The sequence below is a fragment of the Lepidochelys kempii genome, chromosome 5 (genome assembly GCF_965140285.1).
Source record: "Lepidochelys kempii isolate rLepKem1 chromosome 5, rLepKem1.hap1, whole genome shotgun sequence".
NCBI classification, from domain to species: domain Eukaryota; kingdom Metazoa; phylum Chordata; order Testudines; family Cheloniidae; genus Lepidochelys; species Lepidochelys kempii.
In genome coordinates, this window is record NC_136384.1 from 134,146,298 (window position 1) to 134,290,476 (window position 144,179).

Below are 144,179 nucleotides of genomic sequence, written 5' to 3' on the forward strand. Positions count from 1 at the left end.
TCGTCAACATAAGCTTTGGGACATCCTTCAGTCTTCCACTTCCAGCTGAATAGCACTTCCTGTTACAAATATCATCCTGGAGCCAGTATATAACATCCACCTTCACAGGTTATTCCATCTTTGGGCACCTGCAGAGTAACAGATTCTGGAAAGGCCTAATCAGAACCTTTCAGCCAAGAAAAAAACCTACTCCTCAATGGGACTTGAACTTTGTTCTTTCCATGCTCACTAAGCCTTCCTTCAAACCATTAGGTGCATATTCTGTGTCCCTCCTATCCATGAAGGTTGTATTCCTGGTAGCCATCACCTCAGCGAGGAGAGTGCGTGAACTTGGAGCACTGATGGTGAATCCTCCTTGTACCATATTCCATAGAGACAAGGTTTCATTGTGTCTATGCCCTAAATTCACCCGAACCTGTCAATTCACTTACCAGTGTTCTTTCTGAAACCACACGCATCCTCAGAAGAAAGAAGGCTTGATGTATGATGCATTTTAGCCTTTTACCTGGAAAGAAAAAAAAAAACAGTAAGAAAATCTGCCAGACTGTATCGCCATGGTGGAAAGTCAAGCTATATCGTTCAGGGTCAAGCTGTATCTTCTCAAGGAATCTTGAATTGGACCACAGGCTGTATTTTGTTCTGCTATCAGCCATCTAATCTCCCTACTCCCTCATGGGGAGAGGGGTCATTCCACGAGAGCACAAGCGACCTCTATGGCACTGCTTCAAGAACTACCCCTACTTGATATTTGCAAAGCAGCTGTGTGGAGTTCCATCCACATGTTTGTGAGGCATTATGTTAATACAGATCTCCTCCACTGATGAATCCTTTGGAATGGCAGTCCTTCATTCAGCTGTACCCCTCACACCCTCTTCCTACTTCCTCCCTTGCTCATCAGTCACCTACTGGGGAAAATCCACTCAAAGAAGAAGAGGAAGTTACTTACTTTCGTAACTGGAGGTTCTTTGAAATGTGTGGTCCCTATCTGTTTTCCACTACCCACCCTCTTTCGCCTCTGCCTCGAATCATCTTTTGATTGGTGGTAGAGAAGGAAATGGAGATGTGGTTCCACCCCACCCTTTATCTCTTCAGTTGGAGGCACAAGGAGTCCGCGGGTGCATGCATGGACCAACGGACATTACTTTCAAAGTTCTCCAGCTCCAGTGCAGGGAGCCCATGCATTTCCACCATAAAATACAGATAGGGACCACACATCTTGAAGAACCTCCAGTTACAAAGAAAAGTAACTTCTCTTCTCAGCCAAAGAATTTGTCTACTTCTGGATCCCAGAGAAGTTGTTAAAAAGAAAATACTAAGCTGGGATCCAGACTACCTTAAGTGGAATGCAAACTATGTTAAGTTTAAGAGACATCCGGTATCCTGGTCCAGCTCGAGAAAATTCTGTGTTACCAAGGACAAGTAAACTGTCATTGCCAGAAGAGATTCCTTGCCACCTAAAAGATAGCTTTTACTTTATTTTCCACTACATCCTGTATTGCTCCTTCTTTTACTACAAATAAGAGACAACAGAATATTCGAGCATTACAACAAGATCTTGACACTGCCAGTATCCAAGCTGAAAAACAACAAGCAAACCTGACAAAAGTTGGTAGAACTGTAGAAGACAATGTTGTTGTGTTGAACACTCAATCTGAAATGACTAAAAGTGTTAGGCATGAATTTTCAGAATTAATAACGTGAACAAAACTAGAAGATAAATAAAAGCAGCTAACAAAGAACATTAGACAGGAACTACAGAGAAAAAATACATACCAGTGTCAGTGACCTCATAAGAAGATAAATTCCTTTGTACTCTGTACCCCAAGAACTAGTGAAAGACATGTTAACCAAAGCTGCTTCTACACCTGCAGAAGACATACAGATACATCTTGCCTAGTATCTCAGAAGTGCCATGGCCATCCACATAAACGCTGAATGATCAGAAATTGCCTTTTCACTGAATATACAGTATATGGAATTGAACAACATATACAAGCTGCACGCCATCTTAGATGTTGGGAGTTGGAAAGACCTCTTTGTTACCTGCCAAGAACAAGCCCTGGGACATTATTTGATTCCAAGATTAGACACGTATCATCAGGTGAAAAATACGCAACAAGTCACTGCCATGAGTACACAATTATGTGAATAAAAAGAAGGCACAGCTAAACCATGTGCATGCTATTACTGCAGGTTATGTATTGTGAGTTAAATGATGTGCATCAAATCAACCCGGTTTAACCCTCCATGTTCCTCGTGCCTTTGCTCCCCTCCATAGACAAGAGCTGAGAGACACATGCTAGGAAATAAATTAGCATAGGAGTTTTATTATGAAGGTTACCAGATTTTAGGACACAATCAAGTGTTTTTTGCCATCTAGGAAATCAAAGAATCAGTCGACCAAATGGATTATGTGGTGGTTCTGTTAACAATCAGTATAACAATTACAAATTCCTGTCTTGTAACAAGGCATGGAGCTTTGAATTAAATATACTAAAAGCAAGAATGTCTAACTAGGTTTGTTACAAACTGTATATTTGTCTGTAGGTATTAGTTTAGGACTAATAATTAAGCTACTACTATAAGGGATTGTTGGTATTGAAATGCATATTCACATATTATGAACTATAGGAATGTTATACAGAGTTTATGAGTAACAACTGTGAATTTAACATTAGGATATATTAGTTAGAACTTATCTGGGATAATGCTTAGAATAGCCACAGGATTCTAAAAATTAGGAGTTAGGATATTGATTTCATAATGAACCCCAAAAGTAGTTTGAAATTAGAATCAAACTGGGAAATAAGACTTTCCTATGCTTGAAGGCAGGATAAATTGTCCTCAAATTAAAGCTAATTGAAGGAAGTATGAAGAATAAACTTTAAACTCCATGTAAGCTGGTGTGCTGATGCTTTGGTCAGGCAGGGCATTGCTCAGACTTCACTCAATTTGACAGGGAGATCAGGCAGCTCCTCTTGCCTGAGGCCTGGTCTATGTTAGGAAATTAGGTTGGTATAACTACATTGCTCAGGAGTGTGAAAAACCCACTCCCCTGAGTGACACAGTTAATCTGACCTAACCCCCGGTGTAGACCACCTCTTGGGGAGGTGGAATACCTACGCCTATGGGAGAAGCTTTCCCGTCGGCATAGGTAATGTCTTTCACAGACACGGACACAGCCCAGCTGCAGTGTATTAAGTGTAGACCAGGCCTGAGTCTCTATGGCAGTCCCATTCTGGGCTATGTAGGATGTTAGTGTGATGCTGTATGGAATTTGGGAAACACTTTAGGATATTATGAAAACCAATATTATAAAATTGCAATGAGTTATGCCAAATGTGCCTTGTAAAGAATTTGCTAAAATGTTATAATTTGCCAGGTATGATAATCTCATTTATGTGTTTGTATCACCTTTGTATTGTAAGTTATATGTATGGTATGTCTGTAGTTCCAAGCATCTGGATGACATCCCCAGACAGATTGGCATTCGTACTGCCTAGCCTGCTTGACGACCCATCAGGGGCCATCAGCTATACAACTGACCCATTGAGAGAAGGTAAGGGATATACCTTATGACTCAGGAAGGCGTGCAGGGGCATGCCTATGGACTGAACTCTAAGGCTTCCATGACATGTGCTGGGTTGCTTGTGTTTGGACCAAAGGAAATCAAGCTGCCTGGCAAAAGACTATAAAAAGCGGCTGCATCGTCTCCATTTTGTCTTCATTCCTGCTTCTTATCTTTGGAGTAACCTTTCTACAAACAAAGCTCTGAACGAAGGACTGAATGACCCATCCAAGCTGTGGATTGTTCTAGAGAGACTTTCAAGCCAGCAAACTTACCAGTACCGCTAGGAACCTGATGGACTTTGAAGTCTTTTTATGTATGTGCCTGTTTTACCATTTAACATCTCTCTTCTTGTTTTTTCTTTTTTCTTTATAATAAACCTTTAGTTTTAGATACTAAAGGACTGTCTGGCAGCGTGATATTTTGGGTAAGATCCAAACCTATACTGACCTGGTAACGTGGCCAACCCTTTGGGGTCAGACGAACACTTTGTATATGTGAGCAGAATTTTTTAAATAACTGCTCACTGTACTGGACCTAGGTGCTGACTGGGAGTCAGAGAACTGGAATGGAATAAAGGGGGCTGTATGATTTCTTTTTTGCTTCTTGATAACCAGTGTGGAGGATCAGAAGCACAGTTTGTGACTGGTTGGGGAGTATAACTTCAGTGTTACCCACCAGTCTTGGGAGTATCTGCTCTCCCTTTTGCAGCCTGCCCTGACCTTGGCATTTCCAGTGAGGGCTGCTCCAAGCACCCCGGGTCACAGTTAGTTTCAGCCTGCCAGCTGTACAGGTTTTCCCTTACACTTGGCAGGGTCAGGTGGTTCTGGTGGCGCTCAGGGGGTCTGGAAACCCTTTCAAGTTCTTAGTCTCTGAGGAGTAGGTAGGGGAACCCAAGCCCACCCACTCCACTGGGTTCCAGTTCAGGGCCCTTAAACCAGGCAGGCAGAACCAGGCCTGAAGAACTCCTCCTGCTGTGCCCTGAGCTCCTTAATGCCCCCCTTGTTTCTGCAGGCTTCTCCAGCCTGTAGATCTGGTCGTCCCTTCTCTGTGTGCTGCCTCTTGGTGGCTTTAGCTTGCTCGCAGGAGTTTCCTTCTCCAGCCTGCTTGATCCCCTGGCAGCTGCCCCCACCCCCCTGCTTCTCAGCTCTTTTATTCTCCCAGCTGCTGTGAAGCTGCCAATCAGCACTGGGTGGAGTTCCTGCATTAACCACTTGGTTGTCAGGCCAGCATGGGGTATATACGACTCATGAAACTCCAAGATAAATGAAACGTCAAGAAAATAATTTACAAAAGAATATGAAAAAGACAGTTATCACTGTTGTTAAATGTTTCAGAAAGCATTAATAAAAAACAGAACAAAAAGGCACAATTATGTTAGTATTATACATGTGAATTGACAATACCAAAAAGGAATTAAAGAATTCCAGGAAAAACTGAATCTGCACGGAAAGATTCACTTTTCTGAAGCTTAGCTGCTACCTACTGGATGGGTAAAAAGTGCAAGAACACCTCACCTCCCTAACTGATGGATTTATCACCTCTATCCTGAAGTCAAGTCATTTGCAAAGTTTGTGATGTCCAATGAGAAGGTGCCAACATCAAGAAATTGATCCTTCTGGGGGATGGAACTCATCAATGCCACTGTATGGACGAATGATGCATAGACAAAAATGATTGAGCAGTACCACCTCGTCTAAAGATCATCAGCTCCTGATGACTAGCTTATTAATGACTGAGCTAGGTCTATACGCCCAGTCTGATGCCCTACCCACTGGATCACGCTGCCCCCCAAACTGGTGGCTCGTAGCAGGAAGGAGAACAATCAACCAGCAGGCCGATGGACTTGCTGGCTGCCTGCTGCCTGTGCTCGTCATCGCCAGCCAGCTACATTTATTCAAACCCCTGCTCAGCAGCAGAGCTTGGGAAGAGCAGAGAGCTGGGAAGGGAAGAGTCACACGCAAGCTGGAAACAGGGGCCTGGGTCTACGCTACAAGTTAGGCAGATGCAAGTTGCTTTGCATAGACCTATCGTATGCATGTGTCTATACTCAGATTTGACAATACCAAAAAGGAATTAAAGAATTCCAGGAAAAACTGAATCTGCACGGAAAGATTCACTTTTCTGAAGCTTAGCTGCCACCTACTGGATGGGTAAAACGTGCAAGAACACCTCACCTCCCTAACTGATGGATTTATCACCTCTATCCTGAAGTCAAGTCATTTGCAAAGTTTGTGATGTCCAATGAGAAGGTGCCAACATCAAGTAATTGGCAGCTCCATTGACTATGCTTTGCAGAGAGCAGTTTGATTATGAGTCATAATATAAGTTTTTCAATTGCTCTCGAGTTGCATTGGCTATAGAATGGGGTAGGAACTTTGATGAGATTCTGTCACTCTGCAAGCTTGTTGGTCACCAAGACCTAAAAGTTAAGATTGTTTTACATAAAGTACTTAAGTAACTAGAGTAGCTACACATATGAGCAATCCCGTGAGAAGTCCAGAGGAACCACACACTCCAGCTGTCAGGTGACCCATATTGTAGGACAGCAGTGTATTCTAGCAGCTGTATTGCTGCACAACAGATGGTCTGTACAGACTGCTAATAGTGTGACCAGCCCCCTGGGCCTTACCACATTGTTCTCCTTTAGTCAACAGGCATTAAAAGCAAAATGTTGAAAAGCGTGTGCTCCTAAATATGGACACCTGGGCCTAACTTTAAACACCCAGGTTTGAAAAGTTTGGTCTATGTGTGGAACAGTGCAATTTGGGCCAACAATTGTTTAAATGAATTTTAACTGCATTTTGATTAAAATCTTCCTGATAATGACAACGATAGCTGTAATATGTTATTAATAAATCATATGATAATAAACTGTTCTAACTTTTTAATAATAGCCCAAATAAAGGGAGTTTTTCCCAAGTTAGTCCTAAAGGATTTGTCTCACAATTTTACGATACTTATTAATATGACAGGCATGCTTGGAATCAACGTTCCAGATTAATCACAGCCAATAGCTGAGGTAAGGTCCCTCTCAGAGTTCCTTGTAGCGCAGTCAGCAGTACATTCCACAATTGCCTAGTCGAGGCTTGGATTTGGGAAGACCCTTGATGGTGACACTATGAAATCACACAAATAGCACTAGGTTAAACTAAATTGACCACACACCCTCTGTGCTTTTGATGACCATCATGGTACTCAGTATTGTCGGGGAGATGTTCAGATGTGTGCCCTCCTCTATAGCAGCTTTGCTCAAGTACAGCAGCCCAGTATGCAATCTCCTGCTTCCAGTTGTTCCTGTCATTATTTCACAGGGACAAAGGCAAGATAGAAGCCCAGACAAAGCATAAATATTACACAGATGGGCAAACAGAGTCAGAATCCTGATGCATTAAAAAAAAATGGGCCAAGGAGATTCAGCTGATGATCACTGTCCAAACTCAAAAACTATTTTTTGCCTTCTCCCCTCATAAATCACTTATACTTAAAAGAAAGCCTCTGATTAAACGACCAAACTACTATTACAGAAACTAAAGATTTTCTAGATTTTTGTTTATTTCACTTGTAGAATCTCTTGTCATATTGAATTCAATACACAGCCCCCTTAAAAATAACTAAACTTTATGCATACAAAAACTTACAAAGATTAATCCCTGTGACCAATCAATATTCTCTAGTGGGCATGCATAATGAGAGGCTAAGCTTCCAGAACTGTCAGTCATGATAATTACAAGCTTGGAAAATGATCTTTACTTTTAAATGTTTGGGGAATCATGTAGTGTGCAGTGTGGTGTTCAGTTACAAACTCCCTTCCTTGGCAAGCCTCACCGGCAGAAGTGACAGGGACACTGATATGACTTGAAGAGAGACTTATGACCAAATTATAAAAAAAAAAAAAAAAATAGAAACTAGCCCTTTGTATATAATAACTTGAGGTGCAGCCCTGTTGCAAGGAGAGGGGCAGAAGCTGCACCACCACAATAGTAGCAGCAGGAGGAATTGTGTCTCAAACACCCCTCAAGTCACAATTGCTCCCTTTAGTCCTCCTTGCATAAACTGGACTAGACAAATTGGACTAGACTATTTAGAAAAGCTGGACATGCACAAGTCCATGGGTCCAGATCTAACGCATCCAAGGGTGCTGAGGGAGTTGGCTGAAGTGATTGCAGAGCCATTGGCCATTATCTTTGAAAATTCGTGGCAATCGGGGACGTCCTGGACGATTGGAAAAAGGCAAATATAGAGCCCATATTTTAAAAAGAGAACGTGGGGAACTACAGACCGGTCAGCCTCACCTCAGTCCCTGACAAAATCATGGAGCAGGTCCTCAAGGAATCCATTTTGAAGCACTTAGAGGATAAGAAGGTGAACAGTTAATATGGATTCAACAAGGGCAAATCATGCCTGACCAACATGATTACCGTCTATGATGAAAAGAAAAGGAGGACTTGTGGCACCTTAGAGACTAACCAATTTATTTGAGCATAAGCTTTCGTGAGCTACAGTATGCATCCGATGAAGTGAGCTGTAGCTCACGAAAGCTTATGCTCATAAATTGGTTAGTCTCTAAAGTGCCACAAGTCCTCCTGTTCTTTTTGTGAATACAGACTAACACGGCTGCTACTCTGAAACCCGTCTATAATGAGACAATTGGTTCTGTGGTATGTGGAAAGAGGTGGATGTGATATAGCTTGACTTTAGCAAAGCTTTTGATACAGTCTCCCACAGTATTCTTGACAGCAAGTTAAAGAAGTATGGGCCGGATGAATGGACTATAAGGTAGATAGAAAGCTGGCTAGATTGTCGGGCTCAACGGGTAGTGATCAATGGCTCCATGTCTAGTTGGCAGCCGGTATCAAGCGGAGTGCCCCAAGGGTCGGTCCTGAGGCCAGTTTTGTTCAATATCTTCATTAATGATCTGGAGGATGGCATGGATTGCACCCTCAGCAAGCAGGACCAACACCAACTAAATCATCCCAGCCAAGGCTGTGTCAAGCCAGGCCTTAAAAACCTCAAAGGAAGGAGATTCCACCACCTCCCTAGGTAACCCATTCCAGTGCTTCACCACCCTCCTAGTGAAAAAGTTTTTCCTAATATCCAACCTAAACCTCCCCCACTGTAACTTGAGACCATTACTCCGTGTTCTGTCATCTGCTACCACTGAGAACAGTCTAGATCCATCCTCTTTGGAACCCCCTTTCAGGTAACTGAAGGGGGCTATCAAATACTCCCTCTTCTCTTCTGCAGACTAAATAACACCAGTTCCCTCAGCCTCTCCTGGTAAATCATGTGCCCCAGCCCCCTAATCATTTTCGTTGCTCTCCGCTGGACTCTTCCGAATTTTTTCACATCCTTCTTGTAGTGTGGGGCCCAAAAAAAGTACACAGTACTTCAGAGGAGGCCTCACCAATGTTGAATAGAGGGGAATGATCACGTCCCTCGATCTGCTGGCAATGCCCCTATTTATACAACCCAAAATGCCATTGGCCTTCTTGGCAACAAGGGCACACTGTTGACTCATATCCAGCTTCTTGTCCACTGTAACCCCTAGGTCCTTTTCTGCAGAACTGCTGCCGAGCCATTCGGTCCCTAGTCTGTAGTGGTGCATGGGATTCTTCCGTCCTAAGTGCAGGACTCTGCACTTGTCCTTGTTGAACCTCATCAGATTGCTTTTGGCCCAGTCCTCTAATTTGTCTAGGGGCCCTCTGTATCCTATCCCTACCCTCCAGTGTATCTACCTCTCCTCCCAGTTTAGTGTCATCTGCAAACTTGCTGAGGGTGCAATCCACGCCATCCTCCAGATTATTAATGAAGATATTGAACAAAACCAGCCCCAGGACCGACCCTTGGGGCACTCCGCTTGATACCGGCTGCCAACTAGACATGGAGCCATTGATCACTACCCGCTGAGCCCAACAATCTAGCCAGCTTTCTATCCACCTTATAGTCCACTCATCCGGCCCATACTTCTTTAAGTTGCTGGCAAGAATACTGTGGGATACCATGTCAAAAGCTTTGCAAAAGTCAAGAAATAACATGTCCACTGCTCTCCCCTCATCCACAGAGCCAGTTTTCTCATCATAGAAGGCAATTAGATTAGTCAGGCACGACTTGCCCTTGGTAAAACCATGCTGACTGTTCCTGATCACTTTCCTCTCCTCTAAGTGCTTCAGAATCGATTCCTTGAGGACCTGCTCCATGATTTTTCCAGGGACTGGGGTGAGGCTGACTGGCCTGTAGTTCCCAGGATCCTCCTTCTTCCCTTTTTTAAAGATGGGCACTACATTAGCCTTTTTCCAGTCGTCCGGGACCTCCCCCGATTGCCATGAGTTTTCAAAGATAACGGCCAATGCCTCTGCAATCACATCCGCCAACTCCTTTAGCACCCTCGGATGAGGTGCATCTGGCCCCATGGACTTGTGCTCATCCAGCTTTTCTAAATAGTCCCAAACCACTTCTTTCTCCAGAGGGCTGGTCACCTGCTCCCCATGCTGTGCTGCCCAGTGCAGCTGCAACTCCAAGTGTGATTTGGCCTTCCTGATTTCATTCCTGCATAGCTGAGCAATATTTTTATACTCCTCCCTGGAAGGAAGTCTGGGTCTGATTCTGATCTCCTACTAGTGTTATTAATTATTGCAAATTTATTGACTACAGTAGAATTACTCTTGATTTGCACTTGCATGAGGTAGATCAGAATCAGGTCTGACAGTCTGTTGTATTTTGGGGTTGGAGACTTGACTGTGAATTTCCTCACTTTTGGGTGTGACCATGCAAATGCTTACACCCAAGTAACTTTACTCACATAAGTAGCACCATTGCGTTCAGTGGGATTCTTCAAAGCTGATTTTTCATAATCAGGAGGAAATTTTATTTTTAAATGGCAGTTTTAATGTACATTAAAGACCAGGCCTGTCAACCTTGAAAGGAAAGAATACTTTTATTGTTGAAAGATGAATAAAGCGGTGAATATTTAAAATTAGGCTAAGTATTGACAAATATAAACCATTTACACAGAAGTTATTTCTCTTTCAAACTGGAAATATGTTACGAATTCACCTATTCTGGAGCTGTTTGCAGCGGGTTTCACTGATTTTGCTGTAACACATTCCAGAAAGGTCCATTGCAATATTGTACTAATGGATGTAACACGAACAAAGAAATCAGAGCTTATAAGCAAGCATGGCATAGGTAACTTAATATTGACTCACTGGAGAATGTCACCCCAATGGGAGGGGGGCAACCCCTGGGCCAAAACACATAGAACTAATTTGGTACAACTGATACCCATTTAATATCAATTGTCAATTGAAAATTGCTGTTGTCCAAACATATTTAGGATCTTGCAACTAGCTCAATGTGAGTGTATCCATGTGCCCAAGGAAAGCCTCCATGGGCACAGATGCCCACACATATAGATCTAATTGCAAGATCGGGACCTTACTACTATTCAGTACTCCCTGAGGCCCAAGAGATTTTTCATCTTTTCAGTTAACAGCTCAGTATGATTTTTGTTTCAGCTTGTTTTCCTTCAGCTCTGTAATTAATAATTTCACTTTGTAATAGTAAAGAAATGAAAACAAAAACCTCTGTTTGGGTGATTTGATTTTAAGCTAATGAATGTCAGATCAGCTACGGAAGAGTCTTAGATAATGGAGGAAAGACATGGGCGAACTGATGGGGACAAATATTTAGAAACGAAAGATCAGGTCTTTTGAACAGATAATAATCACGGGGGGCATTTAGGTTTGCAATCCAGACCTTAACTGAAAGTAGTGAAATCTTAGGTTCAACTTTACTGCCAGTGAAGCAAACAGGAATTTTGCCATTGACTTTGAATGGAAGCAGGATTGTTGCCCTTACAGAGCCAACAAAAAAAAAAATTGTTACCAAAGTGTACATTGTGAGCCTTGTTATGCTCACAGAGCAATAATTGTTCCCAATATGGTAGAATGAAAAGAGAAGAAAACAAACAGATTCCAAAGCAGAAAATATTTCTCTGCTGTCGAAGGACCAAACACGGTGGAAGCACCACAATTCTACTACCTGTAGGAACCGGGCTGCAGAAAGAGCATGCAGGTGGTGGTGGGGTGCGCGGGGGAGATGCCACATCTCCAACAGCCAACATCCGCAGTGACCTGCTTTATGGAAATGAAGAGGTTATGTATGGGCCGTACGATTGTCAAGCGTGCGACTACTGGGTTTCTGTCCTGCTCAGATCCACTGGTTCCAAACCCTGCAAAGGAGAAGCAGATGGTAAAGTTGCCCCAGGGCCTTGCCCTCTACACTAGGGGAGGATTATGCTCTTTTTCATCCGCTGTTGATTCATAGAATCATAGAATATCAGGGTTGGAAGGGACCCCAGAAGGTCATCTAGTCCAACCCCCTGCTCGAAGCAGGACCAATTCCCAGTTAAGTCATCCCAGCCAGGGCTTTGTCAAGCCTGACCTTAAAAACCTCTAAGGAAGGAGATTCTACCACCTCCCTAGGTAACGCATTCCAGTGTTTCACCACCCTCTTAGTGAAAAAGTTTTTCCTAATATCCAATCTAAACCTCCCCCACTGCAACTTGAGACCATTACTCCTCGTTCTGTCATCTGCTACCATTGAGAACAGTCTAGAGCCATCCTCTTTGGAACCCCCTTTCAGGTAGTTGAAAGCAGCTATCAAATCCCCCCTCATTCTTCTCTTCTGCAGGCTAAACAATCCCAGCTCCCTCAGCCTCTCCTCATAACTCATGTGTTCCAGACCCCTAATCATTTTTGTTGCCCTTCGCTGGACTCTCTCCAATTTATCCACATCCTTCTTGTAGTGTGGGGCCCAAAACTGGACACAGTACTCCAGATGAGGCCTCACCAATGTCGAATAGAGGGGAACGATCACGTCCCTCGATCTGCTCGCTATGCCCCTACTTATACATCCCAAACTGCCATTGACCTTCTTGGCAACAAGGGCACACTGCTGACTCATATCCAGCTTCTCGTCCACTGTCACCCCTAGGTCCTTTTCCGCAGAACTGCTGCCTAGCCATTCGGTCCCTAGTCTGTAGCTGTGCATTGGGTTCTTCCGTCCTAAGTGCAGGACCCTGCACTTATCCTTATTGAACCTCATCAGATTTCTTTTGGCCCAATCCTCCAATTTGTCTAGGTCCTTCTGTATCCTATCCCTCCCCTCCAGCATATCTACCACTCCTCCCAGTTTAGTATCATCTGCAAATTTGCTGAAATTCCTCACTTAAAGCGCAAGTAACAGGCTTTGATAATTTCATCCTAAGAAATTAAATGTCTTTGGATTCGAAAGAGACAAGATGGGTGAGGAATTGGACCAACTTCTGTTGGGGAGAGACAAAAGTTGGGGTTTACACAAAGCTCTTCTTCAGGTCTGGGAAATTAGCTCTGGACTTGATTCTCATTTACACTGATGCCATTTTATACTACTCTGCCAAGGTAAAAGGGCCTTAAAGTGGGCATTCGTTTTCTTGAAGCCATCTTTAAAGCCCCGTATGCTGGCAGAGAGGTGCAAAACAGCCTCAGCGAAAATGAGGATCAGATCCTATATTTGGGAGGAGAAGTTTGCAATGTATAAATTGCAACCATGCACAAATGATAAAAGGGATTGTTTATGTTTAACTGGTTCTATTTGATTTCAGTGGTGAAGGGTAGTGCAATTGATGGAAATTGAACTATTCGCTACAAAATATCTACATTTGTGCTCACCTATTAACTACAAAACATCTATATTTACATGCTGAAATCAGCATTTAAGGAGGTTTGATTGCTTTTAATTCAAACACTGCTAAATGAAATGCTAAAGTACAATTAAAGGTTTTAGCTGCAAAACAAAAAATTAGATACAGTAGCATGCAGGAGTAGTAAAAGAGGGTAAATGATGTTTTAACTTGTAAATAAACAACCAGTACAAAAACAAGTGATATTAGATGTGCTTGAACACAGAGGGGAGGGGACAGCTCAGTGGTTTGAGCATTGGCCTGCTAAACCCACGGTTGTGAGTTCAATCACTCTCTTTTTGAATGACCCTGAATACAAAGCAACCAAGTTATTCTCTGCTGTCAAGATTGCTGGATTCCTATTAGCAACAGTCAGCAGTTTCTTTGGCTGTCTGGTAAAAGCGTGTGTCAGAGCCCAAGGTGAAGTGGATGCAGACAGCAATGCCCCTCACACATTCATTCTCACTATGAGGCTCATCCTAAGTCTCCCCTGGACTACAGAGAAATCCTCCAATTTCTGATCCTCAGTGCTGCTTGGGAACCTTGCAAATTATCAGAGACATTCATCAGTTTAAGCACAAAATCTAATCCTCCAATTTACCATGCTAATGATGATAATGATCCAAATATTTTACTTACTCATTACAAAGTTCTACTCACCCTGCATAAAGAGAGTGAAGAGAACTTTGCAAGGCATCCTGGGATAAGAAGGAGGAGGGATTTTGTTATTATTTATAGTATAATAGTGTTGTAGTTGGAGCATTCATATACGTTGACATCTAAATGATGTTAACATTGGTATTTAATGGGGATTTTAGGTGTGTCTGTGTGTGTGAGTGAGACAAGGTGGGTGAGGTAATATATTTTATTGGAACAACTTCTGTTGGTGAGAGAGACAAACTTTCAGGCTACTCAGAGCTCTTCATCAGGTCTGGGACAGGTACTTTGGGCTTGTCTTCACCTGCAGCACTACAGTGGGGTATCTGCACCGGGGCAGCTACGCCACTGTATCGCTGTATGTGAAGATGATACTAGTTAACCCACCTCCCCAAGAGGCAGTAGCTATGTTGATGGGAGGAGCTCTCCCATCAACACAGCGCTGTTTACATGGGGAGTGGGGGGATTAGGCTGGTATAAGTAGGTCACTTAGGTGTGTGGATTTGTCACACCTCTGAGCAACATAGGTCTGCAGAGTAAACCTGGCCTTAGGGCTTGTCTACACTACACAGCTTTTAGTGACACGGCTGTGTCGCTACAGCCGTGCTACTAAAAGTCAGGCAGCGTAGCCAATGTCTGACAAAAATCTTCCACCCCCCCCAACGAGCAGCATTTGTGTTGTCGGCAGGAGACTTGTCGCAGCAAAACTTGCACCTTTGAAGGGCGGGGGGAGGAGGCTGACACCGCTGAAAGACAAGTTTTGTCATTCAATTGCCAGTGTAGACATAGCCTTAGTGTGTCACAGCTAAATAGGAGATCCAACAGACAGAATATGCACCAAGGGACCATTAAAAGTGAAGTGGCCCATTAACAACCCTCTAGTCATAGGACAAAAAAAGGGTGGGGGTTAACAGGTTACAGAGACACAGACAGACATCATTAAGCTCCATAGAAGTATAGTGAGACAGGATTTTTTTTATAGGGGCATCATAAAAAGAGTATAACACTTTTGCTAAAATATGTGGGAGAGGTGCCATCCATGTGTAATGCTCATCACAACCCCCGTGTGCTCAGGCTCCTGTGTATTATACTGAAAAACACTCTACAGGGGTAGCAGCCGGGCAGAGGACCCTGGATCCCAGCTCCTCCTCCAGTCTCAACTGCTCTTCACTCACGCCCAATCCCAGACAGCCCCCGGACTGCCCCTTCCCTCCTCAATCCTAGCTCCTTCCAACAGCCCCTTCCCCCCAGCAGCCCGAACCCAGCCCCCCAGCAGCCCCTTCCCCCCAGCAACCCCAACCTAGCACTCAGCAGCCCCCTCCCCCAATCCCAGCCCCCCAGCAGCCCCTCCCCCCAGCAACCCTAACCCAGCCCCCAGCAGCCCCTCCCCCCAGCAGCCCGAACCCAGCCCCCCAGCAGCCCCCTCCCCCAATCCCAGCCCCCCAGCAGCCCCTGCCCCCCAGCAACCCGAACCCAGCCCCCCAGCAGCCCCTGCCCCCAATCCCAGCCCCCCAGCAGCCCCTCCCCCCAGCAACCCTAACCCAGCCCCCAGCAGCCCCTGCCCCCAATCCCAGCCCCCCAGCAGCCCCTTCCCCCCAGCAGCCCGAACCCAGCCCCCCAGCAGCCCCCTCCCCCAATCCCAGCCCCCCAGCAGCCCCTGCCCCCCAGCAACCCGAACCCAGCCCCCCAGCAGCCCCTGCCCCCAATCCCAGCCCCCCAGCAGCCCCTGCCCCCAGCAACCCGAACCCAGCCCTCTGCAGCCCCTTCTCCCCAATCCCAGCCCCCCGCATCCCCTTCCCCCCCAGGAGCCTCCTCCCCCAATCCCAGCCCCCCAGAAGCCCTTGCCCCCCAGCAGCCGTAACCCAGCCCCCCAGAAGCCCCTGCCCCCAATCCCAGCCCCCCAGCAGCCCCTGCCCCCCAGCAACCCGAACCCAGCCCTCTGCAGCCCCTTCTCCCCAATCCCAGCCCCCCGCATCCCCTTCCCCCCCAGGAGCCTCCTCCCCCAATCCCAGCCCCCCAGAAGCCCTTGCCCCCCAGCAGCCGTAACCCAGCCCCCCAGAAGCCCCTGCCCCCAATCCCAGCCCCCCAGCAGCCCCTGCCCCCCCCAGCAACCCGAACCCAGCCCTCTGCAGCCCCTTCTCCCCAATCCCAGCCCCCCGCATCCCCTTCCCCCCCAGGAGCCTCCTCCCCCAATCCCAGCCCCCCAGAAGCCCTTGCCCCCCAGCAGCCGTAACCCAGCCCCCCAGAAGCCCCTGCCCCCAATCCCAGCCCCCAGGTGGACCCTGCCCGCCCCAGCCCAATTTAGCCCCTCCCCCTCCTTCAATCCCCTTCCTGCCCAGCAGCTTCTCCCGCCCCAGCCGAAGCCCTCCCGGCACATGCGCAGCGGCCGCCCCCTCCCGCGCCTGCGCACCGAGCGTCCCTGCCCCGCTCCCCTCCCCCTCCTCCTCGCTTGCGCAGGGGGCTGCGGAGGCGAGTCATGATGGCGGCGGCCAGGCTGTGAGCCGCGAGAGACTCCCGCCCGCCCGCCCGCACGCGCGCCCCCGCCCCTCCCCCGACGCCCCCTCCCCTGCCCTCCCCTCCCCTGCCCTGCCCGCGCGCCCAGCGGCGGGAGCGGCCCCCGGGGCCCCGGCGGCGGGAGCGGGTCCGGGAGGCGCAGGCCGCGAGCGCGGGGCGGCCGAGCCCCGGGGCGGCGCCCTCGCCATGCAGATCACCCTGAAAACCCTGCAGCAGCAGACCTTCAAGATCGACATCGACCCCGAGGAGACGGTGCGCGGGGGGGCGGGGAGGCTGGGGGGGGAGTGGCGCGGAGGGAGGTTGGGGGGGCGATAGAGGTGGGGAGGCTGTGGGGGGTTGGGGGAGTGGCGCGGAGGGAGGTTGGGGGGGCGATAGAGGTGGGGAGGCTGTGGGGGGTTGGGGGAGTGGCGCGGAGGGAGGTTGGGGGGGCGATAGAGGTGGGGAGGCTGTGGGGGGTTGGGGGAGTGGCGCGGGGGGAGGTTGGGGGGGCGATAGAGGTGGGGAGGCTGTGGGGGGTTGGGGGAGTGGCGCGGGGGGAGGTTGGGGGGCGATAGAGGTGGGGAGGCTGTGGGGGGTTGGGGGAGTGGCGCGGGGGGAGGTTGGGGGGGCGATAGAGGTGGGAAGGCTGTGGGGGGTTGGGGGAGTGGCGCGGGGGGAGGTTGGGGGGGCGATAGAGGTGGGGAGGCTGTGGGGGGTTGGGGGAGTGGCGCGGAGGGAGGTTGGGGGGGCGATAGAGGTGGGGAGGCTGTGGGGGGTTGGGGGAGTGGCGCGGAGGGAGGTTGGGGGGGCGATAGAGGTGGGGAGGCTGTGGGGGGTTGGGGGAGTGGCGCGGGGGGAGGTTGGGGGGGCGATAGAGGTGGGGAGGCTGTGGGGGGTTGGGGGAGTGGCGCGGAGGGAGGTTGGGGGGGCGATAGAGGTGGGGAGGCTGTGGGGGGTTGGGGGAGTGGCGCGGAGGGAGGTTGGGGGGGCGATAGAGGTGGGGAGGCTGTGGGGGGTTGGGGGAGTGGCGCGGAGGGAGGTTGGGGGGGCGATAGAGGTGGGGAGGCTGTGGGGGGTTGGGGGAGTGGCGCGGAGGGAGGTTGGGGGGGCGATAGAGGTGGGGAGGCTGTGGGGGGTTGGGGGAGTGGCGCGGAGGGAGGTTGGGGGGGCGATAGAGGTGGGGAGGCTGTGGGGGGTTGGGGGAGTGGCGCGGAGGGAGGTTGGGGGGGCGATAGAGGTGGGGAGGCTGTGGGGGGTTGGGGGAGTGGCGCGGAGGGAGGTTGGGGGGGCGATAGAGGTGGGGAGGCTGTGGGGGTTTGGGGGAGTGGCGCGGAGGGAGGTTGGGGGGGCGATAGAGGTGGGGAGGCTGTGGGGGGTTGGGGGAGTGGCGCGGGGGGAGGTTGGGGGGGCGATAGAGGTGGGGAGGCTGTGGGGGGTTGGGGGAGTGGCGCGGAGGGAGGTTGGGGGGGCGATAGAGGTGGGGAGGCTGTGGGGGGTTGGGGGAGTGGCGCGGAGGGAGGTTGGGGGGGCGATAGAGGTGGGGAGGCTGTGGGGGGTTGGGGGAGTGGCGCGGAGGGAGGTTGGGGGGGCGATAGAGGTGGGGAGGCTGTGGGGGGTTGGGGGAGTGGCGCGGGGGGAGGTTGGGGGGGCGATAGAGGTGGGGAGGCTGTGGGGGGTTGGGGGAGTGGCGCGGGGGGAGGTTGGGGGGGCGATAGAGGTGGGGAGGCTGTGGGGGGTTGGGGGAGTGGCGCGGAGGGAGGTTGGGGGGGCGATAGAGGTGGGGAGGCTGTGGGGGGTTGGGGGAGTGGCGCGGAGGGAGGTTGGGGGGGCGATAGAGGTGGGGAGGCTGTGGGGGGTTGGGGGAGTGGCGTGGAGGGAGGTTGGGGGGGCGATAGAGGTGGGGAGGCTGTGGGGGGTGGTTAGCAGCTGTTCCAGTTTGTGAATAGTGGAGACCTGTTTTGCAGGGCATGTGTCTCCTTAGGGCGCGAGGGAGGACTGGTGCGTCTCTGCTGGGTGAGGCCTGTGTGTGTCTGGTGGGGTTGGTGTATGTGGGGAGACTCATGGCCTGGCCTGGGGTGCAGGTTGCTGTGACTGCACTTCTCCTCGGGGAGGGGGGGTGGCTGTGCTGGGTGTGAATTGAGAGACCCCAGAGGCTTTTGTGTGTGTGTTTGGGGGGCGGGATTCTAGTAGTTCCTTTAGAGTTTCGGTTGCAGTGACAGCTCTGTAGTGGGGGTGCATGCGTGGGGTGACTTCACTGGCAGTCCCTGTGAGTGGTTTCAGAGTAGCCGCCCTGTTACTCTGTATCCACAAAAAGAAAAGGAGGACTTGTGGCACCTTAGAGACTAACTCTGCAAGGTGGTGGGGGACGGGTGTTACTGCAAAATATTGATATTGGGGGGGGGTGGGAGGGGGGGTTGTATGTGTAACTAAAATGAGGGTTAGGTACTTATACCCTGACCAGCTTTGGAAGTTCACTACGGTGCCCTTTAAACTCAGAGAGGAATGTGGGTGCAAACTCTTACAGCTTGTTCCCCCATGTTACACCCATACGTGCTGCCATCTTTTAACACCCCACTGGGATTTCAGTGGATCTTCCCCAGGCCTTGCCCATTAGGGCTCGGCAGTGAAACTATCGAAAGACCTCTGTGCCTCATCGTTTCCCTAGGTTTGATTGTTTAAACACCTCTGCTCTCCTCTTCTCCCCCCACCCCCAAAAAGAAAAGATAATTGAGTGTTGTGAAGGGTAGCTGCAGCTTGCTCACAGGGGTGCTTGGGTCTAGACAAGTTGGCTGAGAGAGACTGTGAATGTTTAATTGAAATGTACACAGCGGAGTCCTTCACAGGCTTAAAACACTAGCCTTTATAATTAATCCCTACCCAGGGAGTCACTTTCTCTCTTTTTATTCCCCTTCTCATCATATTGAGTGAATTGGAGCAGCTCTGAGGTCCTAGGAAACCTCAGCAAAAGGAGGGGATTAAGGGGGGGGTTTGCCCAGCCACACAAGCCATGCATGTGAGACTGCAAAAAGTATTGGCTAGGTCAGGGGTGGGGAACCTTTTTTCTATCAAGGGCACTGACCCACATAAAAAAATCAGTCACAGGCCACACACAGCCCTGCAGGGGCGTGCAGAGGCTCGGGGCTTCCCCTAGGCTCCGGGTTGGGGCCAGATATGAGGGTTTCAGGGTGCGGTACAGGGCTCTAGGCTCTGACAAGGAGTTTGGGTGCGGGAGGGGGTGAGGGCTTTGGCTGGTGGGTGCAGGCTTTGGGGTGTAGGAGAGGGCTCTGAGCTGGGGCCAAGGAGTTTGGAGTGCAGGAGCAAGCTCATTGCTGGGGTAGGGGATTGGGGTGTGGGAGGAGGTTTGGGGTGCGGGCTCAGGGAGGGAGTTTGTGTGTGGGAGGGGGCACAGGGCTGCGGCAGCCAGTTGGGTGGGGGTGCAGGGTCTGGGAGGAGTTAGGGTGTGAGGGAGGGGGTTCTGACTTAGGGCACGGAGTTTGGGGGGTGGGGGGACTCAGAGCTTCTGGCCCACTCCACGGAAAGCTGCCAGCTAAAATGAAGCAGCGGGCTGGATCTGGCCCATGGGCCGTAGGTTCCCCACCCTTGGGCTAGGTGTTGGAGGATGGGGAAGTAGAATGGCTTCTCCAATTAATAAACATTTGATCACTGTGTAGGTGTACCTGAGCAAAGAACTTGCTCCAGTAAATTAGGGGCTTTGCATACACACAATGTTTCAGTAGAATTATGGCTAAAAATATGAGAAGATTTTTTGGGTATCTTATGTCAAATTATATATCATGAAACCATGATCTTGGTAACTCTGCAGCAATAGGGTTGAAGTATTAAACTAGCAAATTCAGGAGAAACTAGTTGGAAAAAGTATGCCAAACATTAGAACAGCTGATGATACAGTTGTAATGCCAGCTTTATAAAAAAACATGCTCATGAGGCCTGTGTTAAAAACCAAAATCAGTTTAAATCACCAAATCCTTTAAAATAGTCTTGTTAATTTAGGTTTCAAAGCTGTTTTATTGGTTGGATGTTCCCTTTCAGTCTAATTTTGAAAATGGCCCTTTATAGTGAAGTGTACTAGTGCCCAAACCAAATGTTAGACTTGTGTTGAATCAAAACGTGTTAACTCCTGGGAGTTTTTGAAACGTTACATTTAGTCAATTCACTGTTTCTATGTGCTCAATGCCAAAGGTAGGTTTGATTACCTGGAGCACTGCCCTGTACTGTGACATGGCCAAAATTATCTAGTTAAGATAGGCTCAGGAAATTTATGTTTTAAACCTCCTACTATTCTAGCAATTTCTGACCACTTCTTTAACTTTCTTTATATAAGTCAAGCTTAAAAGAACAAAGAAATAACTGATCTTGAGTGCAAAGTAAGAAACACTACAGATTGTCATTAGAAGTATTCAACCATCAGAAGTCAGGAAAATATTTAACTATACTTTCCACTAAGAACATGAAAGAACACACTTAATTTTCATTTTATATTAAAATAACCACAAATTTAGTAACAATTTCAGCATTTTGCATAAACTTCTGACTATATCTCCCTTAATCAAAGAACAGGCTCATATAACCAAGTTATTGAATGTTGTTGCTATGGTCCTAAGTTAGATGTTGGTATTGCTTTTATTTATTTATTTATTTTAAGTACTAGCATGGTCTGAACTTCCCCTTTTTAATTACTAGACTTGAAGCAGGACCTGTCTTGTGTCCATGGAAGTACCCTTCTAAATTTATCAGGTAGAAACTGTAGAACATGTCATCTGGTATAATACTTGGTTTAAGAAAGTCTTGGCTAAAGGCCTCATGGTTGGAGAAGTTCTGTGGGGTTTGCATTGGGGGGGAAAATACGTGCCACACTTTGTTCTGGCCTCTGAATTTTGGGCAGTCAACTTTTGGAACGAGTGTGCAGAGATCATATTTACACCCCTCATTCTCAATGGAAAATCGTTTTGCCAGTTGGAGCAGTTGCAGTGTTTTAAGTTTTGCTGGCTGAATACTTGTAATGCATTCTGTTTGGTTCAGGATGAATAAAAGCACCTGTTTATATAATATCAGGGGATAGCCGTGTTAGTCTGTATCCACAAAAACAAGGAGTCCTGGCATAATAGTTGGTACTCCTGTTTACTGACAATGTTTGATTGAAATGGTGAATGCAGTAGAGGACCACAGGCTGAAATAATTCCCACTACCTGAGACTTTTGCAATAGTGTCTAGCAAAGGAGTTCTTTCCTGTGGCTGAAAGACAGTTATGACAATCCAGAGTTGTAGACTTTGAAAGGTGTTATGTTGTTGGGAATGCCTAGACCAAGATGCAGTTGATGTGGCCCAGAAAAAGCATGCTGCTAAATATACAGCAGTGCTGGGTAAAATGTTTTTAAGCTTCCCTAATATGTTGAATACTGATCTCAATAATTCAACCTGGTTAAGTTATGTTTAACTTAAATTTTACGAGGCTATTGAAGTAAATCTCTCTTTCCAAGCTGAGAGAAATGCCAAAAATGTCACTCTTCTTCCAAAAGTGTCTAGTTAACATTGCCTGATTTCTCCTGTGCTAGCACTCTTTAGGGAATGCCTGTTTGAGAAATGTCTTTTTTTAAAAAAGTTGTGGAAGCTATTTTAAAAACAACTTTTGGACAAATTTTGTGTTCATGTTAATTTTAACAGTAAAATATAAATATAACTAGTATGTACACATCAAAAAGCCCTGTTCATAGCAGATATCTGTTGTGGTGATGAAAGTGTCAGCCTCTCAAATTTTAGCATTATGGAATCTGCTTGGAGGGTGGGGTCTAACAAAAGGAATCCTGGACATGAAGCAGGTTCCATTGAAGCTGCAATGGGAAGAGGAAGGGGGAAAAGCTACAGTGGGGATGGTGGTGTTGCATGTGGGCTTCATTGAGTCAGCGTTCTTAGTGCTCCATCAAAACTGATACTCGGGTCTTGGAGGGTGATAGGAAGAAGTGACTACTCTAGCAGGGAAGGTAAGGGAGACTTTGAGGGGTGGGGAGTAAGGCAGCAGGCTTACAATAAAGGATGTGGGTAAAAACCTGTCAGTCAGAGGAGCACAGAGCCTAGGTAAAATCTGACAAATCTGAAATGCTTTTTCTGGTGATGTAATCACAAACATATATGTGGGGGAAATCCCAAAACTTAACTCTTGTTCTTTTCTGTGGTCCTACTTGTAGTGGTAATGTCAAATTTGTGAATCAGATAATGTTACTAAACCAAATAGTCTTTTGGGTGGTTGAAACTTTACAAATGGATTTATATGCGAGTTTGAGACTGAAAGACATATTGGTCCCATCAGTTTCTAATCTCTTCAGTACTTCAGAAGTTTTGCTAAAGACTGTTTAAAAGCTGTTAATGAAGTGGGAAGGCCACAGCGCTTAAAAGCACAATCCTGCCCTAACTGAAGTCAGTGGTAGTTTTGCCATTGAAATCAACAGGAGTGGCATCTAGCCCTAAACACTTGATTTTTGTGGCAGATAGGACTTTGCATTTGGTCAATATTCAAGAATAAAGTGAGTAATAAATACCCCAAAATGATCTGCTTTACTTGTCTAAATTTTAGACTTGCCCTTAGTTTTAACAGATCACCTTGTGAGCAGATCTACAACTACAAGCACTGCAGTGACACAGATCACCACTGTAGTGTAGACCAGGGGTAGGCAACCTATGGCATGCCTGCCAAAGGTGGCACACGAGCTGATTTTCAGTGGCACTCACACTGCCTGGGTCCTGGCCATCGGTCCCGGGGACTCCGCTGCTGGCCTGGGGTACTGGCTGCCGGCCCCCTGCCAGCTGGGTTTTCGTCTGCCAGTCCCCCTCAGCCCTGAGTCTCTGCCACCTGTCTGGGGGCTATGCTGCTAGCCTGGGGTCCTGGCTGCTGGCCCAGGGCTCTGCAGCTGCCCCCAGCTGTGGCCCACTGGCCCCAGCCTGGGGCAGTGAGGGGTGCAGGTAGGGGCAAGATGGGGCACAGCTCAGCACCCCCACCTTAAGAATTGTTCCAGCGCCACCGTACCGGGATATTTTTAAGTCCTGATTTGCTGCTTATATCACTCTCACGCCACGTGGAACAGCGCGCTGCGTCTGACGTTGAGATTAGAATGTATATGCAAGAACTGGAATCAGAATATTCCGACAGATTTCAACAGTTCTAGCGATTTGGCCCAATGCTTTCTTTTGTAATTAAACCTGAAAAGTTTGATGAAAGCAACTTGGATTTGTCTGTATTTTAGTGGATGGGTGTTGAAGATTTCAAAATGCAGCTCATTCAATAAAAAAAAGCTCAGATTTGTGGGCATTGAAGTTTGGAGATCTGCAGAGTGCACTTGAAGCTACGAAGAGAGATCATGGGGCCTCAATTCTGACCTGCTGGAAATCCCTGCCAGTGAAATTTAACTGTTTGAAGAAAACTGCGTTTGCAATGCTTTCAGCATTTGGATCCACATACCTGTGTGAACAGGTATTTTTCACACATGAAATCTGTCCTCTGTCCCTCTCAGAGCCAGTTAACAAATGATCAAGCTGCACACAGGCTTCTCAGTGAAGTATCCAAATACATGCCAGACATTGGAAAACTCAGCAAGGAAAAGCAAAGGCAAGGATTACACCAAATTTATAAGATCTGCATTTTAATTTAATTTTAAATGAAGCTTCTTAAACATTTAAAAAACCTTATTTACTTTACATATGATAGTTTAGTTATATATTATAGACTTATAGAAAGAGACCTTCTAAAAATGTTAAAATGTATTACTGGCATGCGAAACCTTAAATTAGAGGGAATAAATGAAGACTTGGCACACCACTTCTGAAAGGTTGCCGACCTCTGGTGTAGACACTTAGCGACAGAAGGTGTTAGCTAGGTTGATCTAAATTTTAGGTTTAGGCCAAACCTAAGGTTTGGAAGTATCCCTATTCTTCCATTCATCTACTGTAACTTGTCATTAGCTCTTTCCTAAACATTGTCATCAGCTGCCAATGCCATAGTATGCTTTATGCTTGCTAGCGTGGAAGGGCATGCTTCTTGACTCAACAACCAAGTTGTGGTGTTATGATATAAAAGTAAATACTGCAGTTCTGCTACTTTTATTTCCTATGGTGTGGTAGAAAAATCAAGTATTTTCTTTCCAGTCCAATAAATCTTCAAAGGGAAAAGTTGGCAATTTTAAACCAAAAGGGAATATAATGTGGCATGCTGAAACTGAAGCTGTGCTTCTGAATAGAGCCTCTTATAGAATCTTAGAATCATAAACTTTAAGGTCAGAAGGGACCATTATGATTGTCTAGTCTGACCTCTTGCACAGTGCAGGCCACAGAATCTCACCCACCCACTTCTGTAACAAACCTTTAACCTATGTCTGAGCTACTGAAGTCCTCAAATCGTGGTTTAAAGACTTTGAGGTGCAGCGAATCCTCCAGCAAGTGACTCGTGCCCCACGTTGCAGAGGAAGGCGAAAAACCGCCAGGGCCTCTGCCAATCTGCCCTGGAGGAAAATTCCTTCCCGACCCCATATATGGCCATCAGCTAAACCCTAAGCTTGTGGGCAAAACTCACCAGCCAGACACCCAGGAAAGAATTCTCTGTAGTAACTCAGATCCCACCCCATCTAACATCCCATCACAGGCCATTGGGCATATCTACCGCTAATAGTTAATCAATTAATTGCCAAAATTAGGCTATCCCATCATATCATCCTTTCCATAAACTTATCAAGCTTCGTCTTAAAGCCAGATAGGTCTTTTGCCCCCACTGCTTCCCTTGGAAGGCTGTTCCAGAACTTCACTCCTCTGATGGTTAGAAACCTTCATCTAATTTCAAGTCTAAATTTTCTGATGGCCAGTTTATATCTATTTGTTCTTGTGTCCACATTGGTACTGAGCTTAGATAATTCTCCTCCCTCCGTGATATTTATCCCTCTGATATATTTATAGAGAGCAATCATATCTCCTCTGTCTTCTTTTGGTTAGGCTAAACAAGCCAAGCTCTTTGAGTGTCCTTTCATAAGACAGGTTTTCCATTCCAAGGATCATCCTAGTAGCCCTTCTCTGTACCTGTTCCAGTTTGAATTCATCCTTCTTAAACATGGGAGACCAGAGCCGCACATAATATTCCAGATGAGGTCTCACCAGTGCCTTGTATAACGGTACTAACACCTCCTTATCTCTACTGGAAATACCTTGCCTGATGCATCCCAAGGCTGCATTAGCTTTTTTCACGGCCATATCACATTGGCGATTCGTAATCATCCTGTGATCAACCAGTACTCAAGGTCCTTCTCCTCCTCTGTTACTTCCAAGTGATGTGTCCCCAGTTTATAACAAAAATTCTTGTTGTTAATCCCTAAATGCATGACCTTGCACTTTTCACTATTACATTTAATCCTATTACTGTTACTCCAGTTTACAAGGTCATCCAGATCTTCCTGTATGATATCCCGGTCCTTCTCTGTATTGGCAATACCTCTCAGCTTCGTGTCATCCACAGACTTTATTAGCACACTCCAACTTTTTGTGCCAAGGTCAGTAATAAAAAGATTGGTCCCAAAATCGATCCCTGAGGAACTCCACTAGTAACCTCCTTCCAGCCTGGCAGTTCACCTTTCAGTATGACCTGTTGTTGTCTCCCCTTTAACCAGTTCCTTATCCACCTTTCAGTTTTCATATTGATCCCCATCTTTTTCCAATTTAGCTAATAATTCCCAATGTGGAACCTTATCAGATGCCTTACTGAAATCAAGGTAAATTAGATCCACTAGGTTTCCTTTGTCTAAAAAAATCTGTTACCTTCTCAAAGAAAGAGATCAGGTTGGTTTGACACAATCTACCTTTTGTAAAACCATGTTGTACTTTGTCCCAGTTACCACTATGTCCTTAACTACTTTCTCCTTCAAAATTTTTTCCAAGACCTTGCATGCTACAGATGTCAAACAAACTGGTCTGTAGTTACCCAGATCACATTTTTCCCCCTTTCTTAAAAATAGGAACTGTTAGCGATTCTCCAGTCATACGGTACAACCCCTAAGGTTACAGATTCATTGACATTTTTTGCTAATGGGCTTGCAATTTCATGTGCCAGTTCCTTTAATCTTCTTGGATGAAGATTATCCGGGCCCCCCGATTTAGTCCCATTAAGCTGTTCAAGTTTGGCATCTACCTCGGATGTGGTAATGTCTACCTCCATATCCTAATTCCCATTTGTCGCCCTATCATTATCCCTAAGCTCCTCATTAAAGACTGAAGCAAAGTATTTAGATATTGGGCCATGCGTAGATTTTCCTTAACCTCCACGCCATCCTCCAGTGTTTAGGGGTCCCACTTCTTTTTTCTTTTCTTCTTATTTATATGGCTATAAAACCTTTTACTATCGCTTTTAATTCCCTTTGCAAGGTCCAACTCTACATGGCTTTTGGCCTTTCTCACTTTATCCCTACCTGTCCTGACCTCAATAAGGTAGCTTTCCTTGCTGATCCCTCCCATCTTCTACGCCTTGTAGGCTGTCTGCTTTTTCTTAATCACCTCTCTAAGGTGCTTGCTCATCCAGCTTGGTTTACAACTCCTGCCGAAGAATTTTTTCCCCTTTCTTGGGATGCAGGCTTCTGATAGTTTCTGCAACTTTGACTTGAAGTAATTCCAGGCCTCCTCTGCCTTTAGATCCACAAGTTCTTCAGTCCAGTCAAATCCACTTCCCTAATTAATTTCTTTAATTTTTTAAAGTTAGCCCCTTTGAAATCAAAAACCCTAGTCACAGATCTATTTTTGTTTATCCTTCCATTTAGTTTGAACTGAATTAGCTCATGATCGCTTGAACCAAGGTTGTCCCCTACAACCATTTCTTCTATGAGGTCCTCACTACTCACCAAAACCAAATCTAAAATGGTATCCTCTCTTGTTGGTTCAGCAACTACTTGATGAAGGAATCCATCAGTTATCGCATCCAGGAAAATCTGAGCCCTATTATTATTACTAACATTTATCCTCCAGTCTATATCTGGGAAGTTAGTTTCCCATGATCACACAATTCCCATTAGTATTTACTTCATTAAAAGCATTAAAGAGGTCTCTATCCATATCCAGATCGGATCCTGGCGGTCCATAGCACACCCTGAGCACTATCCCAGAGGAGGCTCTAGTAGCTCTCTTCCCCAAAGTGATTTTTACCCAGATAGACTCTCTTGTCCATTCCATCACTTCTTATTTCTTTGCATTCTACCTCATCATTGATATACAGTGCTACTCCACTACCTTTGCCTTTATTTCTGTCTTTCCTAAACAGCACGTACCCTTCATGTAGTCCAGTCATGACTCCTATTCCACCATGTTTCTGTTATCCCCGTAATATCTGATTTCACTTCCTGTACCGGTAGCTCTAGTTCCTCCATTTTGTTACCTAGGCTCCTCGCATTAGTGTACAAACATCTTAATTTTTGCTCTTTGGCCTCACTCACATTCTTTACCCGATTAGGAGCAGACATTCTACCGCCAGTATCACCTATTAGACTGGTATCTACACTACCCTTCCTCCTTATGTCCATTCTCCTACCCACGGCTGCATCCTTTCTTACTTAGTTTTCTTCCCTCTCAATGTTAAACTCCGGCGTGGAGATTACCTGGATATCTCCCAACCATCTCCCCCAGATTCCTAGTTTAAAGCTCTCTTAATCAGTTGTGCCATCCTAGAAGTCTATTTCCTTCCTTACTCAGGTGAAGTCCATTCCGAGAGAACAGTCCTCTGTCCATGAATGCTTCCCAGTGGCCACACATTCCAAAGCCCTCCTTATAGCACAAGTGCCTTTCCATCTGTTGAGCATCATAATCTTGTCACACCTTTGTTGCCCTTCTCTAGGAACAGGCAGAATCCCACTAAAGATCACCTGAGCCTCGATTTCCTTATGCGACCAATCTGATGTAATGCCAATTTTTAAAAAAGACTTAAGAGGCTATCTTGGCAATTACACGGTAAGAAGCCTAACTTCATTACCTGGTAAATTGGTTGAAACCATAGTAGAGAACAAAATTGTCAGGCATCTAGATAAACACAATGCTCTGAGGAAGAGTTAACATGGTATTTGCAAAGAGAAATCATGCCTCACCAATCTGTTAGAATTCTTTGAGGTTATCAACAAGCTTGTGGACAAGGGTTATCTAGTGCATATAGAGTACCTGGACTTTCAGAAAGCCTTTGACAGGGTCCTACACTAAAGACTCTTAAGCAAAGTAAGCAGTCATGGGATAAGAGGGAAGGTCCACTCATGGATCAGTAACAGATTAAAAACATAGTAATCAAAGGGTAGGAATAAATGGTCAGTTTAAACAATGGAGAGAGTTAAATAGCGGAGTCCTCCAAAGGGCTGGACAAGGACCTGTGCTATTCAACAATAATCTTGAGAAGTGGGTAAACAGGTGGCAAACTTTGCAGGTGACACACAATTACTCAAGATAGATCCAGAGCTGTCTGCAGAGAGTTACAAAGGGATTTTACTAAACTGGATGACAAAATGACCGATAAAATTCAATGTTGATATATGCAAAGTTGTGCATATTGGAAAACATAATCCCAACTATATATACAAAATGATGATATCTAAATTGGTGGTTACCACTCAAGAAAGAGATCTTGAAGTCATTGTGGATAGTTCTCTGAAAATATCTGCTCAATATATAATAGCAGTCAAAAAAGATAAGGTTAGAAACCATTAGAAAAGGGATACATAAGACAGAAAATATCACCATGCCACTGTATAAATCCATGGTACGCTTACACCTTGAGTACTGTTTGCAGTTCTGGTCATCTCTCCTCTCAAAAAAGATAATAGAATTGGAAAAGGTACAGAGAAGGGCAATTAAAGTATTTAAGAGTATGGAACAACTTCCATAGGAGAGATTAAAAAGACTGGGACTCTTCAGTTTAGAAAAAAGAGGACTAAGGAGGGAGATGATAGAGGTCTATTCAATCACAAACAGTGTGGAGAAAGTGAATAAGAAAGTTATTGATCCCTTCATATAACACAAGAAGCAGGGTTCACCAATGAAATTAATATGCAGCAAATTTAAAGTACGGAAGTACTACTTCACACATCTGTGGAACTCGTGAAGGCCAAAATTGTAACTGGGTTAAAAAAAAATTAGAAGGGTTCATGGAGGATAGGTCTATCAATGGCTATTAGCCAAGATAGTCAAGGATGGAAGCCCCTGTCCTGAGTGTCCCATGACCTGTGACTCCCGGAAGCTGGAGACAGGGCATGGATCACTCCATAATTTCCCTGTTTTATTTGATTCCCTCTGAAGCATCTGGCACTGGCCACTGTCAGTGGAAGTCGGGATACTGGGCTAGATGGACCATTGGTCTGACCCAGTGTGGCCATTCTTATGTTCTTATCTAAGTGGATCACTACAACTAAGTCTGCAACATACCTTCTAGTTTCAATTACTTAATTTCATTTTCTAATACCAGCAGGAGCCACTAGGCCCTGAGTTACCTAAGTTCTGAATCTTTAGGTAATATAAATTCATATGGGTTGGCAGACTAGTCATTAGTTTTAAGCCATATGTTGTTTTTGACATTACTGCTTTGGGATTTAACCTCAGTGCTTTTTTTGCCTCTGTCTTCACGAACGATTTTTATCAGCCCTGATATGGCAGTTTGTTTCCCCTCTAAAGGCTAGTTACATTTCTCCTTTAACTGCTACTGCACAAATAGTTGGGGAAGCTGTGAAGTATAAGGGCCTGTACTTTGCTTCTTGATACTCAGTGGATGACTCTGTAAAAATAGTAACTTCAAAATTCTATGCTGTCAGAATAAACATTTAGTAGTATGTATGCGCAAAAAGAACAGGCACTGAATTTAGCTGTATGGAGTGGAAATCTATCAACTTCATGAAAAAACTCGTACCCCACTGTATTTTCCACTGAATGCATCCGATGAAGTGAGCTGTAGCTCACGAAAGCTTATGCTCAAATAAATTGGTTAGTCTCTAAGGTGCCACAAGTCCTCCTGTTTTTTGCGAATACAGACTAACACGGCTGCTACTCTGAAAGGAGTACTTGTGGCACCTTTTTTGTTTCATAATTTGTCGTGCGTTCCTCGAAATTAAGATCTGTGGGCAAGGTTAGACGTCCTTTTGAGAAGTCGAACTGGTATTTTTCTGTAAAGCACATTTTGCTCGTCTTTGGAAATTCTGTTTGCATCCAATCTTGTAGCCACAGTTTGAGTTTTTAGGCTAGAGAAGGGTAAAATCCAGTTCTCTTTGGTTTTCTAATCCTCTTCAGTATTCTGTGGCATTTCTTAATATAAATATATTGTATTCTATAAGCCTTCTTTAAGGGAATGCTAAGACTGCATGAAATGTCAGGTGTGCTCACAACTAATTTTGTTCAGATACATTACAGGATGGCCATATAGGATTGATTATTATATCTGAAGTACTGGGGACTCTCAGCTATTTTATAACCATACATGTTTACACCCTCTCTAATAATTTTTGTATACCTACCCTAATTTATTAAACTATCCATGTGGATTTTTTTTAAAAAATTGTATTTTATATTATACTCCTTTCAGTGATCACACCTTTCCTTGGATAGAGTTCAGAGCATGGGCAATTAACTATCAAGCTAACTTTACTAAAGACTTTTGGGGGCTGTGTTAACAGATAACACAGAAATGTTCAATGAATATTTCTGTTCGTTAGTTGGGGAAAAGTCCAGGTGATGATGCTTTCTATTCTAGTAGTAATTCATGAGGATGTTAAAGAGCTGCTACTAAAGTTAGATATTTATAAATCAGCAGGTCGAGATAAATTTTATCCAGGAGTTTAGAAGAGCTGGCTGAGGAGCTTGCTGGCCCATTACTGTTGATTTTTGTTAAGGTGGAACTCTTAGGAATGTAGACCAGTGCTTTGAAAAGTGTACCAGACCTACCTGTGAGAGGTCTAAACTGTCTGTCAGATACGCTCACGGTGTAGCAGTGAGAAATCCAGTTGCATTTGTTTTTTTTCTGTCCTGCTATGCCACTCCTCCAAAAACTTTCAGGTATTGGGAAGGCAAATAGAATCTTGACAGGAATTTTTGTCTCGTGTATCAGCTTTTGACTAGCAGGTGTCTGAAATATCAAATCTACCCCTGGTTCTTTCTGCTGAAATAGAAATCTTACACCCACTGTAGTCTTGACTACTGGGCAAATAGACCTCTGTTCTACCCAATTTCCTGGGTTCTGGTGGTTTTTGAGCCTTTTCTCTCTCAAATAACTCCAGTGCTTGCCTGTACTGCTCAAAGCTTTCTCCAGTCAGCAGCAAAGTGAAGTTGATGTGACTCTTGTGTGGCTTCATTCCTGCCCATAGGGTTTTTGAAAATGAGGATTGAAATTTAACAGTGTTAATCTCCCCTTGATACTGCTTGAGAAATCTACGGACAGCAATATCACTGCAGCTGACTCTCTGCAAACTGTGAGGGGAGAAATGCATTAGTTTAAATTTGGTACACCTGCAAAAGCATAGCTTCACAAACAGAAGTCTAGAAGCTTTTTAAAGAAAACGATTTGGGTTAGTCCCCCTCCCCCCCAATATGCTTATCAGGGACAGAATCCTATTTGCTACTGGCAAATGGACTTTAAAGTCCTGGTATTGTCTCAGTATTAGTGGTATGAGAGCATGGCAGAAACATCAAAACTAACCAATAAAACTAGTGAACCACGTTGGGTTAATCAAACTTTTGTTCTGTCTCACTAAATTGCCCTGTTTGTAATGCAAGTTGCTATTCTACTCCTGGTCCAGAGGAATAATATAAATTGAGGATAAATAAAACCGTGTCCCATGTAAAAGGCCGTACTGTAAAGTAGGCTCATGTCAACCAAGACGGTTTTTGATATTTCTACTAAAAGTTGGAGCTAGGTATCCCCTTATCAGTGAAGTTGTCTTAGGCTATCTTCATGAGAAATGCTGCAGCTGCTCCTCTGTAGTGCTTGTTACAGTGATGAGAGGGGTTCTCCCATTTTTTGTAGTTAACTCACCTCCCCAAGAGGCGGTAGTTAGGTTGTCTGACTAATTCTTCCATTGACCTAATGCTGTCTACACTAGGGGTAAGGTTGGCTTAACTGTGTCTCTCAGGAGCATAGATTTTTCACACCCTTGAGTGATGTAGCTGGATTGACTTAACTTTTTAGCATAGACCTGACCTTACACTAATACACTGATTATTTTAGTGGTCACTGAGATGTTGGTCCTTTGTCTCTTAGTAGTATTGGAGGAGGGTGTAGGGGAATAAAACCTGTTATATTGGTCAGTTTACAACTTCAGGCTATCAGTCAGTTTGTTTCTTGATCTAGCAGTGATAGCATGGGCTGACTTTGAACACACACTATATAGCAATCATCACAATGCAAATATCCCTTTCAAAGGCTAGACTGCAATGCTTGAGAACCAAAAAGTGGACGCTAGTCCACTAGTTTGTGTTCAAAGTGAAACACAAAAAAAAGTATAAGATGCTTTGGTTTAAATGTTTTGTAAGCAACCTGTAGAACTTATAAGATGGGTAAGAACTTTGTATATGCTTTGATGAATCCACTAATAGTGTACTTAACAATCCATTTGAACTGGAAGCTGCTGCTTCAGTCATCGTCACAATGTGCCTCAGGTAGTACATGACCAGGATTCACCACCAAATTTGGTTCGCTGGTTGATCATTAGCTGGACCAGGCCAGGTACTGATAGGGAGTGTGTCGTAAACGCCGATCCATCTATCGCTTCCCCTGCTGCAGTAACTGTGGATCAAATGGTGGTAGAAAAAACAAATGAAGTGAATACTCCCCGCGTATGGAATTAAATAAAACCAGACATCCCTTTTAAATAATTTAACATTTGTAATAGCGAGAGTGATGATTACTTCAAAACAGTCTACCATAGAATCATAGAATATCAGGGTTGGAAGGGACCTCAGGAGGTCATCTAGTCCAACCCCCTGCTCAAAGCAGGACCAATTCCCAATTTTTGCCCCCGATCCCTAAATGGTCCCCTCAAGGATTGAACTCACAACCCTGCGTTTAGCAGGCCAATGCTCAAACCACTGAGCTATCCCTCCCCCCAGCCCCACTTAAGAGCTAGAGTCAGACAGGCCATTAATGTAATTTTTGTCCACATTGGGTATCTTGCACTTATTTAGTTGCAAAGTAAAAACTCAGTGTAATCAAAATCTTAGTTTGAAAATAGATGGTTTCCTGGGACTCTTTGTAGCAGCACTGTAAAATGCAATTTTAAAATCAGTAGTTGGCTTATCATTTGTTACCAGATATGCCTGTTACTTTGGGGTATGCTCATTTATTAGGGTTGCTCTTCTGCGGGGGGAGGGGTTCTGTAATTCTATTAATGTAGTGCTTACGTCACTTGTGTGTCCATATGGAGCTCTACTCCTTCCTTCTGCAAGTCCCCTTCCAATGGAGCTATCTTGCAGGACCTACGTTCCCCAGGACTGGGTTCCTCCAGGGCTAGAATTAGATGAACATGCGCGCGCACACACACTAACAGAGCAAGTCTAAGCGGACCGGGTCAAACCTGGAGTTTCAGCTAGCAAGAGATGTTAAGTAACAAGAAGGGTTTCTTCAGGTATGTTAGCATCAAGAAGAAAGTCAAGGAAACTGTGAGCCCCTTACTGAATGAGGGAGGCAACCTAGTGACAGAGGATGTGGAAAAAGCTAATGTACTCAATGCTATTTTTGGCTTTGTCTTCACGAACAAGGTCAGCTTCCATACTACTGCACTGGGTAGCACAGCATGGGAAGGAGGTGACCAGCCCTCTGTGGAGAAAGAAGTGGTTCGGGACTATTTAGAAAAGCTGGACGAGCACAAGTCCATGGGGCCGATGCGCTGCATCTGAGAGCGCTAAAGGAGTTGGCAGATGTGATTGCAGAGCCATTGGCCATTATCTTTGAAAACTCATGGCGATTGTGGGAGGTCCCAGATGACTGCTAAAAGGCTAATGTAGTGCCCATCTTTAAAGAAGGGAAGGAGGAGGATCCTGGGAACTACAGGCCAGTCAGCCTCACCTCAGTCCCTGGAAAAATCATGGAGCAGGTCCTCAAGGAATCAATTTTGAAGCACTTAGAGGAGAGGAAAGTGATCAGGAACAGTCAGCATGCATTCACCAAGGGCAAGTCATGCCTGACTAATCTAATTACCTTCTATGACGAGATAACTGGCTCTGTGGATGAGGGGAAAGCAGTGGACGTGGTGTTCCTTGACTTTAGCAAAGCTTTTGACACGGTCTCCCACAGTATTCTTGCCAGCAAGTTAAAGAAGTACAGACTGGATTCATGGACTATAAGGTGGATAGAAAGCTGGCTAGGTTGTCGGGCTCAATGGGTAGTGATCAATGGCTCCATGTCTAGTTGGCAGCCGGTATCAAGTGGAGTGCCCCAAGGGTCGGTCTTGGGGCCGGTTTTGTTCAATATCTTCATAAATGATCTGGAGGATGGTGTGGATTGCACCCTTCGCAAGTTTGCAGATGACACTAAACTGGGAGGAGTGGTAGATACGCTGGAGGGCAGGGATAGGATACAGAGGGCCCTAGACAAATTAGAGGATTGGGCCAAAAGCAATCTGATGAGGTTCAACAAGGACAAGTGCAGAGTCTTGCACTTAGGACTGAAGAATCCCATGCACCGCTACAGACTAGGGACCGAATGGCTAGGCAGCAGTTCTGCAGAAAAGGACCAAGGGGTTACAGTGGACGAGAGGCTGGATATGAGTCAACAGTGTGCCCTTGTTGCCAAGAAGGTCAATGGCATTTTGGGCTGTATAAGTAGGGGCATTGCCAGCAGATTGAGGGACGTGATCATTCCCTTCTATTCGACATTGGTGAGTCCTCATCTGGAATACTGTGTCCAGTTTTGGGTCCCGCACTACAAGAAGGATGTGGAAAAATTGGGAAGAGTCCAGCGGAGAGCAACAAAAATGATTAGGGGACTGGAACACATAACTTCTGAGGAGAGGCTGAGGGAACTGGGATTGTTTAGTCTGCGGAAGAGAAGAGTGAGGGGGATTTGATAGCTGCTTTCAACTACCTGAAAGGGAGTTCCAAAGAGGATGGCTCTAGACTGTTCTCAGTGGTAGCAGATGACAGAACAAGGAGTAATGGTCTCAAGATGCAGTGGGGGAGGTTTAGGTTGGATATTAAGAAAAACTTTTTCACTAGGAGAGTGGTGAAACACTGGAATGCGTTACTTAGGGAGGTGGTGGAATCTTCTTCCTCAGAAGTTTTTAAGGTCAGGCTTGACAAAGCCCTGGCTGGGATGATTTAGTTGGGGATTGGTCCTGCTTTGAGCAGGGGGTTGGACTAGATGACCTCCTGAGGTCCCTTCGAACCCTGATATTCTATGATTCGAATCAACACTCTCAACGGATCCCCTTATATGTCGCTGTACTCACTGGGATGGGTTAAGCAGCACTTTCAAGCTCTCGCCCTTATGTGCCCCTGGTCTAAATAGACTGGGCTGAGCAGCACTTTCAGCTGCCCTACCCTTATCATAGAATCATATTTGAGGTTGGGAAGGAATTTTCCTCCAGGGCAGATTGGAAGAGGCCCTGGAGGTTTTTCGCATTCCTCTGTAGCATGGGGCATGGGTCACTTGCTGTAGGATTCTCTGCTCCTTGAAGTCTTTAAACCACGATTTGAGGACTTCAGTAGCTCAGACATAGGTGAGAGGTTTTTCGCAGGAGTGGGTTGGTGAGATTCTGTGGCCTGCGTTGTGCAGGTCAGACTAGATGATCATAATGGTCCCTTCTGACCTTAGTATCTATGATGCAGTGTGTCCCTGTTTTTCTGGTCCCAGAGTTCAGTGCGGTTCTCTGTTCTTCATTCTTTATGCTAATCCCTGTCCCATCTTTCATGCAGATGAGGCTAGGGGAGTTGTCTCTGTTCTTCATTCTGTATGCTAATGGAGATGTCTTAATCTTGTCACGCTTGTCAGGAGGGGTCTGGGTGTGTCTCCCAAGGCCCTTCACTGCTCTCTGCAAGTTTTTTTTCTCTGATGGGTTTTGGTTTAAGCAGAGGCTGTGGAGCTAATGTGGAGAATCCTTTGCTTACTCTATAATGAAGTCACTAGACCATTAGAGCTGAGGAAAAGCCAGCCATGCACTAAATATAAGATTTGTTGCAAACTATTACAGTGGTAAGCGGGTGAGGCGCTTCTTTCAAAAGCGTCAAAATCCAGTTTCTCAGGATGTTTAAATTTGCTGATTGGAAGAATTCCCATACTATTACTTCATCCCCAGTTGAGGACTTGAAGGATTCAAGGGCTATTACATGCTATAGGTTCTGTCTTAATCAGTGGTATGTGTGAGGGGAACACCCTCAGTCTGCATGACTCTTCTGTCTAATTGTAAGAGCTATCAGCTGTGGAAGAGGCCAATGGCTACCTTGGCACAGTCCCTTTTAAACTTTCCTAGTTGAATGAAGTCAGTTAGCTATGATATATAACTTGTGTAAGGCCTGCCCTACACTTAAAAGTTAAGTTGACACAGCTACTGCATTCATGGATGTGAAAGTCGTGTCCCCCCCCCCCCCAAAGCTGTAGCTGTAGTGAGCTAACCCCCAGTGTAGATGTGGCTAGGTTGGAGAAACACTTCCTAGTCCTCAGAGTTGATAGCTGTATTTGACTGCTAGGTTGGGTGGAGTCAAGCTTTGCTCTTTGAAAAGGGGTTATATAGAATGCTTACTCAGCAGGTTGGATGTCTGCCTGGTTGGTGTGTGCTTTGAGAACAGTGGTCGTAAGGTTATGGATGTTTCTTTAGTTGTCCTTCTGCCTCTTTAACATTGCTTGCTTTTTCAAATGTACAAGTTTTCACTTTGTCCCCTAATCTGGTGGTACTGCTGAGCAACTGGTCTGTTTGTCTCATCTCTACTCAAAGATTTAATTTTGTAGCTCTTAGTGAAACTTGAGTTGCTTAATATTTTTGTGATCAAATGGCTTAATAAAAAATTGAGTCATAAATAATTAAACATTATTATAGAATCAGTGGCAACCATAACACAGGTCTAGCATTACTCATAAACCCTCTGCAGGTGAGGAGATTCTTGGCTGGATAGTCCAAAAGACCAGAGGAGTTTACAGTTGCAGAAACTAATTATAGCTTGAATGTCTTAAAGAATTTACTTCTGTTTCTAGTAGCAGAAGTCTGTTGGTATCTGTACTGAATGCATTTTGTGACAGATTACACCAGTACTGACTTGGTAACAGCAGAAAAACTTCTCATTCTGATTATTTTTCTGAGAAACAACCACTTTAAACTTAAGTAAATGTTTCAGAGAAACAGCCAATGAAGAGAGCTGTAGCTCACGAAAGCTTATGCTCAAATAAATTGGTTAATCTCTAAGGTGCCACAAGTACTCCTTTTCTTTTTAAGTAAATGTGTTTCTTTAGGGTGTGATTGAGATTCTTTAGGTTTATCAAAAATAAGTGTATATTTTTAGAAATTGCTGTTTTGGAAGCAACTTGAGTATTGCATAAAACGGTAATAAATTCAGCTGGTCAATAGAAATTCTCTTAATTTATGGCTTAATTTGACCTTCAGTTACAGCCATGCATCCCCATTGACGTCAGTGGAGTTGCACAAGCATGATTGAGGATAATCTGGCCCACAACGTCACAAATGTTCCAAAGAGGATGGATCTAGACTGTTCTCAGTGGTAGCAGACTATCAACAGAATATCAAACCCTGATATTCTATGAAATGAATATGTGCCTTGTTTTTAAACTGATGGACAACTATAGGCTTGTCTACACAGGGGTGTTCTGGAAGATTAATCTGAATTTGAAGGTGTGAATTTAAAGTGGATTAGTTAAATTGCATTAAATAGTTCAGAATTAGTGGCCTTAATTTGTCTTCGGAAGTAAATTCAGCTAAACCAAATTAAGGCCAATTTTATTCTGAATGAGGGTGTTCACATGTATTTAATGCAGATTAACTAATCCACTTCAAATTCGCGCTTCTAGTTAACTTTGATGAACTTCTTCCTAGATTTCCCTGTGTAGACAAGTCCTAAGTTTGAGACCGTTTGGAAGAGCAGATCAAGACTGGTATTGTACTGTAATGACACATCTCTTATAGCTTTTTTCAATTTACCGTCAATTTGCTTCTTATAAACCAGTTGTGGAACACTTCAATTTTATATCTTCTGGCTCAGTCTAGTCAAAAGTATATCAGTGATCTGGTGTAGAAGAGTGTGGTTTGGCCCTGCATCCTATGTGGTTTTGTTAGGTAGGTAGTTTTTTAGGTATCGCCAATATTTTTTTAAACTCCACCTTTTTGAACTCTAGTAGATTATTTTCAATTCAGTATTCTTCAAGTCATTAGCTGAAATCTATTGCTCTTGTTGGTAACCACAGTTAGCACATTGATCTAGGCTTTGCCTACACTTGAACTTCCATTGTTAAAACTTTTGTTGCTCAGGGGTGTGGAAAACCCCCACCCCCACTGAATACAAAAGTTTTAGTGACGGAAAACCGGTGGGTGTGGATAGTGCTTCATCAGCAGGAGCGACTCTCCCTTCAACAAAGCAACCGTCCCTCAGTGGGGGTGGTTTTATTTTGTCACCCAGAGAGCTGTCTCCCAGTGGCAGAGCAACTGCACTGTGCACCTTACAACAGCCGCACCATTTTAGACTTAGCCTTAGTCTTAAGGCCTGGCTACACTTGCAAGTTAGAGTGTATTAAAGCAGTCCCGGGCGCCCTAACGCATGACCCATCCACACTGGCAAGGTGCCTGGACTCTGCAGCTGGAGCGCTCCTGGTAATCCGCCTCCATCAGAAGCATAACACTTGCTGCACCTCGGCTGAAATGTCCCAGTCTGGGTGAACGAGGTGTTGCATTACTGCGCTCTGATCAGCCTCTGGAAACATCCCATAATCCCCTTAAATCAAGTGGCCACTCTTGTCATTGTTTTGTAATCAGCTGTAGGAATGCAGATATGCCCTTTCAAAGCTCCATTTCTGACAGCCGGCTGCTTATCTGCTCTGGGACAAAGCAAACCATTACTGTGGAATGCTGCTGCTGTGAGTGTGAGAGAGGGAGGGGGGTCTGCTGCTGTCTGAACTGACAAGACAGATGTGGACACACTGCAGCGCTTTCCCTGCTGCGCTCTCTGAGGGCTGGGTTAACTCTCAGCACTCTACATCTGCAAGTGTAGCCGTGCCCTTGGTCTCCCAGAGGAAGGGAATAAAATCTATAACACCCTTACGAAAGGGTGTTAAACATGTAAGGGCTAGTGTATGCTGGCAGCACTTTAATGTGCCTTGTCTGGTCGTGGCGCAGCGCTGGGAGAGAGCTCTCCCCATGCTCTAAAAAACCCACCTCAAGAAGGGGCGTAGCTCTCGGCGCTGGGAGTGTGGCTCACAGTGCTGAGGCACTGTTTACACTGGCGCTTTACAGTGCCGCAGCTTGCTGCGCTCAGGGGGTGTTCTTTCACCCCCCCAAGTGAGAAAATTGCAGCGCTGTTAATTGTCAGTGTAGACAAGCCCTAAAGATGAAATAGCATGGTCAAATGAGTGCAACTGAATGTGGTGGCTGAGTTTGAGAGTGACAACGATCAGCCAAGTTCTGATTAGTTCAGCTGCTAATGACAGCTTTTAGTCTTAGCCAGTGAAGTCCCTAAAACTTTATCATACTTGCTTACAGATCACATTTACAGGTTTGTTTGTTGTGGTAACAAATGACACAGACTTAAGGTATGACTAAACTGCCCATGTTACAGCATTGCAACGTGGCCATTGTAGTCATGCTTTATGGCCGGGGGAGAGATCTCCCGGAAATAAAAAATAACCACCCCGAACTAGGGGGGCGATAACGCGCTGTCTATACGAAAACTTTTGTCACTTGGGGGTGTGTTTTTCACACCCCTGAATGACTAAAGTTTTAGTGCCAAAAGTGGCAGTATAGACATAGCTTAGACACTGCCTAAGTTAACATTTCAGAAAGCAAGGTGAATGACCTTCAGCCTCAAGAAGTAGTATAGGAAGAATTCACATCTGAACAGTCATAGTTTTGTAGACTCCATGTAAAGTCTTTTTGGAGTAAACACTGGATAAGACTGGCGTTTTATTATTTAAAGTAAATATAATGCATCTTGCCAGCAAGTCAGTAGTATTGTAGGAAAAATTCAGAGGGGAATAGAGTGCCCTTTATAAACAAAGAAAATCCTGTCCATGGTAAAGCCATGTAGAGGTCGTGGAGTTGTAACAGATCCAAACTCAAGAGCCTGGCTAGTTTTCCAATAGAAATACAACTGATTAGCTAGGAGGCTGATATGAGAGAGCTGCTGATAGGTCCCAGGGCAGCATATCTAATGGGAATATCAGCACAGTCTTCTTCCCAGCTGCTGGAAAAGGAAGAAGATGTGATTCCTCATTTGAGTTTCCTTTGGACAGTGGGTTCTCATTTCTAAGCACTGTGGGGAGAGGCTGATGGGAGAAAGTTAAAATACTGTCAGTGTGTAAAATGTATAATGTAGCGGAAAAAAGATGGAAGAAGCAAAGTCGTTAGGTGCGGGGTAGGGAACTGGAGAGGGAGAAGGATGAACTACATAACAGTGATGCCAGGAAAGATATAAGAAATGTGTAAGAGCAAATATTTGACCAATTTCACCAGTGTTAAGTGACATAACTTGACAGCTTTTTGTAATACCCAAGTTAACAAATCTATCAGATATTGAATAGCAAGCATTTGAGTATATTTCTGCTATTGGGCTCACCTTAGTAAGCTGCATTTTAACATTGAACAATATTGATCATGTAGCAGCTACACAGGGCACAAGTAGTATTGACTTACTTGTATCCTAATATCACAATTTATCTTTTGCTTTGGTTAGTAAGTATAGACTTCTGGGTTAAGTGTCTCATGCACTTTTCAACCTCAGTGTCTGTTTTACTGACCATGCATCAGCTTGTGTTGTATACTTTTGAAAAACAGGTATGGAAATCCTCTAGAAGATAGGTTAGTTTGTGGATGCATGCATGTGACTTTCAGATTGTCTGTTTGAAAGCTGTCACGGTTCTTGTGAACTGTCAAGGGATAAATACAACAAATGTAAAATGCTTCCGGTACACTTCATTTGAGTGTTTATATTTAACATTCTAAGTGCATTAGTATAAAAGCATTTCTTTGATTATGTATTCTGAACAGTCTTTAGTGATCCTTTTGCACATTACTACCAGAATATAGTCCCTTTGGATAGCAGTCGTCTAACTTCAGCAGCAAAACTGGACAACTTGGCCCCCACAGTGGTCTAGCACAGCAGTTCCCAAACTGTGGGTCAGGACCCCAAAGTTTGTTGCAACCCCATTTTAATGGGATTGCCAGAGCTGGAGTTAGACTTGCTGGGGCCCAGGGCCCAAGCCTGAACCCTACCATGCTGGGCCAAAGCCCAAGCCCCACTGCCCAGGGCGGTGGTGTTTAGGTTACAGGTCCCCCAACTGGGGCTTAAGCCCTTGGGCTTTGCCTTTGGCCCCCCATCCTGGGCTTGGGTGGGCTCAGGCTTTGGTCCTTCCTCCTGGGGTCATGTAGTAATTTTTGTTGTCAGAAGGGGATTGCGGTGCTGTGAAGTTTGAGAACCTCTGCTCTAGCAGATCACTTGTGACTACAGTGGTTAAAGACTGTGCAACTGAATTTATAGATAGAGATCATGATTCTGTTGGAAAAAAAACTTTTTTTAAAAAAAAATATCTCTTATCTACTCTGCTTGCCCCATATATTCTGAGCAAGTGCTTTAAGGAAGGGCCACTAGACTTGATACCTCATTTCTTTAATGAGCACTTTGTGTCAAATCTCATCTTCACTTTTCACTGAATTCTAGATCCTTATTTCATATTTGTCAGGGGAGTAATTGTAATGTGACACTGGATTGTAACTCATTTGATTTCGTAGAAAATTCCTTGAACAATATTTCTCCAATCGGGGGCTGGAAGGAAAGCTCTTTGGGAGTTTGACTTTTGTGACATAATGTTCCAAATGTGGGATTGAAATACACTTTATTTTGTATCTGCTGTTCTGTTGAAACAAACACAGTGTTAGCGGGATTTGAAGTGTGAATCTATTTTCCTCTAATAAGAATTATGTGTTTTAGGTGAAGGCGCTGAAAGAGAAGATTGAATCAGAAAAAGGGAAGGATGCATTTCCAGTAGCTGGCCAAAAACTAATTTATGCAGGTAACATCTTCTAAAGTAAAGATTACGTCTGAAACTGACAAACTTTCTGCTTTTCATTGATCTCTTAATCAGTATCACCCTATTCCAAGAATTAGGATTTTGTTTAGCCCTTAAGTACTAAAAACCAAAACAAGCTGTCTCATCAGTAGAGGGAGTTCTTGGTATTTTGGGATCGGCTCTCAGTAGTAGTTTTCCGGGTGCATCACAAACAATCCCGTAGAAACAATAAGTATATACCAATGAGAAAGTGGCCATGGCAGATAGACATTAGGGCTTAAAATCATATTCTTAATACTTGATGCCAGAATCGCTTGGTGAAATCCAATGGCTGTGTAACAACCATCTTCTGACCTCTTGCGTAATGGTCCCTTTTGGCTTTAAAATGTCTGAATCCACTCTCCTCGTAGTTTCATTTCTGAGTTCAGAGGACACTTATCTCAAGGACCAAAATATTCCCACAGATTCCTTCTTCCCCCCCAAAAAGCCTTATTGATATCCTTAACATATGGGAAGCAGCTGTCTTGACCTCTCCCCAACACATCAAGGTGGGATTTCTGGAACTCAGAACAACTGTTCTCCTTCAGAGGCAAAAAAAGTCCTTAAATTGGAGTTAAGGCTGAGTACACATGTCAATAACTTAAGAGAAAAAACACAAGTTTAGCATAAATAAAAAAGGAAATAGAAAATTAAGATTAAACTTGGAAACCCCACATTTGAAACAAGTGGAGAGACAGTTAAGGCAGCTATTCTGGATTCTCTTCACATCTCTGGTCCTGGAGGGTTTAAGTCAGGCAGACCAATAACTAAGTCTGGTCACGACTGTTTTTTGTCTTGTCTCTACCTTCATCTTTTTGCAAGACAGGATGGAAAAAAGGTTAAGCCTGTTTCACATAAAGCCAGTATTTGAGTCTCCTAAGTTTAAATTGGCAAAATTGCAGAGTCACAAGCTTGCCTCATGCAGAAACATTTATGCTGATCAGTTGCTGGCTCTGAAAGTCTAACCAAGTCACAATCATGCAGTAGGGATATAAAGCATGGAGGATATTGAATTTTTTTCCTTTCTCTTAAGCACAATAGGCAAATTTAAATTATTTGATTGAAATTAATGATTGATACACAGAAGTCTTTCTTCTGCTGTTTGAAAAGATGAATTTTGAGAAAGAGTGAACAAAACCTTTTCCTTGAGATGATGATCCTGTTTTCAATATTATGGAGCATATTGACTCTGCTGGTGTTGTGCTGAAAATGTTCTGTCGGAATAGTCAGAACTGGCTTCAAATAACTTGTGCTATAGAAGGACACAGCAGGAAAATTTTATTTGGGAGCTCTGCAGACAGAGCTTAGGGGTAAAACATTCTTCTTTGGCTTATGCATATTCAAGTGTCTGCATAAAGCTATTTTTTAGGTACTTGAAACTGTTTGCACTAGTGGAATATTAAGATGAGCTAACAAACTGTTAAATGACTGCTCGATAACTTTCATATTGAACTTGCTAGGTAAAATCCTTAATGATGATACTGCTCTTAAAGAATACAAAATCGATGAGAAGAACTTTGTGGTGGTTATGGTAACAAAAGTAAGTTGCAATTTTCTCATCAAAATCACATTCATTTTGTAAAGAGTTCTTACTGTGGTTCTCAGTATTACAGAACCACTAAAGTCTATTTAAGTTATCTGAGAGTTATGTTATTCATGAAGAGTGTGTGAGCGCGCGTGAGAGAGATTCAGAGTTGAAACTTCAACTTCAGAGTTGAAACCTTTATCCACTCCACTGTGCGTAAATCCCAATACTAGAATGCAAAAATCTCCAACAAAATTTTGATGGCTCCTGGCTGATACGTGGAGTCTGAATTTTACCGTTCACCCTTTCTTACAATCTCCCCTTGTTTCATTCTGCCTACTTGGATTACATTCTTGTCCTCCTGTTCATGAGTTCATTCACCAAAGAAGGAAGACCAGTATTAAATCCTCAGGTTCAGAACTTCCAAAGTTTCTAGTGGCTGCCTTTCAGAACTCATGACCTGTGGTCCTTTGTGTCAACTTCAACAGTTTAAACCAGGAAAAAAACATGATTTGTGACATGAGCTGTGAATTTTGACAGCTGTGGCAAATTAGTGGGGACCATATATGAGGACTTAATGAATGTAAATAAGTTTTACATGTTTCAAGTGGTGAGTGGTAGGGAAGAGAGAATTGTAGAAACCATCATGTTTGTAATAGAAAACCTGTCACATATTGCTAACTAATTTATATTGAAGACACTGCATGACTTCTATGGACTTCAGTGGTAACTACATAGCTAAAATGCTCTGCAGTATTTTGAAAATGGTGCTCTAGTACCTAGGCATACTGGTAGTGGGTTAAGCTTAATATTAAGGATTCACGTCTAATCTTAACTCTTGGTACCTTACCTTCCAACAAATTAACAGTTAAATGTCAAATTTTTATTTTATCACCTTTTTTCAAATTTGTGTGGTCAGACCTTGCACTCTCTACACTTGTCAAGAATTTGCTGATGATTATCTTAAAGAATTTCCACTACAAACATTTTTGCGTATAGAATATTTATGAAATGTACATCTTATAAAAATGAGTAGGCATTCTTTTAATATATTTGGATTTGAATGTACTTGGTTATGAAGCAAAACGTGAAGCGTCTAACATAGTACTGGATGTTGTAATTATGTATTCAATAAATCAGTTCTGATTGCAAAATTCTGGCCTTTAAAAATGTGTATCTTTAGACACTTAAGATGTTGTAAATTTAGGTTTTTCAATTATTCACCTTCATATTTTTAAGTGTCTTTTATAAAATCCACTAAATGGAGAGTTTGAGTTGGCAAGTTACTATCTGAACCATAACTGGTCCTTGCGGAGCATACTTAGGGCAGGGATGTGCCATCTTAATTCTCTTTCATTGTTTTTGTAGCCCAAAGCAGCAGCTGCTCCAACACCATCACCAGCTACAACGCAGCAATCAAATGCTACCACTACTACTGTTAGTTCTACTACAACGGCTGCTGCAGCCCCTGCACCAGCCTCTCTACCAGTCCCTGCTCCAGCCCCAGCCCCTGCCCCTGCCCCTGCCCCTGCCCCTCCAACACCAGCTGCAGTGGCTTGTGAACCTGCACCTGTAAGTGCCCCTAAAGAAGAGAAACCAGCAGAGAAGCCCATTGAGGCAACAGCTGCTATCAGCCCAACATCAATTGACAGGTATGAATGGGCCACTTGAACACTGTTGAAACCATTCTATGTGAAATTGGCCATTATTCTTTCCTTTAGCTTTCATTTAAATTAAATCTGCCAGGAAAGTGGGACACGGAAGGAAAAGATGGCTAATTATTTTTCTCCATTACAATAGTGTGTATATGGCTGTCTGGCCAGTGTGAAGCTTTGCAGAGTGCACTACCTTTTTTCAGGGAAAGGACGGTCTTACAATTGAATCCCAGCCCTGTGGGTTTGAGAAATCCAGGTTCTATTTCTGGCTTTGTCACAGACATCTTTGATCTTGTGTGTGTCACAGAATTACTGTGACTCTGTTTTCCCATCTAAGCTCAGCATACTTTCCTGTTTCCTGGGGTATTGTGATCCATAGTGAATTAATGTCTGTAAAGCCATTCTGGACTTAAATGAATTGCCCTCCAGAAGCTCAAAACCGTATTTTGAAACATCTTAGTCAGATGCACTAGACATGTTGTTAAGTTCTTACTCTGACCAGAATCTCACATAGTTTCTGGAAAGAATAATTTTATAAGGAATCTATCGTTCTTACCTTTGCTAAACAGATTCCAAAAGATTGACTTATTCTACCAAAGGGTTAATAAATGAGCTGCATCTTACCACTATTGGAAAATATTCATAATAAAAGCAATCCTTGACCCAGCTGCGAAGGTCTATGGGAGTTGGGTGGGTTGTGACAAATTGCATTTGACATTTGCATTCTGGGGAGTTCAGAGCTCTTGTCTAGCTCTTGTTTGCCCTTCCCTATTCATTTTGAAGATGGTAGTTAACAAATACCTCAAACACACAAACGGGTCTGAAGAGAGAGAGTTCTTGGTTATTGAATGACTTCATATATGGACTGATACAAGTGAGTAAAATGCACTTAGTTAAATACACTTCTGGATTGTAAATATTAAAATTCACTCAAGTGATGTTGTGGACTGGTGGGGGAGCAGGTGATTCAAAGATGGCATAGAAACTGTTGGGAAGAAAAGAGGAAGGCCACAAATAAAACTTCAGGTTGAATATAAAATAAGTCTTTTGTGTAAATGCCCACTCTGAATTAGAGGTAGGAAGAGTGTAGTAATGGAAATAGAATCTTCTTTTTAAAATCTTGCTAGATTGTGGAAGGGGGCTTTACCATCAACCCAAATAACTCAAACTGTTTCTTAAATAACTGTCCTCTGGAGTATGGATGTGGATTTCCCTGGCATTGGCTTGTAAAAACAGACCTCCCCTCACTTCCTAGCATTTCTAGCTCTGGTAAATCTTCTCCATGTCAAATGATAGTGTGGTAGTCTTTCCAGAACATTTTTCTTGATATGTAGAAAAATTCACATCCATTTAAACCATGTTTTCTGAATGGTTGCCTTTTTGGAAGTGGATTCAGACAAACTTCGGGAACAAAGGTCTTCATCTGTCACAGGAATTTTAAAGGGAACGGGTAAACTTTGATCAGTTGTCCTTCAAGGGGCAATACTGAGAGATTTTTAAAAGTGCTCTGCCTTGGCCCAACTCGGCTCCCACTGAATTCAATGTCAGTTTTACTGTTGACTTCTGTGGGAGCAGTTAGGCAAACACTGAGCACTTACGAAAATCCCGTTTTTACCCTTACTTTTCTCCCAGCCCTAAAGGCATTGCTTAGGTAAGCAAGTGTCAGCTCTTGAATGGATAAATGGTATTCCAAATGTAGATATTCTTGATGGGAGTCAGCAAGAGTAAGGGTTAAAAACAGTAGCATTTACGTAGAGTACAGAAGTATGTAAATTCTGGCTTCATACCGGGTCTTAAACACCCTTAACTCCTTTAGGAAATAACATAGAGTTACAGATGCTGCTTCTACTTACCAATTATGCGTTCCAAACTCGTATATTTGAGATCTTGTTTTATCTTGCAGTACATCAGGTGATACTTCTCGATCCAACCTTTTTGAGGATGCTACAAGTGCACTAGGTAAGTGTTTATCTAAACTTTAGCTTGCACTTAAACCTTGTTTCATTGCAGCCAAAATAAATGGTGGGTTAACAGATAAGTTGTTTGCCTTCTCTCCTCTACTATACCTTTTATTCTCAAGATTATAATCAAAACACTGTTCCCAAAGAACAGAAGTAAATGTGGTAAAATCAACCTCATGTAAGCATTCTTCTCCTTTAGTACAGAGGTTATTTTAACTTATATACAAAGATGTGTTGTATAAAGATGGGAAAACAAACTTATAACAGCCTTTCTGGTTTTTCCAGATTTCTTTTACTCTTTCCCAGTGATTCAACTTGAATTGGTTTGGATGGAATGCTGAGTTTGGTGTGTGTTTTCTTTTATGTTGTGGCCAGTAAACACAACCAATGTGTGTACATGCCCTCCTCTGACTTGCACCCTCAGCCATTATGTTCACATAATTGAAACAACCATTTCAACTTTGACAGCACTATATAGCATGTGTACCTAGTGAATTTAGGGTCACTAGTTTGAATGCAGTTCTGGTCACAAAGGGTCTCTGGCAGTAATTATCTCTAGAGACAGTGCAGTGACCTGTGAAGTGAGTTGCTGGTCTTCATTTATAGCACATGCAGCGCTTGTTATCCATAACTCATAAGACTCTTCACAAAGGTGAGTGGGCATAAACTCACATTTTTTTAAATGTGGAAACTGACTTAGAAAAGAAATGACTTGCCCAAGAATCACACATCACATTAGCAGAGTTGGATCTAGAACCCAGGTATCCTGACTCAGTCTTGTCTTTAACTTTTGGCCTCTGGGCTGTAGTACATCCCAGAGAGAATTTTATGGAAGGACATTTTAGTTCCACAGTCTGTCCAGTAAAGAGATTACTTTCTATGGAGAGGTCTGTCTCTCTCCACTTGACTAAACCTGCTGCTCCCCTGTCGTGTGCTACAAGGATGGATGGCACATCTGTCAGTCTTTCTCACTGTGTAAGTTAGCTGACTGTTTACTCCTTTTTCACTGAAGCAGTCCAAGTTTCACTGCAGGTTAGAATATCCACAACTGAATATGAATGAGGATGGATTGTTAAAACAAAAAAGTGGATCCTAGAGTACCAGTCACAAGCCTGCTTTAACACTACTTAGGAGTGACTGGAGAAATCAAATTTGAGTGCATGGATTGCTGTTGACTATAGATGCATAAATTGCCAGTATTCAGATTTATTCCTTCATCTTAACCTGTGCGGACTCCCACAGTATTCGTGCCAGCAAGTTAAAGTAGTATGGGCTGGATGAATGGACTATAAGGTGGATAGTAAGCTGGCTAGATTGTCGGGCTCAATGGGTAGTGATTAATGGCTCCACTTGATACGAGCTGCCAACTAGACATGGAGTGCTCCAAGGGTCGGTCCTGGGGCCAGTTTTGTTCAATATCTCCATAAATGATCTGGAGGATGGTGTGGATTGCACCCTCAGCAAGTTTGTGGATGACACTAAACTGGGAGGAGAGGCAGATACGCTGGAGGGTAGGGATAGGATACAGAGGGACCTAGACAAATTGGAGGATTGGGCCAAAAGAAATCTGATGAAGTTCAACAAGGACAAGTGCAGAGTCCTGCACTTAGGACGGAAGAATCCCATGCACCTCTACAGACTAGGGACCGAATGGCTCGGCAGCAGTTCTGCGGAAAAGGACCTAGGGGTTACAGTGGAAGAGAAGCTGGATACGAGTCAACAGTGTGCCCTTGTTGCCAAGAAGGCCGATGGCATTTTGGGCTGTATAAGTAGGGGCATTGCCAGCAGATGGAGGGACGTGATCGTTCCCCTCTATTCGACATTGGTGAGGCCTCATCTGGAGTACTGTCCAGTTTTGGGGCCCTACACTACAAGAAGGATGTGGAAAAATTGGAAAGAGTCCATTGGAGGGCAACAAAAATGATTAGGGGACTGGAACACGTGACTTCTGAGGAGAGGCTGAGAGAACTGGGATTGTTTAGTCTGCGGAAGAGAAGAATGAGGGGGGATTTGACAGCTGCATTCAACTACCTGAAAGGGGGTTCCAAAGAGGATGGCTGTAGACTGTTCTCAGTGGTAGCAGAAGACAGAACAAGGAGTAATGGTCTCAAGTTGCAGTGGGGGAGATTTAGGTTGGATATTAAGAAAAACTTTTTCACTAGGAGAGTGGTGAAACACTGGAATGCGTTACCTAGGGAGGTGGTGGAATCTCCTTCCTTAGAAGTTTTTAAGGTCAGGCTTGACAAAGCCCTGGCTGGGATGATTTAATTGGGGATAGGTCCTGCTTTGAGCAGGGGGTTGGACTAGATCATAGAATCATAGACTATCAGGGTTGGAAGAGACCTCAGGAGGTCATCTAGTCCACCCCCCTGCTCAAAGCAGGACCAATCCCCAAAATTGCCCCAAATCCCTAAATGGCCCCTTCAAGGATTGAACTCACAACCCTGGGTTTAGCAGGCCAATGCTCAAACCACTGAGCTATCCCTCCCGCCCTCCTGAGGTCCCTTCCAACCCTGATATTCTATGATTCTATGACTGCAGTAGCTAGAATAAATTGACCGTTATCTCTTTCAGATTTCCTTTAGTTTTCCCCATTCATGTATTGGTCTAGTTCACACCTGGATAACATGGGTGGTCACAAAATGCACTTGAAAAAAGTGACCAGTTTAATGTGGTTAGGGACCAGAAGTGATGGTGTTCTTCACTTGCGCTATGGCGTGTTTTTGCCAGTCTTAGTTTGTGATTTGTAGTATGAGTAAATGATTGATGTGTCAGTAGAAAGAATTGCTGATCTTGTAGATTAAGATCACCTCACCTAAGATAATTGTACTTGCACTGGTTTTCTGACACTGTTTCTCAAAACACAAATCAGTTACTTTACAAGTTTGTATTTTAAGAAGTTTCTTTCTGGAAACTTGGAAGGCCAAGGAGAGACCATGGTTAATCCCTTATTGCAGATGCACACACAACCACAATAACTTGAGCATGCACTTCTTTAAACCTGGGCCAAAGTTATTGACCCTGTATTGACCATTTTAGTCAAGTGGTAGTCACTCAGAATTAAACTGATTTTTGTTTAATAGTGAATTGACATTACTAATGCCCTGGGGAGTCCAACTCTGTACGTGGTTTACCAGGTTATTTTGGATAAACCAGTGGTTCTTATGTATGTTATCTCCACTTACCCCCTAAATTCATTGTAGATAATAGAGTATGTCTACACAACAGTGTAAGCCTAGGGTTGGTGGGATTCCAGTCAGCTGATGCATGTCAGGGAATCGTGGAATTGAACATCTACTTTGCATTTTAACAGGTTGAGTTTTCTGACCCATGCTCAAACCTGGGGCTCTGGCATCCACACTGCTGTGCACAAATCTGAGTCAGAGAAAAACCCTATCCCAAAGTCCCTAGTGCGCCCCACCTCCAATTGTCGACACTCTAGCCCTAGGAACACGATGCACTGCAGGTAAACTACTGCCCACCTTGTTTCCTAACTCTGGCAGTGCTGTTGATGTCACTCCAGTGCCCACGAGGGGCCTGTGAGTACATAATCTGCATAATTAGCTCCTTTGGTGACTGTTGCAGTAGAATGCCTTCAGTTTGAGAAGGTTGATGCTGAACTACCATCTAATCTAAGAATTGGGCTCTCCAGCTCTAGACTGAGGATAATTAGGACATCAGTCTCCAGGGCTGTCAAACAATTAGCATGAAACTTTGCAATTCTTAATTTTTAAAATGGGATGTTCAATGAAGGTGTTCTTGGTTGGCTTTTATTTTTGTCTGTTTTTAAGTTAGATATTTAATATAGGGTTTAGAGGAAAAACACAGGCAGCCCAGCCTGCTGGCTCCCGGCTACCTGGATGTTGGGGGTCATCCCTCCCCCAGCTATGCTGAGCCGGGAGCTCTGCTGCTCTCGTCCCTGCATGGCAGCTGCTTGGTCCCACTCTGCTCGCTGTCCTGCTCCCAGGCCGCCCCTGCCTTCCTTGGGGCTGCATGTGCAGCGGCATCCAGGTTGTGTGGTTGGTGAGGGAGGTGAGTGGGAGCCAGCTCTAAAACATGAGATTCTTTTCCATTGTTACTTAGTACTCTTAGAGTACTATTAACAAATTTAGAATATGGATAAATAACAAGAAAACAAAACTGTTAGTTGCTGTAATTGCAATTGTGAATTGTTTTAGCAACCTTGCTTAAGTGACCGGACTGTGTCACTGGTACCTAGAACAGTGATGCACAGTCCCATTGAGTCAGTTAGTACTGATCAGCTCTGCCATACTTAACCGCTCACCACACCATGAAGGTTGTCAGGTTACATTTCAAGGTAGAATCAGCCCTTTACTTGACTTGTGTAACATGCTCTTCTTAAAGAAAGGAAGCAAAGCATTTAGAGTAAAATGACTGATTTTTGCATTTAATAGTAATGTCTCTGAATGTACTTTCGAGGCTCTTACACTGAATTTTTTCCCTTTAAAAAATTCTTAGGTATGCTACATATGATGAGGCAGGGCACATGTGCACCTTTTCCCCTTTACCTTAGTGTTGGGACCTCTGGAGGCAACAGCCTAGTGTAGAAAGCCCTGCCTTGGAGGGCTGTACACCAAGCTGCTGCCTATGTTTTCTGTGATACCCCAGGAGCTCAATCAGTTTTTAATGAAGAGAAGATTAATGGATAACTTGATCAGTCTGTATGTACATACATGGGAAACAGACATTTGATAAAGGGCACTAATCTTATCTCTGCTCTCTAATCTCTCAGACACAGAAAACAAGATCCAATGGCTGGAAGTTTGAAGCTAGGCAAACTCAGACTAGAAATGAAGTGTCCTATTTTAATAGGATAATTAACCATGGAACAATTTACCAAGACTTTTGGTGGTTTTTCCATCTCTGTGATTTTTAAATCAAGATTAGATATTTTTCTAAAAGATATTCTAGTTCATCCAAGAATAAATTTAGAGAAGTCCTGTAGCCCATATCATACAGGAGGACAGATAAGATCAGAATGCCTTGTGGACTTAGAATCTATTAAGTTAGGAGGGTGTCAGTTGATAGGGCTATAATATCTAACACTCAAAATTTTGTTGGACCCAATTCACTATCCACTGACTGTTTGGGGAGGGGGGCGGGAGGGACAAAAAACAAGTTGCATCACTAAACAGCACTTCAAGCCTTCTGTTACTTTTCAGAACTTCCCTTCTCTGCCATCCTGGGTTGATCCATCCAATGCATTACTGTGCTGTCCAGGCAGCCTTCACTGTCTCTCCTTACCATGTTACCAACTGTCAGTTGGTCTATACTTACCATTGGTGACCATTCCAGCTGTTGTGTTAAGCCATTATTTGGTTTTTCAAAGCAATCTGGCACAGATTTTGTTTTATTGGGATTAATTTCCGGTGTTAAACTGCAGGAAGCTTTTTAAATTAGGCCAGGAACTGAATATTAGATAGCTGTGAAGATGCCCTTGACCTTAGTGAAGAGTGAGGAAGAGGAATTATTAGTACAAGGAGTGTCACCAACACACTGAATCTTCCATAGAAGCCTGTATTGTGCTCTGTCCCCAGGAACTCTGCCATCCTGTTGACTGCTTAATACAAAACTTGAACATACTGAAAAATGAAATCAGCAGAATTTGGCAAGTTTAGTGTGACTTTCCTTCACTTCCTCTTGAGTGAATGTCTCAGTTTTGGTATTTCTCAAAATCTGCTTGCACCCTTTTACTGCATTTAAAACTGTTATTTTTGCCCCTCTAGTGACAGGTCAGTCTTATGAGAATATGGTGACTGAGATCATGTCAATGGGCTATGAGCGAGAGCAAGTAATTGCAGCACTGAGAGCCAGCTTCAACAATCCTGACAGAGCAGTGGAATACCTTCTAATGGTGAGCTGTTTTTTCATCTTTTCACTTTCTCCCCATCTTTTGAGAAGAATTTAATCTTTGAATGATTTGATAACCTAAAAGAGATAAGATGAGTAAAAGTCCACAAAGGAACAGCAGCTTTAAGTAGAGGGGCTGGCAGGTTGAGAAATGGATTTTCAAGAGCCTACTGCCTTAAGGGCGATACCTGCGTCTAAATTTTGTGATTGCCATATTTTGTACTCATTTATTTGGCTGCGTATGCTAGGTGTGTCTAAAAATTGTGATGCTGATGTGGTGTGGTTAATTAGCTATAACCTGTCTCAATTGGATACTGCCTGTATCAATTAACTAAAAATGGTTCTCTTATTGTGACCAATTGAGGATAATAGTCACTGTTTTTTTGTATTGGCAGTTATAGTATCACAAAACAGACTAAGCCCTTAAAGCTGTTGGTTCATCCTTGGTATGAATCATGCTATAGAGCCTAGGGAGCATATCCTGTATGTATTATAATAACTTAGGGTCTGGACTTCAGTGTTTTTCTTTAAATAGTAGTTAAACTTGGAGAGGAGTTGATTGATCAATCTGCTGAAGAAGATACAACCTATCTGTGGTAAGACTGGCTTTAAAAATGCAGTGCACTTCTATTTGCTTGATTGGAAATGGAAAATGGCTACAAGTCCAAGTGAATCTTGTTATGTTACTTCATGTTAAAATCTTCTTCATTCCATTTTTGTATTGGGTTACATTCAGTTCTGTTTCTCAGCCTGATAGGTTACAAGCAGCTCTGGAAACTAAGAAAAATATGAAAATGGGTATGGAAGCTCAGTGGGACAGATGGTTATTTAATGCATATTTCCAGTGTCTCTAGCTTTGGCTACATTTGAGTTCATTTGAAACTGTCACATCCCAGAAATCAGTTTCCCTTTGCTATTCCCCGTTCATGCTTAATGAACTTAATTTCTGGCTTATTTTGAAGCTGAGAGATACAGATTGTGTGTGAACAGGTCTTCCTATAGACTGAGGAAGGAAAAAAACTCGAACTTTCTAGGAAGCTTTCAAATTGGTAACAGTTTTTCGTAGGCATCGTTCATATGTAAATCCTTCACGTTACTACTTACAGTTTTAAGCCAGTGCTGCACTTGTTACTTATGACTCATTTTCAACATAAATTGTGTATAACTGACTTCAAGCTTTCAACTGTGAGGACTAAACATTGCACTACATAACAGATGTAAAGAGATCTCAGTCCTCCCCATTAATGTTCTAGGTTTCACAGTGTTGGTCTATAATAGAGAAATTTCTTTACATAGCTGTTTAGTAAGCCAGCAGTAAGAGAATTTTTTTTAATGATGTAAACTTCCGCATAGTTCCTGTATGTCTGGGATTGGGACTTGATGAGAGAGAGCTGGCTAATCATAGAAATGTAGGGCTGGAAGGGACCTATAGGCATCGTCCTCTCCAGGGTTTCTCGACCTTTTTGATACCAGGGACCAGCTTGCTGCCTTCATAAACTGTGTCAGGGAAATTTCAGGGACTGGCAAGGAGGTTGCCATGTTTGAGTCATTGAGAAACAACTAGTTCAATCCCCCTCACCCTGTGCCACCACTGAGGTGGAACCAACTAACTGTACCTAGACAGGTGTCTGACTAGACTGTTCTTCAAAACCTCAAGTGATGGGGATTGCACAACCTTCCTTGGTAACCTATTCCAATGCTTAATTAGCCTTATAGTTAGAAATTTTTCCCAGTTTCCAACCTAAATCTGTCTAGAGGCAGAATTAAGCCGATTACTTGTTTGTCCTGCCTTTAGTGGATATGGAGAACAATTGATCACTATTGACTTATCAGGTCCCTCCTAAGTTGTCTTTTCTCAAGACTAAACATGCCCAGTTTTGTAATGTTTCCTTGTAGATCAGGTTTTCTAAACCTTTTACAATTTTTGTTGCTCTCCTCTGGGTTCACTCCAATTTATCCACATTGTTCTTAAACTGTGGCACCCAAAACAGGACAGCTACTTCCTGTGTTTCACATACAATGCTCCTGTTAATACTCCCCAAAATATTAGCCTTTTTTACAGCTACATCATATTGACTTATTAAATTTGTGATCGACTGTAACCCCAAATCCGTTTCTGCAGTACTACCACCTATCCATTTATTCCTTATTTTGTATGTGTGCATTTGATTTTTTTTCCTTCCTAAGTGTAGTACTTTGCACTTGTCTTTATTGAATTTCATCTTGTTGATTTCAGACCAATCCTTCAATTTGTCAAGGTAATTTTGAATTTTAGTCCTGTCCTCCAAAGTGCTTGCAACTCCTCCCAGCTTGGTGTCATCCGCCAACTTTATTAGCACACTTTCCACTCCTTTGTCTGAGTCATTAATGAAAATGTTGAATAATACCAGACCCAGGACAGAACCCTGTTGGGACTCCACTAGATCCCAGTTTGATGCCAAACCATTGCTAATTATTCTTTTGATTAGTTTTTCAACCAGTTGTGAACCCATCATTAGGTAATTTAAATCTAAATCACATTTCCCTAGATTGCTTATGAGAATATTTGTCAAAAGCCTTACTAAAATCAAAATGTCAAGTCTCTTCCCCTCCTGCCCAAAACAGGAGACCAGTAAGCCTGTCAAAGAAGGAAATTAGGGTTGGTTTGGCATGATTTGTTCTTGATAAATTCATGTTGGCTATTACTACTTATCCTCTAGATGCTTACATATTGTTTAATAATTTTGTTCCAGTATTTTTCTAGGTATTAAAGTTAGGCTGATGGACCTATAATTCCCAAGGTCCTATGTTCTCTTTTTAAAGATAGAGGTACTGTATTTTCCCTTCCCTCTTGTACCACATCCGTCTTCCATGAGTTCTCAAAGATAATTGCCAATGGTTCCAAGATTGCTTCGGCTAGTTCCTTAAATACACTAGCATGAATTTCGTTAGGCCCTGCTGCCTTGAATACATCTAACTTACTTGAATGTTCTTTAACATGTTCTTTCCCTATTCTGGCTTGTGTTCCTTCTTCCTTGTTGTAAATATTAACTGTGGTAACAGTTAACCGTTCTGGTCACAATTAACCATTTTAGTGAAGACTGAAGCAAAATAGGCATTAAACACGTTGGCCTTCTTGGTGTCATCCGTTGTTAGCTCTCCTTCCCTGCTAAGTAGTGGACCTACACTTTACATTAGAAGCAAGAGAGAGGATTTATAGAACCTCTTCTTATAGCCTTTCTATCCCTTGTTAGTTGCGACTCATTTTGTGCCTTTTGCCTTTCTGATTTTGTCCCAACATGCTTGTGCTGCTATTTTGTATTCACCTGTAACAATTTGTCCATGTTTCCATTTTTTGTAGGATTCCTCTTTTTTGATTTTTCAAGTTACTAAAGAACTCCTAATGCAGTCATATTGTCCTCTTACTGTTCTTCCTACTTTGCTTTGGATCAGAATAGTTGAGCCTTTAATGTTGTCTCTTTGAGAAACTGTCAGCTCTGCTGAACTCCCAAACCCTTAGATTTTCTTCCCATGGGACCCTATCTACCAGTTCTGAGTTTGTCTGCTTTTTTAAAAGTCTATTGTCCTTATTCAGCTGTTCACTCCTTTCTTTCCTTAGCCAAGAAATGGTTGATTTCATGATTCACTTTCAGCCAAATTACTTTGCACTGTCAGATTCACAACCAATTTCTCTTTAGTCAAAATCAAGTCTAAAATGGGTGCCCCATAGTTATCTCTCCACCTTCTGAAACAAGATGTTATCCTCAAGAAATGTTCCAAGAATTGCTCAGCCCAAATAAGAATATTGAGGGGAGCAATTCAGGAAACTAGATCTGTACCTCTGACAGAGCCCCTTGTAATACAGACTTGCTATTTAAGGGTCCTACATCCTGGTCTACTTCTGAGCTATCGAGTGCTGTAGGCAAGAGTGCTCTTCACCATCCGCCACTGGCAACAAGTGCAATCTTCCCATTTGGATGTGGCCCTTATGACAATTATGTATTGATTTCCTCTATTAAAGTCATACAATGAAGCGCTCATCGTGCAAAAAACATATTAGAACACTGCGCGACTCTGCATTAACTACCAGTAAACTTCCTGGTGCAGTTCAAAATGTTGAGTTTTAACAGAGCACTAAATTGGCGAGACCTCTCTCCCTTTTTTTTCAGTTTATTCAATGCTATATTGAATGATTTGGAGCTGTTTGTAGGTTTTTCAGCAATAGTGTCTGCAAATTTGTAGTGTATTAATGCTTTCTATTTGTAATGAAAGTATTGAGTCTTATTTCTAGGGCAAAGCAAGTGTAGTGAAGCCATTACCGTTGATCTCTACCCGTGAAAATGCTGTAAATTGTAACATGATCCCTGGATTTAGGGTATCCCTGGAGACAGAGAGACTCAAGCCGCAGCGGATCCCCCTCAGGCAGCAAGCACTGGTGCATCTCAATCTTCAGCAGCGGCAGCAGCAGCTGCAACTACAACTACAACTTCTAGCTCTTCGGGAGGTAAGACGGTCTTGGGCGTAAGGGTAGCTGTTACGCAGCCCATCTGTACTAGACGTTTAAGCAGTGGGGTTAAGTTCATGAGGTTTTTCGAAGTGAGAGACAAAAGAGCAGTAGAACTTGCTTGGAAGAAACACTTGTTGTGGGTGGCAAGTTTCAGAGTGGTAGCCATGTTAGTCTGTGTCGGCAAAAACAACGACCTCGCACTTGGTAAGGCAGCTCCCATCCTTTCATGTATTTATACCTGCTCCTGTATTTTCCACTCCATGCATCTGAGGAAGTGGGTTCTAGCCCACGAAAGCTTATGCCCAAATAAATTTGTTAGTCTCTATCGTGCCACAAGGACTCCTCGTTGTTTTTGTTGTGGGTGGGAAGATCTGTAATGTTGGGGCCAAAGTTGGTCAAATTCCCAAATACCACTGTTGGTTTTATACCCACTCTGTGATCCAGTGTGTGTGGTTTTAAGTTTCTGAGATCACAGATATGGACAGCTTCATATTTCCCCAACCTCATCTCTGGCTTCGTATTGTCTAGGATTAGAGTTGTAGCAATACATCACTTCAGAACTTCCCCACTTGTAACCACAGAGAATTAGGTTTAATTTATAAAGGTGTCCATTTTTATATTGCCTACAATAATAGGCAACCCTCCTTGTGCCCACCGAAATTTTTAAACTTACTAGTAAGCTCTTTGGGGCAGGGACTGACTTTTTGTTCTGTGTTTATATAGTGCCTAGCACAACGAGGACCTGGTCCATGACTAGTGCTCCTAGGCACTACTGTAATATAAATAATAATCAGGGTTCTCAAAATGTGGCAAATACTGTTAAGTAGGTGGTCCATGAGAGCCTCCCCTCTCTTGCAACCACAACAATGGTACATGAAAAAGCAATGTTGACAAAATAAAATTAAATATTTCCCGTTTTTTTAATGTAGTAAATGTCCTCTCAGTGCAACTCACTTTTCAATCTTCATCACTGTTTCACTGTTTTTTTCCTTTTTATTGTCCCCTTTCCACCTGTTCTGCATATGTTACTTGACCCTTGGTTGCTTTGCTTCCAGTGATGTGCCTTTCTAGCTAGTGACTCCAGTTTGTCCTGCTGTGTATCCAACCCTAATAGAAGCAGATAGACTGGCTCCACTATTTCTGGCTTCTCCATGCCTCCAGCTGTTTTCAAAGAGGCCTGTAGGAGTAGCTGGAAACAAAGCTAGCACTACATGTCCACCCAGCTCTTAATCTGCTGCCATGAAATGCTCTGTGGGCCATCTCAGTTTGGGCTCTGCTGTACGTAGATCAGTCTTTTGGGTAAGCCTTTGAGGGTGCTTGGGAAGAGGACCTATTCATCAGCATCATACCCCCCTCAAATATAGTACCTCACAGCAGCAGAGAGCTTTTCATTTTTCTGCAGGGGACCCACCAGTTCAGCTACTAAGTTCAGAGGACTCAAACTTGCCTTAACGTAAGCATTTAACAAGTACCTATCCTGTTTATTAAATGCAGTGTGGTTGCTAAGTTACACTACAAAGTATAAAGCTTCAAACATTACTTTTCAAAGGAGCCCCTATAGTTTCTTCTGCATAGTTTTAAAAGTTTGAGGTGGTGTTTGGAGACACTTAAGGGAGTGCACGTGCATCATTGGGAAGGTGGCAAAAGGAGTAACGCTTGGAATTGGCATTCCCAAAATGAAATCTAGTGTGAGGAGGTGGAGAGGGTCAGTGAGCGTGTCAGTTCATTGCTATTGTTAGTCCTTCATATACTAAAAATAAACCAAATTGTCTGCTACATTTTTGTCATTGTAATGACAAGTTTTCTTTAAGTTCTGCCTTTTTTTTGTGTACCAGAATAAAACTACACCCGTGCTGCATATTATAATGCTGCTGCTCTGCATTTTTATCTTTCAGATGTGTATATTTGGGAGGGAGTTGTATGGTGGTCTCCTAGCTATATGGTTCACAGACACCAATTTTTGATCTCCCCTCGGTTAGCAGAAACCTTTGTTTTTCCAGTATGTTGAATCATCCTTCTCTTTATCTAAAAGGCAAAATAAAAAACTGTATGCTTGTTGGAATTAATTAATTCCTCTATAAATTATATAGAATGGAAAACCACCCTTGGAATCTTATGTTCTGCTCTTTAAAAGGTTAGATGTGTGTCTTTATTTGAGGTGATATATTCTCATTACTGTTCATGGGTGGTTGGCAAGTAACTCGCTGAAACAGTTCAATCTGTGAAGGGGTGGGGGGAAAGCCTCTTAAAAGCTGATTTTTTTAGCAGTAAATGCTGGTCCCAAAGAGGCTGAACATTTGTCCACTTTTACTTGATCTCTGCAATTCAGCTGCAGTGGTCTTCAGATTAGATCTCTAGTCACCATCTCATTGGGGTTGGAGACACTTCTTGTAAAGCCACAAGATCCTTTGAACTCGTATATTTTGCTTTATCCCTTCGTATTACATTTTACTTTTTAAATTGAACAGTGTGAAATGTTAGTCCCCAACACAGCCCCACCTTAGGCCTTAAGAGACCAAAGTCTGCTTTTATTTTTTTTTAGTCATTTTCTAAATTCTTGAGCCATGTTGGTTGACATTCTCTTAAACTGAAGTTCTCTGTATAAAGCCACAGAACAGGAGCAGTGTGGTTATTGGTGAGGCAAGCTTTGCTGCCATTTCACTAGTGCACCTCCTCCCTAAGAGAGGAGCCACTTTCATGGGTGAGACAGGTCCTGCTGCCAAGCCCATTCCTTCGTCTGAGCCTGTCCGTAAGAAGGCCATTATGAATACTGTACACTTCAAAGACTTGAGTCACCTTGAAAGGAATTTTACATTACCCTCCAACTCTGAAACTTCAGCTAATTCAGTTTTTTCCTTCCAATATATATTGTTGGTCTCATTTACAGAAGCCTGTTTAGTAACTTGCTTGCTTTTTACTTAAATGTATAACTCTTTATATTGCAGGACATCCACTTGAATTTTTACGAAATCAACCTCAGTTCCAGCAAATGAGACAAATTATTCAGCAGAATCCTAATTTGCTGCCAGCATTGCTACAGCAAATAGGACGGGAAAACCCCCAGCTACTGCAGGTGACTTAAGCACCATGGGATAACGTGTCTAGATCAGGCAAGGGCGCTTTAATACATCAATACTAGCAATGTGCCCTCTTATTTTTGGGGTGTGAAACAATTTCATGACTGGAAAGTACTGGAATGGACGCTTTCTTTCTGCACCTCACCCAATTTGGCCACAAACTGAAGTACTAGATACTGTCGAAGAGTTCATAGAATCCTAGAAGATTAGGGTTGGAAGAGACCTCAGGAGGTCGTCTACTCCAACCCCCTGCTCAAAGCAGGACCAGCACCAACTAAATAATCCCAGCCAGGGCTTTGTCAAGCCAGGCCGTAAAAACTTCTAAGGATGGAGATTCCACCATCTCCCTAGGTAACCCATTCCAGTGCTTCACCACCCTCCTAGTGAAATAGTGTTTCCTAATATCCAGCCTAGACCTCCCCCACTGCAACTTGAGACCATTACTCCTTGTTCTGTCATTTCCCACCACTGGGAACAGCCGAGCTCCATCCTCTTTGGAACCCCCCCTTCAGGTAGTTGAAGGCTGCTATCAAATCCCCCCTCACTCTTCTCTTCTGCAGACTAAACAAGCCCTTAGCCTCTCCTTATAAGTCATGTGCCCCAGCCCCCTGATCATTTTTGTTGCTCTCCGCTGGACTCTCTCCAGTTTGTCCCCATCCTTTCAAAACTGGATGCAATACTCCAGATGTGTCCTTACCAGTGCCAAATAGAGGGGAATAATCACTTCCCTTGATCTGCTGGCAATGCTCTGACTAATGCAGCTCAATATGCTGAGTCACTGTCCTTAAATCCTTAAGATACGCTTGTAAATTCTCCTAGTTTTCATTTTCTTTAGAAGTACCATCTCTCAAATTATAAGTATGGTGAGTGGGTTGGGAAGGAAGAAGTCAGAAGCTTTTTTCCGAAAAGGGGAGCTATTGAGACTCAACTGAATTACGATCAAATGTTAGCAATAGAAGGTAGGTATTCCTTTAGTAATACCTGTGACAAGCTAACCTTCCTCAGTAGCTGTCTTTTTGGCCAGTGAGAATAATGGAGAAACCGCCTTAGTTCCTGCACAGAATGCATGACAGCTTATTTCCTTTACATGGGGTGCAGAGTGTGTAAGGGAGTAAAGAGAGAGCTGCAACTTGACTATGGTAACCATAACAGCTTCTCTTCTCAGTCAGAACCTGCCAAGCATTATTCTCAAAATTAACCAGGCTTCCAAAATATTTCTCTAGACCACTTTTAAAGTTGCCTGTTTGCAGGACTGAACATGCTTTATTTCAGTGTATTGCTTCCTTTTGTTCTCCCATGCACCACAGCAAATCAGCCAACATCAGGAGCATTTTATTCAGATGTTAAATGAGCCAGTTCAAGAGTCTGGTGGCCAAGGAGGAGGTGGCGGTGGTGGGAGTGGAGGAGTAGCAGAAGCTGGAAGTGGTCAGATGAACTACATTCAAGTAACACCTCAGGAGAAAGAAGCTATAGAGAGGGTAAGCTGCCTTTTTTGGGTTTAAAATACTTTACATGCTCTTGCTATCTTTTTTTCTCCCAAGATTAGACATTGTGCAGGTTAAAACATGCACTAAAGCTGTATGTGAAGTTGATACCTTACTGCTATGAATCATCTTAATTTTCCAGTGTCCGATTTGCAGTCTGTTATAGTCTTGGCCTGCTGGAAATCATGTCTTTGCTGATAGGCCATTGCTTCCCAACCTCTTCTGGAACTTGCCTTTTTAGAAGAGAAGCTCGTAAAAGGCCATGCAATTGCAATCACAGCACTGCGATTTGAAGTGGCCAAAGGTCCACTGTGTACATACATAACTGAGTGAGTATAGAGCTCTATTTAGGAAGAGGGTAAAACAAAAGTTCTTCTTCGAGTGATTGCTCATATCTATTCCAATTAGGTGTGCGCATGCCATGTGCACAGTCATCTGAAAGTTTTTTCCCCTAGCAGTACCCGTCAGGTCGGCTGTGGAGCGGCGCCTCCATAGCGCTCTATACAGACCCTGCCGACCCGGCGCCGCCTCTGTTCCTTCTTACTGCCAGTGACGGTCTTTGGAACTGTGGCGTCTTGCTCAGCAAGCTCTCTACGTTTCCCTAGTTCTGTTTACTTAGTGTTTGTTTTCCTTAGTTTGTTCATTTATTAGTGTAGTGTTAATAGTTCGCTGTCGGGAGTGGGGGTTCTCCTTCAACCCGACTGCACTCTCCTTGGGGACTCAGGGCATGCCTAAGTCCCAGGATTCAAACCCTGCAAGTCCTGCAACAAGCGTATGCCAACGGGCAACCCCCATGACGCTTGCTCGACGTGTCTGGGAAAAACACATCAGGTGGATACGCGCAGGATTTGCAAAGGGTTTCACCTGAGAACGAAGAAGGAGCGGGACTTCAGACTGACGCAGCTCCTCATGGAGGCAGCTCTTAGACCGCAACCAGCATCGGCGCGGCAGGACCCGGCACTGAGTGCATCGGTGCGTAGCATCCCGGCAGCAGCGGAGATGACTCTGCGGAAGGGCTCTGGAAGAGACCTGCAGCGTCGCTGCTCTCCGGTGCGGAAACCATCGGAGATGACTTGGCACTGGTCCCATTCTCTGGGTCAGAAGCTGCACCGGAATCAAGGGAGGAGTGGTTCCCTGACTTCGGGACTGAACCCCTTGGAACCGGCCAGTGGGGCGTTTCCCAGGGAGGAGCCCCCAGTGCCGAAAACTTCGGAGCCAGCACTGTAGACTTCAGTCCCGCAAGGGGCGTCGTTGAGTCCGGTGCAATTGTACTCCCTATGTCAGGTAGTGGAGAAGGTACAACTGCCTTCCACCCCAGACACATTTGAGTCCACGAGAGACCTCATAGACATGATGGCACCGCAGTCCCCGGCCCTTCGCACCAAGCCCCCAATGCCACAGCGTGTGATAGCATCCCGCAGAAAGCCTGCAATGCTCCGCCCCTCGGCGCCACCAGGGACAAGACACCACTCTGAGTCCTAACACTTCTCAGAGTCCTAATCCCCAAGGCAAGGGTGGGGGGGTGTGATCCATTCTAGACCTGTGAGGACTCAACGAATTCACGGTGAAGTTAAAGTTCAGTATGGTCTCCCTGAGCATGATTACCCCTTCCCTGGATCCGGGAGACTGATACGCCACCCTCAACATGAAAGACGTGTACTTTCACATAACCATTTGCTTCACGCACAGGCGATTTCTAAAGTTTGTGGTCGACCACAAACACTTTCAGTTCAAGGTCCTTCCATTCGGTCTCTGGACAGCCCCCTGAGTTTTCTCCAAGTGCATGTCCATCGTAGCAGCCTTTCTTCACAAGAGACAGGTGCTGGTATACCCCTACATCAACGGCTGGCTGCTCAGGGGGCGCACCAGAGAGCAGGTGGAATCTCGGGTCCGGTTCATCAGATCCACTCTCGAGAGACTGGGCCTCCTCCTTAATGTGAACAAGTCAACCTTGTCTCTGACCCAGAGAATAGAGTTCATCGGGGCAGTGGTGGACTCAGTGCAGGCAAGAGCATTTCTGCAGGAGACATAATTCCAAGCCATGTAAAACATCATTCCAGGCCTCAGGCAATTCCCGACCACTACTGTTAGGGGTTGACTACATCTCCTTGGCCACATGGTCGTGGTCCGGCATGCCAGGCTGAGGCTCAGACTTCTGCAAGCGTGGCTTGCGTCAGCCTATCGCCTGGGACACGAGAACCTGGAATTAGTAGTGATGGTACCAGAGCACATACTCAAGTCCTTCCAGTGGTGGCTTGACCCTCAGACGGTGTGCAAAGGAGTCCCCTTCCACAGCCCTCCTTGTCCCTGGTAACGGATGCATTGACTCTGGGTTGGGGTGCGCATTTGGGAGATCTACAAACGCAGGGCCTATGGTCTCTGGACGAGCTCTCCCTTCATATCAACATCAAGGAGCTCAGGGTGGTACGCCTAGCATGCCGAACTTTTTGGGCCTGGCTGCAAGGCCAGTGCATGGCAATGAGGACAGACCAACATCGCTACCGTGTTTTACATCAACAAACAGGGAACACCTCCATCCCCAGATTAGACAGCCAGTTCTTGGGTGGAACCTGAACTTGGTCCTCTCCAATCTAATGGGGCCCCTGTTTGAACTGGTGGCGACTTGCTCCTTCCTCTATCTGTCGTACAAGGTAGCTTTTCTGGTCGCCATTACCTCAGTATGAAGGGTGTCTGAGTTGAAGGCCCTCACCTCTGACCCACCTTACACGGTCTTCCACTAAACCATTCAGAAAGTCGAACCAGCTTTCATAGCGGTGGCATCAGCATGTACGAGTTAGCCAAAATCCTAGCTCCAGCAGTTACAGCACACTCTACAAGGGCACAGGCCTCATCAGTGGCTTTCCTGGCCCAAGTCCCAATCCAAGAAATCTGCCGGGCAGCGACTTGGTCCTCGGTGCATATGTTCACCTCTCATTACGCCATCGTCCAGCATGCTAGAGATGAAGCAGCATTCGGCAGAGCAGTGTTCCAATCAGCAATTCCATGACTCCTACCCCACCACCTAGGTCAGGCTTGGGAGTAACCTAATTAGAATTGATATGAGCAATCACTTGAAGAAAGAATGGTTACTCACCTTCTTGTAACTGTTGTTCTACGAGATGTGTTGCTTATCTCCATTCCAAACCCACCTGCCTTCCTCTCTGTCAGAGTAGCCATCAAGAAGGAACTGAGGAGGCGCCAGGTTGGCAGGTTATATGTGGAGCGCTATGGAGGCGCCTCTCCAGGGGGCTCCACAGCCAACCCGACGGGTGCTGCTAGGGGAAAAAACTTTGACAGCTGTGTTTGCGGCACGCACCCACCTAATTGGAATGGAGATGAGCAACACATCTCAAAGAACAACAGTTACAAGAAGGTGAGTAGCTGTTCTTTTTTGCGAAAGCTTCAGATACCAATGCCAGAAGTGTAATAGTGGTTTTAGTAATGTGCAGAGGGAGTGCTTTTGTACCTTTAAAATTGATTCCTAAACTATTCAGACTGGCTCTGAACTTTCATAGGAAGTAGATGAAAGTCACTGTTTGAGTTTTTGCTCTGTAGGTTGCTAAAAATACTAGTAAACATCTATATAAACTTGCAGATCTGCAAGCCCTGGAAACCTAATGCAGTGAATGCATTAAATTCCATTTGCTGCTCAATAAAGGTGACACACATACACATGCAGTAATTTGGAACCAAATGAAACTTGAACAGTTGGGACGACAATTTGTAGAATAGACTGAGGCTGCATTATTTTGCTAACTGGAAGCGTAGCTGTGGAATTTTGAAGTAGTTACACTTGAATGCTCCAATCCAGTAAAATGCATGATGATTTTTACCTCTACATACCAACACTAAGGAAGTAGTTAAGTATCTAAATCTGGATTTGTATGTGTAATGCTTCCATGCAGTTCTTTTAAAACCCAGGTTTTTTTCTATAAATAGTTGTAAAGGAATAATTCCTAGGGCTGTCAGACGATTAAAAAAATTAATAGAATACCATTTATTTAAATATTTTTGGATGTTTTCTACATTTTCAGGTGTATTGATTTCAATTACAACACCGAATGCAAAGTGTACAGGTGTTCACTTTATATTTATTTTTTATTACAAATATTTACACTGTAAAAACAAAAGAAATAGTATTTTTCAGTTCACCTACTACAAATACTGTAGTGCAATCTCTTTATCATGAAAGTTGAACTTACAAATGTAGGTTTCAGAGTAACAGCCGTGTTAGTCTGTATTCGCAAAAAGAAAAGGAGTACTTGTGGCACCTTAGAGACTAACCAATTTATTAGAGCATAAGCTTTCGTGAGCTACAGCTCACTTCATCAGATGCATATCGTGGAAACTGCAGCAGACTTTATATATACACAGAGAATATGAACCAATACCTCCTCCCACCCCACTGTCCTGCTGGTAATAGCTTATCTAAAGTGATCATCAGGTGGGCCATTTCTTTTCTTTTTACAAATGTAGAATTATGTACAATAAAAACCCACATTCAAATATAAAACAACGTAAAACTTTAGAGCCTACAAGTCCTTGTTCAGCCAATCACTCAGACAAACAAGTTTGTTTACATTTGCAGAAGATAATGCTGCCCACTTCTTGTTTACAGGTTTACAATGTCACTTGATAGTGAGAACAGGCGTTTGCATGGCACTGTTGTAGCAAATGTCGCAAAATATTTACATGCCAGGTGTGCTAAAGATTCATATGTCTCTTGATGCTTCAACCACTATTCCAGAGGAATATCTGCTCGATAACGATCCAAAGCAGTGCAGACCGGCGCATTCCATTTTCATCATCTGAGTCAGATGCCACTAGCAGAAAGCTAATTTTCTTTTTTGACGGTTTGGCTTCTGTTGTTTCTACATCAGTGTTGCTTTTTTAAGACTTCTGAAAGCATGCTCCATGCCTCATCCCTCTCAGATTTGGGAAGACACTTCAGATTCTTAAATTTTGAGTTGAGCGTTGTAGCTCTTTTTAGAAATTTCATATTGCTATCTTCTTTGCATTTTGTCAAATTTGCAGTGAAAGTGTTCTTAAAACAATGTGTTGAGTCGTCATTTGAGACTGCAATAACATGAAATATATGTCAGAATGTGGGTAAAACCGAGCAGGAGACCTACAATTCTCACCTAAGGAGTTCAGTCACAAATGTAATTAACATTTTTTTAATGAGCGTCATCAGCATGGCAGCATGTCCTCTGGAATGGTGGCAGAAGCACAAAGGAGCATACGAATATTTAGCATATCTGGCACGTAAATACCTTGCAATGCCAGCTACAAAAGTGGCATGCAAACGCCTGTTCTCACTTTCAGGTGATGTAATTAAGAAGTGGGCAGCGTTATCTTCTGCAAATGTAAACAAACTTTCTCTGAGCGATTGGCTGAACGAGAAGTACGATTGAGTGGACTTGTAGACTCTAAAGTTTTCCATTGTTTTGTTTAAGTGCATTGTTTCATTGTTTTGTTTAACAAAAATACCCTACATTTGTAAGTTGCCCTTAAATGATAGAGATTGCACTACTGTACTTATATGAGGTGAATTGAAAAATACTATCTTTTGTTTATCATTTTTACAGAGCAAATATTTTTAATAAAAAATAATATAAAGTGAGCATTGTACACTTGGTATTCTGTGTTGTAATTGAAATCGATATATTTAAAAATGAAGAAAAACATCCTAAAATATTTAATAAATTTCAATTGGTATTCTGTTTAACATTGTGATTAATCGTAATTAATTTTTTTAATCAATCATGTGAGTTAACTGCGATTGACAGCCCTAATAATTCCCCCTAAAATTGTGGAAATGTTTGTATATTTCATTGAAATTTTGAATTCTTCCAATGGAGCTCCCTGATTCTGCAGCAGCTTTTGGAATAACCATAAGAAAGGTGGGGTAGGTCAGGCAGGGTTGGTGAAGGAAAATTGGTATGCACGAAAATAGCTCATTTTCCTCATGCAGCCTGCACAATAAGACTCCTGTCTCTATCTAGGGTCGCCTCAACCTGCTGTTTTCTCTTCTAAATTCATTTTTATGCAGTAAAGGATTAACTCTAAAACAGCTTCAAAACCTCATAGAGTGTAACATCTTTTCCTAGCAGATGCTCAGCACACTGCAGAGCTCCAATGCCTTATGTGGTGTCACCCCTGCACGCTCCCTAGAGGTGCACCATGATAAGTCTCTAGAGTTAATTAGGGATTGATATCCTCTCCTAGTTAAGAGCACCCAGTGTCTCAGACTAAGCGTTGGTTTTGTATTAATTTAGAATATGTGCAGGTTGCTCTGAGGCTTTTAAGAAAATCTTGTGACAGAAAATACAAATTCCTTAACCTGACTGACATGTAGTTAGCTAAAATGAAGACACAAGCAGAAGTGTAAAGTGGATAAATCCAGCACTCACTTTTATCCACCCAAACCTAATCAAATGGTCAGAGGTTAATGGTCTTCACAGCAGCAATTGCACTTGCCTGCTCGCTCAGTTAAAATCAAACACTCTTTTTGCTATAGTCAGGTTCCCCAGTGTCATTGCACACTAGACCCTGTTTGCTACAATCTATACTTGTTACTAAAGGCACCGAACTATCATACTATTCATATTTAAAATGTGCTTTGTGTTGAATGAATTTTAGCTACAGCAGTGCAACATTCAGATGCTATTTCCTGGTGCCTGTTTTATAACTTATTACAGCAGTGAAAGCAGAGATGTGTCTTAATATACTCAGTCAGACTGACATAGCCACATTTTAAATGAGAACTTAATTTGATCTTACCACAAGAAACCAAATAAAAAATCTCTAGTAAATAAGGGATAGGAAGAGAAGCCTAACTGTGGTCACAATGTTTATTTGAACAAATGGCTTAAATGGTGAAATCCTAATGTAGTAAACATTCCAGGAGCTTTAATATACTTAAATGTAGTGGTTTCTAAATACATGTCTCTTCTTTAGTTAAAGGCATTAGGATTTCCTGAAGGACTTGTGATACAAGCATATTTTGCTTGCGAGAAGAATGAAAACTTGGCTGCCAATTTTCTTCTACAACAGAACTTCGATGAAGATTGAAAGGGAGAGACTTTTTTTATCTCACGCTTCACACCAGTGCATTACACTAACTTTGTTCACTGGATTGTTTGGGGGTATTTGGGCTCATATCCACAATACTTGGTGTATGGCATGGGGGGAGGGAGAAGAAAACATAGGAAACGAAGTAAGAATAAATAAAGCATGTCTGCTTTAAAGTGGCAGATGCAGCAAATCACACAGTGTAAAATACTATACAACCAAAAATCAGCTTCTGCAGGTATTTAGTTCCTTCTGTACACTGTAGGTTACCTTTTTTTCTAGGGTTTCACTTTTACTGTACTAGTTCCAGAAACTTAGTGTAATGCCCTGCTTCATGTTTCTTTTTACTTAACATTGGTATTGGAAAATAGCTTTTGCTACCTAGAATCTACAATCTGTATTTCATGGCAACACTGGATAATGGCTTTGTGAAATCTAAAACAATTGAGCAACTGTAAACCTACATGCCAAAATATAGGTGGTTATTTTGCTGCTTCAGATGTATTAAATTTAGTGCAAGAAGCCCATGATTTCATGTTAAATGCTGGATTTAAAAGAAGAATGCCTTCAAATGAAAACTCATTACTGTTATGTTAAAATTTGTTGATCATTGAATTAAACTCCCTTCTAACATGATCTGGGAAGTTGTATACTACAGGCAAACTTATTTTCCTGTTTACGTCTTTTCTTTTTGGGGGAAAAAGGATAGCTATCTAATTACTGTTTACTTCAATGTTATGTTGCAGTAAAGGTTTTAAAAACAACCGTTGCATGTTTGGTTTTGATGTATCCCTTTTTGTGAATTGAGCACTTTCTTTGGTCAGCAAAAAAAAAATTTAAACTTCACTTCTCTCCATCATAGGGAAATATTATTTATTAAGTCAGATTCCACCGTACTTCCTGTTTTATTAAAGTTGTTTCACCAATGCAGCTGGAAGTATTTCAAAACCAGGTATCTAATGTTTGTAATACCTTTGCTTTATTTTTTTCATCTTCTGTGAGAATGTAGGACCACTTTAAGGCTATTGGCATTGTATTGCTCTTGAAAGGATTGTAATGTTCCAGGAACTTCTTTTCAGGAAGGACATTGTGTCTATAAATTGCTGTGTGGGGGAATTCAGAACCTGAGAATTAGGCGAACAATCAAGTTGTTGCATCCCAAAAGATTATGCACATCTACTTTTCCTTCTATTAAAAGTAAGCTCTAATTGTAGAGTTCTGAGTCTTATTTCTTGGTGCCCCGTTGTCAGTTATTTTGAGTGCTGAGTGGCTAATTCAGTGAACCTCCCTGTTAAATACATTTTGGCTTGGCAGAGACAACTTTAACTCTGGTGCAGTGCTGAGGAGGAAAATTAATTTTACTTCCTTCAAAAATCTCTCGTACAACATTTCCTGAACATGGGCTGAAGAGAAGTCATAACTTTTTAGCTATAAAGCAATAACTCTCTAAACTATGTGTTTAACTTTTGATCTCTTCATCCTTATTCATCTGTCTTTAATGGCACAATTCTGACCGGATGAGGGATTTTATACATGGAATATGTAGTCAGTATGCCGACTGATCTTATTGTTCACTGTCTACAATGAGTCATATACCTTGAAAAAGGGGATGAGGTGGGGGAGAGTAAAACAAATACATAGCTCCCAGGCTGGGATTTCATCTTTGCATTGACTAGCTACACTGTACAAAGACTTTCAGTGCCTAGAATAATGAGCTTCACTGTGCCCTGTGGCTTAACTAAACAGAGTTCTCTGCTCCTCTGTAGCCTTCAATTGTGTTTTAGTTTTCTGATGTTTCTCTTATTCATTAAACTTTCATTGCAACTCCTTAGCGTCTTTCATGGTTACATAATACCCTTGAGTGCTAACACTGCAACAATATGGCATGGTATCATAGCCAGCTCTAGAGACCAGTAAATAGTTCCACACTGATCTTTTAACCTTTGCAGTTTTACAAAATTTAACTTCAGGACTTCAAAAAACAAAAGAACTTCAATACACTTCAGATAATTTAAGCATGAGCATCAGTCCCGTAAGCATGGTTTCACAAAAAGTTGGTCAAGATTAGCCCCTTTTACCTGTAGAACATTGTTATATTCAGCATAAGCGTCACTACTAGATACAGTGACTGTAGACTGGTAATACTATGCACCTGAACTAGTGCTGGGAAAATGAGTAAAACTTTTATCCTGGATGCAGGCTGAGACAAATCCCAGCCACTCCTTAGCGGCAGCTGGAAAGGCACATCTCGTAGAAGTCAAGTTTTTAAGTAGGTAGGAATATGACCTAAACAAGTCACCCTCTTATTATCTCCAGTCTTCCTTCAAGTAAAGGTCCCAGGGCCAGGAACTGTTTATGTGGAGATCGGCTGTTCTGCTTTCGCACGTTGCTAGGTGTGCTGGGCTTCTTGGATGAAAAAGGTTCACTTAAAGTCTCAGCTCTGCTATTTATGTCCCTAGTCCTCTATGCTTCCCCTTTCAAAGAGCAGGGGTGGTTATTCTTGTCCCAATCACAAATCCTCTCCTGGACCTAACTGTAGCTGAAGAGTTTAGAGCAGGGGTGGCTAAACTGCGGTTTGGGTGGTGCCCTCCCCATTCTCTGTCCACCAGGCCCGGGGGAGGGGCAACAGCAGCAGCTAGGGGCTTCCGAGAGATGACTGGTGCCTGCTGAGAGTAAGGGGGCACTATGTAAAGGTTTGTGGTCCTGCCCTCCCCCCAATAGCTTGAGTGTCACACCCTCAGCGGCCCCTCTCTGCAGCTCCCCGAAGTTAGCTCTGTGTGGAGAGGCAGAGACCTCCTGGTCCATGAGGTACTCCCCCTCCCCCTTTTGGGAGGTTAGGTAGGCAAATGTGTGGCCAGTGTCACTTCTGAAGCTTAGTCGGAGGGTGTGACTAAGAGTTTTGAAATGAAATTGTCCATTTGGAAAATGAAAAGTTGGATTGTTATGAAATAAAATAACGGACAATGCCTTTGAATTTACTGAACTATCCAAACTGTTTTTTTTTCATTAGCCCTAGTCATAATCCTTGAGGGGACATTGTACAAAATGGTTACTGAACTAAGCTGTTACAACCGTGGTCAGGCTCTGTTGCTCATGCTTGAAGACCGTAAATAGCAGACAAACAAGAGGACTTGCCAAGGGAGAGAGTGGTTACTAAATGTGGTTTGCAGAGATGCTGGAATGCTGAGTGCAAACAAAATGGATCCTATTCCACTTCGCCCTCTTGATGCCCATTTTGCAAGATGCATGGAAGTGGCCAGTGAAAGAAAAGTTTAAATGGGTAGTGAGGTGCCACCTTTGTAATCGCTGTTAGTCTAGTGCTGTTAGCTAGTTTCTAATTTGTCTAATTAGTGTGTTACATGCATGAGTCTTTTCTTAGTACTAGCTCAGTCAGGAATCGGGATGTTCACTGTGACAAGAACCTTGAGCTTGTACTATAGATAAAATATCAGGGTTGCTCTGAATAGCTTCCCCCTCCTGAAATAAGAAATGAACATTGGTTGGGCAAGAGATTAAAACATGAATAATAAGCAATTTAATGCTGCTTTTAACTCAAAATGCACTTTAGAAAAGAAACTGGTATCCGGGAAGTCTATTGTCCACAAATTTCGTTAGGATCAATCTTCTCCATGCAGATCACTCAATCTTGAGTGGTTTTAGTTGTCAATAAATAGGACCATCTAAAGTCATGTTACTGCTGTTCACCTCCCCCTCAGCCCCCCGCCATCTGCAGAATAACAATCAAACATTATTGGTACTAGGAAATCCAGCAGCAACTGTTGGTGTTCAGGGCCTGGTGTTTTCTGCACCTCCGCCCATGCAGCAATGCTTAGAAGTAGATCATAAAAAGCTTTAAGCCTCTAACTTAAAGGTAATAATGTGTGAGCAAATCCTCAGTGCCCTCATGGGGGAGCATCTTTGGAATTCCTCTTGGCTGAGATGACAAGGACTCAGACATGATACGTGAGGGATAGTCCTGTACCAAGTAAGTCTTTCAGTGGTTTGTTGTGGTCTCGGTGATGGATTCATTGCTGTTTGTTCATTCATTTGGGTTTTAAAGACCGCAGCCTTGGCTAAGAAAACAGGTGAATTAATCTGTAGTTCATACATGAGAGAATTTTTAGAGCTAGTCATCACTTCTCAAGTTCTGATTTTTTTTCAATGAAAAACTTTGAATGGAAATCCCCTGAAAACTTTTTGTTTGGTCGTCTCTCTCTCCCCCCTCCTCACCTCTCTCTCCCCCCCTCCGCACCTCCCTGCTGTAGTGTTTCTATGTATTGCAGTATGCAGTACCGCCTGCTGCCAGGGTGGCTGGTAGCCCCTAGAGTTGCTGCTACGCTGGGCTGTCATTAGAGGGCTTGAGCCGATTAACTGCAGGCAGCAGAGGGATGAAGCCCTGAGAACAGTGTTCTGGGGAGCTATTTCAGAGCATGTGCTCACTGCTCCTGCTTTTCTAGACCCAGTAGGAATGTTGCAAAAGCTGAATTATTCTAATTGTCTTGAATTTTCTACTGTTATTTGAAAACGAAGGATAAGGGGGGTGGCGGGTGTGTTTGGTAAGAAGAGTACTCAGGCTGGAGGGTTGAGGAAGTTGGATGGGAGCGATACTCAGAGTCTGTTGGATGGCAGAGGTTTCTGAGCTGAGGGGGTTGGTTCTGAGCGGTAAAGATTAAGTAGAAAGAGGGGTCTGGGGCATTAATGATGTGAAGGGAAGGGTCTCTGAGGAGTTAGAGGTTTGGGGAGCTCAGGGGGCCTGAGAAGTTGCCAAGTCAGCCAGGGCACAGGTCAGTTTGGCAAGCTTGAGTGCAGGGGCAAATGGAGTCCACTAACGAATGGGAGTGTGGGTGAAATGGTGGTATCTGCGTGAGGAGGGAGACAGGAGGAGAGGTGGCAGGGAGAGAACAATAAAGGGGTCACAGAAGGATAAAAGCCATATGTTGTTATACACAGACACTCTTCTGAGGTCGTCTCAATATAATTTCACCTGGGCTGCTTGTCTGCCGGTGTGACCCTGCTTGGAGAAAAGGAAGCTGACAGGTAAAACTCTTTCACCATGTGAATGTAGTGGTCAGAAATTTTTTTACTTGCCGCACTTCCATCCACACACATCTTTTTAGCTGCTTTTTCGGCTTCTTTACAATTCCCCCCCCCCCCCCTTTCCTATTTGAGCTGATTGGAGAGGGAGAACCTGGCTAAACAGCACATTTCGTGGTCATACTATTGCTTGTTTTATTTGTACCTACGGCTAATTTAAGGTCATTCAATTCCCCCCTTGACAATTCAGAGGGTCATGGGTACTATCAAGGGGCTGGTAATGTGGAGTTCATTTTGACAATTCATTCTGTCAGGATTATGGGAAACTGGCATATCTTTAATTCAAGACCTGTTGGCACTTGTCTTGAATTCTAAATAATTGTGACCTACAGAACAGTGCCAAGGAAATTGCTGGAAGTACTTAATCTCAGAAGAGCAGCGGGGTTGAGATAGGAAGTTATCAAAATGCATGAAATGCAGTGCTAAATAAACTAATTTTTGCAATCCCTGTATGATATGACTCAGTGCCAAGTGAGGGCATAGAAATCTGCAGTATGCAAGTTTTTTTCCCCCCATGCCACATGTTTCCAGTGGCCCAGGTAATGTGACAGTTCTCACACATTGGAGGAAATGTGAACCTAAATATGAAGGGATTGCAATATACAGAGAGAAGACTGGCTATTCTGTGCACCTGTTTCCGTTCCATAGGATATAAGGCCTAGATTGCTGTTCAGAATCAAATTAGCTGATTGGCATTCCCAAAATACTTTTCCTTTGCAGTGGGCCGATGCCGTGACTTTGTTACTGCATTGCGTCCTATAGCCTAGGAGAGTGCAAGTTACTCTGTTTACAAACTGCGAGAGCTGAGGAGGAGGATGTGACTCCCTCCATGGAAGAATAAAGCAATCTCTTGGGTGTATGACATGCTGGCCCTGACGTTGGGCGGGGTTGGGTGAACATTCCAGGGTGCAGTCAGCAAGGCAGCTTGCTTCTGAGCTGTTGCCTGCAAGCTTGCTTAGAGGTTCAAGTCAGGTCCGTGCAAAAGTCTCTCCTGCTGCCATCAAAAATCTCTCAAGAGCCACCTCCCTACACCACTTATGGGAGGGGAGGGCTGGTTGGGAGGGAGCTAAGGATGCAAACAAGGGGGATGGGAGATTTACTAGATGAGTGGATGTGACCCCATATTTTCTAACCTTGTTTGGGAAAAGCAGTTTCACGATCGAAGGGGGATACACAAAACGAGGCTGAGTTTGGGAGCTTCTGCACGGTGCACCGCTCTAGCCTCAGAGAAGGCTGCTTGCCTGCCTTGCAGAGTGTCGAATGAGCATTGATGCTGCCTAGGAGAAAACAGGATCTTTGGAAAGAAGGAGTGCAGGATGAGCAAAGTCTTGTGAGCAGGATCAAATACAGTAAGACTAGGTGCATCACCAAGTTGGGAGGAGGGGCGGGATTACTTCCATCCTCTGTGTATTTCAATTTAAAATGAAGGAAATTAAAGATGCATGTTAATTTGTGTCGGGATGATTTTTTTTTTTTTTTTTTAAAGTTGCAGCTTGAAGTTGCTCAGAGTTTGGAATGTTTCACAGTGTCCTAGGGTGAATGGATTAGGAGGAAGAGTGCAGGTGAGGCGGTCAGAGGTGGATGATAAATTGCAGAATCCTACAACATATTTATTTATCACAGGGCAATTACCTCAACATATGTGGGGTGTGGGTGTTAATGCATTTTAAAAGTATCTGAGTTGGACTCGCTTCCTTGTCTATTAAAAGTTGCATATGTTTGCAGTTGGCTGTATTGAGCCAATAGTCTGAATGCGATTTTTAGTATGTAATTGTGTAGGCTGTAATGTTATTCCAAATAGGAGTGTGTAAATCTAAGTACAAATAAAACCCCACATGGAATTTCCTGGGGGACAGCCTGGAACTGGGAATGCAGCATTTCACATCTGGGTGAAAGAGAGAATATTTTATTTCCAGCTTGAGCAAAGGAAATAAGAATGTTATTTAACAGATCTGAACAGGCTAAAGATTACTACAATTCTAATTAACTTCCATTCACATGAGAAGTGGTGATAAGTGATGTTCGCATGACTTGATTATTGGAATATATTTGTCACTATGATGTTAAAGGCAGAGCTGGTAGCATCACGTATATCATTGTTTCCCTTTATGAGATTCTTGTTTTCAGTTGTTTATAACTTTGCAAATTTAAACCATTGGCCTTTGGCTGAATTTTTGAGGAAATTTTCTGCTAAACCAGTTTGGCCATTTCCGAATGAGATTAGGGGAAAACCATTTTTCCAAGTTAGTTTTTTTAAATAACCGTTTTGTTGAGAGGCTCTAGCACATCCACGGTTTTGAGCGAGGGCTTGACAAATGTGGTGGCTGGGATATGACTTTTGCTGTTCCCCTGAAAAACTGCCCAAGTCTGGCCTGTGAAAATCTCTACACATGGCCCTAGAGAGCTGGGGAGCTACATTCACTGAAGGGTCCGTCTGCTCTGACCACGCCCCTCCCCTCACGGTTCCTAGTGCCGACAAGCCCCACCCCCGACAAGGCATGCTCCATCCAGGGGCTGAACGGGATTTCCCCGACGGGTACTGCTCCCCACAGCCAGCCACTGCTGTGGGGCTCAGCACAGGAACTGAGGGCAGGAAGACTCTCTCTCTCCGATGTTCTCAGTGCTCCTCCTGGTTCTTAGCACAGGAGAGGAGGAGAAAACAACCTGATTGAAATGCAGAGGAGAAAAGAGCTGGACAGGCAAAGGGGTTGATTGGGCAAGGAGTTTTGGGGGAGAAGACTAGAGCTGGAAGCCATGGGGATGTTGAGTGAGGAGTTGGGGAGGAGGGTCGGGGGGGGGACCTGAGATTGCACGTGCAGTCCAGGGAGCAAGGAGAGACTGGGACTTGACCAAGGAATCTGGGATGGAGACTGGGACTGCGATGGCGAGCTGGAGGTTGGGAGATGGTAGTATGGAGCTAGGGAGAAGAGACCGGACTGGCACAAGGGCAGGCTGGAGTGGGTAGGGCAGAGGGGGTCAGGTTTTGGGGGAGGCAACCGGGACGGAAAGCTCTGTGGTCACAAGTGTACACTCCACTTCAGAACCTGGACTGAACCAAGGCTGCCTTCGTCACACCGTTCCTCAGCTGTCAGCAAATGTCTGTGACCCCCACTTGCAAAGTGAGTGTCTCATTCTCCTCCAGAGGCTGGCCCCCACAGAGGAGACAACCTACTGCTGCCATCAGTTTACTCCCTTCCCTCAAATGGCAGAGTCTGTCTGGGAAAGCTAAAGGCTGTGGGGTGGGATAGCTCAGTGGTTTGTGCATTGGCCTGCTAAACCCAGGGTTGTCAGTTCAATCCTTGAGGGGGCCGTTTAGTTGATCTGGGGCTAAAAATGGAGATTGGTCCTGCTTTGAGCAGGGGGTTGGACTAGATGATCTTCTGAGGTCCCTTCCAACTCTGTGATTCTGTGAAAGCTTGCTGATGAGCCGCATAGGGGCCAATGTGACTCCACATGATGGAATCTTGGTTTCAGTTTGCAGTGGAAAAACATGATTCTGTAATTAAACAGTGCACTATAATGTCTATGCCCGGGGCGGGCTGAATTAATGTTGCACAGACATTAAAACTGGTGTTTCCTAACTGTTGAGTGCTTGACTTTGTAACCTTATGGCTCTATTGACATAGTGTGTTGTGTGTAATTTATGTAGAGGGTCATCCTAACTTTTCATATATCTTGATTTTGCCAGGGAACAAGACTGACTAGTATGCACTAAAGCCCTGTGCTAAGAATCGTCTTGCTCTTCAGAAGGCCTGCAGAAAATAATGAAACTGTATTCAACTCCCATTCAATATAGAAAGACCCCTCCCTCCAGCTGATGTGTGTTCAAATTGGATTGAGTCCTGATTGTAGGATAATGTACCATTGTGAGGAAAGGTAGCAGAATCAGGCCCCAAATGGTCTGGCAATTCTTCCACAGCACAGCAAGCTGTTCTACTGTAAGGGTCTGGAAGAACTTGGATAACCTACTGAAGTGTGAATGTGATACTACACACGATCCAGCGCCTACAGCCAAGCCTACAACCAGCATTTGCTCCAACCCCTCAGACAGAGACAAACTCCTACAGGATCTCTGTCAAGCATTCTTACAGCTACAATACCCACCTGCGGAAGTGAAGAAACAGATTGATAGAGCCAGAAGAGTTCCCAGAAGTCACCTACTACAGGACAGACCTAACAAAGAAAATAACAGAACGCCACTAGCCGTCACCTTCAGCCCCCAACTAAAACCTCCCCAACGCATCATCAAAGATTTACAACCTATCCTGATAAATGGTCCCTCACTCTCACAAATCTTGGGAGACAGGCCAGTCTTTGCCTACAGACAGCGCCCCCAGCCTGAAGCAAATACTCTCCAGCAACCACACATACCACACAACAGAACCACTGACCCAGGAACCTATCCTTGCCACAAAGCCCGATGCCAACTGTGTCCACATATCTATTCAGGGGACACCATCATAGGGCCTAATCACATCAGCCACACTATCAGAGGCTCATTCACCTGCACATCCACCAATGTGATATATGCCATCATGTGCCAGCAATGCCCCTCTGCCATGTACATTGGTCAAACTGGACAGTCTCTACGTAAATGAATAAATGGACACAAATCAGATGTCAAGAATTATAACATTCATAAACCAGTCGGAGAACACTTCAATCTCTCTGGCCTCTCAGTAAAAGATTTAAGGGTGGCAATTTTGCAACAGAAAAGCTTCAAAAACAGACTCCAACGAGAAACTGCTGAGTTTGAATTAATATGCAAACTAGATCCAATTAACTTGGGTTTGAACAGAGACTGGGAGTGGCTGGGTCATTACACATATTGAATCTATTTCCCTAAGTTAGGTATCCTCACACCTTCTTGTCAACTATCTAAATGGGCCATCTTGATTATCACTACAGAAGTTTTTTTCTCCTGCTGATAATAGCTCATCTTAACTAATTAGCCTCTCACAGTTTGTATGGCAACTTCCACCTTCCCTGTGTGTGTATATGTATATATAATTTATAAATATAATATATATATCTTACTATATGTTCCATTCTATGCATCCGATGAAGTGAGCTGTAGCTCACGAAAGCTCATGCTCAAATAAAATTGTTAGTCTCTAAGGTGCCACAAGTCCTCCTGTTCTTTTTGCGGATACAGACTAACACGGCTGCTACTCTGAAACCTATTCAGAACTGTTGGGGAACTGGAGTGCTAGGGACCATCGGTTCTAAAATGATCTCCATTTTTCTTAACCTAAGACCGAAACAGTTTCCACACTCCCTCCATGCATTTTTCACAGCCTCGCCTTCCCTGATCTCCCCTTAATATAAGCAGCATATTTGATAGAAAGCATATACATTTTTCCTTTTGAAAAATGTTTTGGACAGAAAGGTCCTCTTTTCCTAATATATATTTTTGTGTGAAAAAATTCTGTTTTCTTAATGAAATAATTTTTTGGTTTTTCTTTGTTCTTCCTTCTCCCTGTGCATTTTTCACTGACAAAATGGAAAAAAGGGGGAAAGGAGGAAACGGGGAAAAAAAGAAAAGGGAGCTGGGGAAAGAAAAGAAGGGCGGGATTGTGAAAATAAAATCAGGTAAGTGAAAAATTGTTCATTTTCTAAACCCGTGAAATGAAATGGCCTAAACTGTTTACTATTTTTGACTGGCTAAGCTATGTAATGGTTTTTTTCCTCCCTGTTGGGCCTGGATCAATATATTTAGATAATTTTTCCCCTTAAGATCTGACACAAATTCCAGTAGAGTAGCTCTGGGTTTGCCTGGTGCAGGAAACCAGTTGAGCACCTCTATGAAGTCTTAGAAAGATGGAAGGAGTCACAGAACAGGGCTACCCTAGACTATAACTAGGGCAGGTTGGACATTTTCTGTCAAAACTTTTTGACAGCAATTTGGGTTTTTGACTAAAATTGTTCATGAAATGTGTCTGCTTTCCAGGAAAAGTTGCCTGAAATCATTTCAATTCAGATACTCTGTTGTGGTGTCTTATGCTCTCCTCTCCTCTTGCGGCCAGGGTCCCCGCAGCGAAATTTTATTTCCCAGAATACTCCGTAGCCATGAGTCTCCCATGATGCACTCCCTCCACTCAGGACCAGAGGTGGCCATGGTGCATCATGGGACATGTAGTGCAACCAGGGAGCTCGGCCTATTGAGCAGTCTGGGATCATGAGGCACCTATAAGTCCTATGAAGCACTGCCGCAACATTTCTGAATCAAAATATTTCCATGTTGGTTTGTTTCTTTGCTGAAAAGTCAAAATGTTCAGGGGGAATAAGGAATTCTGACCAGCTCTACTTGTAACAGTGACCCTGTTGAGGCTGTTAAGTCAAGAGATTAAAGCAATCTTTCCCGCATCCCTCCTTCAACACATAGAACCTGATCACCACCTGCCCCCGTGCACATCCTTTCCCTAGTTCCTTATGGCTTGACTTTGAGATGCTGATCTCCCACAGCTCTCGCTGCCTTCACTCAGAAATGCAGGTGCTCCACACCTTTGAAAAGCAGGCCACAAGCCCATAACTCGTGAGAAAGTGTATGGATATGATGAATACTTCAGGGTTGTTAGCAGGCAGAAAGCCAAAGTCTGTCTTCAACCAGATGAGAAGTGTGATTGTTGTTTGGTAAAGTTCTATATAACATTTAACGAGTGTGTCCTGCCCCTTTAAGCATATGCTGAATTGCATTCTTTTCAACACCATTAAAGCACTTAGCAATTAATCTTTGTTAAATGGAAAATGACAGTATGGAAAGGAATTTCATTTGGAAGCTTCTAAGAGAGTTATTAAAGAAACAAAACATTAACTGACAATCTCCTATTAATTAAGAACAGCCTGGGAAAAAAATCCAAATGTTGGAACCAAACACAAAGGCAAAAGAAACTATAAACAGCAATTAAACAGTGAAACATGCCTCTCCAATGTGTCTCAGTTCAAAGGACCTCACTCATTTTAGCCCCAAAATTACCGACAACCCACACAAATGTGGGGTCCATGCTCAATTGCATTAACAGGTAGCTACCGATGCGCCTAGCTCTAGCACCTTGCCTAGCTCTTTTCATCAGTCGATCTCAAAGGTCCAGAGCAGGGGTAGGCAACCGATGGCATGTCTGCCAAAGGCGGCTCGTGAGCTGATTGTCAGGGGCACTCACGCTGTCCGGGTCCTGGCCACCGCTCTGGGGGCTCTGCATTTTAATTGAATTTTAAATAAGCTTATTAAACCTTTTAAAAACCTTATTTACTTTACATACAACAATAGTTTAGGTGATATATTATAGACTTACAGAAAGAGACCTTCTAAAAACATTAAAATGTATGACTGGAACGTGAAACCTTAAATTAGAGTGAATAAATGTGGACTCAGCACACCACTTCTGAAAGGTTGCCGACCCCTGGTCCAGATGCTCAAAGGTACTTACCATTGAAATCAATGGTAGTTCTTGAGGATCTGGGCCCAAGCACTTTACAAAGAAGGCTGGTGTATTATCTCTATTTAACAGATGATGGGGACACAGGCAGGGGGCAAGAAGTGACTTGCCCAAGGTCACTCAGCAAGCCAGTTGCAGGAGCGGAAATTGAACGTAGGTCTTTGCAGGCCCGACACTGCTTTCCCACATACGTAATTGCTGTAGTTACTCCATGGATGTAATATGCTCATGACTGAGAGGGGAGGGTCCATGAACGAGGTGCCCATGAGACAATTTCTCGGTTAAGTTGTACCCTAAGAAAAAGTCTGAGATCCCCTGGCATCTGACAAAGTGGGGATTCACCCACTAAAGCTTATGCTCCAATACGTATGTTAGTCTATAAGGTGCCACATGACTCTTTGCTGCTTTTATAGATCCAGACTACCCCGGCTACCCCTCTGATATCTGAGGTCCCCTGTTGTAAAAGAATAAATTGTTGATTTCTATCAGTTTACTTATTAGCTCATTTCAAAATACTTTTCCGTGCTATAGTAATGGACCCAAATACTATAGCTTACTCTAATATTAGGACAATGTTCCTGACCATTATTTTAGGGTGCTAGCAAGAAATTCCCCCCTCCCCTCCTGTGGGAATACTTGATATACTAATCATTCATTCATAAGGGCTAGATTGTGCCCTGGTGTGTCACAGTTACAATTCCTTCCCAGTACTCCTCCTGCAGCAGCTGAGCTAGGCACCAGCTCAAACTCCGGCTGCAGCTTTATGGCTTAGTCTCATCCTAAAAGAATAAGGGGGAGATTTTCAAAGGCACAAATCACAGTTAAGGGGCCCAACTCCCATTGGCTTTCAATCGACATAGCTGCGGTCCTTCACGCATCCCTGTCTAGGGATATCGATATCCAGAGTTGTTCTTATTTTATTTATTTTTTATGATTTGTATTGCCATAGTACCTAGGAGCCCTAGTCATGGACCAGCAACCCATTGTGCTAGGCGCTGTACAAACCCAGGACAAAAAGCCAGTCCCTGCCCTGAGAGCTCACAACCTAAGTAATTATAACAATAGTTATGGAAAGGGCATAGTTAGAGAGTTGTTAGAGCTCAGGCAGATTATCCCACAACTGGCTACTGTGTGGTTCTTATGCCTTCCTCTGAAGCATCTGGTGGTGGCAAATGCCACAGACCGGGTACTGGACTAGGTGGACCTGGTAGCCTCTTTCTTACTGAATTGATAAGATGCAAGTATTAGCTGAAATAAAATGCCAAGGTGTGGAAATAGCTGGGTGCTATGATTTAAAAACAAACATAAATCACCAACCCTCTGACAGAACTGAATCAATTTCCACCACTTACTGTTTGTTAGTATTTCAACCATTAACTGATCCCCACAAGCTGACCTGCTCAGAGCTATCTTTCTGCCAGGTAGGCATTAATGAGACATGCTGTATTTGGCAATGTACCGTACTTGAGAGAGCTACTTTTCCAGAGCTCCCAGCTTGCCATCCAAATCATTTTAAAAGCTTTACATTTTACAATTATTTTTTTAAGTGTTTGCTAAAGTGATCCAGTGCCTTTCAAGATAAAACATGGAAAGACCTGGGTAACGTAATTACATTTTTCGTTTTTCCAGATCTCACAATAACTTTTCCAGAGCTTTTCTTAGCACACTATAAAATCTTTGTGTTACATCTGTTCCAATATTCTTCACAATGGAATGCTGGATGCTGCAAGAGTTCCAGACGCTCTTGATTTTTTCCAGATTCTCCTCAGAACATGAGAAAAATAAACACGGAAAGGCAAAAAGACTTTGGAGATTCCACTGCTCGGGGTCCACTTAGCTTCCTGCTTAGTGCAAACACTTCATACAGTGGAGCCAGCTTCTCATTTATATTATGATCCCTTTCCACCACAGTGGGCATGTAAAGAGTCCTGATACTGTACATGTTTAAGGCACCTTTGTTTTCTGAGTGATGTAAAGGGGCCTTAGTGTAAATGAGACTCAGAGTGGATTGCTTCTGTATGTATGGAGCCACTCATTTTCCTTTCACGACAGGCCAATGAAGGTCATTGAAATGGCCCAGCCCAACCCTCAACCGGTGTAAATAGACATAACTCCACTGATTTCCGTAGAACTATGTCATTTCATACCAGTGGAGACTCTAGCTCTGAAACCTTAACTTGAATTTTGTGGCATCAATTTAGCACGGAGAAATACAAACAGAACATTAAAGCATCTACTTAGGTAAATACAAGGCATTATAGGCTTGATTTTAAAACTTAGGCATGCCCATTATGTGGCTAATTTACATGTGGAATTAGTGATTGCACATGCAAATGGGGGTAATTAGGCATGCAAATGGGCCAGTTAAATATGTAAGTGGGCATTTGTCTCTGCAGTTAGTGGCTTTGTGTATGTGATTATGATAACCGCATATTCAAATTAGGGCCTTGATCCTACCAACACTTATGCATGTGCTTAACTTTGTGCATGTGAGTAGGTCTACTGACTTCAAAGGGGTTACTCACCTATGGAACATTAAGCAGGAGCGTGTTTTCTGGATTGGAGTCGTAGTAATTGCGACCTGTAATTGCAGGTGCCTACTTTTGAAAAGCAGGCCTTAATTCACAAGAAATGACGTGCATATTCCAAGTGTAAAATTGCGTCATCTGCTAATAAACATCCTTTCTTTTCAGGTTATTATAGACTTTCGTATAGGGCATTTCCTGGGGATTAATGAATGGTTGGAGTTAATAGTTTTTGGCTGCATCTTCAGGACAGTATGTCCTTCCAGCCAGTCATAAGTCATAGATATTTGAACTGGAAAAGACATATTTAGTTCATCCAGGCTATCTTTCTGCTAGTGCAGGATGGTTGCCTAGCACTCTGTATAGTCTCCATTTAAAAATCCAAAGTAATTTAATTACTTCAAGTGCTTGCCCATTCCAAAGTAGGTGTGTGCTCATCCCGGACACTGCTGCCGGGAAGTTTTCACCTCCGTGGTATCCGTTGGGTCGAGTCAGCTCTGCTGCCCCCTGGAGTTGCATGCTCATAAAGGGTTCCGCCGACCTGCAGCCCCCTTCTTATCGCCTGTGATGGTTGCTAGAACATCAGCTTGTCCTTGAGTTTTCTGCACATACTCCTCTCGATGGACTTTGGTTCTTTAATCGTACATCATTATCTTCATCTGTAGTAGTGAAGTTTTAGTTAGATTAGCGAACCCCACTCCGCGGGGCTAGTCTCTCCTGGCACTGGGACATGCCTCAGTCTCTGGGCTTAAAGCCTTGCGCTTCATTTCACAAGCCTATGCCTGTCAGTGGCCTCCGCTCCATCTCCTTTAAGTGCCTGGGGGAAGCTCACATGCAGGCGCACTGCAAAATCTGCGAGAGTTCAGGCCCTGGACCAAAAAAACAAGGACACCAGGCTTAGGTTGCTTCTCATGGAGGCAGCTCTTCGCCCTCCTCGGAGCCAAGTCGCTCTGACTTGGCACCGAGTACTTCAGCCTAGATAAGAAGTGACCCGGCTTCTCTTTGGGAGATTCAGTGCTGTTCCATATCTCCGGCGATGAAAAGGGATGCTTCTTCTGCATCGCGGGACTCCCGGCATCGTCTGTCATCCCTGTTGCCAAAGAAGATCACTCCAGCAAGGGACTCTCGGCGCCGCTCTCCATCGCCGGTGCCGAGAAAGAAGCAGAAGACGATGGATGGGGGCAATCCCCAACTCCAAGGCTCTGTGCAGTAGAGACGCTAGCAGAGCGGGGCCACTCTCAGACCCCTGCAACTTGTCTAGCGCCATTGACTCTGGCCCTGGCCACTGTTGAGTCTGGCACAAATGGACTCTCCACCACACTACAGCCGTCGGAGCTCTGCTACCCTGGCAATACCATCTATATCAAAGGCACTTGAGGCCATGTGAGATTTACTATCTCTCCCGATACCACCATCACCCGCTGTATGGGAGGTGTCAGCGGTGGCAAGAGCTCCCATGGCACTGAGGCCCCAGGAGCTGTCTAACGGGAAACCATCCGTGAAGGCCCAGCCCCGGTCTCCTCTCTCCCAGCACTGTTTGACAGCACCCTTCGGCACCACACCACCCTGGCTGCCTGGAAGGGAAGCCTTGGGGATGGACTCGGAAGAGAGTCGTACGTCTCCTGCAGGAGCCGGCACAGACGCTCCAGCTGACATCACCCGATGGCAGGCCGAGGTGATGCATCCCACCGTCGGTTTGGCCACCAGCACAGTGGTAGGTGACATTCCAATGGCCATTATGGAACCCCTGGGGTTTTTCTCCAGCTCAGGGGTCACAGTCCAGGAGGTCTGAGTCCATTGTATAGGAGTCTAGAATGCCTCCACCGCTCCTCTCCGAGCAGGACCCAGCACCCTGAGATCAGCCCAGTGCTGAGGGCCAAGAGTAGTGCCCCCTGCCTGTGCAACATCCTCTTCCTCCTCTCCAGATGAGGTGGTGTTGGGAATGGACACAGTACCCTCCCAGGACGATTATGGGGCACATCAGGAGAACTTCAAAAGAGTATCTCAAATCCTGGGGATCCAGGTAAAGGAGTCCTCCCATGTCCTGATGGATATTCTGCTGCATTGGGCCCTTTAAGAGTGGCTTTGCCCTTAAATGAGGCTATTATGGACCCCATTGAGGTCTTATGGCAGACCTCAGCATCCCTTCAGCCGACAGCAAAAAGGATGGAGAAAAAGTACTTTGTTTTAGTTAAAGGGTTTGAATTCCTGCACACTCATCCACCGCTGCGCTCATTGGTAGTATCAGCTGCCAAAGAGTGGGAGCAACAGGGTCAGCATGGTCCAACCCCCAAAGCCAAGGATGCCAAAAAACTAGACTTTTTTTTTTTGGCAGAAATGTCTATTCAACTGGCAGCCTCTCGCTCAGGAGCGCAGATCAGCAAGCACTCCTGAGCTGCTATGATTTTAATTCCTGGGACACTGGTAAAATGTAAAGAATTATTACCACAGAAGTCTAGATGTGGATTTGCAGCCCCCATAAAGGAGGGAAAATCTGTGGTCAGGGCATCCCTGCTGGCAGCCTTGGAAGCGGTGGACTTTGCCACCATTGAGGCCATGGATTGTGCTGCAATGTGGAGAAGCTCCTGGCTTCAATCCTCGTGCCTACCCCATGAGGTGCAGCAGACATTGCAGGACCTCCCTGTCGAGGTTACAGTGCTCTTGTCAGAGCAGACTCCAAACTGTACAGCCTGAAGGACTCGAGAGCTGCCCTGAAGTCCCTAGGTCTGCATGCACCGACTCCCTCTAGGAAACCCTTCAAGCCCCAACCAGCTACTCGTTTCTTCCTGGCACCTGCCTGGCAAGACTATAGTAAAAGGAGGAGCAGGGGCTACAGGAGAAGTCCTCCATCCCAGTCCTCATCTGTGTCCATGCCTGCCCCCCAGACACTTGGCAGGGTCTGAGCAGGCCTTTTGTTGGCACTCTTGGGAACAAATTACCTCAGATCTCTGGGTCCTGTGCACAATAGCACTGGGATACACCCTTCAGTTCAGGTCCTCTCCTTCCCATTCCTCCTCCTTAACAGGAGTTAAGGGGTCGGGGGTTCTACTCCCATTATTTCCTAATCCCAAAAGCCAATGGCAGTCTCAGACTGATTCTGGACCTGCGAAACCACAACAGATTCATGAAGAAGCTGAAATTCTGCATGGTCTCTTTGGCTTCCATCATCCTCTCCCTGGATCCAGGAGACTGGTACACTGCCCTCGATTTGAAGGATGCTTACTTTCACATTTCAATCTTTCAGGGACGCAGAAGGTTCATCAGATTCATCGTGAGCCATGTGCACTACCAATTCACAGTGCTCAAGTCTGGCCCATCAGCGGCCCCTTGGGAGTTTGCAAAATGCATGGCAGTTGTCGCAGCTTTCCTGAGGAAACAAGGGGTTCAGGTCTACCCTTACCTCAATGACTGTCTGATCAGCAGTCAGACCAAGGCCCAAGTGGAGTCTGATATAAATTTAATAGTCAACTTTCCAGGACATAGGTCTGCTAATAAATGCGCAGAAGTCTGCCCTCTCCTCAGTTTAAAGGATAGAATTCATCGGGGCAATCCTTGACTCAGTCCAGACCAGAGCCTTCTCCGGGAAGCTTGGTTCCAAGCAATAGGGATGCTTATAGAGAGCCTCAGAAATCACCCCATCACCACAGCGAGAAACTGCCTAAAGCTCCGCGGCCCCCTGGCATCATGCATCTACAGGTGTGGCTGGAGTTTGTATATGCACTGGGCCAACACCACTTAGATACGGTAATCACACTTCCCCTGTCAGTCATCTCCTCCCTTCTTTGGTGGTTGGACCCACTGCTGGTGTGTGCAGGGGTCCCATTTTTCAAGACCCCAACCATCAGTGTCTCTCATCACAGACGCTTCCGCAATGGGCTGGGGAGCTCACCTAGGGTCCCTCCAAACTCAGGGCCTTTGGTCTCTGGAAGACCTCTTGCTACACATCAACATCAAGGAGGTCAGGGCGGTTCACCTGGCTGTTCCAACCCCACATGGCGGGCAAGTGCATGTCATTTCTCACAGACAATACAACAGCGATGTTCTATAACAGGCAGGGTGGAGCGCGCTAGAGGTACCTATGATGAGATAACTGGCTCTGTGGATGAGGGGAAAGTGGTGGACGTGTTGTTCCTTGACTTTAGCAAAGCTTTTGACACTGTCTCCCACAGTATTCTTGCCAGCAAGTTAAAGAAGTATGGGCTGGATGAATGAACTATAAGGTGGATAGAAAGCTGGCTAGATTGTCAGGCTCAATGGGTAGTGATCAATGGCTCCATGTCTAGTTGGCAGGCGGTATCAAGTGGAGTGCCCCAAGGGTCGGTCCTGGGGCTGGTTTTGTTCAATATCTTCATAAATGATCTGGAGGATGGTGTGGATTGCACTCTCAGCAAGTTTGCAGATGACGCTAAACTGGGAGGAGAGGTAGATACACTGGAGAGTAGGGATAGGATACAGAGGGCCCTAGACAAATTAGAGGATTGGGCCAAAAGAAATCTGATGAGGTTCAACAAGGACAAGTGCCGAGTCCTGCATTTAGGACGGAAGAATCCCATGCACCGCTACAGACGAGGGACCAAATGGCTCGGCAGCAGTTCTGCGGAAAAGGACCTAGGGGTTACAGTGGACGAGAAGCTGGATATAAGTCAACAGTGTGCCATTGTTGCCAAGAAGGCCAATGGCATTTTGGGATGTATAAGTAGGGGCATAGCCAGCAGATTGAGGGACGTGATCGTTCCCCTCTATTCGACATTGGTGAGGCCTCATCTGGAGTACTGTGTCCAGTTTTGGGCCCCACACTACAAGAGGGATGTGGAAAAATTGGAAAACGTCCAGCGGAGGGCAACAAAAATGATTAGGGGACTGGAACACATGACTTATGAGGAGAGGCTGAGGGAACTGGGATTGTTTAGTCTGTGGAAGAGAAGAATGAGGGGGGATTTGATAGCTGCTTTCAACTACCTGAAAGGGGGTTCCAAAGAGGATGGATCTAGACTGTTCTCAGTGATAGCAGATGACAGAACAAGGAGTAATGGTCTCAAGTTGCAGTGGGGGAGGTTTAGGTTGGATATTAGGAAAAACCTTTTCACTAGGAGGGTGGTGAAACACTGGAATGCGTTACCTAGGGAGGTGGTGGAATCTCGTTCCTTAGATATTTTTAATGTCAGGCTTGACAAATCCCTGGCTGGGATGATTTAGTTGGGGATTGGTCCTGCTTTGAGCAGGGGGTTGGACTAGATGACCTCCTGAGGTCCCTTCAACCCTGATATTCTATGATTCTACCTGGAGTGCCAGGAAGTACTTCTCTTGTGGGACTTCTACATCGCCTACTCAATCCACCTCAAAGCCTCCTATCTCTGGGGTCACAGAACAAGAGAGCGGATCATCTCAGCAGATCCTTCTCCACCCACCACGAGTGGTCCATCCATCCAGATATCACGAAAGGCATTTTCCAGAAACGGGGGACTCCCCAGATAGATCCATTCACAATGAAGCACAACGGGAAGTGTCTCCTGTTCTGCTCCTTCTTGGGTCATAGCCTGAGGTCACTCACAGACACCTTTCTCCTACCTTGGACGGGCCATCTTTTCCACACCAACATCTCGAACAGTTGTGAAAGGTTAGTTACTGTTTTTTACCTTTTCAGCTCTTAGATTCTACAGCAATAGGCTCTGTAGAAAGCCACAAAATAGATGAGGGTTCTGTGACTTCCCGTGGGAGACTCAGACACAAATTAATACGTTTAATTGTAGGGATGTTTTTTTCTTCAGTCTATAATTTCCCATTGTTCGTATTCATCCTATTATAGTTAATACACCCCCCACCCACACACACACATTTACCACCCTAATAAATCCCTCTTTATTCATGGTGCTGACAATATGTTCATGGATTTACATCAGCCTCATTTGTTGCTTAGCCAGATTAAACATCTGAGCTCCTGGCTTGATCCAACTCCCGTTAAAGTCAACGGGACTCTTTCCATTGACTTTAGTGGAAGTTGGATCAGCCCCTTTTGCATCTTAGGCTATGCCCACACTTACAGTGGCATGTAGTGTACATACACTGCACCCCTCTCCCCCCAGCACAGGTATAAATAGCAGTGTAGATGGTGAGGTGCTACATAGGTGAGTAAAGACATGAATGAACCCTTAGGGGTGTCTCTACTCTCCTCAGCAGTGCCTCCCCTGTTAACAGTGTAGTGTCCTGCTGCCTTGCTCCTGCTGGAGCCTTTCACTGCCTGCCCCCGGCCAGAGCTTCTCACTGCTATGTGTAGCTACACTCGGCAGTGTGGATGCAGCCTGCTTTTCATCGCAGTGCATAGCTACTTGTACCCTACATGCCACCACCAGTGTAGACAAGTCCTTAGAAATTAATGCTATTGGAATTTTCAAAAGAATCTAGGCTCCTATCTGCATCTTTAGGTACCTAAATCCCAGTTCAAAGCTGGCCCTGACTGAGTAAATCCAGGAATTATTTTGGGGAAGTTCTGTGGCTTGTGTTATTCACATTGGTCCCTTCTGGTCTTAAAAATCTTTGAAATCCCAAGGCAGTGCCCTAGCCCCTGTGCCTTTCTTGTTCTTCTCTAAACTGGATGTTTTTTCTGGTTGTGCAGTTTCCAGAATTGAATGCAATATTCCAGGAGGACCACTGCTTGACTGCTCCATGATGTGATACCTTTATGTATACAACTAGGGCTGGCCGTAGCTATCTGGGATGAGTTGGCAAATCATTTTTTTCCCCACCTCCTAGCCAGTTCCTTTTCAATATTGTCACACACCTATGCTCAGGGCTGGTTTAGGGATTTAGGAAGGGGTTAGAGACAGTTATTCCACATAAAGCCCAAATTTAACTGGCTTATTTTGTTCTTACTTCCTTTTTCTGCCACGCTGGCTGCAGCCTCAGATGGTGGGGCTGAGGGAAGCTTTTCCCTCCAGTAAGTTCTTTGGATGTGACGGTGGAAGAGTCTGTTTGTTCGGTGAATGGTGCACGGGCTGGTAGATCCTGTGGCACTGTCTGCTGAGTTTGAGCCTTGTTCCTGTGGTGGGTTGGGGGTTGAGCCCCTTAGGACAAAGGCACTTGTGGGGAAGCTGACTTGAGAACTCTACTGGAGATGGGGGAAGGATCTGGGGGGAAGGGACAGGCAAGAGGAGTACATGTTCAAAAGGAAAAAGAGTTTCACTGTCCCCCTGCAGCTGCCAGAGGGAGCCCCTGTGGTGGAGGGCATGGAGCTAGGCCCCCCTCGCACTGGGAAATGCTTTGCAGGGCCTGTTCCCCAGTTCAAGCTTAGCATGGGGCCTCAAGGAGGGGCAGGACCACTGTGGTGCTTTGCAACAGTTGGGCTGTATCAATAAGGTAGGGGTAAAAGGCAGGTTAGCAGCTGGCCCTGTGGTAGTACTGGGCTCTCCTCTGTTGCAGGAGTTTCTCGAGCTTGGACAGGGGAAGAGAGGAGCCAAGCAGCCTGCTGGGGTGATGATAACTGAAGGTAGAGTAACTCTCCAAACCACACATCATTGTCACAGTTCAAATGGATAACAGGCATTCTGTGTTAGGGGCTGTTGCGGACAAGGGAGAGCAGAGGGAGGACCCTTTGGATGGTTACAAGCACGTTCTTTGGGGGAAAGGGGCACACAGGTTAGCGGGCTGGAACAACTTCAGAAAGACCTATGAGAGTTGGGATTGGGAGCTGGGGACTCAGGAGGCCCCCAGTTGTGAGTAATGAACCAGTTAACAAAGAAAAAGTGGCTAGAGAGAAGGATAAATCAAGCAGTTTAGTAGCAGCGACAAAGCAGTTAACTAGATGCTGTTCGCTAGTACCTGTGCGGGCGTAAGTCTTTGTCTAGAAGGTTCTACACATCGCAAGGTGGAACGTGCATTCCACCCTGAGCGTGTGCTGGAGGCAGAGGACCTCTCCGTTTAAGGCGGGATTTGGATCTAGCAGGAATCCAGGAAGCAAGACTAGGTTCTAGGCGTGACACTGAGGGACTGGCAGAGGGGGCCAATCTTTTTGGTCCACAGGGCCTGATGTTTATGGTGGTATGGGGGTGCAGTTTTATACTTGTGTGGCATCACTGTGGAGGGTAGCAGAACTGCAGTCAGGAAGGGGTTTGTTGGTTGATGTCTGTTGTTTGGCTGTGAGGTATTGTTTTGTCACCATCTGTGGTGAAGCCAAGAAAAGATTTTTTTCTGGAGGTTGCTCCTTTTTATTGCAGTTGTTTTTTTCTGGGGGATTTTAATTGTGTGGTTGAGGGATGACAGAACAAAGAAACCTCAATGGTTATGAGCTGATGAAACTTACAAGCAGCGTGTGATGCTGCTGGGTTAAAAGATGTTTTTGGCCATCCTGATTTAAGGAAAGAGGGGATGTTTGCAGTTTTGTTTTTTGGGGGGGAGGGGGGGAATTGGATAGTTGATTGGGCAAGGTATATATGAGAGCTACGTCAGTGATTGGCCGAGATATGGAGTGCCGCCTGCAGGTTTCTGACCGCGTGGTCGAAGTTTAGCTTGAGGAGTATGGAACAGTGACCTTTGGCCGCAGTTACTGGAAATTAAATATTGAAATAAGTGAAATTAATTATTCACTTAATAATGCAGTAGCGATTAGAAAGTTTAAAGGCATGTTTATGGCATGAGAAACGCTTCTGGAGTTTTATGCAACCCAGATGGAATGGAGGGAACTGAAAAAGGAGTTCGGTGACTGCTTCCTGTACCTTTTCAGGACGTCTGTATACATCTGATTAAACGTGTTCTGCAGCATTGCAGAGCTGTTTGAGAGAGCTTTACAGTCAACTGCAAACTGGGGGACAGAGAGAAATAAGGGTCTTAGAGGATGTTAAGAAGCAAATGGTTCAGCACCAAAAGGGAAAGCTGGAAACTGCTACTTTTGCAAAGGACTTTAGGACAAAAGGTGGGACAGCTGCCTCTGATATATTTGCAAGATGTAAGGAAAAGAAACTACACTGGGATTATGGGATCCTAGCACAGGCCTGGTCCACAGGGGTCTTGCTGGTATGTTGAGGATAGTGCAGGAATATTATAGTGAGTGTTTCAAGGGACAAAACATTCTTCCTTTCCAGCTGCAGTTTTTGGGTAGTAACGCAGGTTTTCCAGCACTGGCAGGATTTGCTTGTGATGAGGTCAATCGAGGAGATGGAGGTTAGTGCAACTATCTTATCACTGAAGGAGGGAACTTCCCTGGGGGCTGATGGCTTGACCGCAGCCTTTCATTAGATCTTGGTAGTTCCTGTCTCTGTGGGGCTCTCATGTTCTTTCAATGATGCCTTGACTAGCGGGGGATTTGTAAGATATCGGGAGTTGGAGGTGAATTGCCCTTTGGAACACAGATTACAAATTTTGGCTTCCATTTTAGCCAAGAGACTGGGGAAAATAACAGGGAAATGATTGCATCTTAGTCAATCTAATGCACTTAAAGTCAGACTCATTTGTAGGAAATATTTGCAATGGGGCAAATCGGGAGGGTTATGTTGTGGCGTTGGATCAGGCCAAAATTTTGATAGAGTGAACCTGCCTTACTTATGGTTGGTCCTTTCTCAGTATGGTATTTCTCCACAGTTTATTAGCTGGCTGCACCTTTTCTACGTTCATTCAGTATGCGTTCCACTAATAAATGAGTGAAGGGGAGAGGCTGTACAGATGCATTCTGGGGTAAGACAAGGTTTTCCCTGGAGTCCATTGCTGTATTGTTTTTCATAGAATCATAGAAGATTAGGGTTGGAAGAGACCTCAGGAGGTCATCTAGTCCAACCCCCTGAAGAAGGACCAACCCCCTGAAGAAGGACCATTTCCCATTGGCAAATTCAAGCAACAGCATTCCGGCATGGTGGCTCGCAGTTTACGAGAGCGCTACACCAGAGGGTGCGTAAGGAATATTTTTCAGAGCTCCATTTAGCAGTACTGAATTGCTCAGAAGATTGTCTCATTGGGGCATTGCTGTACCATTGAAATCACAGCGTTTCCTTCAAGTACAGAGGTATACGGTGGTGAGTATTTCATGGTAAACTGTATGTCAGAGGTAACCTGCAAAGGAAGATAAAGGCTGTCCCCAGGAACCCTGCTCTGAATCAGAGGAGACTATGAAACACTTTTTATTACTTTCATTACTCTTATGTGGTGAGATTTATGGACAATTGGCTTTTGAACTTTTGCAGACAGCAGAGGACTCATCATCTGTCTCCCTAAGGAAGGACAAAGATTTGCCATTTATTTTTATTATTTCTTGAGACTTTGGCAGTTGTGAACGCAGTGGTTTTATACTACCTATGGCAGAGCCCCTGCTTGGCCTGGTTCCAGCACAGAACAAGAAACCCGAAACTCTATTTGCTATTTGATGCTATTTGTGCAGTTATTGGTTGCTGGCAATGGTGGAGAAAAAACGAATGAATTTGGCAGAATGGGGTGCAACACGGGGGCCTAAGATACTGTACTGGCCTTCTAGTTTTCAGGATAGAGTCTCAGGTGGGAGGGTTTGAATGGCTTCCTTTTGTCATTCTCATTGTGACTGTAATTTCTGGGTTTTGTTTTGAAGCTTTGATTTCAGTAAACACAGAGAAAATCACTGAAAATGTGGTATTCGAGGGTTTTTTTTGTTGGAGGGGGGCTTTTTAATTTTTTTATTTCCCTAGGCTTGCTGTGAATTTTCTAGTAGCTCAGACCCTGCTACAAAGATCTTAATTATACTGAACAGTTGTAAGTGGTGGAAACTATCAGGCGCTGAGAGACAGCACCTGTTACTTGGGTATTGGAGTCTGAATCTCAAATGTACAGCGAATGACACAGCACTTCTTCACATGCTGGCTGTTTGAAAATCCTGACATGATTAGAAATGTTTGTAAATGCCTTGCAAACACAAATATTCTTATGCCAGGATATCCCTTATGTTGCAAATGTCCTCGAATCAACTACTAAAGCTAGTCCCTCTGTTAATCCAGCAGCACAGCAGGAGATTCCAAGGAAGGGGATTCATTCAGACACATCATCAGCTGTTCCTTAAATGTGTTCCTTAGTGGTTCCACTTCTGTGAAAGGGAGTTCCTCCTTTTTTAGGATCACCATTTAAACATTCCACAGCTCTGAAGTGCTCCACTCTGGGTCCTGGGGATGGCTGGCAGGGTCATGTGGGTAATTTTAGGGTGCAGCTGAAGAATCAGCCCATAATTATGAAGAATCTTAGGGGTTCTCACCGTTGTGTTACAGTTTTGCTGTCTAGACACTGCAGATGCCACCAGGTTTTAAACCAGCATTGGAAACACAGACTTTGTATGCTTATGGTAAAAATGTAGATTACTATTAGTTATTTTCTGTTTCTTCTCAGAGACTAGTATTCACTTTTTCCTTCTAGAATAGAATAAAAATAGTTAAATGTCACTCATCCCCTACTATTAACACACACACACTCACATATATATATATATATATATATATATATACACCATGCATAGAATAAGACAAACTACAGAGGGAAGATTATGCATAATATAAGCTAACACTGTATATAGAATTCCTTACTAGTAATATTTCCAGCAGTCAAGGATACATTGGGAAACAGACACATAGTCCCAAGTAATTCAGCGCTTAGTCTGGAAGCTGTTTGGGGCAGGAGCTGTCTCTTTGTTTTGTGTTTTTTACAGTGCCTAGTCCCTGCCTGGGATTGCTGGGTGCTACACTAATAAATAATATTATTTAAGGGAACAGGTTGGTGGAGAAGTTCAAGTCCTAGATCCTAATTCAGTTATACTGGTATAATTCTGGAGAAACTTCTATGACTTCTAATCTTCAGCTGAGATCAGAACCTAGCCTTCAGTTTAAGGATGCTTTATACCACATGGCACCAAACTCTTCTCTCACTCTCCCATTGACTTCAATGGAGTTACATCAGCGTATCTGAAAGGAGAACGTGGACCAGTGTCTCAGATCTGATCCCAATATAGCATTCAACTGTTGAATCATTCATAGATGGGTCAATTCAAGATCAGAAGAGACTGTTCTGTTCATGGATGAGTCCCGGATCTCAAGCTCCAACCTTGTGGGTGCTTCTCCTTCTGTTATTGTCTTTGTTCTGCTTCTCTCTGGTGTAGATAACTTTTAGGTGGGATTTTTCAAAAGCACTCGTTACTGGCCCAGCTCCACACACATTGAAGTCTCAATAGGCGCTTTACTGTTGTCTTCAGTGGGAGCAGAGTTAGGCCAACACTGAGTGCTTTGCCAGATCCTGCCTTTAAAATCCAGCTAAACCCCTGGCCATTTCAAAATCTTTAGTATAATCACAAATCTGAAGAAATTATCCATTGATTCGTAGTAGTTGCTGCCGTGGACAGGAACTGCTAGGAGCCCAGCCCTTTTGACAATCGGGCTCCTTATTCAGGGGCTCACTCGTCTTTGAAAACATTGGCTTACAGTAATTGGTGCCTTAGAAATACCTATGATAAACCATAACAACATGTTAAACCTCTCACGTACCAGAAAGTGGGTTAAAATATGTGGGGCCCCTTCTCAATATGCACAATTGACCCGGAAATAGGTGAAACAGTAACCTGAAGCAGTGTCTCCGACCTTCATTGAAACAAGTTCTGTTGTTCAGAAAAATATATAAAGGAAGCCCTTTGGAGCAGGGACCATATGTTGTTCTGTTTGTACAGCACCTAGCGCAATGGGGTCCATGACTGGGGCTTCTATGTGTTACCTCCGTATAAATACTACTACTACAGCATACGGTCACTCTCCAGTTCCGGGATGCAGTTTGGTGTCATTGGAGTTCAAGGATTACACTGAAAGTTAGTTATTCAGTGTACACGCCACCCTTTTACTCGCACTGTGACAGCCATGTTGGAATTCCGCCCAGGCTGCGTGTTCAAACTCCCATTCACTTACCTGAGACTGGGATGTAATGTGCAGACATCAGAAGGGATAGCTTTCCATGCCATACCATGGCTTACCATGTAAGATGACTGTTACGATGGAAATATTCTTACTCTAGGAGGTGGCTAGTTTCTTCTCGGTCGCACCCACTGTAAGTAGGGACACACTCGTGTGACTGAAAGTTGGGATCTGCTCTCGTGCATAAAACCACAGGTCAGCAACATTTTCTATAGTCAGGGAAGAGATGAGGAATTAGGCGACCTGAGTGCTTTCTGTTCCCAAACCTGTTACTAACTTGCTGTGTGAAACTAGTTATGAAGTAAAAGGAAAAGGAGGACTTGTGGCACCTTAGAGATTAACAAATTTCTTTTTGCAGATACAGACTAACACGGCTGCTACTCTGAAACCTGTTTATGTAGTGACCGTTATGAAATGGTGGTAATATATGACTATCTCCATCAAGTCTCTGGCACCTAGCAGCTCTCGAACCATAGCCGTAGGAACTTGGTACAGAGAGGAATTGTCAGACTAGGGCAGAGCAGGGGTCTGTCTTGTCCCGTATCCTGCCTCCAACAGAGGGCAGTACCAGTTGCTTCAGAGGAAGATACAAGAAACCCTGTAGTAGGCAGTGATTGGATAACCTGCTCCCAGGGAAAATGTCTGATTCCTTGATGCACAAGGGTTTATAACCCTTCCAAAACTCATAATATTTTTGAATCCTTACTATTATAACTCCAGATGTTCTCATCATCCAGCTATATAAAGTCTGACTTTTTTAAAACCCTGTTAAGCTCTTGGCCTTAATGATGCAGTATGTAAGGGCTCCATTATGGCCCCTGTATTGTTATCTGATACATTAGCTTGAGATTTGCTTCTGTCCCTTTGCTCTCTCACACTCAAAATATCATGCCATTGCTTTGGTACAACACCTGCACCTATTACTTTGCAATGTTCAAAGCACCATTTTGCACACTCAAGCAACAAATCAGCTTTGGAAACAATAACGAGACATTTCTACTGTGTTCTGCAAATGTTTGCTAATGCTAGAAACTGGGGGCATTATCTGAAGAACGTCTGGCAGGTTAGTCTCAGGGATGGTAGCTTGAATCTTGCTTCTGTGACGATCCAAAAGCTGGAAGGCAACTAAATGTTGCGTCTTTCATATGCTGTCTGTAAATCTAACACCAGCTTATCCCAGTTCCCAAAATAAAACGCATTACTGTTGATCTGAATGTTCTTATGTCTCTCTATTTAGAGACATTAGAATCAGGTCAGCTAGATGCAGTCACCGCGCCCAGAATTAGCACATTGCTACTATTATTATTTCTCTGATAGCAGCATCTAGGGGCTCAGCCAAGATTAGGGCATCTAGCATCTAGCCAAGATTAGGGCGCTGTGCTAGGTGATGTACAACACAGAGAGAGAGAGTCTCAGCATCTAAGAGCTTACAGTGTAAACACACAAGGCAGACAAAGGGTGGGAGAAAGGAAGTATGGTTCCCATTATGCAGATGGGGAATTGAGGCGCAGGGAGATTAAGTGACTTGCCCAAGGTCACACACAAAGCCTGTGGCAAAGTCAGGTAATGAACTCTCATCTCCTGAATGCTCAACCCAATGACCATTCTTACCCCCTTTTAAATGTCATGCTGATTTTATTTAGCATATCTTTTCAGGCACGTTTCAGAATGGGCTTTGGTTAAGGAACCCCAGCAAACAAGCTTCTCTTTTGTTTTGATTGCAACTACCCTCCACCAGCTGTGAGAGAAGGCAAGTATTTTAGTTGAGCAGTGTGCTTCTTCTGGCTGGGACACCCATCTTTCCTTGATCGGTGGTAGCAAACCAAATGAGTAAGGAAGGAACGCAATGCTAGTCTGCTTTGCTTTCCACGTTGGGCTAAAAAGCCACCTTGTGCACGTTGCCATTATTACTGGCCATCACAAATGCTGCTGAGCAGGAAATGTTCGGTCACAAGCCCTGTGGCTGTTAATAACCCAGACGATGTGCGGAGCAGTCACATTGCTCAACACCTAATAAGCTCAAAGCCCATAAAAAGTCATCCTTTAAAACAAAATTTATTGTTTGTATTACAGTGCAGCTAGAGAACCGCATCACGATCAGGGCCCAAGGACTGCTCATACCCATAGTCATAGACTGTGCCTGCCCCAAAGAGCTTGCAATCCAAGTAGAGATGACAGACATGGTTGAAGAGACAACAGAGATTATGTCTTGCATCAGGGCAAACAGAAGAACAGTGGCAGAGCTGGAGATAAGATGCCTGATTATTCAGCTCACAGCTGAACTGAGGCCTATAATCACTTGCTCGTCAATTCAAGTCAGCTAATTTGCTTGACATATTAGCTTTGCAATTCCTCTAATGCCCAAGTACCCCAACATGGTTTCCAATAGACAGTCATGAAGGGAGAGAACTCCTTAAGCCTCTGTGCCAAAAGCTACAGAACAAGATACATGGTGCATCCATGTCATTGTGCTGTTTCCATGGAAGTTTTGTAATATGGTCTTCATGTTCCCTGATGCCCCCTCCCTACTACGGGCATTTCCGGTCTTGGAGGGAAGTTGCTGGTTCCAGACTCTCCAAAAATCTTCATTCTTCAATAGCACAAAGGCAGCCCCTGGCAGCTGTCATCTGCTGATCTGCACATGCTTGGTAACTTGCTTTGCCGGGTGACATGTTGGCTAGCTGCTAGTTTGAAGTTAAGATGGACTAGAGATTGCTGAGAAGCAGCTACAGAGAAGGGAAAGCTGCTTATTTCATGGTGTGGAGATTGCAAGCAAATGAGAAATGCTGTTACAGTGAAGAGCAAAAACGATGTCAACAGGCCAAATTCCCTGTTGGTGCAAATACATGAAACTCCATTCATGTTCGTGGAGCTGTGCACAATTACACCATCAGATAATTTGGCCCCCAAAGGTCAGAACACATGCCACTGACTACATCTGGAAAACTCAATAACCATCTTCTTGTGTTTGAGTTAAAGAAGTATGGGCTGGATGAATGGACTATAATGTGGATAGAAAGCTGGCTAGATTGTCAGGCTCAATGGGTAGTGATCAATGGCTCCATGTCTAGTTGGCAGCCGGTATCAAGCGGAGTTCCCCCAAGGGTCAGTCCTGGGCCTGGTTTTGTTTAATATCTTCATAAATGATCTGGAGGATGGTGTGGATTGCACCCTCAGCAAGTTTGCAGATGACACTAAACTGGGAAGAGAGGTAGATACGCTGGAGGGTAGGGATAGGATACAGAGGGACCTAGACAAATTAGAGAATTGGGCCAAAAGAAATCTGATGAGGTTCAACAAGGACAAGTGCCGAGTCCTGCACTTAGGACGGAAGAATCCCATGCACCGCTACAGACTAGGGACCGAATGGCTCGGCAGCAGTTCTGCGGAAAAGGACCTAGGGGTTACAGTGGACGAGAAGCTGGATATGCGTCAACAGTGTGCCCTTGTTGCCAAGAAGGCTAACGGCATTTTGGGCTGTATAAGTAGGGGCATTGCCAGCAGATCGAGGGACGTGATCATTCCCCTCTATTCGACGACATTGGTGAGGCCTCATCTGGAGTACTGTGTCCAGTTTTGGGCCGCACACTACAAGAAGGATGTGGAAAAATTGGAAAGCATACAGCGGAGGGCAACAAAAATGATCAGGGGGCTGGAGCTCATGAGTTCTGAGGAGAGGCTGAGGGAACTGGGATTGTTTAGTCTGTGGAAGAGAAGAATGAGGGGGGATTTGATAGCTGCTTTCAATTACCTGAAGGGCGGTTCCAAAAAGGATGGAGCTCGGCTGTTCTCAGTGGTGGCAGATGACAGAACAAGGAGCAATGGTCTCAAGTTGCAGTGGGGGAGGTCTAGGCTGGATATTAGGAAACACTATTTCACTAGGAGGGTGGTGAAGCACTGGAATTGGTTACCTAGGGAGGCGGTGGAATCTCCATCTTTAGAGGTTTTTAAGGCCCAGCTTGACAAAGCCCTGGCTGGGATGATTTAGTTGGGGATGGGTCCTGCTTTGAGCAGGGGGTTAGACTAGATGACCTCCTGAGGTCCCTTCCAACCCTGGTATTCTATGATTTAATTTGAGGGGCACAGGGACATCAGCTCTACTTAAACATTTTTTTTCTTTCCATCATTTTGTTGCTGAGAGTTCACCCCAGATAAATTCTTCTGGGGTTGGTAAGGTTTTTACACGCTTGCTTTGTAGTACAAAGCTGCCAAAGGGTAACTTAAAACACATCCTACCTTTCCATATAGGGTTGGTTGCCTCCGACTGGATTGTAGCAATTTTATGTGCCTTGTGTACGCCAAGTGTAACAATTTCCAACACCCGAGACCCGCACGAGAACACAAACTGGCCTGGGGCCTGGGCATTCAGCTTTCCCTGCTCGTGTCCTACAAGGGACTGCAGCATAAGCAGTGCCAGGTAGGTATAAAAGCTGTAGTATCTGTATACAGTCTCTGCTAGGCCATAGATTTAGCATTCAGGGGTGGGGGGAGATTATGTGCATTGAACTTGAATGCTTTTTTTTATAGCTTCTTAGATTTTTAAGGCCAGAGGAACCATTAGATCCTCTAGTCTGACTTTCTATCTATCACAAAAATTTCCCTGATACTGAGCCCAGTAACTTGTGTTCGACTAAAGCATCTGTTCCAGAAAGTCTTGATTGGAAGACAGAAAGAGATGGAGAATCCATAACTTCCCTTAGTAGTTTGTTTCAATGTTTAATCACCCTCCACATTAAAAATATGTGCCTTGTTTCTAATCTGAATGTGTCTGATGTTTGCTGTCAGCCATGCGTGCTTATGCTTTGCTGCTATATTGAAAAGCCCTTTAGTACCCTGTATTTTATCCTTCTTAAAGAACTTTTAAGGGGAGTAAGTGTGATTGAGTTGTTACACTAGGGGGCTAGGAGGCACCAAATTTACAATTGCTTCAAGGAAATACACCCTCTCCCTCCCACACTGCATAATTAACATGTGGAACTCACTGCCACAAGATATCCCTGAAGCCAAGAATTTAGTAAGATTCATATATGCACTGGCCATTCATATAGATAAGACATCCACAGTTACATTACATTTGATTATAAAAAATACCCCCAAGCCACATGGAAATATGGCAGGAATGTAAACTTTCATGCTTTGTAGTACAAGCCAGACTGATTAATGGGGGTTAGGCAGAAGCTGCCTCTATAAATAGGTTATTTCATAACTCCCCATGTGAGATGCAAACCACTGTGGGAGACAAGAAAATGGTCTAGGTCGGTCATTGGGCTGATCTATGATTTTTCAGTCTTTTTCCCCAGTGTAGTCTTTGCCGGTGTCTCCCGTCTGTAAAACTGGTCACAGTAATACCTGCCCACGTGATAGGGGTGTTGGGACATTAATTAATGTTTATAACATGTTTTGCAAGTTGTTTATGAAAGGTGCTATGTAAAATAACCTATCATCAAACCAATAAGAATGTGAAGCTCTTTATACTTCTGTCCTAAGTGACCATTGTGGCACTTGAGGCTACATCTTGGACCTTCATTCAGACACACTTGGCCTGATTCTCTTCTCCCTTATACCAGTTTTTACACCAGTATAACTCCACTGAATTCAGTGGAATTATTCCTTTTTTGCACTAGTGTGAATGGAGAATCAAGTCCTTTCACTGCAACCTCACCATGAACTGGTGTGACAGAGCCGCAGTTTGACAACTAGAGCATCCCTCCAGTCTTGTTTCAAAAACGGAAGGGGAGGCTAGGTTTTGTTAATTGAAGTGACTGCAGCTGCTGTCACTTCAGCATTGTTCTGCACTGTGATGCACCCCGCAATGGCCTCCCCGTTCCACACTGAGCACTTGGGATGTGTTTTCTTGGGAAGTCCCATCACAGTGCATTAAATAAATCAAAGCATCTTTCCAGAGTTGGGAGGAAGCATATGGAGGACTCTCCAGGCCCTAGTGAAAGAATGTCTTGCTGTTACAGTTTGTCCTTAGCAGGAGAAGCAGGGTGGTGGTTTTAGGATTAAGCCATTAGCTTGTATACAGGAGATCTGCGTGTGATTGCCAGCCTGGCCAAAGGTTTTTTTGTTGGACCTTGGGCAAGTCACAGACAGTGTATACATCCGAGGAAGTGAGCTGTAGCTCACGAAAGCTTATGCTCTAATAAATTTTAGTGTCTAAGGTGCCACAAGTCCTCTTCTTTTTTTTGGATTTTCTAAAGCACTTGCCACTGAAATCACGGGAGCCACTGGCTTCTGTTGGATCAGAGTTAGGCCTTTTAAACGGCTCCCTTAATCTCTCTGGGCCTCAAGTCCCCAGCTGTAACATGGGGCTGACCATACTTTGTTTCTCCTTCTAGTTCTGTGTCTGCTCTATTGAAGTCCCAATTCAGAAAGGCATCCCTACTCAGGACACCACTTAAGGATGTGCTGAGCCTTAGCTGTGTGTGTAAGTCCCGTTGAAATCCATTGACCTTAAGCATGCACCTAAGTAAAGTCTGTGTAGGGCTTCTGTTTTGGGAGTGTATTAATTTGGGGGTCTTGTTTTTGAGTTTTATGTAGAAGTCCAAAATGTGGGGTTCTTTCGGTGCTTTCGCTTTGGACGCACGGTCATAAATAGCGTATGTTACATACGTTACTCACTGCAGTGGTGTATACAGTAACGTGTAATCTCTTTGTGATGTGCCCTTTAACATATTACTGGCACAACCAACGTTAGTTAAAGTGGGAACCTTTTGTGTGCACCACCAGGGGTTACGCAGACCAACCAGCGCACAGCACATTAGAACTCACCCCCCCGCATCACTGCGCTGTGTAGACAAGCCCATAAACACACGTAACCATTTCAGGTGTTTTTCCAGTATTGGTTGAATAAACACCATTTTTTTAATTGGAGGTGCTTTATCGGTAAACTACAAGCTCTAGGCGTGTACTTGAGTGCTGGTCTGAATGTGGATGATATAGATATGTATGGTTTCAGAGTAACAGCCGTGTTAGTCTGTATTCGCAAAAAGAAAAGGAGGACTTGTGGCACCTTAGAGACTAACCAATTTATTAGAGCATAAGCTTTCGTGAGCTACAGCTCACTGAAGAAGTGAGCTGTAGCTCACGAAAGCTTATGCTCTAATAAATTGGTTAGTCTCTAAGGTGCCACAAGTCCTCCTTTTCTTTTTATAGATATGTATGTAAGTGCTTTTCTGAATTTGACCCTTAGTGTCCAGGGCAGGAACTGTCTCTTGATGTTTGTATGTACAGCACCTAGCACAATGGGACCCTGAGCTTGGTTGAGGCTTCTACTGGCTATGATAATATAAATAGTAAATAAGAAGAAGACTAAATTTTGGGAACAATGGCTACAGAAAAGCACTCTGGCAAATACAACACTGTGGCATGGTTCCTGCAGAGAAGTTGAAATATTTAACCAGAGCTATGAAGTTAAATGGGAATTCTTCTGTCAGAAAATGTCAGATATCTCTTCCCTGCCCCCCCTCCCTTTAGTTTTGTTTTCAGGCCAGCTAGGCTAAAAAGTTAATGCAAGGCCTGGATGAGAAAGTAAGGCTGGACAAACTCCTCCCACAAAGTCCTGTGGGTTGGGGCTCTGGGGAAGGAATTATCCATGAGGATTTTCTCACAGAGTTCATTCCTCCAGAATCATAGAATCATAGAATATCAGGGTTGGAAGGGACCCCAGAAGGTCATCTAGTCCAACCCCCTGCTCAAAGCAGGACCACTTCCCAGTTAAATCATCCCAGCCAGGGCTTTGTCAAGCCTGAAGGTGTGGTGTGTTCCCTGACCTCACGAACAGGCCATGGGCCCTGCCCTCACAAACCCCACGTGTTTCCAGAGATTCCTGGGAAGCCAAGGCTAGAGGGAGGCCCCATGCCTTTTGCCCTTAGGCTGCCCCGGACTTAGGGGAACACAATCTCCTCCTGGCAGCAGCAGCTCCCGGGAGGAGCTGGGAGAAGTGAGCTCAGTGGAAAAAATAATAAAGGCCCAGGCCTGAGCTCCCTGAAGACAGAGGAGAACAAGATGCATCCTCCTTCCTCCCATTGGCCCTTCAAGCCCCCTCTACCCACGTGGTCCCTGGATCCGCCATGGAGCTTGGAGAGGGTTTTCCAACATGGGTGGACCTGGGAGTGGGAGGGGGGATGTATGAGCCCACCCTGAGGACCTCAGGATTTTGACCCAATGTATTAAAACAAACAAACAAACAAAAAAGAACACAGTAGTAAAGCAGACAAGTAATGCTGTGGTTTTCAACCTGCAGCCCAATCAGCCCAGAGCCGCAGCCCACGTGACATCCTCAGGGCCATACAGGTAGCATTGGATGCGGCCCACAATGGTAAATAGGTTAAGAACCACTGAATTAACGGTTCCTCGCCTCAAGCGGCCCTATTCAAACATGGGTCAGAGGCAAAGTGGGGTGTGATTACTGGAAAGATTGAAGCAATTAATATTTCAATTCCGTTTATTTACATATATTTCAAATTCTGTGCACAGTGATTTATACACGCTACTACTTAATCAGTATGTGAATTATAATGGAATAGAGACAAAGAGAGCAAGTTTGCACTGCTCCGTGTTTACCATTTGTTATCTCTCTGTGTTTATTTATATCCATCCATACACACACACTTGTGTCTGCATGCATATTATCCTCCACCTCGTGCTGGTTAAATAATGGTCTGTCAGCCCCTACCTTATTATGATAATACCTGGAGACCAAGCTCCTATGAATGTATGCAGTGGTTCATGATGGAGCAGTTTTTCACATTCACACATGCTAATTACCAAGCTCAGCTAAGTGTTACAAGACACCTGATCTTGGTTTTTGCCGTATATTAAATACCATATTGCGATCTGTTATGACTCAGCTGCCCACTCTAAATGGACCCAGGGGGGAGGGATTTGGAGCCAAATCAAATATGGATCCTGTCTCATTTAAAAATGAGGCATTCTGGTTTATAAGTGATCCCTGAAGACAGTTTGGCTCCACTTTAGATCCAAATGCTGAATCAAAATCTTACAAAGCACATGGAAAACAAATACAAAAGGGTAATGGCTGAAGCAAAGTCATTTATAAATGCAAAGGCATATTCATAGAGCATGTTTTACTTGATTTCTCTAGCTCTAGGAAGTCAGCATAGTCTAGAGAATAAGGTACTGGACTGGGATCAGGTGAGCAGGCTTCTGTTCCCAGCTCTGCTACAGACTTGCAACATGACCTCAGGCACATCACTTCACCTCTGTTTCTCCTCCCACCCTTTGTCTGTCTTGTCTATTTAATTTGTATGCTGTTTGAGGCAGGGGCTTTGTATCTGTGCCTAGCAGAGTGGAACCCCAATCTATGTTGAGGCTTGTAGGTGCTACTGTAATTATAATTGTGCCACACGAGTCTCCCTGGATATAACAACAATGCACCAATTCTGTACACCAAATGGTATGTGACTACAATAGTCTCCAGACAGTGAATTTACACACTGGTAACATTTATCTTTCTGTGACCATGCAGGTTGACCTGCATCAAGGTTGATTCCCCACTCTGGCACTTCGAGTGCAGAAGGTGGGGGCCCACAAGGATTCTAAAAATTAATACTGGCCACTCCAGACTGGTATTAAACTCCCAAGGTTACAGTTTCTCTTTGACCTTGGATGGGTAGATGCTGCCACCACCAAGTGAAAAAACTCTTTTGGAACCCAGGAAGGCGCACTTGGGAATTCCACCCTGTGAGGTACCCTCAAGCCCTTTCACGCCCCTCTGGGGAAGAGCTGAGAAAGAAAAACAAAGGAAATCAGCTGTTGCCACCAGCTAATTCAACAACATCAGCACAAACCTCTTAGGACACAAAAATCCAATCCTGTTCTTAAAGGTAAATTTTATTAAAAACAAAAAGAAAGAAAATACATCTGGAACATAGTCTATTGCTAGATTTAAAAAGAGTAAATACAATAAAGCATCAAGAATGGTTTTCTTGAGGTCCAGCTTAATGGTTACAAGTGAAACAAAAGCATTTGGGGGTTAGCACAGAGGAGTCCACAAGCCTTACAGAAATAAGAGATAAACCTAATCGCGTCTCCTAGACATTTCCTAATCTACTTACATATCTGGGGTTTCAAAGGAGTAGTTTCTAGGTATGATTTGATGATTTTTCATACCTGGCGCAAGCTCTTACAGCATAGCTCTGCCCTGTCCCTGCTCTGCAGCAGAACAACCCAGACAGACAAAAGGGGAGTCTTGTTTCAATTTTAAAAAGTTCTAGCCTTTCCATTGGCTCTTTTGGTCAGATGCCCACTCCCTTCCTTTTACCTATGGACTTTTTAACTCTTTACAGGTACAGCAAGAAGAGAACAGCTACTAACAGGGACTTTATAGCTGGTTGGCTGGCTACGTATCCATAAAAGATAGCTACTTCCCACCCTTCATTTATCACAATCTGTATGCCCATTTTGAGTATACTTTTGTTTGCCTACTTTCTTACAACACAAATAGCAGGACAGGGGCGGGAACCACCAATGCACTGTGCTTTCAATCCTGAGCTCAGACGACAACCAAGCAAGATGTTTAATACTGAAGCAAGAAATGGGCTCCCTTTTGGAGCTGAATGACTTTATGACAGCACAGTTGAAAATATTGAGAGGCACATGTCTCTACTTGTCATGGCCCAGATTGGGACACAGTGTGTGACACAGACCCCAAGTGAAGGACACCTGAATCATAGAATCTCAGGGTTGGAAGGGACCTCAGGAGGTCATCTAGTCCAACCCCCTGCTCAAAGCAGGACCAATCCCTAACTAAATCATCCCAGCCAGGGCTTTGTCAAGCCAGGCCTTAAAGACCTCTAAAGATGGAGATTCCACCACCTCCCTAAGTAACGCATTCCAGTGCTTCACCACCCTCCTAGTGAAATAGTGTTTCCTAATATCCAACCTAGACTTGAGACCATTGCTGCTTCTTCTGTCATCCGCTACCACTGAGAACAGTCTAGATCCATCCTCTTTGGAACCCCCTTTCAGGTAGTTGAATGCAGCTATCAAATCCCGCCTCATTCTTCTCTGCTGCAGACTAAACAATCCCAGTTCCCTCAGCCTCTCCTCATAAATCACATGTTACAGTCCCCTAATCATTTTTGTTGCCCTCCCCTGGATGCTTTCCAATTTTCCCACATCCTTCTTGTAGTGTGGGGCCCAACACTGGACACAGTACTCCAGATGAGGCCTCACCAATGTCGTCGAATAGAGGGGAACGATCAAGTCCCTCGATCTGCTGGCAATGCCCCTACTTATACAGCCCAAAATGCCTTTAGCATTCTTGGCAACAAGGGCATGCTGTTGACTCATATCCAGCTTCTCGTCCACTGTAACCCCTAGGTCCTTTTCTGCAGAACTGCTGCCGAGCCATTCGGTCCCTAGTCTGTAGCGGTGCATGGGATTCTTCCATTCTAAGTGCAGGACTCTGCACTTGTCCTTGTTGAACCTCATCAGATTTCTTTTGGCCCAGTCCTCTAATTTGTCTAGGTCGCTTTATAGCCTATCTCTACCCTCCAGTGTATCTACCACTCCTTCCAGTTTAGTGTCATCTGCAAACTTGCTGGGGGTGCAATCCACACCATCCTCCAGATCATTTATGAAGATATTAAACAAAACCAGGCCCAGGACTGACCCTTGGGGGAACTCCGCTTTATACCTGCTGCCAACTAGACATGGAGCCATTGATCACTATCCGTTGAGCCTGACGATCTAGCCAGCTTTCTATCCACCTTATAGTCCTTTCATTCAATCCGTACTTCTTTAACTTGCTGGCAAGAATACTGTGGGAGACAGTGTCAAAAGCTTTGCTAAAGTCAAGGAATAACATGTCCACTGCTTTCCCCTCATCCACAGAGCCAGTTATCTTGTCATAGAAAGCAATTAGATTAGTCAGACATGACTTGTCCTTGGTGAATCCATGCTGACTCTTCTGATCACTTTCCTCTCCTCTAAGTGCTTCAGAACTGATTCCTTGAGGACCTGCTCCATGATTTTTCCAGGGACTGAGGTGAGGCTGGCTGGCCTGAAGTTCCCAGGATCCTCCTCCTTCCCTTTTTTAAAGATGGGCACTACATTAGCCTTTTTCCAGTTGTCCAGGACTTCCCTGGATTGCCATGAGTTTTCAAAGATAATGGCCAATGGCTCTGCAATCACATCCGCCAACTCCTTTAGCACTCTCGGATGCAACGCATCCGGCCCCATGGACTTTTGCTTGTCCAGCTTTTCTAAATAGTCCCGAACCACTTCTTTCTCCACAGAGGGCTGGTCACCTCCTCCCCATGCTGTGCTGCCCAGTGCAGTAGTCTGGGAGCTGACCTTGTTCGTGAAGACAGAGGCAAAAAAAGCATTGAGTACATTAGCTTTTTCCACATCCTCTGTCACTAGGTTGCCTCCCTCATTCAGTAAGGGGCCCACACTTTCCTTGACTTTCTTCTTGACGCTAACATACCTGAAGAAACCCTTCTTGTTACTCTTAACATCTCTTGCTAGCTGCAACTCCAAGTGTGATTTGGCCTTCCTAATTTCACTCCTGCACCCCCGAGCAATATTTTTATACTTCTCCCTGGTCATTTGTCCAATCTTCCACTTCTTGTAAGCTTCTTTTTTGTGTTTAAGATCAGCAAGGATTTCACTGTTGAATGTGTCTCATGCAGGGACAGATGCAGAGGCTCTGTGCTATACCCCAGCTTTTAAACAGTCCCTTGGAGGTACCCCTTCAACGCACCAGACCCACCAAAGGATCCCACTCGTCCCCAAGGATAGCCTTCACAATCTCAATGCCTCCTAAGCTCCAGCATTCCTGCTGCTCACCATGAGCTCTTCCTGATAAGTCCCACTGAGACTGACTCGTATTCGAAGGCTTTCACCCTCTCCAGAGATCAGTGCACCTCAGCAAGTAATTGCAGTGACACCAGCCAGCTTCTTCAAATGAGAGCAGGATTTCTGAGTCAACTGGAATACAGCTCCGGGAAGACCTTAAGTTAACATAGAGAAGCAAAGTTAAGACATAGTCCCTACTGGCTAATGCTTGGTCTCCCATAAGCCAAGCCACTGTGGGAACCAGCTTGATTTTCTGGCTCTGTCTCTTTGTCAGTCTCAGGTGAGAACTTCCTGTTCTTTGTGAGCTCAGCTCTTAACACACAGACACCTGCTAGCCACCATTTGGCCCTGCAGAGTCCTGCTGAGTTCACACTGGAGCTTCCCACTGTTCAGTGTTAGCCATTCGTGTTCCCATTGGCTTTCTGGATCAGCCATTGAGATGGGTTGGTTCTAGCTAACCCTGAACAACCCATTGATACAGAACATCCCCATTTTTGTCTCACAGGGAGGTTAAAATGCTGTGGGATTCCCTCCCCCCCCCCCCCCGCAGTGTAAACAACCTTTCTTCTAGCCCCTACTGACAGCAGAAACAAAGAATCATTATTCAGTAAAAACAGGGACACCAAGTTTGTGTGCAGCACCGGGCACTTTGGCCCAGAAGCCCCCAGGTATTGAGATGCCTGGCTCCCTTTGATGTCAATGGGAGTGATGTGCTTATACGCCTCTCAGGGTCTGGGCTTTTGGGACTCAGATGAGTGACCATCTGAACTGCAGTGCCCATTTCAGACTCACTCAGCTGAGCCATGCAAATGTCCTCTCTGCTTCTTAAGCAGAACACAGCTGTGACCCATCCAGCCCTGGACACCCCCCGGTCATAACTGGTTTTTAATGGACTGCATTTGTTTCAGTGTTGGAGGCCATATGGTACGAACAATGCCCCATTAAACATACATTTACTGGCTTTCATCAGCCTGTGTCACAGCTTCAGCAGTTGTTTAATATCAGTTTCTGCGTGTGACCAAAGGTTTATGATGTGCATTAAAATACGTTACACGCAGCACAAGACACAAATTTCATCATAAATTTGGGGGAAATAAAAGCTAATGCTACCTTTAGTCAGGGCACTAACGTTGCACTTTGTTCTCTGTTTGGCTGCAGTCTAGAGAGACTAAATTCTCTTTCAACTTTAAGAGGTGTGTGCTGCACATATGCAAGAGGAAAATGTATTTTATTTAAAAAAGTGGGTGGAAGCCAGACTTCACAGTCCTGGGCTATTCTGTGTATGAATGTGGGAGTGAGAAAAGAGAAGGGAGTAAGGAGGACTAAGAACACCTGCTCCCCTTCCTCTTTGGGCAGGGGAGGAAGGCTAGGTGGAGCTTCAGTCCAGGTGTGCTCTAGTAATTAGGTGCTGCATGCTTGCTTGCTGTCAACCCAGAGCATATGCGTAGGGAATGGGCAGACCTTAGGCTCCACCCCATACTTGCTGGGCCACACAGGTGTTGTGAGCAGCAATCGCCTGCCCATGAGGAGGAAGCAGGGAGGGAGCTGTGCCTTAGAGGGGGTGCCCCCCAGCTAACGTTATGTTTACTGACATAGACAGGAACTTTTTGAAGTGTGTCTTTGAGGTCAGGCTGGGGTTGCTGTGACAGCTCATATGATGGGACAAGGTCAATGGTGGGAAGTCACATGGAATCTCTCCAGCCAGGGTCTCTGGTTGGTTGGATCTAGCCCATGTGACCAGCCAGGTTCACTCAGCAATTCTATTTTCACTTCATTCCTCAGAGTCGGAGCTGATCCCGCTGTGAGTGTGGCTGGGGGAGGGAATCATTTTCTCCTTCCTTAGGTCTCTGCCTAATTCTGGCAGACAGTGGCCAAGTACTTTACATTACGGCCGACTCTGAGTCCTCCAGGGAAGAGGAATTGTTATATTCTTAGTTTATAAGAAGTTCATCCCATTTTCCAAGGAGGCCTTCATTTTGTTTAGTTCAAAGTTCTGCTTGAACCCTAGTCCCAGTTCTGGTTCTGGAGACCCTGGGATCACGTGCAAGCACCTGTAACGAGACGTGGCCCCAGGCGGCATGACTCTTCCCTAGGCAAGCACAATGGAGTTCGAGCAGGGGACAAACAGCTCCACTGAACTGAATCCTTTTTAAAATCTGCAAGGCCTGTATACTAGCAGGCATCTACAGGACTAAAGTAGCGGAATGACCCACATTGTGGAAGGAAAAGTAGAGTAATTTAATGACAGGGGAATGCCAGCTCACCCTCATCTCATAACTATTGCATCAGGGCTCAGAAATAGCTGGTATGTGCCCATATGCTGTCCCAGCTCCATTCTGAAGCTACCATCTTATTACTGGCTTTCATTTAAAAAGAAAAAGTACATCACTAGCTGGTACTGGTGTGAAGGAAACCTCCACAATCTGAATGAGGGTAACTGATGCCGAGATGAGAACAGTAGCTCAGAACAATAGATGGAACAATAGCTCAGAGCGTGCAAACTGCTCCATTCGTCTGACAGGTTTCAGAGTCGCAGCCGTGTTGGTCTGTATTCGCAAAAAGAACAGGAGTACTTGTGGCACCTTAGAGACTAACCCATTTATTTGAGCATGAGCTTTCCGATGAAGTGAGCTGTAGCTCATGAAAGCTCATGCTCAAATAAATGGGTTAGTCTCTAAGGTGCCACAAGTCCTCCATTCGTCTGAGTGAGGGGCCAATGCAGATGCCCAGTGATGTATACATTAATTATTTCCTCCTTCCTGTAAGAAAAGAGAGGGCAGCTCTCAGATCTGCACAGGCCACTGTGAGCAATGTGAGAAAGTTTGGTGCCACAGGGTGGCAACATGTGGGAGCTACCACTATTTATATTTTTCCCCCAGTCAAGAAGGAGCCAAACCCCAGGAGCGCAAAAGTCCTGGGGCATGTTCAAAGGCCAGTGAGGGGCCCAGTGCAACATGTGCATATTTTAAATATCTGCACAATCTACTGTGAGCAGCAGCAGCTCATTTTGGCAACTCAAGTGTTACGAGCTACGGGAAAAGTAGCACTACTTTCCCCCCCTCCCCGCTCCCCCCCACACCTGTATTGCAGTGTACTTCCGGTAGGTGACTCTTGATAGGCGTGTGAGAGCCCATTCTCCTTTCAATCTTAACATGTCACATGCAATGACTTTGGCATCAGTGTTGTCAATGGCTGACCATTGTTGTGCATCCCTGTTCCGCCGGAATTGCTTGCTCCTGAGAGCCAACGGCATTGTCCTCTACGACTCCCTAGCACAGCTCTGATGGTACCTTGGGGACAAATGTGTTACCCATCCCAGGTCTATTAGTGAGTCTTCTATTGTTTATTTAATACTTTTTTAAGAACCATCCTTAGTTTGTACCTTACTAGGTGCTCGGATATAATTTAATAGCTTTTTAAAACCATCACGGACCATTATGATCATCTAATCTGACCTCCTGCATTACAATAAGATGAGGGGTACAGTATAAAAACCTGGATAAATAAAGAGTGTTCTTATTTACCTGCCAGGAAAGGAAGGAAAATCAAAACTGGGATTTAGCTTTACTGCATTGACACTAAGGCCCCGATCCTCAAAGGTGTTTAGGCTCCTATATTCTACTGAAATCAGTGGAAGTTAGACCCAGATCTTCAAATGTATTTAGGCTCCTAAGTGAAGGTCTAGATAGCCTGAGGATTATGTTCTTGGAACAATAACCTAATCATGGAAGTCTTTTCCAGCTTTAATTTTTGTGATTTCAATGAATATGAGAATCTGGTATTTCCCCCTCCTCAGATTTACTGACTAAACGCTGCTTTATTTGGCATAAAACATAATGTTTGCCCTCATGTTTTATTAAGAATAATCTCTCTGAGAAGAGTTCTATATACCATATGGATCAATATTAACAATATTTTTTTAAAGACTTCACCAAGCTTTGATTTTTCAGTGGGGAAGAAACCAACCACCTCTGTCTGTCAAGTCACACAGAGATCATAAATGTGTTACTATGTACCTGAATATAATTCCCTCTGTGACATTAGTCATGAAATAATAGCAAAAATCACACAGTTAGCTCAGCTTTATCAACAGAATCCTTACTCCTCTAGGGGGCACTGCAGTACAGGGTTTAAAGGAATGGAAATAAATTACTCTATTTAAGGCCCTGTCGGTGCCCGCCTTTTTCTATAGGAACATACAATGAGGCTGGAAAAACAGACATTTGGCAATACGGCACCAAGGTAGGTCCTTTTCTCCTCCTACAGATGTTAAATCCAAGCAGGTTGAGAGAGGTAATAGCTGAGAGGTGAGGAAAGGGAAACCGTTTCATTGCAGATGCCAGGGGTGGGCGCTAATCGGGGCACCACCAGCGTGCTTTGGCACATGCCTGCTGGGGCAACAGGCTGTCAATACACAGCTATCTTTTCTGAGATACACCGACTGAAAAAGTAGGAAATTAATTCTGCTTCCACCTCAACCAACTTCTGTTTAAGTATGAAATGATTTTTTGCTGCTGGATGAAAATTGTTTTTCTATTAGTGTTTGTATAAACAAATCACGGCTCTCCCAGATGCCACATACAAAACCACGGTGGGCTGCCCCTTTCAACAATGACTAGTGGTTTTGAGTAGCCCAATTTTTGGGTGCTAGTGTTGACACACCTGAAAGGGGGGCCCAATTTTCAGAAAGGACTGTTGTGTCCCTTTGAAAATCAGGTCCTTTTAAAGTGTCTCAAGTTGAACATCAAATACTGAGGCCTCTCAAATCATTAGTCACTTTTGAAAATCTTGGTCTATGATAAGTTGAAATTTGGTTTCTAATATGCAAAGATGTTCATTAATATTTTGTTACTATTTTCTCAGCAGTAGAAATGCTTCAATAAATGGATAATTTAATATCAGTCTGTCAATTTGATTTGAAAAAAAAACACACACACAAGGGAAAAAGGCTTCAGAGTAACAGCCGTGTTAGTCTGTATTCGCAAAAAGAACAGGAGGACTTGTGGCACCTTAGAGACTAACCAATTTATTAGAGCATAAGCTTTCGTGAGCTACAGCTCACTTCCTCAGATGCATATCGTGGAAACTGCAGCAGGCTTTATATATACACAGAGAATATGAAACAATACCTCCTCCCACCCCACTGTCCTGCTGGTAATAGCTTATCTAAAGTGATCATCAGGTGGGCCATTTCCAGCACAAATCCAGGTTTTCTCACCCTCCACCCCCCCACACAAATTCACTCTCCTGCTGGTGATAGCCCATCCAAAGTGACAACTCTTTACACAATGTGCATGACAATCAAGTTGGGTTATTTCCTGCACAAATCCAGGTTTTCTCACATCCCCCCCACCCCCATACACACACAAACTCACTCTCCTGCTGGTAATAGCTTATCCAAACTGATCAGTTTGGATGAGCTATTACCAGCAGGAGAGTGAATTTGTGTGGGGGGGTGGAGGGTGAGAACCTGGATTTGTGCTGGAAATGGCCCACCTGATGATCACTTTAGATAAGCTATTACCAGCAGGACAGTGGGGTGGGAGTAGGTATTGTTTCATATTCTCTGTGTATATATAAAGCCTGCTGCAGTTTCCACGATATGCATCTGAGGAAGTGAGCTGTAGCTCACGAAAGCTTATGCTCTAATAAATTGGTTAGTCTCTAAGGTGCCACAAGTACTCCTTTTCTTTTTACAAGGGAAAAAGTTTGTTAAGCTTTCTAGCTACACTGGAAATGAAACATACTACCACCAGCATGTTGGCAAGCTAATACATTGATCCAACATGAAAATAAACATGATGTTGGCATATCCAGATCCTCAAAGATATTTAAATGGCAACCTCCCATTGAAATCAATAGCAGGTAGACACCTAAATACCTTTTAGGATATGGCCCACAGTAGTGTAGCCAGGTTTTGTAACTATGGAGAAGTGGGGTTGGTGAGGAGTCACCGGTGGCCGTTTTTCACTGAAAAATAGGCTTAAAAATGCATCACGTTTAGATCTAGAGGCGACGGGAGGGCACCACCTCTGCCCCCCCATTGGCTTTGCCACTGCTGGACCATAAAGTGTCCATTGAAGAAATAGATTCAGCAGGAGACAACAGTTAGAGCTAATCATGTTCAAGAAGCAAAGAATTAGAAATTACATCACGGTCAGAGCGATTTCGATTATCACCAGTGAGATCTGCCTGCCAAGAGGTTTAAACAGAGACAGATAAACGGGTTCCAAAAACATATGAAACTACCTCACCCAAACTTTTTGCCCATTCCTAGAACTGATCTCAAATTACATGTTTTCAAAGGCTCTGAAATGCTTGTTTTTTATTTATATTTGGATAGTGCTTAGAGGCACCAACCGAGATCCGGGCCTCCATTGTGCACTGTACAAAGTCTTTTCCCTGAAGAGCTTACACTCTAAGTAGTCAGGGGCCTAATTTTTCAAATGTACTGAGCTTCCAGTAGTTCCCCTTTACTTTTATGGGAGTTGATGGTGCTCGGCATCTCTGGAAACCAGGCCACTGATTTCGCAGGTTCAAGATGGATCTAAGAGCCTAACTTTAGGCAACCAGTGTGAGCTCCTAACTCTCTCTCCATTCCATTTATATTGCCTCTTATGTTAAAGGGAGCCTAAAAGCCCTGCATCCAGCCAGGCAAGGATTCCCTGGGCACAGACATGGCAGAAGACAGCCACCCTCCCAAGGAACCCCTTATAGGTTCCAGCATTGGGACATTCTGGGGGGGTCTGGCAGCACTGCATTCATAGGGCAGCCTAGGGAGGCTGCTGTAGTTTAGACAGGCTCCTGGAGCTATCTAAGTTTTATGCTGAGGGGCTCTCCAGCCCCCACAACAGCCCAGGGTTGTGAAGGTGTATGGATGGCTTATACCAGGTTAGCCCCTCCTTCCCCTGGGCTGCAAGTACTGTGTTCTGCCTCTTAGAGATGCAGCAGAGTGTCTCACGCCTTGCTGGTTTGTGTCTAGACTGGACTTGGGGTATTAGTGCAAACCATTATTTGGAAGTGAATTTCAGTTCACATGTATCATAGAATCATAGAATATCAGGGTTGGAAGGGACCTCAGGAGGTCATCTAGTCCCACCCCCTGCTCAAAGCAGGACCCATCCCCAACTAAATCATCCCAGCCAGGGCTTTGTCAAGCCTGACCTTAAAAACCTCTAAGGAAGGAGATTCCATCACCTCCCTAGGTAACGCATTCCAGTGTTTCACCACTCTCCTAGTGAAAAAGTTTTTCCTAATATCCAACCTAGACCTCCCCCACGGCAACTTGAGACCATTACTCCTCGTTCTGTCATCTGCCACCACTGAGAACAGTCTAGAGCAGTGGTTCCCAAACTCGTTCTGTCGCTTGTGCAGGGAAAGCCCCTGGCAGGCCGGGCCAGTTTGTTTACCTGCCGCGTCCCTCGCGGGCCGAGGGACGTACTGGCCACCGCTTCCAGCAGCTCCTTGTAGTGTGGGGCCCAACACTGGACACAGTGCTCCATGTAGCTGTGGGCCTTTTGTGTACGTTGTTACATGAATATTTGAGTTTTCATGTTCTACTTGCACAAATATTTGTAAAAAATGGTTTTTTCACTAGCATGCTGTGAAACATTAGCCAATGAAATTTCAAATTGTGCAACTAACAAAAACCTTTGTAAATGTCAATTTGCAATTTTCCAGATATGCAATTCAGCAGCTGCACTGTTCTTGGTTAGTTACATAAGCTATCCAACCCGGAAACAGAAGCAGGACGATGTGATGAACATAACTAACCAATACATCGTATATGTCAAATCTGGATTCTTTGCAATTCATAAATGAGCTCCAGACCACGACTATTTCAGTGAAGAAATTCACAAATAATTTGAATTCATCAATACATATGAGAATTTGGCAGACATTTCTGGACATTTCATCAACAGAAAAAGAGGTAAATTTGTTAAATGATTAGTTTCAAATTATTCTCCTGGCTCCAGTCTTGGCCTGAAGTTATTTTACCACAGCTATTTATCCTGTATGCATTGCTACTTACAATTCACTTTGGTGGATCTCATCATGTAAGTGAAACCAATTTGTTCAAATTGCCTAAAAACCAACATCCAGTCAAACATCCAAAATCTACGAACTGCTGACATCTCACTTGCCTTTCTAGTAAACAGTCACATCATGGAGGCTCACTTAACTGCACTGGCTACTTGCTTTCTACCTCCCCTGTGGGCAGTTTCACTTTCTCCTCAGAAAAGCTAAATGAACTGCTTAGATTGAATATTTAATGATGAAAGGAGAAACCCTACTCCAGAGAACACATGTCCTTGTCATGGTTTTCTTAGCACTGAGCAGTAACTGAGAAGGCTGGGTAATGCCTATAGTGTTACTGCTGACGGTAAGGGCGGGTCGAGACTAGGAACTCACACTGGTATAGCCACTTGTCTCAGGGGTGTGAAAAACCCACACTCCTGCGAGACGTTGCTACACCGGGGCAGACAGTGCTAGGTCGACGGAAGAATTCTCCCGTCAACCTAGCTCCTGCCACTCAGGGCGGTGTCTTGCCTACGGCCCTGGGCGAACCCCTTCCAGCAGGGTGGGTGGTGTCTATACGGAGGGCATGCCGACCTATACAGCGTTGCAGCGGCACAGCTGGTGAAGGCGCCCTAGGCCGTTGGGAGAGAGCTCGCCCGTCCGCATAACGAAACCACCTCCCTGAGCGGCGGTGCTCTCCTGCCGATATAGGGCTGTGCACACGGGCGCGTCTGTCGGTGTAACTTACGTCACTCGGGTGGGGGGTTTATTCACACCCCTGAGCGACATAAATTATGCTGCCATAAGCTGTAGTGTAGACCTAGCCTGAATCACGATAGCAGTCTGGGTGCAGCGCCACGACTGCAGCCTTCTAAGTGTAGACACACTTTAGATTTAAAGGGTCTGATTTTCACTTACACTTAGGCTCCTTTGCACTAGCCTCTGAGTGTAATGGGGTCTTTAAGTATCACGTACATTGCCAGAGTGATGTACACAGGCCTTAGTATAAATGAGAATCAGGCCCTATTATCAATCACTTCAAACAATTCTCAAAAACTTGAAAGACAATTTAAAAAAAAAAAGAAAGGAAAAACAGAGCGACAATGTCTGCTTGTGACAGCTGGAAAGTAACTGATCAAGATAGTAAACAAAACGGAGACAGAGCATTCCAGACTTCTCGTTCAGTTGAAAAACGAGCAGAATGAGAACGATCAAGACCTTGAAATATCAAAACATGCTTTTGTACAACATGTGTAACTCCAAGATATCTGTGTAAATGGCAAGGTCTAGCCTCCATACTTCCTAGTCGATAGAGATTCTCTTCCCCCCCCCACCCCCCTTCAGTTATCAGTATGCTTCCTTGTTTGTACTTGTCAAGGGCTGCAGAAACATAGAAATGTTGTGTTAAGTAAATATGGTGTCTCTTTGCCAACAGGAATATCCTGTTTAGGGGAGCTTTCTTTTACAAGGTGCCAACTATAAAAAACACTGTGTTGTCCTATCAGGAGATTCCACAGATAAGCAAAAGCTATTTCTAGCTATACCACATTTTAATACCAAAAGGGATTCCTGGTTTTTAAATACACTTAGGGGGGCAAATTTTCTAAATCTGCTTCTGATTTTTGTATTCACCCTATTAATGGCAGGGGCAAATTATTTCTTATCTGTTAAGCACTGACAACATTTGATTTTCTAAAGACAAACAGCATTTGTGAGCCACAAAAACGATACACTTTGCAAGTGCAAATGAATGCACTGTCAAAATGAGGGGCTGCATTGAGATCTCTGAGAATCTGGAGTTCTCTTTATAAACATGGGTTGGTTTTGCAGGAAAGCAAGTCAACTCATTCCCTAGAAAAAGCAATCTGGCCCTTAGCACGTTCGCATAGGGACTGTGTGTAACCATCTAAATAGGCAAATCAGCCACAGGCTGGGAGAAAGGCAGTATTATTGTACCCATTTTACAAATAGGGAACTGAGACTCAGAAGGATTATGGTGTGGGCTCAGCAAGATGCTTATACACATTTACCTGTTGAAGAACATTACCAGCACTGTTCCCTCTAAGCTGTGCGTGCACACAGGTCCCAAACCCCACGCACACGGTGAAACACCACGCGCACAAACATTTACACAGAAGAAAATTTTTGCACACATGGTTTGTCAAAAATTAGAGGGAACATTGATTACCAGTCCCTCTGAAATCAATGGATGAAATCCTGGCCCCACTGAAGTCAATGGCAAACCTCCCATGGGGCCATAGGTGGCAGCCCCTACATATCTATCAGCCCTGCTCACCAACTGCCCTCACCCATGCGCATGTCCAGCTGGAGGCGAAGCCCTAATGGGTGCCATGTGACGCTGTGGTAAGCTCCCCCAAGTAGTGGGAGCCAATGGGCTGGACCAGAAAGTTGGGCCCAGGCCAACCCCATAGGGCAGTTGCTGCGGCCGCCCAGGATGAGTGCTGGTCTGGTTTGGTTCATGTCTGGGCCCAGCCCTGCGGCTGCAAAAAAGGAGCCACGGCTGCTCAGGGTGAGGGCTGGGTGGGCTCGCCTCCCCTTTGCACCGGGGCTGGGATAGAGCCAGGCCCAGCCCTGTGGGACAGGAGCTGCTGCTGCCCCCTGCCTTCCCCTGGAGCTCCGGGTGACAGGCTCGCTCATGACCCATGCAGTCTTTGGCCTCTCTGCTCAGAATGCCATGTAGCGCCTTTGGAATGCCCCTTTGCTGCTGGGGTTGAGCTGCGGTGCTCTGGAATAAACCTGTAAATATTTGTATAAGGCCTGGGTATTTGCTCAGTAGGAAGGGAACTGAGACCCCCAAACTCATCACACAAGCCTCCACAGGACAGTGACAGGGGCTCTAACAATGCCATAGGGCGATTTGGCAGCCACCCGATAAGGCCACTATGTTGTGGGGGCACTCAGGGCTCCACCCTGTAACCCTGCCCCTGCACTCTGACCCCACCATCCTTTTGGAGTGTTGGTGGGAAGGGCCATCTCCCCCTCTACCTCCCGTGAGGTTGGGACAGTGGCATGGAGCTCCTTGTCCTCCCAGGAATGGGAGTAGGGGCTCCACTCCCCTCAAGAGCAGAAAGGGCCCACTCTCTTCTGCAGAGATGCAACAGTGGGGGACCCCAGTACTTACACTACTGGGTCCAGGGCGGGTTTGCTCTCCAACCCCCCCCGCGTGCCCCCCACCCCCCACACACCCCGGGATAGGCACCCCGAACAATATTTTCACTGTGCATGGGCCAGGATTTCACCCACCGTGACTACTCATGTGCTTTGATGAAGAGGAGTAAAAATCAAGCAGGAGGCTCTGAGGCTTCTTCCCCCTTGTCTCTCTGGAGTTTGCTGTGCCTTACAACCATTGACTTAAACTAAACTTAAAATAATAATCCAGCCATCCTTGGTTAAGCAGAAAGGTCCTCTGCCAGGGATTCTCTCGCTGCTCAAAGCTCCTGCCTGGCCAGTTATTTTGTGTGCTTAAGAAAGCAAATTGTTGGCCCTTGGTGCGCGGAGAGATATGTGCAGGACATGCAGGAGTACACTGCATGCTGGCTGGTAGTCCTCACGGGGACACTACAAATCAATTCATCACTGGCTTGGCAAGCAGGGCTGTAGCTGCTTAGCTCTTTAGTATAAACACATGGTTTGAGTCTCCCTTACACTAGGGTCACTTTTTATTGCTCTCTCGGCCTGAGACCTTAAAGGGCAGGTTACTCCCACTTTTGAAGTTCCCTTACACTGCCTCAGGCCTGAACTGCAACTAAAGCTTAGGCCGACCTAGCTACATCGCTCAGTGATCAACATTCCCCAAAGGAGAATTCACAGGAGCGTGAATTCATTGTTTCATTTACTACAGTACTATATATTCATATTTAAACAGTGTGACGGGGAAAATAGAATTCTCACAGCAAAAGGACTGACCAGGCAACTCCAACTGGTTAATACCATCGTAACAGCCTCCTGAGGGGTTAATAATTCAATCACACCGTGTTTTAATAGCATGTGCTGCAAAGAGACGCAGGAGACGCACAGAAGAGCCCCTTGGGGCTTGTGAGCCTCAGGCAGAATATCCCTGGTTTGCTGGACCTTATATGAAGCCCAGTTCTCCTCTCAGAGCCTTCAGAAACCACTGGGAGTGGTGTGCCTGTCAGCCCCGATTCACCGAGATATCAGAATACGTGAGCAGTCCCGCTGGCTTCGTGAAGATTTGCATGAACAAGTCTTTGGTCACATGGAGGCATGCAAAAAAAAAAAAGGTGGGGGTCATGATTTTCCAGTGTGACGAATGATTTTGGCTGCTTCAATATTTGGGTGCCCAGCTTAAGACACTTTAAAAGGGGCCTGATTTCTGATTTTTAGAGGACGGTCAGGTGTTCATTACTTTCTGAAAACCAGGTCCTTATGAGGCAGGTCAAGTTGGGTGCCCGCACATCACAGAAAGCCTTAGCCTTGCTACCTGCAAGCATTGATATGGCAGTGCAAATAACACACCACCACTGAAATATAAGGGGTCTGATTCGCCTCAGCATGTAGGAGCATATAACACTTTCATCTTGGTTTAAATTCACTCTGGGTGCCACACAACAAGACACTGTTCCCCACTAAATCCCCACTGAAGTGGTGCATAGGTCCTTAGCAAGCCATCTGCACTAGGGTGCATTTCACTCAAGATTCTCTCTCTCATTCATAAAAATGAGATCTGTTTTGTCTGTGTATGAACACAGGCCACAAGGAGTTGCCATACACCACTGGTCCACCTAATCCAGTTGCTTGTCTCTGAGAGTGACCAGCTGCAGGATTGCCCCCCTTCACTGATGCAAACCAAACTGGAGTATGCCTCAAAAAAGCACGGTGGAACAATCTTAAAGTGAAGTTGGGTGGAATTTTCAAAAATACATCAGTGATTTAGGAGCACAAGTCCTATTGCCTTTTGGAGTGCTTAGGTGCTTCTAAAAATCCCATCCATCATCTTTCTTCTTCCCCCACGCCCACAGAACAGCTTCACACGGAACAGACATTCGTTATAAGCCTGATCCTGCATCGCGGATGTCAATGGGAGTTTTACAATGGATTTCCGTGAGAGCAGGAGCACAAGAAGCTTGCAAAACTGCATATTGAACATGGACCAAAACAACTGGGGCTTCTCTGTCTACTCCATCGTACATGGAGTTTCACAAGGTCAATGGGGGTAAAAATCAGCGAGGGCTGAGCAACAAGACGACGTAACAAATAGCCCGCTTCATTTCAAAGAGCTTCACAAAAGAGATGAGCAGCATTAACTTCATTTTACAGCTGGCAAACCAGCACCGCGAGGTGAGGTGACTCACCCAGGGTCATGCAGCCGGCTCACAGAATGCCACTGAATTCCCAGCACTTCATCGGTGTCAGTTAAATTACACTTGTTAGCCACTTAGGGCTCAAACCCACTGCCACTGAAAACAGATGGGCAAAATTCCCATTGATTTCAATGAAGCTAGGATTTCACCAGGAGAGCTTTGCTTTGGGAGCAGGAGCAGACTCCTACATTGGGTTTAAGTGATGAGTCAGTATACGACTCTTTGCACTGGGGGCAGGGACATGTGGTTAGAACCAACCACGTGCAAAAATAGAACCTACTCCAGGATTCTGCTCACGTTTGTGGGCTTCGGGGGGAGTTCTGCCTGACTAAGCAGTTCAAGATTACATGCTCATGATGGTCCCTGGTGGCTTTAAAGTCTATGAGATTAGACCATAAATAGCTACAGCACATATGGTGTCTCACAGCCCACCAGAATACAGAATTATCCATTGAAAAATAGCCATGGATCTACCCTAGGGTTCTTGTACTTCCCTGTTTCACTCTTTGTCAACCTTTCAGTACGTGCAAGTAGCAGCATGCAGAATTAGGGAGAGCAATGCAGGCTGATGAACTATTCATGGCATAAAACTCAGGACCAAATCCTACAAACTCTGAAGTCAATTGCAAAACTCCCATTGACCTCAGTAGCAGCAGAATAAGGCCACCAATCATGGGGACGGGAGGGGGGGAGTGTGTGGGTTGGAAATACTAACTAGACTAAAAATATTTTTTTCTCAACTGAACGTGAAATGAACTGTGGTGTCATGATACAGCGCAAGAAACAGACACCAGTAAACAGTGAATTGCAGGACGCAAATTCCTTCCAAAAGGAGTGCTTGATTTTTTCCCTGACAAGAATTTATGTATTTTACATAGATTTCATTACATGATATGAGAAAGGAGAGGAGAATTGCCTAGACACTATGGTGATGAGTGCCATAGAAATGCCTGTATGTAAATAAATACACAGAGCAAAACCAGATATTGTAAATGGAGATGAAAAGCAGTAATAATTGCAGCCTGGAGTTTTCTTCAGTGTCTGTCATCTTAGAGACACACAAAAGCTCAGCATGGCCTTGTCTGCACTGGGATTTTAACCACTGGTGGAGTGAGGTGTTGTCAACCTCGCATTTCACAAATCATACATCAACCCCCCCACCCAATAATGAGATTGGCTTAAAAAACAATACATTTTCACATAGGCACTGACTTTCTAATGTGCTGGGGCGTGCCCCACAGCTCTGCCTCAGGCCCAGCCCCACTCCACCCCTTCCCCCAAGCCTCACCCCCTGCCTCTTCCCACCCCTGCTCCGCCTCTTCCCGCCTCCGCTCTTTCCATTCCCCCCTGAGCATGCCCTGCCCTTGCTCCTCCCCCTTCTCCCCCAGCGCCTCCTGCATGCCATGGAACAGCTGATCCACGGCAGGCAGGAGATGCTGGGATGGAGGGGGAGGTGCTGACCTGCGGGGCCACGGGGAGGCGCTGGGGGGAGGGGGAGGTGCTGCTAGGGAGGCTGCCAGTGGGTTCTCAGCACCCATCATTCTTTCCCATGGGTACTGAGAACCCATTTATTTACTGAACAAAAGGACTACCCAGAGTTATAATAGTAAACATTATAAAATAAACAAGATATTTGGAAGGGATATACATCCTCAAATTTGAGAGCCTAAGTGAACCTCCAATTACTGGGGGAGATTACCCAATAACTACCTATTACTGCCTGGTTAGCTATAAGCTTGATCCAACAGCCAATAAAGTCAACTGGAGTCTTGCACTTTCCTCCGAAGCATACTCATACAAAGGCACAATACTGGACTACATGGACTACTAGGCTGATCTGTATTCCTATCTTCCTAAACAAAAAGAGTTAAAAGGACGACTAATTGTCTGAACCATAACAACCAATTAGACAGTTTCTTTGAATACAAAGCTTCTTTAGTAGGTTTTACATTACCTACATGGGAGCGTTGTCAAAGCAAATGTTAGTGAAAACTGTTTACCAAAGGAAAGGTAGTTAAATATCTTGTGCAGACGACAGCATTGTTATAGCAATCAATAAGGAAATACATGTGTGGAAAGGCAGCTGTAAATACCCAGGCATGAACAATAACTGAGAAGGATAACATTTTTGCTATTTAGATGAGCAAACTTTTTGATATTCCACTTTTAAAAAAATTATTTCTTAGCAGACTCTCCCAGCTATTCTTTCCTGAGCAGTGGAAACCTGCTATTAAAATATACAAATGCAAGAATTTAGATGGGCTGCTTAAGCTCAGTTCACTCCAGTGCAGGAAAATATGGGAATGTTGCGGGTTTTTGCTTTTGGTAGCCCACAAGATTACTGAGTCAATATGTTTGCGGAGTAAGTATGGCATAAAACCTTGACAGTTTAGAAACTAAATTCTGTTAGACTTCCTTAATCAATGCAAACATTCAGCACAGGAGTTTAGTCATTTAGTAACATACAATATCAATTATACCAGACCATGAATATAAAGGTGATGAACTATATAAGCCTTGATGAGGTCATGCTTTTTTACATGATGCAAATTGAGAACCAGACATCGAACAAGAGAGATCTGCTAAAGACCCAGATTGCAAATCAGACTCCCATGTCATGGTGGCTTTAGTCTACAATATGGGGCTTATTGGGGCAACCCCCCCCCCGCCAGTATTTCTTCCAACCCTGGAAGTAAAATCCTAGACCCATTTAAGTCAACAGCAAAACTCACTTTGATGTTAGGATGTTACCCTGGGTAGCTGTGGGCCTGATCTAAAGGCCAGGGAAGTCAATGGGAGTAATTTCAATGAACTACAGATCAGATCTTGTATTAGGACCTACTCATGGTAACACTGTTGACTGCACTGGGTGCAGGATCAGCCATTAAGTGATACATAATTAATTTCAAGTAGATAATATCATGCTTTGGTGGTGCAGAGTTACATATCAGACCACCAACCCCATCAGTAGCAAATTGTGGCAGGGGAGGTTTGCTTTGAAGAGCTGCCTAATGCCTGTTGCTATAATTGTTTAAAGATATTTAATCAGCCAATAAGGAGAAGCTGCATCATTTTTGTTGAATGAGACTGAAACCTTAATAGCACAGAACTTGAATTACAAGATTGAGCAAGCCCTAGCTTGTACCACATAAACAAGCCTACTGTACCCAAAACAAAATTATGCAAAAATATTTTGAGTTGCAGTTAGATAGCTGTGTTGATAAGACATTTATAATCCTTTTCTAACCTGATACAAATTCCTAGGTGAAATGAGCTTAGCATGTTAACTTTAATTGATTAGTAACCATTCACATTGCCAAACCTCACTGCATACGTTCACTTAAGTCCAGTCTCTACTATGGAGAAAGTTAGAGGCGGGGGGCTGAGAGCCATTGAACCAAACGGTAAACACTGTAGATGATGGAAACTACTTCAAGCCTGTGGGTGCAGCAGCAGCGCCCTTAGTTGCAGCACCCGTGAGTCAGAGCTTCAGAAATGAGGGCAGCATCACCTTAGGAAATCTAACTCATGTGGGAGACACCTGCTGTGATCAGCTGCTAGTATCATTAGCCTTCTGGATCACTTACAACACTCACACTCCAACCACAGAGGAGATGCTAGTAAAACAAGACTTTCTTTTTCCTTTGCAACAGCGAGCATGGTTCATACATAGGGTTTCTGTTATGAGGGTTCCTATGCAAGGGTGAAATGCAGCCTAGAAGACGTTTATCTGAAGTATAGCGAGAACAAAAGCAGTAGAAACACCGCCTCGGGCATGCGTGCCCCAGAGAGTACCTCCACAGCTATAATAAACTTCACAGCTATAATTCGCCACCAGAGCTAACAACAGTGGAAGTTCAAGTCACCCCAGGTCACTGCAGAGGGGGAAATGTTCCCAGATGCAGCCAACCCATGCAGGTTCCCTGAGTTAAGGCTCAGGCTTCTGTCATTCAGTTTTGTGGGAGGTTCACATACCCGAGGCTGTGCTCGGTCTCAGAACGATGCTCAGACTTTCCGGTCTTCTGTAGCAGAACATTCCAGCATGACAAGTTATGATTTTATAATGCACTCAAGGTCCCCAGTTACGCAAAAACAACTGAATTTATGCATAACAAGAAGGAGCATTAAGGCACCCAACAAATACAGTTGAGTTATTTGACTATTTTAGCCTCTTTATTTGAAATGCCTGATAAATGCATAAAAACCAAAGTACATGTTCTTGATCCCATTGCTGCCAATAGAAGTTTTGTCCCTGCCCCCAATGGAAGCAGGAGGGTCCCAAGGTCCAGGATACATTTATAGGACTATGTGGTAAACGTATTCAACAGAGCATTAAAACACTAGGGGTGATTATCTACACTTTCTCTGACCTCACCTTCTTAAAGCGAAGGGGAAGAGATTGATTTCAATTAAGGTGCTGTAGATCAGGCAATGTGAGTCCAGAGTTGACTTCAGTGGAAGCAGGACTTGGTCCCCAAGGGAGTAGTAAATCCACTAAAAGAGAAATTCTTATTAAAGTAAGACTGTCTGATAGGGAAGAGATGGAAGTATTTGCATGAGATTACAAGTAATGAAATAATTTGAAGTAGACAAGTTTCCACTCCAAATGCCACAACAGACAGAAACAAAGGATTAATGAGCAATAATCCCATCTATCGCCTTGAGTATTTTTGTATGCAAACAACACTGCTGAAAACTTGGCACCTTGAAGACAGACATGTGTCATCCTGTAAACGGCTCATCTTCACACACCAAGCATGCTTACAGGGGATGGTTAGGGCTATGGTAGATAAGGATTGATAATGGCTGTAGTTTGTATTTGACTGTGCACAGCCTTCTTGAACTTGGGGGCTTTCTCTAGGAATCTGTAAGAGTGGCCTTGAGTGAATGGTAACTATTGGGTACTCAGCTCCCTTTGGAAATGAGGCCATTTCTAAGATGTCTTCTTTTAAGGTGCCTAAAAACATAAGTATCCCAGGCTGTAAACATTAGTAAATTGCATATGGTTTTTCAAGGTACTGTATAACAAAATGGTTTGGTTTTTTTTGCATGCCCTTTATAGGAGGTATCTATCATGATCTATATTGTGCCTCCAGATGCCTTTGTATTCCCTCAACTAAATGCACCTCCAGGAGGCAAGACATAACAGAATAGGTGGCTAACTCAGCATGCTATTTTTAGCTATACCTGCCAACTAGTAGAATTGCTTGTTTCAGTATTTCCCAGGAGCCCTCCTAAAGAACAAGGAGGAGAGATTTGGGCTTTGCCCCTGTCAGTGACGAAGGGTTGAGCCAGCACTATCTCCATAAGTACATGGATGTTGGATCTGTTTAAAAGTGTTTTTTAAAATACTTCATTGCGCTGCTTCCATCTGTATTTAGCTTTTGAATGAAAGTCATAATGTAAATGCGAGGCAGCCTGGGGTAGGAAACCATTTTGAATGGAGGAGGGAAGAGAACAAAGCCTCTTTTTGGAATGTTATTGTTTCAGCAACTATAGAGTTCAGGCCTGTGAAAGCATCAAAGGAAAAAGAGTTTGCTTTAATAACTATGTGTCTCCAAAGGTTAGGGAACCTTTGTTATTTTTTATAAAGTGCTTAGACATTGTCATGACAGTGCTTCTGAAGCTCAAAACTGGTATAAGATTTATCCAATGAGAGTGTTTTTCTAGAGCTAGATTTTAATAGAGCCTGACGGAGGATATATGTGATTCTGAAGATGAACAGGGTCTCTGATTCACAGTCAAGTTATCTGTACACACATGTTCTCTACGGAGTTGCAAATAGGCTTCGGCTACATTGGGAAGTGCCTAGGACAAAAACCCAGGAAAGCTTGGCAGGTTCACAATGTGTTAAACAGGTTTCCACTTTTGACATTTGATAATCCCTCCATGACAGGATCAATATTTGAGGCAAGGCAACATGAAAGGTCAAAAGCAATTACTGTAAATATTTTAAACTTTAAAAATCCTGATGATCAAAAAGTGACTCCTAACTCTACCCGATAGACAAAGCTAAATTAATTGCAAATCTAAAAGGATACTCTCCTTCACTTCCATTACCTGTATGTCAAACAAGTCAAGGCACCTTTCAACTGAACAAGAATGCATATAATCAGTAAGGCATGGACTTAGTAAGAGATGTGACCAGTTATCACAAAGAAAGAACACATCAAAATGTGAAATCCAATAGCATTCTTGAGACAGATTTGAAAAAAGAAAATCAAGTCAGTATTACCACTTGTTTTTACAGAAACTGCAAAATATAAACTGACCCTATCAGTAATAATTTTCCATGTTCTACTTTATTCATTCTGATCAACTTGTATAGGCAAAATACCTAGATGACATTTTTAAACCAGTGGACGACCATTTGTTTCTTTTTACAAAAAGTCCCAGTTTTGGCCTGATCTTGCTAACACTGATCACCAGTCAGTCTTGTTATGTATTTATATCACATCAACCACAAAGGGGGCCTTGAGCCATCATGGGCCCTTACATGCTACTGCAATAAATGACTACCTTATTCATGCAACTAGTTCCATTTACTTCAATAAAGTGAGAAAGGTATAAGGGTATGTTGAAGTGTTTGCAGGATCAAGCACTTTAGTTGTAACCACTGACTTTGTAGCTCCTAAACAAATCTTTAATATTAATGCATAGCATTCACAGCTTGTTGAATTCAGTGCAGAAGAATCAATACGGCTTAACTGAGGTTCTTGGAAGCAACTTGGGCCATGCACACCTGTATTCCCTGAACACTCAAAATTCACAAGTCATGGGGAATTTTCAGTGCACATGAAATTATACTACTCTATGTAATGCCAAGAAATTACATTCACAATGCCCCAAGTTTATTACTAGCCTATAGTTGATTTTTTTCAAGATATTACATGAATTTCTCAGCAGTATGAAAAGATAAACAGTGTAAACCTAACAGCTTATGTATGTGACTTTACAGGAACAGAAGCTAAAAACTCAAACTGTAAAAACTTCAGGTCGGGTAGTCATATGGGTGTTGCACTCAAGACACACAAAGTTTGTTCAATACAAAACCATGGAAAGACTTCCAGTTTCTGAAGATTAAGGGTTTTTTATTTTAATGCTCTTAAGTCTCAGACAGACCTTTTAGTTGGTTACACTCTAACCGTGAGTAATTCAAAAGACCTTAGTTTAAAACTGAGAAGTATGCTTCTCTGGTGCAGAGGAGAGAGGTGAGCAAGGGCTCGCTAATCAGAATATCCAGTTTTCAGTGCATTTTTCCTAAAGACAAAGCTTTATAGCAGACCTGGAAATGCATGAGCCTAATCTTGTGTTCTTTGCCCTATGAGCTTTGTCTGAGTAAGGGACTGTGGTACTGAGACATTCATGAGTATTTAAAAGCAAGGTTTCTTTAGACACAAATGCATAGAAGAAAAAAGTGGGAAAGCCATTCAGATAAAATATTATAGGTTTATTTAAAACTTATTTTCAACTGGAATATGCAAAATACGAACTTCGACAAAATGTTCATTTTTACTTTGTAGTTTACAAATATACAAAATAGACGTTTGTTTAAATTTATATTACATATTTATTATGTAAAGAACTATATAGAAAACATTTGTTCTGCTTAAGGCATATTTGGGAATAAACCATTGTACAAATTATTGCACATTGAAACCACAGTGCATTACAGACTGTCTGCATAAAGTTTTTTTCTTAAGAAAAAAAGAAATAAATCAGGTTTATTTACCTGACTTAGGTCATAATTGTAGATCGGAAGACAAAAATATTTCCTTGTCAGATATGCAGCAGTTTGAGAACTTTGGCTTCCTGTCTTTGGTACCTTTAGAACCAACAGTCACTAAGCACCATGAAATAGGCTATTAAACAATTCTGTACCTGAATTTCTTCCTCCTCTTTTAACATAGTAATGGCTTTTAGAAGGAAAAAAAGACAAGATGACATTTACATCTCATATTGCATTGAAACAAGATTTAAGGGAATGTAATCTCCCTGTATAATCTCCCCTCCCCACCCAACAGTCTATTTAACCCTGATATCCTTGACTTCCAGTCACTCCTTGGCGTTTTGTAGTCCAGAGATATTCAAGTTGGCTTTAGAAATGGAATGATAGAAGATCCAGTCATTGACCCCAATGTTTTTTCTTTAATTTATAATTAAAAAAAGAAGAGTTCCAACATTTGCATTTGATTATTTATTTCCACTCTTTGGAAGACTTCACCATGATTCCTTGTAGTGCTTTAGCTGGGCTCCTCCCTCTTGTGGAAGACAGTCTGTGCTGTAAATACTGAATCTCTTATGGCAGTATGGGAAAGATCCACTGCTTCTGATTAAAAGTGCCTCTTCATATGTAAGGCTAGGTGATCTGACCTGGAAAATGCTCTGTCACATCTCTGACACTGGAAAGGGCGGTGGCCGGTGTGTTTCCTGTAGTGACGGGTAAGTTCATCGGAGCGGGCAAATTTCCATCCACAGCCCTCCCAGTCACAGTGATATGGTTTTTCTCCTTTAAAAAAAAATCACATCAATTAAATCCATATTTGTCTGCAGACATGCACATACTTTCGTATGTTCCATTAAGGATAATATTCCAGCCTTCTATTAACATCTTCACTCAAGAAGTTTGATTAATGTTTGATAACATACAGGAAAATTAATGTTTTCATTAAAGAAAATAAGATCAATAAGGCTTTTTGTGGTAATTTATATATATCTAGCTACAAAGATGCTAAAATCAGACAAAGGGCAAAATACATCTAGTCTTTGCATGACAGTATGATTTAATGTCTCTTATAAGAGAGTTCCTTTTATTGAAACCTTAACTACAACACTTATTATTTCCAGTCTTTATCTTGTATGCAGGAATTTAGAATACAAAGCTCAGATAATAGTATCAATACAGAAACAGCTCAGATGAAATGGATTTAGATTATAGTAGATTTAGGGAATAAAGAACCTGCTTGAAACTTCATTAGAACAACTTTATTATGAAATTAGAGCGCTCAATCTCATGGCCTTTTAAGCAAAGCTTCTATTGACTTCAGTGGGAACTTAAAGATTATAGACTCGGCACATTAGCATTCTGGAAAGTATCCATCCAATCTGAAAATACCGAAAAACTGTTAGCCATTTATCTCTGGAGAAATTCAGAACCCAATCCTGCTTGCATTGACATTAGCTGGGACATGATAAGTACCATAGTTTGCACTCTAAACCCTGAGATGTCCCTTATCTCTTTCCTACCTTCTCCACTCACAGAATAAATTTTGATTCCAATTCCTACCACTTCATTCAGGGATCCTCAATAATTCAAATCTAAGTTATACCATGCTTTTAGAGAATGTCAAAAGTAGTGAATATTATTTAACAGAAATACTTTCACCAACTTCATTACTGCAGTAAGCATTCTTCAGTGGCAAAGTTAAACCATACCTGTGAGATCAAGCTCAAATACCAATATTAATGTATTTACTATTTTACTTTTATTCCAATAGTCGAACCTTAAACTAGATTTCTTGCTGTGATAATAAAGCTGAAGAATAACTTTTAAAAGTAGACTACAAATTTTATCATGTCATCAATACAAAATTATAAAAGTGTTCTGGGAGTATCTTGCTTCGCCTGCAAGCAACATTATCTTCCATTGATTTCAGAACTGCGACGGAAATGCCAGTAATAGACTCTCTCCAGTTAGAGGAGCAAACCAGGACAACAGAAAAAGTTGTAAACCACGAGCAAAGAAAGTAAAATCTAAGGAGGTAACTGCATAGACTCCTATCACACAGCTGAGCCAGTGCTATCTAGATCAACAAATTCAGCTTGACTTCCAACTACTGTACCTGCCAATTAACTAGCCACATAGCAATAGACATGCAGACAAATCTTTTCATTTGCAAAAACACCCTGCCATGTCAGTCATTTTGAGCCATGAAGTAACCTCCAATCCAGTAGGTAAAGCCATAAATTGCATGTTTTTTTTTTTTTTAAAAAACTGAGTGAAAAAGCAGGATTATTTTTCCCCACAAAAATGCAATCTTTTATCTGATCAAACATTTTGGAGATTCAACATTTTTGGATCAGCTGTATTTAATTACCTGAGCAGACTATACCTCCCTAAAGAGAGCCCAGAAAGGGGTCCGTCTCTCTCATACACTTTGGTAACACTTATATAGTTTGCCATGCCAATAAAGCCTTACTGAATGGACCTTACCTGTGTGGGTCCTAAGATGTGCCTTGAGATGAGAGCTCTTGGTATAAGTTTTGCCGCAACCTGCATAGTCGCAGGTGTGCGTGGCGGTCCTTTTCCTGGGCCACGACCTACGTCCCCTCTTTGGCTTGGTTTCTTCTGGCAGACAGCTCCCAGGTGGCATCAGCTCTAAAGGTGAAGAGGGTGGAGTCAGCATCATCACCCCTTGTACCAAGGGAGGCACGTTTAAAGGCTCTCCTGAAACATTTAGATACTTAGACTGACCTTGATACTGTAGTGCACTTGGCGGTAGCTGCTCTGGCAGGAAAGGAGGGTAGCCTGGGGCAGCATGGTAGCCTGGGGGTAGTGGCAGGTGACTGAGCCCCTGGGAGGAAGGATGGCAGTCTCTGCTGTTCATCATCTCCTCTGGAGCCAAGGAGGGGTTAGTCCTGCTGGGCAGCGGCCTCCCCAAGGGGAACTCGTGCTGCTGGGCTGGAGGAGGAGGCGGCGGCTGGCCAATGGTGCAAGCAGGGGCTGCCTCCTGCTTGATTTTTTGGCACATCCTGGGCAGGGAGCCGTAAGGGGCTCCGGGGCTGTCCGTGCAGGCAGCAGCCGGGTTGCCTTTGCCGCTAACACTGATGTGGTTGTATTCCCCCATGTTCACCGTGGCTTTCACAACAAATTTCCCGTGCAGGCTGCCCAGAGGCGACTGCTGCTGCATGTAAACCGGGTCCAAATCCGGCCTCATCAGCTCGGCTACAAATCCACCGGACGGGGACACGTCGTTGATGTCGGCCAGGTCGAAGGGGGCGGCGGGGGCGGGCTCCCGGGCGGCGCCGTACAGGAGGCCGGGCTCCCCCCTCTGCAGCGGGTAGGCGAAGGGGCCGGCGCTGGCGGCGGGCGCCGAGGGGCCGGCGCTGGCCGGGGGCGAGGCGGCGGAGACCACCACGGCCGCCGGCTCCTGGTGGATGAGCGAGTTGGAGAGGATGAAGTCGAAGTCCAGCAGCTCGTTGAGCTCCTCCGCCTCCCTGCGGGCCATGAGCGCCGGGCTGGCCCCGCGGCTGCCGCCGCTCGCCTGGCTCTCCAGCTCGGCCGGCAGCTCGTAGGGCCGCCCCGGGAGCGCGGGCGGCAGCCGCTTGAGATGGGACAGCTCCTCCCTCCAGCGCTGCGGGCAGGATCAGACACAGGCACCGATCAGCCCCGGCGGGCTCGTCCCGGCCCCCCCGCCGGCCCCGGGCAGGTGTCGTCCCGGCCCCCGAGCCCCCCGCGCCCGTCCCGGCCCCCGAGCCCCCCGCGCCCGTCCCGGCCGCCGCCCGCCCGCCTCCCGGCCGCCGCCCGCCCGCCCGCCGCCCTTGGGCCCCGCCGCGGAGCGCCGGGCGAGGCCGGTACTCACGTTGCCGGCCCCGGCCGGTCTCAGCGCTTTCTCCCGGGCCGCCGGGCCCGCGGCGAAGGTGGCGATGGAGGGGAGCAGCGTGCCGCTGAGAGCCATGTCGAATTCGCCGGGCGGCTGCCTGCGGACAAGGCGGGAGAGAAACGGGCGCAGGGGTGAGGCCGGGGCCGGGGCCGGGCCCGGGGCGGGCGAGGGCGGTCGGGGCGGACACGCGCCACCCACCTCATGAAGGTGCCCGGGCCGCTGCTGGCGCCGGGAGCCCGGCCGAGAGCCCAGCCCCGGGAGAGGCTCGGACGCCGCGGGGGGGGGGGGCCGCAAAGCTGCGCCAAAAACAGGGAAAAAAAACCCCCCGGCGAGACCGACGCCCTCTAGCTACAGCGCCCGCGGGGCGGCCCCCGCCGCGCCAAATCCCCGCCGGCGGCTCCGGCCGGAGCAGCCGCCGCCGCGAGAGGCGCGAGGCGGTTCCCGGGGACCCCCTGCTCGCGCCGCGGCCATGGGGGAGCCGCCGCCGCTGCCGCGAGGTGGGGCGCTGCGGGCGGGGTGCGGGGCGCTGCGGGCGGGGCGCGGTGCGGGGCGCTGCGGGCGGGGTGCGGGGCGCTGCGGGGCGGGTGCGGGGCTCGCGCCCAGAGCGCCGGCCCGGTCGGTTCGGAGCTGTCAGGCCGCGCGGCCGGGCCGCCCCGCTTATAACGCCCTCGCCCTCGGCCCCCGCCCCGCCCCGCGCGCGTGGCCACCGGGGCTCCGCCCACCGTCGCCGCGGCAACCGCAAAAACAAACCTTCTGGGAGCACGTGGGGGAGGGCCGGGCCGGGCCGGGCCGTGACGCCAGCACCGCAGCTGGCCGGCGGCGCGCGCGGCCTGGGCGCCAGCCCCCGGGGAGGCGTCCGCGAGCCAGCCCCAGCGCCGCGCGCACCTGAGCCGGGTGGGGCGGGCGGAGTGGGGGATGCAGGGGAGGGGGGAAGGATGGAGAGCGGGGGAGGGGGAGGGATGCAGGGGGGGGGGGGAGGGAGGGGGGAAGGATGGAGAGCGGGGGAGGGGGGGATGCAGGGGGGGGAGGGAGGGGAAGAAGGGGGCAGGGGGGGGAGGGAGGGGGGAAGGATGGAGAGCGGGGGAGGGGAAGAAGGGGACAGGGATGGAGAGCGGGGGAGGGGGGGATGCAGGGGGGGGAGGGAGGGGAAGAAGGGGGCAGGGGTGGAGGGAGGGGGAAAGGATGGAGAGCGGGGGAGGGGAAGAAGGGGGCAGGGATGGAGAGCGGGGGAGGGGGGATGCAGGGGGGGAGGGAGGGGAAGAAGGGGGCAGGGGTGGAGGGAGGGAGGGAGGGGGGAAGGATGGAGAGCGGGGGAGGGGGGATGCAGGGGGGAGGGAGGGAGGGGAAGAAGGGGGCAGGAATGGAGAGCGGGGAAGGGGGAGGGATGCAGGGGAGGGAGTGATGGGGGGAGGGAGGGGAAGAAGGGGTCAGGGATGGAGAGCGGGGGAGGGGGAGGGATGCAGGGGAGGGAGTGATGGGGGGAGGGGAAGAAGGGGGCAGGGATGGAGGGAAGGGTGAAGGATGGAGAGCAGGGGAGGGGGAGGGATGCAGGGGAGGGAGGGAGGGAGGGGAAGAAGGGGGCAGGGATGGAGAGCGGGGAAGGGGGAGGGATGCAGGGGAGGGAGGGAGGGAGGAGAAGAAGGGGGCAGGGATGGAGGGAAGGTGAAGGTGAAGGATGGAGAGCGGGTAAGGGGGAGAGATGCAGGGGTGGGAGGGAGGGAGGGAGGGGAAGAAGGGGGCAGGGATGGAGGGAAGGGGAAGGTGAAGGATGGAGAGCGGGTAAGGGGGAGGGATGCAGGGAAGGGAGTGATGGAGGGAGGGGAAGACAAATCTGATTTTTTTCACCCCTTTTGAAAACATTGCCTCCTGTTGTTTCACTCTTGTTTTTTCAAGACCCAAAGGGAGAAATCACCTCCCTCCTCCCACTCCATGGGAGGCGGGGGGAGGGGGGGATTGAACTTCTCTGTGAATAGGTCCAGTGCCTGATTCGGCTTGAACTTAGAGTTCTCCTGAGCAGCCTGAAAGTGGCACCATGTTTCTCAGTTTTACTGTCACCCTTGAGGTTCTGAATAACAGCGGAAACTGATGAAAGCCTTGTTAACTTCATGCTGCTTGGCAGAATTGTGAGGAGGAATAGAAGCACTGGAACTGCCAGTCTGCAGACTCAGGAAGACAGCTCTGCATTGGTTTACTTTTGAAAGATTATCTTCAGATAATGAAAGCTGGGCATGTGCTTTTTTCAATCCCTGACAATGCATGGCAGAGAATACAATTATTAAAGAAAGAAAAACAGTTTTAGCTACTTTTTGCACTGTTACCTGCACTTATATAGGTCACAACCTCATAGTCCTTGCACAATCTACAAGTTTTGGTGAATGGATAATACCAAATAATAATAATGCATCCGATGAAGTGAGCTGTAGCTCACGAAAGCTTATGCTCAAATAAATTGGTTAGTCTCCAAGGTGCCACTAGTCCTCCTTTTCTTTTTGCGAATACAGACTAACACGGCTGCTACTCTGAAACCGGTCATTATGCAAGGCACTGCATTTAGCCATATGGAGTGGAAATCTATCAACTTCATGAAAAAACTCATACAGATACAGACAGACATCATCTTCCTTTCCAAATGCAAACAGATGGACATCGTACCAAAAGGACTGAAGGTAAAAAATCCATTACAATCTACATACCACACAGACTATGCTGACAGCTTGTGCCACACGCTCTCAAAGAAACTGCGGAACCACCTGATCAACATCCTCTACAGCAAGGAATGCATCCGATGCAGTGAGCTGTAGCTCACGAAAGCTTATGCGCATATAAATTGGTTAGTCTCTAATGTGCCACAAGTCCTCCTTTTCTTTTTGCAAATACAGACTAACATGGCTGCTACTCTGAAACCCTAATTGTATAACCATTGCACCGTGATTTTGCTTGGTTCTTCTTAACTAGGGCGAAGTATACCTAGAAAATAGGTGATGAGTGCCCACAAACATTTGGATTTGTAACAGTAATGTAAATACTGTAATAAAGTCAGAGCCCCTTGCTTTCCATGATTTCACAATCATAGAAATGGCACTGGAATTTACTTCTGTCTTCAGAATTCTTCTCCCCTCCACCTGCAGATCACCACAGGAACTTCAGGAGGGGCATTTGAAATAACACATAAAAGTGATTCCATGCACAAATATAGAGTGTTTTCTGTTTCTCTGGAATTTGGCAGTCTATGGTGCTTAATATGGGCATATGTTTAATTATTACAGAATTTTTACAGATCCTGTAAAAAAAGTCTACCTTCACAGAATCCTCTCATCATTGGTACAGAAAGTAAAACAGAAGTACTGCAGTATTTTAGGATTTCTGGATTCATTTTTCTCCAAGAAACAATTTTGTTGCTTTTATTATGCCAGATAATTACAAAAAATGTACTATCTTAAAAATATTGGTGATTGGCAGCAGTAGCCCTGGAAACGAAAATGCGTGAGATTTGCAAAAGAGAGTAAGTGATTTAGGAATATAATCTCATTAACTTTTAATGGGACTGGCATTTCTAAGTCATGCAGTTTTCAATATCTCACCCAACATGTAAAATAGGGCTTGAATTTTCTGTGATTTAGGTGACCACTGGTATGTACTTTTAGTATTTCAAAAAGCATATACCAAATGGTAAATTAGAGCATGCTATTATTACATGGCTAGTGCTGAAATTATCAGACAAGTAGTTTCAAAACTTCCAGTTTTTTATGCAGTATGTAGCTATTTATTTGTTCTAAAATCCATACTCTTACTGGCAGACTATTCTCAGACCTTGTAACCTTGTATGACTCTTACATAAACAAAGTTGTAGCTTGTAGTTGGACTTACTGAGTTGCTCTGCTCTTTGTGTTACAGAGGAAAATCTTGTTCTCAGATGCAGATTCTTGAAATGATGAGGGTTTGTCGATCCCATAAATCACCTTCTTTCAAGGCTGGGTCAGATATTCAAACAAGGTTATGAACCTCCTCACTTGTACAGTCATAATTCCGAAACAGGTAGATCAAGAGGCATTAAGTCCCTGCCCTGTATAATTTATAAACATGAAGCTGAGTAACCTTTGATGACTAAATTAAACTCTAAAATAATAATAAAAAGCTTAGCTTTATTTTAGCAGACTGGTATTACAAGTTTCATGATATAAATGTTAATTATTAATATAGAAAATGGATTTTTCTCTGCACAAAGTCCATTTCTTGGCACAAGATGCATTGGGAACTATCAATATAAAAAGGATTAATGTGGAGACATGAAGAATAACAAAACATTCAGGATGTTTTCTAAATATTTCACATAGAGAGAGAGAGGTACATGTCTACCTATAATACTAGTTTTAGGATCAGCAGGCTCAGTTGTTTACAGACTCTGAATGATGCTTTGTTTTGGTTCTCGTGAAAGATTCCTTATTTATGTTCGTGGCCCAGGGTCCTCTCCCACGTATCCCTGACTCTATATTATATAATAAGCATCTTAATCAAGGGTGATCATATTAGGTTCTTTTCATCCATGGTTTAAAACAATTAGAGAAACTCTTTCTTTTTTCCCCCTTAGCTTAGTCTGCAGAAAAATTCATGAGATGAAATAAGCTCTGTGTGGGTCTTTGACATGTAGAGCAGTGAAATTGCCCTATTCGTTTTTTTTTTAATTCATATTTCTGTACATGTTAATTTATTTTTATTCCTAAACCATTCCATAAATTCCCATATTTAAATATAATTTGAAATTCAGAGTCACTCCAGGCAAAAATTAGAATTAAATCCTTTATTAGATGTACAACATTAAGCATATGTCAAATATAGGAAGTGACCTGATCCTGCTCCCTTTGAAGTCCATGGCAAAACTCCATGGATTTCAGGAGCAGCAGGATTGGTCCCATGAATAGCACAGTTTGAAATAATATAGATTCTTTTACCAATTTTAAATTTGCCCCCAATGGGAATGGGAGTTTTCTGCCATTGGCATCAATGACAGAAAAAGATAGGCCAATGATGAATACTTCTGAAAAGGCCACCCATAAAGACCAAGGGCAGCTTTTCCACAAATTAAACCCAATAAAAAAAGTTACTGTTTTTTTTAAAAAAGAATGCCAGCCTGCAGTGTTTGCCACCTCAATGAGAACTTGAAATGAAATTGGCTATAAACACAAGTGAAAATGATTTCATTGTCTAATGCAAAAGAGAAATGCTAAAATTAAACAAGTAACTTAATTAGTGACTGGTAAGCTGAATGTTTACAGTTCTTTTGCTTCTAATAATCGAAGTTGTTCGTCATTTACATAGGGAAAGACATTTGTTTGCAACTTGGTGTTGAAGCCGACACTGATTCTTTTCTTAATTCAGTTTTATATGTCTCAGGCCATTTTAGCATTTCCCTAAAACGCTCCTCCCACTCCTCAGCAAATCAGAGCGCCGTATGCATCTGCAAACCTTGAGTCGGTTCAACATTGACTTTGGGATTGCTTAAATAAGACAGAAAATTGCACAGACTCTGTCCCTCTGGTGCCTCAGAAGATGGAATAATGGCACCTGTCCAGAGACCCCGTTAGAACCCCGCTCGATCACAAAGGGGGTGGGAACAGCGTCGAGGCAGCGCATTCACCTTTCTGGGAGAAAATCAGCGTGCCTGCAGTCAGTCATTTTATGGGTATCGCTCTAAGTCGTTTCCAGAACAATATTGGTAGACTTTGACGTGAGACTTTCTCACCCATCTTAGGCCTACACGACCCTGGATTCTAGGGAAATTACTTGTTGCTGACAGTTGGTATCAGCAACACATTCAGCAGTGGTTCAGCTGCACATGGTTTAACTGCAAGTGTAGATCAGGGTAAAACACCTTTCAGAAACCAGTGGCCTATTCTGTGGTTAAACCAGTTTTCTGAAACGATTCTGAACACAGTTTATCCCGCTCTTCTCTTGCAGTTAAACCACATGGAGCTGATTTGGTGCTGAGCTCACTGTAGCGACGGGTAATTTTTCTAGCGTAAACCCACCAGGCCTTAGCTTGCAGGAACGGACATAGCTCTGGGAAGGCAAAAAGGGAAAGGGCATTGGTGGAAATGAAAAAGTGCAGGCATGTGAAGAGGGATTTCATTGGAGAGAGGATGAGGCTTGGAGATGGTAGCACACATTTAAAAAAACCCTACCTTGTGCTTCAGGCAACGATTATACATTTATTTACCTTTAAAATACTTTTTTAACTGGATTTTCAAAACAATTGCTCTCAGAAACCACTGTGTGACTTAACCCCCTTACTTTAATTGTCTAGTAATTGATAGAATTAGAAACCACAAACATTAAGAAAGATTACATCAGGGGTTATCAAGGTAATTAACTGGGCTGCATTTCTGGCATCTTTTGGATGCTGCTGCAGAATATTTGGGGCGGGGGGGGGGCATCATTTTGTTATATAGTGCCTAGAACAATGAGGCCCCGAATCCTGATTGGTACAAATCATAACAGAAAGAACTGGGTGGAAATTGCTGGAGGGCCCAATCTTGCTCTAAGTGAAGTCAATGAAAAAATTTCCATTGATTTCAATGGTGTAGAATCGAACCCCAAAGGAGGCAGCTGGGTGACATAACAAAGTGAACATGTGCAAGCCCTGGGACCAGAATATATTGTCTCCTGAATACCTTAAACAGGATCATTACATGTTGAAGTAGATGAGATTATTGCTAGAGTTATGAATGCAAAATTGTCCTGTTAGATTGCACCTGGGGAAATCTGGGTTTTGTTTTATCTCTTGGTTTTACGGTCACTGTATATTTTGTTCCTGTCCTCTTTATAAAGTGCTGCTCAATTTTTTATATTGTTCCTCATTCGTTTGATGCCAGGGCTTTATTATATCCCGTTGTTGTTTTTAGGCTACTCTTGTGGAGCATTAAATGTAATTAAAAGGCCACATTTTCAAAGGACCCTCCTCTATTCAAGCATGTAGACGTTTTCATGCAAATGGCAGCACGTGCATGTTTCAGGCAACAGCGGATGCATGCACAGGTGATAGATTCAGACTCACAGCGCTCAAAAAGTGTGCATACAGATATTGGCATGTAATTAAATAGAGGCCATTTTTTGAAAACATGTCAAAAAATTAGCAATAGCCTAAGTTAGGCCACCTTAAAACTAGGTTACATTTAAATCGGTACATAAGTGGGATCAAGGAGATCTACTTTGTCGTGAGCTGTTACAACTGAAAAGTGCTGGGTCACTTTAATAATTTCAAACCCTGATAAAGAACCCCTTGTTATGGCCGGAGTCTTGTAGGTGATGTATGTGATGATGAATACGCCAGAAAAATTCCAAGATATCTTATGCAATTGAGCAAAACCCCAGGTTTAATGGAATTATACCAAAGACTACTTGTGTCACAGACCTAGGCAATTACTGTTCTTAAAGGGGCACCCGCAACTTGAAAGTCATTTCAATCAGAAAATGCTGTATTTACTGTTGTTCCAATTAGCCACGAAGGTTGCTGTCACTGAAAGGGATTAAAAGGAAAAAGTAACATTTTCATCTCTTGATTTTATTCGTTTGCTGTGTGCATTTGACAGATCTCTGGGTAATAGTCCTTGTGTACTGGTGCCTCCCCTTCCCTATGTTACTGAAGAATGTGCTGATCAGTACTGTGGTAGCAGAACTGAAGCTGAAAAGGTAGCAGGCAGGAGTAGGCACAAAGAGAAAAGGGATGTGGACCTGCCCTTTGTACCCTGCAATGCCTGTGTCACAGGCCCTTCCTAATTTGGAGGGAACCAAGGAATACGAAAGGCAATCTCTTGAAAATTGAACCAGTGGTTTCTGATCGCTAGAGTTGGAACCTTGACACTGATTTTCCCCAATGATTGTGGGTTATTTACAGTCACCTGGTTGGTCTTTGAGGACTGACGCATCACAGCCAGGAGCTCTTTGATTTTTGTGAAGGCCGCAGATCATTCTGCAGCTGGAATGGGCAGCGCCACTCAGGCTATCGTTGGTGCACTAGGGCCATCACAAGTTCCTCTGCGGAGCATCCAGCATGACGTTTGACCACGCAAAGGGGCAGACGAATAGGAGAGGCAACGTGGTACGTAGCGGCCTGAGGGATGAGAACAAGGGACTAATCCTAGCACTGACAATGGCTCCCACTGTGGCCCTGGTCAAGTCACATAGGCCAAAATTTCAATACTTGAGTGCCTATAGTTATGTACCTAAATCATTGACTTTAATAGGGTATTAGAGTGGTGGAAGCTACTCCATCCATTGGTCTTTTCCCATTTTGCACACTGAGGAGGGAGGGTGCTTCCTTGTGCCCCCCCGCAAGGATTCCCAGTACCCATGAGTTACTCATGAGGGTACTGAACATAAGATTTTCCCCATGCAAAAATACATTTTGTTTTCAAACAATCCAAGGACTTAGCTGACATGGAAACGGTTTTTTTAGAAAAAGGGCAAAATAGCTTGACATTTCAAAAGAAATCACTATATAATTTTCTTTATAGTTCAAACATTATTTTAAAGGAGTTGAACTCAGATGTTCCTGCCTTTGAACTCAGATGTTCCTGGGCTTTAACAATGACTTGTATACATAGCTCCCAAAATGGAACCTGTGCA

At 44.5% G+C, this 144,179-nt stretch overlaps 2 protein-coding genes across 4 annotated transcripts; one reads left to right on the top strand and one right to left on the bottom strand.

Moving 5' to 3' along the window:
- The first annotated feature begins 16,383 nt into the window (after nucleotides 1-16,383).
- RAD23B (RAD23 nucleotide excision repair protein B) lies at nucleotides 16,384-71,033 on the top strand. Of its 2 annotated transcripts, none has more exons than XM_073346003.2 (10): nucleotides 16,384-16,715; nucleotides 42,570-42,651; nucleotides 44,148-44,227; nucleotides 45,581-45,864; nucleotides 47,771-47,826; nucleotides 53,576-53,703; nucleotides 58,053-58,182; nucleotides 61,131-61,257; nucleotides 62,551-62,740; nucleotides 69,707-71,033. In XM_073346003.2, the coding sequence occupies exons 1-10, from the start codon at nucleotides 16,650-16,652 to the stop codon at nucleotides 69,818-69,820; spliced, it is 1,257 nt and encodes a 418-aa protein (XP_073202104.2). In that variant the 5' UTR covers nucleotides 16,384-16,649; the 3' UTR covers nucleotides 69,821-71,033. The 2 variants fall into 2 exon arrangements, with proteins under 2 accessions (XP_073202104.2, XP_073202105.2); XM_073346004.2 differs by having other exon boundaries at nucleotides 16,385-16,715; nucleotides 61,131-61,258; nucleotides 62,570-62,740.
- A 60,407-nt stretch (nucleotides 71,034-131,440) lies between these two features.
- On the bottom strand, nucleotides 131,441-136,076 carry KLF4 (KLF transcription factor 4). Of its 2 annotated transcripts, XM_073346006.2 has the most exons (5): nucleotides 135,756-136,071; nucleotides 135,537-135,654; nucleotides 134,429-135,308; nucleotides 134,168-134,332; nucleotides 131,444-132,463 (listed from the first exon to the last, which is right to left on the bottom strand). In XM_073346006.2, the coding sequence occupies exons 1-5, from the start codon at nucleotides 135,758-135,760 to the stop codon at nucleotides 132,288-132,290; spliced, it is 1,344 nt and encodes a 447-aa protein (XP_073202107.2). In that variant the 5' UTR covers nucleotides 135,761-136,071; the 3' UTR covers nucleotides 131,444-132,287. The 2 variants fall into 2 exon arrangements, with proteins under 2 accessions (XP_073202106.2, XP_073202107.2); XM_073346005.2 differs by having other exon boundaries at nucleotides 131,441-132,463; nucleotides 134,168-135,308; nucleotides 135,756-136,076.
- Between the last annotated feature and the right edge of the window lie 8,103 nt (nucleotides 136,077-144,179).

Coding starts and splice junctions, on each gene's coding strand:
- RAD23B (XM_073346003.2), top strand. CDS start 16,650: ATGCAGATCACCCTGAAAACCCTGCAGCAGCAGACCTTCAAGATCGAC. Junction 45,865..47,770: donor AGCCCAACATCAATTGACAG/GTATGAATGGGC, acceptor TTTATCTTGCAG/TACATCAGGTGATACTTCTC. Junction 62,741..69,706: donor AGAAAGAAGCTATAGAGAGG/GTAAGCTGCCTT, acceptor TCTCTTCTTTAG/TTAAAGGCATTAGGATTTCC.
- KLF4 (XM_073346005.2), bottom strand. Junction 135,309..135,536: donor GACCGGCCGGGGCCGGCAAC/GTGAGTACCGGC, acceptor TCCTGCCCGCAG/CGCTGGAGGGAGGAGCTGTC. Junction 132,464..134,167: donor ACATCTTAGGACCCACACAG/GTAAGGTCCATT, acceptor TTTTTTTTAAAG/GAGAAAAACCATATCACTGT.